Source organism: Accipiter gentilis, chromosome 2, assembly GCF_929443795.1.
Source record: "Accipiter gentilis chromosome 2, bAccGen1.1, whole genome shotgun sequence".
NCBI classification, from domain to species: domain Eukaryota; kingdom Metazoa; phylum Chordata; class Aves; order Accipitriformes; family Accipitridae; genus Astur; species Astur gentilis.
Window position 1 is genome coordinate 53,346,729 of NC_064881.1, and position 142,049 is coordinate 53,488,777.

The 142,049-nt window shown below is 49.0% G+C and overlaps 3 protein-coding genes across 6 annotated transcripts; 1 reads left to right on the plus strand and 2 right to left on the minus strand.

The window, feature by feature from the left end:
- Nucleotides 1–4,066: 4,066 nt before the first annotated feature.
- On the minus strand, nt 4,067–5,289 carry LOC126050684 (lymphocyte antigen 6E-like). Its single transcript, XM_049828882.1, has 3 exons — nt 5,238–5,289; nt 4,630–4,749; nt 4,067–4,290 (listed from the first exon to the last, which is right to left on the minus strand). The coding sequence occupies exons 1-3, from the start codon at nt 5,287–5,289 to the stop codon at nt 4,067–4,069; spliced, it is 396 nt and encodes a 131-aa protein (XP_049684839.1).
- Nucleotides 5,290–12,502: 7,213 nt separating this feature from the next.
- TOP1MT (DNA topoisomerase I mitochondrial) lies at nt 12,503–26,248 on the minus strand. The gene is made up of 14 exons (XM_049827953.1): nt 26,124–26,248; nt 25,014–25,129; nt 22,714–22,835; nt 21,807–21,929; nt 21,134–21,321; nt 20,239–20,383; nt 19,233–19,376; nt 18,578–18,763; nt 17,924–17,992; nt 16,693–16,807; nt 16,076–16,203; nt 15,198–15,292; nt 14,341–14,490; nt 12,503–13,923 (listed from the first exon to the last, which is right to left on the minus strand). Exons 3-14 carry the CDS (start codon nt 22,777–22,779, stop codon nt 13,821–13,823), a joined length of 1,512 nt encoding a protein of 503 aa, XP_049683910.1. The 5' UTR covers nt 22,780–22,835; nt 25,014–25,129; nt 26,124–26,248; the 3' UTR covers nt 12,503–13,820.
- An 11,571-nt stretch (nt 26,249–37,819) lies between these two features.
- RHPN1 (rhophilin Rho GTPase binding protein 1) lies at nt 37,820–68,750 on the plus strand. 4 transcript variants are annotated; one of them, XM_049825315.1, is made up of 15 exons: nt 37,820–37,963; nt 47,701–47,819; nt 51,775–51,903; nt 55,407–55,482; nt 55,880–55,957; nt 56,966–57,090; nt 57,398–57,564; nt 58,116–58,303; nt 58,472–58,628; nt 60,723–60,842; nt 63,117–63,311; nt 63,602–63,678; nt 64,928–65,074; nt 66,356–66,514; nt 66,671–68,750. In XM_049825315.1, the coding sequence occupies exons 1-15, from the start codon at nt 37,862–37,864 to the stop codon at nt 66,863–66,865; spliced, it is 2,034 nt and encodes a 677-aa protein (XP_049681272.1). In that variant the 5' UTR covers nt 37,820–37,861; the 3' UTR covers nt 66,866–68,750. The 4 variants fall into 4 exon arrangements, with proteins under 4 accessions (XP_049681272.1, XP_049681282.1, XP_049681299.1 ...); XM_049825325.1 differs by having other exon boundaries at nt 47,704–47,819; XM_049825342.1 differs by lacking the exon at nt 37,820–37,963 and adding an exon at nt 47,450–47,576.
- The last annotated feature ends 73,299 nt before the right edge of the window (nt 68,751–142,049 follow it).

Sequence of the window (142,049 nt, forward strand, 5' to 3'; positions counted from 1 at the left end):
TCTCCACCCTGCAAGACTCAGTCTGCAGGAAAGAGAACAGAGACCCAGCTGTAGCAACCCAGCTTGGGGTTTAGAAGATGGAGATGCAGAAGGAGAAGAGGCAGAAGCTCAGAAAATATGTGGAAGAAAGGGATTAGATGGACAAGGGGAGGGCTAAAATGATTGGGGACTGACATTAGTTTCTGGGCAGGAGATCAGTCAGATGAGCAAGCGTCCCTGAAGCAGGGGTCATACTCATCAAAGAAATTTAGAGCATCTGATGGGACTGATCATTGCTCATCACAGTGAAGGCACGGCCAGAGGAAGTTCAAAGTGACACCAAAACCCATAGCGTCTTCCTTTTCAAGAAAAAAAAAAGGAGGGGGGATTATTGGGGTGAGATTTTTTTGGTTGATTTGCAGATATTTTGGGGGTTTCTGACACAGGCGTTAAACCAGTGGGGCTGCTAATACAGCTGACATAAAGCAAGATCAACAGGATGGTGAAGTCAGCCCTGATAAACCCGCGAGCACTAACCGTTCCTCGCCAATGGACATACGCCTTCTGGGCGTGGAGAGGATAAACCACAGTGCTTGCCCAACAGATGAAGTTCTGCCAGACTCGGAGACTGCATGCCACTGTGGATGCCGGAGAAGATGTGTCAGTCCTCCCAGATGTCACGAGGCAGCAACTGAAGAGCCAGACCTATTCCAGGGAATAAGGATTGCCCAATGTGATTCACTGCATGTTGTCTTCTTGCAGGGATGACTCTTTGGGGGAGTCTGGAAATCGGCTTGGGAAGCCACAGTTCAGTGTCCTGCAGCAGCAGGAGCACCCTAGCAAAGGTCTGCACTAGTAAAACAGTTTGCTTTAAACAGATTTGACTGTTTTTTTCTGAGGAAGAAGGGGAAAATAATTGTGTTACTTTTCAGCATGATTAACAAAGTGCATTCTTGATTTATTTATTTATTTTTAAACAAAGAAATGTGACTCAGTTTATTCCCTCGCTTCCAAGGACTGATGGCATAAACATCTCTCTGACACAGAGCGAAGTCACCTGGCCCAGGGATTCAAATCTGCTCCTCACTGACAGCAGGAAGATGATCTGCAAGGCCACAGGAAGTGGTCCACCACCGGTCCGCTGGCAGGAGTGGTTTGATTGACAAGCGTGATGATGGACAAGGGTGCACAATGGGCCGCTTGGCATTTTGAGGGTTGCCAGTGGCCCATTGAGCCAGATAGTTGGGAAGCTACCATCCTGACCTCAGGGATGGCCGAGGCATATGGGTGAGGTGTGGGACTGCCATGGCTGGCATTTCCTCAGAGGCACACGGGACACTGAGGATGGTGGTGTCACCTTGGGTGGCCAACACATGGAAGCAGCATGACTGCAGCATGGAAGGCAGTGCTTGGCTGGGTCAGGGCAGAGAGTTGCAAAAAAGGTGTCCTAATATCCAGCCTCGCAGAGTAGAAATGAGGCTACAGCTGTAGCAGTAAATTAAACGTGTCCAGGACCATCTCCAGTGCCGAGGCCAAGAGGTGGACATCAACAGGGCTTCTTGTGAATAATTCTTCCCTTGCACTCTCTTCTGGTTTTTTCTAGATATTGCATGGGACTATGGTGGTTGGTCCATGTTAAAACCTTGCCAGGGAATGTACTAGCAATTAAAAGGATTAATTAAATGTTGTGGATGATGGCAGTAAAAAGCAGGGAATGCTCCCAGGAATTGTTTATTTCCCTTGCTTAGGTTCAGCCCTGGAGATCAGACCCTTGCAGGCACATGAATCACATCCTTCAAGATAAGAGCTCGGGCCCCGATTTTACTCTTGGCTGTGCCACATCACACTACACAACTGTGTTAGAGCTGGCTAGTAAACATAGCTTTAGTTGGCTGCCCTCTGCAATGGTCTGGCCTTTGAGCCTTCCTGGATGGAGAACAGAGATCAGCAGTCAATGAACAGAAGTCAGCCAGGGATCGACTCAGCTTCTGGGAGCCTCATACTGGGCTCTTCCCACAAAAGCCTTTGGGACAAGTGCCCACGTGTGGAACCACACTGACGAGGAGGGACAGGAACATCACATCTTGGTTCCATGGGATGTCTTCCTTTTATTTGCCCTGAAGTTTTTAACTATTCAGCTTCCCTGTGGTCAGGGAACAATGTCTGCCTCATCACTTCCTAGGTGGCATCTCAGAAGCTTCCCAAATATTTCCATCTATCCCAAGCTATATGTATTGCCATTTCCCACCCCGTTGCTAGTACAGCAGGGGTTCCCAGGGGCTGCAGGACCGATTTGGTTCTCAGCACCAGGTATGATTGCACCACCAGGGCTTTTCCAGGCCTAAATAAAACCCACTGAATCAATTGCAGAATCTAACCATGTCATGTTGCCCATCCTTCATTCTGGATGGGGTTGTGGGGGAGGAAGAGGCCAGGTCAACACGGTACCACTTGTTTTTGGCAGAGAAGACAACAGTTTGAAGCACACATTGCCTTAGGAGGAGAAGAGGCAGCTGTGTGTGTTGAGGATCCCCTGGGTGAGGGCAAGGTCTGGTTCTTCCCATCCTCGAGTCCAATGATAGCAGCTGAACAGCGATTTTTCCTTCTGGCTCTTTCCATCTTTTTCCTCCTTCCTGGGGATTTACTTGTGTTTCGTCCTATAAGGCTCATTCTTTGTATCCTTCCTGGCTGTGACCTCCTCAAAATCAGGACAGCAACATGGGTTGTCACGACACATCCCTCCTGTCCCCTAATCCCACCCACAGGTTTACTGCAAACTAACATGGGTTTAAACCCTTTACACACCAAATTGCTGAAGGACTCGGACCCTGTGGCTGCTTCTACCACACTTCCCATGCATTCCCCATTCCTGGGTGCTTTGAAGGCGGCCGGGTAATTCACCATGGGAGTCCCACCGTGGGGCAGAGATACTCAGGTTCAAGAACACAGCATGGGCAGCCTGGGGCCAGCTTACATCCAGGTGTCGAAATCCTTCTGGGAACCTGTCCTTTGGCTCCCTCTCTTTCAAGCAGGACAGGGAAATGTGCCCCACGGGCATGCCAAATCTCTGTTTACCAACATTACCTGATTTTATGGCATCTCTGAGACTCCTGTATTGCCCAAATCCCAGGTGGGTCTGGATTAAGTTACAAATAGGATTGTACCTGTACTTGTGGGCATTAATAAGGGTATCCAGCAGTGATGCCTAGGTGTCACAAGCTCCAGAGGAGGTCACCACCCTTCCAGCTGCCCTGGGGCAGGAACCACACTGCAGAAGAGCTGTCACAGAGACAGCTATGTCTATACCAATAATACACAGAGAGCCCAGACAGAGTTTTAAGGGCTGTCCCACAGTTGTCCACACCGTTTAATTGTTAGCATGCTCCTCAGCACGTTTTTGGCCTGACCAGCTAGGACCATCCCTGATCTACTTTCCCGTTGGTATTTTGGATTCAGCCACCTTATTTTGGAGGAAGAGAGCTCAGCTATACAGATGGTCACTAGTTGACCCCAGGGCCAGGAACTGACACAGGGTGTTTAATTTGCTAATATGCCTTCCCCATGCTGTCCCAGACCTTGTCAGGACCAGAGTGCTAGCAGCATACTAGAACAATACCATTGGAGATGCAAACTCATTATTTTCCACACCTTTTTCTATAAGCCCTCAGAAATTTCTGCCTGGCTGAAATAATAAAAGACACACTCTGATCTGGGGCTGTGCTGATGGGGATTTTATCCTCCTCCTACTCACCTCCAGTTGTTTAGCACTCTCTGTAATTGCACGAACAACCCAACCATGCTGCTTGCAAAACCCCAGCCCTGCTGTGAGTCAGCTCTCAGCAGAAATTTCCAAGACATTTATTTATTTATTTTAGTGGTGGCTGCAGAGTCCTGGTGCGTGAGAAGCTATAAAAGAATAACTGAGGGATCACTTCTCTATGAAGCTCAAGCTAGCTTCAGACTGGCCTTTCCATGCCTGAACACCAGATGTTCAGAAGATGTTCTGGGGACAGATGGGCAAACCAACTGCAGGTTCTGGGCGACCAGGATGGGTTAAGAAGCTTTCAAGTGTTATTCAATAGGGACCTCATCCCAGTCCAGTCCAGAGAAGGGGTCTGGTAACACTGACCAGAACTGCAGCTCCCAGCGCCTCTACAGGAGGTCTCATCCCAGAGATTGTGGGATAGGAAGAGAGATTGTGGGAATAACTGTTGTGATTGCAGTTGTCCTGACTGCAGCATTCGTAAAAGTCTTGAAACTTAACACAGTTTGAAACGCAGGTTTTGCTGATCAACTTCTGTTGCTGAGTGCCTGGATAAAAAGTCAAATAAAACCAATCTGTGAATCTTTCTTCCAAGGGCAAATCCTGACTTTACTGTGTAAGCAGCATGCGAAATCACCCAAGTCTATACAGGTTATGGTGTTCCTTCAACTACCCTCTGCCTCGCTATTCAAGCGAAGAAATAATTAGGCTGTAACCCAGCACTATTCAAGTTCTCCCGTGGATGGGGAATGTTTTAGACCTGAGTGCACTGGAACAGAGGGGGGAAAGGACACAGACCCACTGAGAGCAGGGCTGGGACACACAGGAACATTGGGCAGCAGGGTTGGGAGGTCACAAGCCAGGCAGTTCATGGCAGCAGGACTCACCAGCACCTATCTTCACAACTGTAGTCATGCAGGCTGTGTCATTTTTGGCACATGGGGAAGCCTTCAGGCACTCCGAGTTGCTAATCTGATTGCTACAGGTGAGGCACGTCAGCAAGTTGGCTACGGGAGGGGAACAGAAATGATTTGCATGAGATCAAAGCAAGAAACTCCTTCACAAATGGACCTCTTCCTATCCTCACGTGGGCCACAGGACATAGAATAAGACATAGAGGATTTGGCTAGGGCAGTTCCACCCCTTGTACTATCCCACACCCCAAATTGCTAAACACACTGTAGAAAAACCCTTCTACAGTTCACTGTAGAAAAAACTAATTTACTGTAGAAAAACCCTCCTTCCAGGTGAGTGGGCAGCAGAGGATTTCTGTGGATGTTGATATTCAACTACCTCATTACATATATGTTTACATATATATTTAGCAAATGGCCACAGAGCCAGAAGGATGTGAAGGTTGCACTCAGTTTTTAGCTCAAAGCTACCGACTTCTTAAAGACCACTGGACTTAGAAGTTAGAGATATGGCTTCTCCCCAGAAAATGCCACCTCTCTCCATCCCAGCCCAAGCCTTGCAGCAACCCTGAACAACTCACCAACATCCACGCAGAAGACAGTAGCCAGACATGCTATCAGAAGAGCCCTCATCTCTTCTCTTCTCTGCCTGCATGGTCTTCAGAGGAAGCAGGTCCCAACCCTCTGTGGAGTCCTAGCTGGGAAAGCAGCTGATCCAAAAGCTGACACAGGTCAACCCATGTCTTGCACCATGGGGCTGACACGTACTTGCAGAGCCTCGCAGGACCCCAGTGCTCACATCTGCTGTTTGAGTTTTGTGCGTTGCCTTTGTCCGAGAATGCTACTTAATATCTCAAAATAAGCTAAAAGGAAAGCAGCCGCTACTGATAGCGGTGGTTCCTCTTTGAAAGAAGGCAGGAGATAGAAGGTAGGTAGAAAGGGGTGATCAACCTAGGAGAAAAGAAGGCCACCTAAGAAGGGGGATGAGGATTCTTGGACTTGCATGCTCTGCATTGGTCCTAGAGAAAAGGGGATATGCGTGCTGAGGCCAGCAAGGAGGATCCACTCTTTGAGGACCAGTACCCCCATCTTTCATTGCCCAGTCAGGCCTGGAGTCTTGGGTTTAGCACTGGGAAGGCTTGTTTCCGCTGTGGCTATGCAGATTTCCTTCCAGTGACTTGGCCCAAGCGCTGATCTACCACCTCCGTTACCACAACTCGAAGCTTGGCGTGGTACCAGCAAGATCAGGGAAGCCCACAAGAACCAGAGAAAGGCCAGGAGAAAGATGCCCATAAGATGGTATTTTGAGGTTGTGGTAGGAGCATGGCAAAAAGAAAGCACACCATGTATGTGTGTGTGTATATATATATATTAGTATAACTGAAATCTTAACATTTCTCTATACTGTGTCCTTGGGTCAGAGTCATAAATACCTCATTCTACACAGAATAATGGCTTGTTACTACTACCTGTATAAACTTACAGCTGCATTATATAAAGATACACAAAAGCAAAACAAATTAGCCATAGCCACTTGGTCAATTAGAAAAATTGCTCTTACCGCTCAGCCAAGTTAAGTAAAAAAAAGCCTCAGGCAGGTCAAGACAAGCTCAGTTAAAGCAAACCTAGCAAGCCTCAATCCTGAGGTCTTGCAACCTCAGTACAAAGCTTACAGACTGTTACTAGCAATGGCCATACCAAATTAAAGTGCTTAGGGATAACAAACCATCTTGTCTTAGACTTTCAAAGGGGGAAAACTAGATTGAGTTGTTCTCTGGTTTATTTACTAAATTATATCTCCTGGTTTTGTTTTTTTTTTTTTTTTTTTGTGGTGGTGTGGTTTGGGTTTTTTCCCAGCACACAGGAAGGCACTATGAGGACAACTCAGCACAACTTCATGTAGAAGGTCTTTCAAAGGTGAAAATATAAAAAAAAGAAAAAGAAAAAGAACTTATTTGCACAGTAAGAGTCAAGGGTTGAGCAGCTACAGTCCAGGCATGTTGCTTGCTAAAGGGGCCATGCTGCAAAGCCTGCCCAGCTGGCTTTAGGGAGGTGGAACTAAACCAAACATAACTAAGAGCAACAAAGGAGGACATCACGAAAGGAGCTGTAACTGACCCACAGACTGCATGCCAAATTGCAAAGATGCTCGGCTCTTTGCCAGCATTGCCAAGACCCCATTGCAAGTGGCACACATCACTACATGAGGACAAAGCTGGGGTTGGTGACCCCCCCATGAAAGACATGGGGATGAAGCAGAAAGCTGGATGAGACGTGAGGCTGTAGTTATCCCATACAAGGTGCCAATGGAAGAGAAGCCCAATACAAAAAAAAAGTAAAATAAAATAATAGGATTATGCCACATGCCTGGGCTAGGAAGAGTGGCTAGACCTGCTGAGTCCAGTTCTTTACCTCTCCTCACTGCCTTCAAATCTCACTCCTGGGAAGGCAGCCAGCAGAATTTGCTTTTGCAGGCACTCAGAGTCATCCCATGCCTGGTTTTGTGGGGAATCCGTCTGCATGCAGAAGTGGGGACAGTGCTGGGTCCAAGGACGCACAGGAGAGGGGGTGGTGGAGATTTAACTCCTCCAGGTCTTGCCTCCAACAGAATTAGGGTTTGCAGCACCAGGAATGAACTACAGAAAGTCAGGAACTGTTCCTGCCTGGGGGACTACCAAGAAGGAAATGTAAGCCCTAATTAAAACCAGTTGCAATAATTGCCACACCATTCTCTTCCATTTTGGCAAACTAAGCCTTCAGGAGTTGAAGAGTCCAGCTATAGCTTGAGAAATAGATGGAAGAGATTACACAGAACAGCTTTAAAACAACAACCAAAGAGCTCATTTATGTATAGGTGACCTGTGGGAAGGGATTAGAGACTTCCTTGTCTGTCCCACCTTGGCAGGTAAATAATCTGCCGTGATTACAAAAGAAGGGGCAGTCTGGATGCAATCCACCAAGCTAGAAACACAGCATTTTTTCTGAAAGGCATCAGCTATCTGCTCCACCATCCCTCCAGCAATACAGGGCAACCCCAGGGCACCACTGAAAGCTACGTCAGTTTGCAGAGACCTCGCATCACGGTCTTCTCAGGCTCAAGGCAACAGAAGGAATTTATGAGCCTTCCTGCAGCCGTGAAAGCAGTTATTCAAAGACTTACTTCTGAGTCAAGCCCATCGCTTATAATTGCAGCCTAATCCAGACTTGGATTAAGAATATTAAGTAATTTATTGGAATTGCTCATGCCCCGTCTTGCAGCAGCTCAGGATTAAGGGCTGGAGCAGACATTCTCAGCGCTTGGGACAAGCTTGGCTGAGCTGAGCTCTTCCTGAGTCATCATTTTCTTTTGAATAACACATGTGCTCAGCCAGTCAAAAATATCACTACTATGGCTAAAAAGAAGCCATAGGAAGAACCAGCCTATATATCACCTACTCATTCGCTGCAGGACACCCACGATAGGCAGCCGTTCCCCTTCCACAGCTGCATGGAACAAGTGCCAGGAGTTCCCCTTCACAGGGCACAAACCTGATATCCTGGAGTTTTATCCTTGCCTTGGAAGCCCTTCCTCTGCCCCTCATTAGACCATCCTTCATTTTATCACAGGCATCCAATTTCTCATGGGTTAATCATTTGCTTTCCTTTGCAGCCACTCTCCTTGGCATCAGCAGTGCCACATTTGCAAACACGGACACAGATATCTGTCCAAATTTGAGCTTACTTTACAGCAGCCCTAACTTGGCTGACCGTTGACAGACACAGAGTACAACTGTGTAAATCCAGGAAGCTCCTTAAGCACATATTCTATTTATGCCAAACCACAGACGTGATCTTCTCTCCTGCTGAACCGCTTTGGAAAGGAAATGCCTCCATTCGTTGTGTTCAGAGGCAGAAGGTCTGAAGCACAGCAGTGATAGTCTCAACTTAAATGCTGTTTTACCCTTTTCCTCTCATTGCTTATTGACAAAAGTTTTTGTTCTATTTTTCCCAGGTTTTTTTCAGTTTTTGAAACATCATACCTCAAGGAAGAAGGCAAGGGAGGAAAAACCCTCTGGAAGCCCTTCACATTTCTCTCTCACATCCCCACAGGGGTTTCCCACCTCTCACATGTCTGCTAGACTACAGCTGCTTTGTTTTCCCCTTAATCTGAGCACTCACCAGGGAGCAGAGCATAAGCAGCAGTTCAAGAGCAAACCCTCCTTAGCCAGGAGTTTATCACACCCACTTCCCTCTCTGCACCAATTAAGATGAATCAGCCAAAAGCCCATCTCTCCCAAACCACCTACAGGTGAGCAAAGGCCCCGTCATTAAGCAGATGAAAGAGCAGCTAAGCAGCTTTGATGACTGCCCTTCCTCAGATCACCTGCCAGGACCCCTTCCTCACCCCATGGAGCCCTGATGGGCAGGGGAGCAGCACTGCCAGATCCCACCACTATAGAAAGTGCCTCTGGGAAACAGGAGGCTGATGCTTTTTTTTTTTTCTCCATCAACGAGGATCAATAATCTGTTGGCTGCGCATCAAGAGCTTGACTCATCCCCAGGAGAAAGCACAACGTGGAAAGGTTTCTGATGAGTGCAGCTCTAAGGGTTTCAGGGTCTGCAAAAGGTGCCAACATGCAGGCTTTATATTCCCATCTCTTCAGGTTGCTGGTACAGAAGCAACAAGCAGGGATGGAGCCCCACTGGAGCCTCCAGCTGCTCAAACAACTTCTTATGCAGGGAAAGGGATTGCTTGTACACCCTCAAGCTATGGCTTGAGATGGTCCTAACCTCCTTCAGCCACAAGCTCCTACCACATCCCTCTGAGGCTCAGCAGGCTGGTGTTTGGTGAAAAGTGAAGCTCATGAAGTTCAGCAAAAGTCCCAGATGCGGGGTTGAATGACCCAAGTAACAGGGCAAGCTGGAGGGGAGCAGGCTAAGGCGGGGATGGAGTTGCTACCTTCAGCTGTTTAATGGGGAAGTAGCTACAGAGAAACCAGAGCCAGACTCTCCTCACAGGTACACAAAGGACAATCAGCCAGTTACAAGATGCATAAAGGGAAATTCCAATCAGATAAGGAAAAAAAAGTTTGCCAGGTCAGTAATTAATTGCCAAAACAGGGACCCTGAGATATGGTGGAGGAATCTCCCTCCCTGGAAATACTGAAATTTGGCTGGAGAAGGCCCTGAGCAATGCAACCAAGGCTGGCCCTCCTTTGTGCAGGAGGTTGGGCTCAAGCCCTCCAGAAACCGACCCAACCTCAGCATTTCTAGGAAGAGGCCAAGGCATGGACAGCAGATGCCAAAGCAAGACGAGAGGAACTTCTCACTACCTCCTACCACCCAGAGGTTTATCTTATCAGCCCCAGTATCAGACCTGTCCTGTGCCATCACACAGTTCGGGACATCCCCATCCTGAAGGCAGGGAGACAAATTCTCCAGCCCCCAGAAGGTTTTTTTAAAAGCATCATTATGTAACTAGAGCAGCCCTGAGCCCATCCCAGTATCAGAGTGAGCAGTCAAGCTTTGTTCCTGGTAAATTTGCCTTGAGGTCTCCTCCCAGCCAATATGAACAACAGGCTTTTACAAAAAAGCACATTAGTAACCCAAGAAGTTACAGGGGAAGGTACCACTTCTGGTTTTGCCTGAAACCAGATCTTCCCTTTTTGCAACTTTTTTTTTTCCCCTTCAAAATAAAAAAAGTAATTGCAAAGGAAAAATGCTAAACCTTTGACTTTGCATTTTACTAGTCAAATACTGGCAAAAATGCTAGTATCTTGACTTTAGGCTACTACATATCTTTGGCAAAGCACAGGCTTTTCTGTGCCTACACAAAAGGCGCTTTGTTGGAGAAGCTGAGTTCAAAACACCCCTAGAAGGGCCAAGGCAGGTAGGGACACCAAGGCAGGTAGGGTTCAGCTGAGCATGCCAGTGTTGCTTGGAGTCACCAAATAACCCCAAACTTTTGGGCTGGGAGAAGGATTCTGCTCTCAGAGGTGTCTGTGATGGGGGCATGATCCTGCTCCGCAGGGTCCCAAGCAGTGGAAGATCCCCATCAGACTGGGCATTGGGCCAGACTGCTGCTTCATGCCACTGTGATATCAATTGAGTTCGAGTAGCTCAACTTCTCAAACCTGTATCTCTTGCTTACGGCCAAGAGCCAGGAGGACACCCCCCCAGACATACCAGCCTCTCTTTAAAGCTTATCTATTTCAAACACATTGTGTTACTCACCCCAGTATGGGTTATTTGATACCTGGTAAAACACGTGAACTCCCCACCTTGCTTTTCCTTCATACCTCCCATGCACTTGGGCTTCCAACCTTGATTTCACTGAGCTTTGACAGAAATGGTCAAGCCCCACAGAACTGGTTCACAGAGCGATACAATCCAGGGTAACATCCTTTAGGAAAAAAGATGCTTCATTTAAGCTCCTAAAGAATAGCCATTAATTACTGATTACCTGACACTGGCAGACCTTTGCAGCCCTGACTTCCAGAGCACCAGAGCCCATCTGCCAGCCTGGCCCCACCCTCATTTGCTGCAGCACAAGACCTTCAGTTTCGTTAGCTGAGCTCTCACTGGAGTCAAATCTCCTCCAGTTTGCTCCAAGCATGATGCTTTGATAGAGCCAGGGATGCTGTTGAGGAAAACACAGCCCTGTAAGTGTGAAATATTGCCAGCACCCAATTTGTGGATCCTCCATCACAGCAAAAACAGGGTGAGGACAGACAGGACCATGTGGGACAGCAATTACCCAGCCTTTCCACCCCATTAACCCAGCAGAGGATCACAGCACTGATGGGAACCTGCTGGAAGAGAGGCCAAGGATCAATTTACTCATTTCCCCCCCAAAGCTGCAGTAGGATTTGCTTTCTGGGGCGATTTTTCCACTGCTTCCCCCAGCAGCTGTTCAAACTGCTGCAGCTGCTCCTCCTAATGCAGCTCCTTTCTCTCACATTGTGCTTGCAAGTCTTTTTTCTCTAGGAAATACTTAAAAAGAAACCCCAAACTATTGGTTAATGAAAACACCCATAGTGCTCATCTAATTGCATCTTGCTCCCATTTTCTGCTGCTGGAATCCAGGAGCACTGTTTCACTAGGGGCTTGGCTGGAATTACTCCCTTATTTGGGATGGAACAAACTTTCCACCATAGTTAGTGGCAAATATTTGCTTTAACCTCTTTTGAAAGCCAGAAAGCATTTAGCAGGGTGAGCAGAAAAACATCTCCATCTATTGGGACCAAACTGGTTACTTCTGTTTCACAAGTAGAAATCCAACACAGAGGTCAAGGCATGCTTGGCAGCTCCTGCCCGTTGCTTGCGCAGCTGATAACTGGTCTACCTTTGCCAGAAAAATAAAACTTGCCACCATTCAGATTGATTTAGATCCCTGGTTTAGGAGTCAGTTGCATTATTAAAACCAATGAGAGCTCTTGGGGCTTGCAGAAACAGTCCAGTTAGGGCTTCACAAGCTGTGACATCTCAGCCAAGTGGTGGAGCACACCCCAGTGCAGACCTGAGATAAAACAGCATTGGCTTCACCCATGTATTTCCCCCCCTTACAATTGTCATGACTCTGCTATTATACAGCAATTCAATTTTGGTGGCTCAGTTTTGCATAAGGGCCCTTAGGGATCAAGAACAAATGGTTTTTGAGATCTACAGGCAGGCTCTTTGCTGGAAGGCAAAGGATTTTCTATCACACCTAATCCCCTGCAGACAACTGAGCATACACAGACCCCATTATAGAGCCTGAGCCCTGGCTCAGACCTCTGCACATCAGCTCACAGCAGAACCGCATCCTGGCTGAGTTGCAAAAAGCCTCCAATCACCAATACTCAGAAAAAAAAAAAAATCACTTCCAGTTTTAATGAAATGCATTTCAAGTACCTGACTTCCAACCAAAATAGCAATAAACACAAGAACAAGTGGCTGTAAATGAACACATGGGAAGCACTGAGAGCTTTGGACTACAGCGACCTGAACATCAGCCCTGAGATGCCAGAAGGCTTTGCTGCCAAAGCAACAGCTTGCTTACACCTGAGATTCACTGGTATGTAGGCTAACTGTTGCCAGGTACATGCTGATATCACTTTTTTTTCCCCTCTCTGAAAAGCAGCCAATTAGGCAGCAAGCACCAGTAGTTGATGCTATCGGTCCCTGCCTGCTCCATGCCCAGCGGGAGCAGACTGGGGAGGATGCAGCCTGATGACGAAGCTGTCATCCCACGCAGGCATTGCTCCAGCAAGATTGGGTACCACTCCTCAGCACGTTCGCATCTCACCGTAGTCTGGTCCAGCCCCACAGCCAGCATCATCCTTTCCCAGTGCTAGATCTGGGGCTGGATGGTTTAGTTTCTGCTGTGGATACAGTGAGCTGACAGAGCCAAGTGAAGCAAGTAGGGGAAAGAAAGCATGGCCTCAGATGAGATGTCCTCTCTCAGACCAAGGTTTAACCACACAGGGGTGATTAAAGTACACTTCACTCATGCCAAGATGAATTTCATCCCTCCCATGTGAAACCTGCTTTTGAATCCAGCATCTTCCCCTCCTTCCTTCTCCTGCCATGACATTCTCTCTCCCTCCCACAACATTTTTCAATTTTGATTACACGTGTGCAATTGCACCATTTTCTCCTCTCCTGAAGGTGAAAGGGCGCAAAATACCCTGCCACATAAAACCCTGAGATTTTTCACTTCCTCCCAGTGCATCCCTGATCCAAGGCCAGGTCTTAACGCTGCAGCTGCCTGTTTCAGTGCTGTCATTGCCTTGTGTTTCCCCAACAAGCCACTTCAGAGAGTCTGAAAAGGGCAGCACAGCTCCACTACATCAAGGAGATAGGATTAGATCTAATCTTGTTTATCAGCACAATTAAGGCTCTCATTCAATCTTCTTCCCAGACTCCGGAGGAGGAAAGAAAAGATCCAAAGCACTTGGCAACTTTGCAGAAGAATTAAAAGTTCACATCAAAGTCACTGCGGTCAGGATGAGTGTCACAAGTCAACAATACCTGTTTCAACTAGAAACCCTGTTTTCTTTTGTATACAGAAAAGGCAGAAAATACCCATATCAAACTTCCATTAGATAACCTCCCAGCCCTACCCCTGCCATGACTGCAGCGGCACGTAAAAAAAAGTTTCCAACAGCACCAAACGAGCACAAAGTAACATGAAAGGCACTGTCTCAGAATTCAAAGTCCTCGTCGGCCATGTCGATCGCCCAGGCAAATTTCTCCCTCTGTGTCTTGTTGTAGATCTTCTCAATGGGCACACCAAACTTCTTGCACCTGTACAGACCATAGGACAGCAGTGGGGGATGTGCTACCCATCCCACTCTGATCCCACCACAGCGGTCCTCTCCGCTTGGGATGCGGCATCCTTCACACATGCAAACTCCTTAGCCCCAAGCTCCTTAAGAAATTAACTTTCTGCCACTGCCGATAAAGACATGCAAAGCGACCCCATCTTGCCCCGAGGAAGGAATATCCTGCAAACAGTTATTTGCAGCAAGGGAAACCTTAGCGTTGGATTTTGCTGGCTTCCCCCAGCATCTCCAGGACTTGGGCAGGTTTCTCTAGGCAGAAACAAAGTTTATTCCTTTCCCCCAAAGGCTCAGGCATGTGTTTATCCCCCTCCCCAGGCAGGGCTAGGTGATCCACATGTCTCTAAAGGAACACTTGCCCCGTAGCATGCCCAAGACTTACCAAGCTATGGTAATCCTGGGGTCCAAGTAATTCAGCTTGGACGTGCCCAGAGCTATCTGCTTGTTCTCCTCCTTATCTGTGGCCTGGACGTTCAACTTGGCCAGCTGCTCTTCCAGCCGCTTCAACAGCTTCTTTTTCTTCTCCACGTTGCTGAGGCCAGAGAAAGAGCAACACAGCATGTTAAAGGGGAAAAGAAGCAGTAAGAGGTAAAATACAGAGTGGTTCTCCTGGTCTGCTGTGGCATGGGAGCCTGATGGGAAGCCAATGAGCTTCACTTCAGAGTAGTCTCTACACTCACGTCAAGTTCTATAAGGCCTGAGCCTAGAAATAGTCTAGAACAGCAGAGTCAAAGACGCCATTCAGCACTAACCTATTTCTCAAGTACTTTGACCTGATAAGACACTTTTTTATAAAGGTTGGGCAAGCACAAAAGCCAGCATCCAGCAAAGACAGTCTCCCTCAAATCCAGGCTCCAGGAGCAACGACCATCTCTGACAATCTGCTCTACAGCTCACCAACACAGGGCACGAGCAGAAAACAAGAAACCCCAGAGTAAAACATAAGAAACAAGCCTTGTTTCTCTCCTCTAGCCTCCTCCTGTCTCTGACCAGGAAATCACATTTAGGCTCTGGGAGAGAGGAGCAAATTTGGACAGCCCCCATGCAATGACTACTGCAGAGATCAGATAGGCCACAGTCCACCCTCCAAGTGCCGCACAAGAAAAAATGCATCAAGGCCAGTCTGTGTATCCCCAGCTCCAACCTCAAGCTAGACATCCTTTGCACCATGGCATTTGTAGGATCCATAGGGCACAGAGATCCCTCTGCAAAAGAAGATTGTAAGGAAGAGTCACTCACGCTTCTGCTTTGGCATCTTTTGTGTCTTCAAACGCATCTTCAGCTTTTTTCAGCTCTTGCTGGGCTTCCTCAACCTGTTGCTTCTTGGCATCGATCTGGGAAGGTAAATACAAAGTCAGCCCAATCTCCTGTCCTCCTTGGAGGTTTTGGCTGCCACCCTCTTTCCCTTTCATTTGCCACACCACTCCTCAATTTCGTACCAGCCTTACTCCAGCCCCCACACCTTGCCCCTGCAGCATCTGCTGGAGCTCAAGCATTTCTTAGCATCTTGCTGAAAATCCTCACAGCACCGATACCAGAAATACTTGCGGCTCTTATCTGTTCATCTTGCACAACTGCCTGAGACCGACTGCCTCGTGACAGTGCTGGAGCCCTTTGCAAAGTCCCAAGCTCACCAGCAGAGTGTGAACAAAAGCTGAGGACAATTAAAAGTGGTAGCTTGAGGTATTTCCATAGCAGACCTGTGAAATTTCAACTGGTCTTCCTGCAAACAGCCAGATGGGAAAAAAAAACAATTTCCCTGGTCCCAAGCCAACTGTGTTAAAGCTGTACCACCACAAAAGGCACCCAGCTTGGTTTGTAGACACCAAGTGATGAGAACAAAAAAAGACAAAAAAACCAAACCAAACTTTGCGCCATGCGTGCTTCATCCAGCATTTGAACTTACCCCATCCCCTTCTATCCCTGGGTTACTGATGTCTCTGCACTGATTAAAAAAGCCACTATTCCTGGTTCACCCCCTGCCACGCTTGATCAATGTGATCCCTTTAGGCATCAGGTTATTCACACTCCCTCTCCCTATCCTGCCACCCCCCTCCCCCAAAAAAATAATCAGAGGTGAGATCAGGTCTGGGGGCTCTCAGGTTGGTCTGTCTCACCTTGGTCTGGAGGTTTTGCATCGACTTTTCAAAGGTTTTCGGTGTAGACCTCTGATGGTTGCATAGGATGGCCACAGCTCTGTTAGCTCGGTTGTAGGAGAGGAGCTTTCCTGCAACACTGTCTTCAGCTGGAAATAAACAGAAGCATCACTATGTCTCCTTTCTGGGACTTGGGGAAGGCAGGGAACAGACCAGAACAACAAGTTGTTTGCCTTTCCCATCCTTTGTCAGGGAAGACCAATACTGGTTATGGAAATTGGTAAAAAACACTTGAGCATCACTGAAACTGATACTGTGCCTCATCACTCGCGTACCCAAGGCAGGCAAAAATAATGCAAGCAACCAGCAATGCAAGGAAGGGGGGGGGGGGGGGGAGAAACTCCCATCTCTGCTATCAATTAGTCAGACTATCGCTGAGCAGGTAACTATTTCTCACTCAGCATGATTCCCAACCTGATGCATATCCCCGTAAGTTCCATACCACCCTACAACATGGTGTATCACCTGCCGAGGAGGGGCAAGCAGTTCTAGGGACCCCAAGGCAATGGAGGGACATCGCTGAGCCCATTGGCCACATGATGCAGCTGGTGATACCACAAACGCTGTGAGTAACTCACAGTTAGTGAGCGCCTTGAGCTGCTCCTGCAGGGTGATGGAGGCATTGTAGGTCCTGAACACTTTGGCACTCAAACCATCCATCAGATTCTGGAGGTGTCTGTTCAAGATGGATGTCTGAAGGAAGGAAGACAGAAGAAAGTCAAGGAGAAAGGAAGGAAGAGAACAAGCAGAAGCCAGGACAATAAAGCACTCGCTTTTCAGACCATCTTCTACCCAAGCAACCAAATTAGGCATTAAAAAAGAAATAAATCTTGTGTAGTAATGCAGATCTACTTGTTGGGTCAGGCCCTGATCTACCAAAAACTGGCACAAATTCCACCTAAACCCACAAAGATTTTCCCTGGAAGTCAACAATTTCTGCCTGTTTACATCCAAGAGGACAAATCTCGCATCCAATATTACATCTCACCCTTATCACGTACGATATTCTCTGTTCTATGGACCACATGGGGCTGCAGTCAGACTGCAAATAGAAGATGCTAAGAAGAGACATCTGGGGTTTGGAGGAAGCCTTATTTGTACCAAGAAAGCCTATCACAGATAAATCCTATTGAATCAGAGAGGAGCAGCCTTTTCACAGGAAAGACGGGCAAGTGGCTTTGAAGGGGATGCAGGCAGAGGGGGAACATGGGGGAACAGAGGGGGAACAGCACCCCATATCCCATACTGAGGAAGAGGAGGGAGGAGGTTTGTACAGTGGATTGGCTCAGGAGGGAAGGCTGCAGCACATCTCTCCAGCACCCCTGTGCTCCGGCAGCCTCTCACACTTCTGCTGAGCTCGGCCAAGGCGTGAAAGCATCGAACAACTGAGGCTTGACACCTCCAGCAATGCCCCGAGCAACATGTGTGTGGGCAGGCTTTCCCAGGCTAAAAAAAACACCCAGGCATATGATTTAGGGGAGGGAAGAAGAAAACCATCTCCTTAGCAGGGACACAGGTTACTCGCGGGTGCAGGCAGGCAACCAAGCCCGTGTTCAAAGAAGCAGAGATGCTACCAGTTCAGAAAGAGGATAGAAAACAATTTTTTTTTTTAAAAAATCACAGCATCCCAACAGGGTGTTCAGTTACAGTGGAGTTTTTGGAGGGAAGATAGTTAAAACCAGGGTAAGGGATGACACTGATGCAGCACCACAGCCTGGGAGCCTGTAGGCTGGCCAGGGATGTTGGGGTTTGCTTCTATCCCCTCTGGGCATTCAGTGCCATTTCAAAAGCTTAGAGGTGACAACTCACATTGAGCCTGTCAAAGAGGTCATCTGCTGGGTCCTTGTTCTTCATGAACAGCTGCAGGTTCTTGAACACCTAAAGAGGAGGAGAGGATGGCCCTGGTCAGGGACAAGGAGCAAATTGCTCCCAGACATCTCCATCTGCCCCCTCATCCAGATAGACTCCATTTCAGACTTGTGTAGTACACACCCTACCACACCACCAACCTTCTCAACTTCAAGGGCTGCCACCGGGACCTCGAAACCACCGGTTCCACAGGCTGTTTTCCCCCCATCTCTGCTATCCCTGGCACTCCACCATTAAAATTGTCTATCCCATGGGCAAAGCAAAAAAAAAAAAACACCACACCATCAGTGAGGACAGTTCAAGTCCTAACGCCCACCAGTCAACTGAGGATGCTCCAGCAGGAGGCAGGACTTCTTTCTTGTGGTTCATGGGCTAGAACAACCTTGAAAGCCATACCCCAAAGTTTCTCCCCCTTCTCCAGGACAGGGTCAGGATGTGGGCATCCTCCTCACCCAGTTAAAGCACAGGAGGCATCTTTGCAACAGGTTTCAGATGCAGATTTGGGACTGATGACCACCGAGTGAACCGACCTACCCCGCTAACCCTGCACCAAATTGTCACACCAGCTCCTGCCTCCATTTCTGCCCCACTCACGGGCTTCTCCACCGACACTTTGTTGCAGTAACGGATCGAGTCTTTCCCAAGGAAGTCGAACTCCACCACGTGCTCCTGCCCATCCAGCTCGGGGTGCAGTTTGATGTGCTCCACACGCAGGGAGCAGCAACCAACCGTGTCTGCAGTCTCCCCTTCCTCCTTCTCATTGCCAGCTCGCAGGGCCAGCTGGAAGGAGATGGCAAGTCATCCATCTCAGCCCACTTCAATTCCTCTTTCCAAGGTTATTAAAGTGGATGTGGACACCCAGGGCTGGGGGGGGGGGGGGGGGGGGGAGGGGCGAAAAGAAAGTTTTTTCAGGACAGCACCTCACTGAATGGCTACTGGGACCCTGGTGGAAACCAAGCAGTGACTGCCTCCAGCAGGCGATTATTTCACTGCTTTAAGGAAACCCTAAAATATCCCCCCCCGAATAAAAATTATCCAGGTCTCCAGTGGGGCCTCTGCCATCATGCAGAGACACACACGCAGGAGTCACCATCCTTCATGATCATTGCCAGATACCTCATGAAGAGCAACACTGGCTAGTACAACCAGCAGACACCAAACTAACTACAAGGTGAGGTAGATCAAGTAAGCGAAGCCCGAACCTCAACCGGGATGGGGGACCTGGGGGCCAGGTTGAGGCTGCAGATACCTTATCGATGAAATAGAGGGCCACTGCTCTTTGCCGCTTCTTCATCTCCTTGGACTTCCAGTCAGCTCGGTACTGAGCACGGATTTTGTGGACGACATCCTTCAAGCGCCGGGCTACCTCGTATTTCTGCCAGTCCTTCTCCCCCTAGAAAGAGAGGCAGAGTTATTTTCACCAAGTGCCTCATCTTCCTTCCACCCCTACCAGTCAAACCCTGTTCTAGGAACACCTCCAGCATCTAAATAATGCTCAAACCCTCTTGTTTTCTTGAGAAAACTCTGTAAGTGGAAAAACCAGAGCAGAAACAGCTCGTCTAGGGTTTCTGTGCCCTCTACTGGCTGTGCTGGATTTGGGATCCTGGCCAAGTCTGAGCTGCTCATAGTCTGGAGATGTTTTCCACCAGCTAGCAGCCAGCACACAGCAAGCAAGGAGTAAAGTGGTCAAGCATTGCGCGGCCATGGCCACTGCTGCCTGGATACCACCAGCATGGACTAACACAATGCACTTGCTCAGTTGTGCCCAACTTGCCTGCAGTCTCCTTATTTGCTTTGAGGACTGGAAATAGCTTTAAATCACCTTTTCTTCCCCACAGGGTTCATTGCCTCCCTCCCACGTCACTACAGATGATGATCCCATCTCTCCCTACACTCTATTTACTGACATGAAGTAATTCAACCCCATAGACTCTGGTCCCTGTTGACCCTTTCAGCCCCTGCCTGGCTCTCAGCCTTCCCTGGACACACACGAGCAGCACAGCTCAGGGCTGGCTCTGCCAGTGCAATCCATCCCCTGGAACAGGCTTGATGCTTAACAATCATCTCTGTCCTTTTCCCTTCACCACCCAATGGCACACCAATTAATTTAGTTTACCCCCTTTTTTTCAGGGTGGGGGGGGAGTACATTTTTGCTGACACACCACATCTCTGCATTCCCCTGATCTTTCCACCTGGCAAAAAAGCCAGTGGCCCAAGAGGCAAAAGCTACATCTCGACAGCAGCATCACTCCAACCTTCAGCTTGGAGCTGGGGTTCAGCATGATGTACTTCAAAGTATTCTGGATGTTTTCCGTCCATGAGGCCAGCCAGGTAACGGTGTTATCGAAGCGCACCTCCTTCCACTTGTGCCCTTCTGGTGGCTCGGGGATCTTGGAGTCCCTGTGGGCAGAGCAGGGTTGCAGCCCTCAGACCATGAAGAAGAAACAGGTTGTCAGCTAAACTGCTTCTTCACAGAGAGCCAAGGATGGGCAACACATTGCAGCATTACTTACAGAAAACATACAGCCCCCCCCCAAAATCGCTCCACCACACAATCAGACCTTTATCTTTTGTATGCTGGGGACAACAGGAGAACTTGCTGGGCTGGTGGGGAGTGTTTTGAATCAAGGCCACAATGTCTTCATATGAGTGGTTTAAGACCAATCCAACTCGCATAACTTAAAGGGTAAAGGCTCTTAACGCAATCACTGCTTTTCCTCCCTCCAGTGACTATCCTGATAATTCCAGCCAGCACGAGGGACCCATAAAGTGAGAAGGAATGGCTCATTTGGAAAAGGAGCACAGGAGAATGAGTACAGAGTTTTGTCTTCTTCAAAGGGGCCAAAGGAGCACCGCGGTGTTCGCAGTTGGTGTTGGGTGAACAGCGGGAGCACCAGTGAGAGATGGCAGCTGCTAACCAGTTTTCTGGCCACCGTACATCCAGAGAAACTAAAAGTCAGACCTAACCGCAAAACAGACATCTGGAGGTGACCAGGAGGTGATAAAAGAGCTCCAGCGAGTTCAAGCCTCAGGGGGTGCAAAGCAGTGATTATAGGAGATAGCAAAACCCCACGGTAGCTCTAGAAGAGGTGTGCGGCTGCTTTTGCGACTGGGGTAAACAAAGGCTCAGCTCTTCCTGTGGCAACTCACTTGCTGCAGTTGATGATAACATCTTCTGGCATGATCCTCTTCTTCAGCATGCCCATTTTGGGGTGGTCACCACGACCACGGAAAAGCCCCGGCGGCTCAGTTTTGAAGTTCCCTATCTTCTCCCGGTGCCCATCAAGGATGCAGTACCCATACTCCTCCTGGATCTTATCCGCTTCCTCCTTCAGTTTCTGAAACGAGGACCATGCCACCATCATCCCACAGGATGACCAAAATCCCGTGGCTTATGCCTGCCTATCTGCCTGGCTTATGCCAACTTTCCCTGGAGAAAGCAAGGCTGGAAAGGCAGAGCTCAAAGGGTTGGAGGAAGAGGTGAACACGGTCCAAGTCCCCTCCCAACAAACGGCTCATCTCCACCTACTTTGCAAAACCTCACATGATACACTGGTGGAACAAGCCCGTGTGCCACCAGCCCCTTAGCAAAGTCCACCATCCTCTGGACAGGGCAGGATGCCAAACCATGGTCTGAGGATGACTGGTACCCTGCAAAGCCATGAAATGTGCAGCATCTGCCAATAAACTTAATGAAGAGGGGTGCGATGGTCATGGAGACAGAGCTGGGCCAAAGGAAAGGAGACAAGCAGGAGCCAAAATACCCCAGCCTGGTCCCAAAACACATCAGCCAGTCCCAGATGTCATAGGACACAGCTCTCACCTGCTTCTCCTCTTTGGAGAGTGCTTTCCGTGCCTCACTTTTGTCCACAAAGTACTTGTGGATCTCCCTGAAGTCACACTTGTCCAGGTCCTTGATTATCTCCTGCTCCTTTGAGGTCATCTCCTGAGCAAGGTATAAGAGGGATTAGGTAAAGCCAGGAAGCAAAAGGGACTCGACACAGAGCTGCTGCCTATGCTTCTCCTTCACAGAAAAAGAAATAAAGACCCACACTCTAGTTCTTCAGAAAAAAGTCAGAAGAAAGCACCCACCCCAGCTATCCTAGAGCCACATCCACCCGAGGGAAGACAAAGCTGCCATGGCAGGAGGCCAGGCTGCCCCTGGACACCTAAGCCTGCACCCACAGAAAACCAAAATGCAGCCAGTTCTGGGGTGGAACAACCTCTAACCTCTGCTGTGGAAAGCAGCAGTCCCCAAGCATGACTGCAAGCAGCCTGCAGGGACAGCAGAAGCAGCACCAAAGGTATTTGGGGGCACATAAACTCGCCCTAGTAGGGGTCTTGCTTTTATTTGCAGACTGAGCTGTGGTGCTGTGGGACCACGAGGTTAATCCTTCAGAGCGACATGTGCCCCAAGGCATTTGCAAAGGTGTTTGCAAGACCCAGCACCTGCTTTCTTAGGTGGCATCCCTAAAACTTGGAGAGAGCACAAGTGCCAACGTGAAGCTCTCGAGGATGTTGCAGACAGCAAGCCCCAGCCCAAACCCACAAGAGGCAAGGAAATAAATAATAAAATATAGAATCTCATAATTATATGATCATAAATAAAGAACTAAGCCACAAAAAAACTCATCCCCTCTATCCCACGCTGCAGCCTAGGCATGACAGGTTTAATGCTGAGTGTTTCATGCGGAGGACAGACAGCACGAAAGCCCTCACAGGGAAGGTACCTTCCTCCAGTCATTGAAGAAGTTGTTCTGGAAGATCTCCTTGGTCGTGTATTCATGATCAAGCATTTTGGCATAGAAGGTGGCAATTTCCTCCGCGGCCAGGCTCAGCTTCAGGGCTTTGCCTAGGGAGGGAGAGGATGTTTAGCATCAGTTATGGGGACAGCACAACCCTACAGCCCCAGGCAGTTTTTTGGCCAGTCCCCATACTCACCACAGCGCCAAAACAGGGACAAGGGGTGAGGACAGACACTGGCAAGCCTTCAGCACCTCCCTGCACCAGGCACAGCCTCGCCTGCGGATCAATACCCAGAGCACTTGGCACAGCAGGATGCTGTCACAGCCCATCTGCAATCACACGCTTCATTTTCTTTTCCAGGAGAGCGGAAATCCTGATTTATGTTAAGGTCACTGGGCCACAGGGCTTTCAGCAGCCACCATGCCATGATGAGTCCCAAACTAATGGTTCCACAGGACAACACAAAGATTTGCTTTCAGACCGTGATCACTTCCAGGACCATGCTGAATAGCCAGGATCCCACTTGGAGAAGTTTCATCTCAAATACTTTCCCACCCAGATGGAGCAATCATGGGAAGCACAAAGCTGAGATTTGTGCAACAGATAGAGACGCAAGAGCCTCTCATGGTTGTCCAGTGAATCTTGGATCATTTCTTGGAGGTGGCAAAGCCACTGTCCTCTCCTGAGCTCTTTGGCTAGAGCAGTGAAATCCCGTGAACTCAAGGAACATCTTGGCTCTTCCTAGGAAACCAATACTTTGAAATAGCTTTTCTAGGCAAGCTGCAGGAAAAGCTGCAGACCTCCAGGAGACAGTTCAATTCCACCTGCACCAGACACTCTGGTGTTTGAGGTTCCTGACCTCCACCTGAACTGCAGGGCATGGTGGGTCACAGCCTTATAGCAGCCCTACAACCACCTACACACACCACCAGCTCAGCCATGGTCCCTTCCTATTTGGGACTGCTGCCTGTCCACAAACACTTTTTTATCCAGGAACAGTGATGCCTTTTAGCAAACGAGCCAACGTCACCCAAGATCCCGGACCAAAGCCATCAGCCTAAATGCACGCAACACAGATAGGTCTCCAAAAGCTCAGAGGCCACAGGGAAGGTCCAAACCCTACGCAGGACTACATACAGGACTACATACAGCTGCCAGGGCTCCTCCTCATAGATCCAAAATAGGAAAAAAAAAGTCTGGGACAGCCCCATCGATGTCCCAGCAGTGCCCTCTGGTGACAGCCTTGCCAGACACCTCATTTCCCCAAATTGCCCATTTTTTTCCTCCCATGAGAGCCCCACAAGGAATAAGAAGCCCCAGTGAGGGGGCTGAGGAGAACTAAGACCCCATGGGACCGCAGTCCACTCCCATCTCCAGCATCCCTTGGCCAAGTCCCAAGGTCCTTCTTGCCTCCCTTCCCTTGATCTGTCAGAAAACAGTTCAAGAACGGAGCCAAGAGCAGGGAGGATAAGGCAGCCAAGCAGGCAAGGTGGGAAACCAAGGAGGATGGCAGAGACCTGGATCCATCCTGCCAATCTCTCAGCCCCTCCACTGGTGCACTGAGGTGCTGTAAGGCAATGCACAGTGGCCCTACGGACAACATCGGGAGCCGTGACCGGGAGCTCGGAGCAGCCCAGCCAAACCCTGCAATGTCTTGGAGGGCAAGTGATGTGTCAGTCACTGAGGCCATGGGACAGGCAAACTGCAGCTCTTGAAAGCAAAAATCACGTTTTGCCAGCTTGTGGGGAAACCATGCATGAGCTGACTTAAAGCTCAACCCCAAAAAGCATCTCAATGCGAAAAAATTGTTCTTTTTTTCCCTGCAGTCCATCTTCACAAGAGGTACGCAAGGACTTCAGCAAACAGCATCAAGATCCATTGCTTCCCCTCCAAAAACTTAGGGTCCAGCCCCACACCACTGCATGTCCTGCAGCCAGGAGAGGCTGTGAGCCAAGGTGCAAGTCCCAAATCCATGCTTAGTTGCATTACAGCACCCTAAAACCAGCTGCAGGCACCCTAATCCTGGAGCTCCACATGGGAAGGGATGCATGAAACACCCTGCAACCATCAGGAGCTCATTAGCTTCCCAGTCACCCCATAACTGCTACCAGGTGCAAAACCCTCCAGCTTTAACCCAGGGTTCAGGCTTTATCCAATGGGATATTTAGACCCTTTAAAAATTCATGGGTTGCAATACTTCCCCCAGCACATAAGAGAAGATGCCGGCTCTTCAGCCAGGCAGAGAACTCCACATGGTCCAAGTCCCATCGCAAGGCAGACGTACCATCGTAATAAAACTGGACATCATCAGGCAGCGGCTCGTACAGGGGGACAAAGTAGGGTCCTCGGTGCTCCAGCTGGGTCCACTTTACCCCATCTTCTTTCTTCTCCTCTTCCCACCTGGAAGAGATGCACAGGGACCCATGAGAGCATCCCAAACGTGGGGTCTGGGACCTTCTCCCCAAGGTCACTCTGGGAAGATGTTCTGTGAGCAGTGAAGGTTGCAACAAACCCCAGGTGAAATCCTGTTGTCTCTGCTACTGCCTCAGTTTCCCCATTCTTTCAAACAAGGAAGACTGCAATGCAACCTAGGGAAAGGTGTCCTGGGGAAGGGGACATGCTTGGTGCGGTGACATGGAGGGATGCAGGGGGAGAGCGAAGGGATGGATCAGTCAACACACAACATTCACACCTACTTGTACCCATGATCTTAATGCAAATAAGATTTTAATGCGCCTCTCCCCCCCCCTCCAGAGCAAACAGAATCTTAAAGTCACTGCAAGCCTTAGCTGTGAAATGAAGATTTAAAAACTTTAAAAGTTAAAAAAAAAGGTAGTCAAAACACCCACCCTGAAGATCAGGAGAACAGCATTAAAGAAATAACCCAGATCAGGGGCAAAAGGAAGAAGTCTGCTGGATGAGCGTTGCTGACAGGGCTGCATGGGACAGGCAGGGGATCTGCACCCTGCAGCTCAGCGCCAGCCTGGCTGGCACGGACCTCTTAACCCCAGCATCTCTGGAAAAAAATAAAACACCACCAAAAAACACCCCCAAAACAAGGATTGCTGGGAAAACACAGCAAGATTTCATCCCGGGGAAGAAAACCCCCAGTGTTTCTCGCTCAGCGGTGCCCCGGAAGCATTTCCGATCTTTCTCCTCCCCACGGGAAGCGTGGTGGAATAAATCAATCACATCAAAAGGTGCACTGTGCCAGGAAAACATAGGGAAAAAAGATATTAAAGAAAAAAAAAATCAACAAGCTACAGAAAACCTGGCTGAAAGCATCTCGGAGACAGGCAGCCGCAGGAGTGATTTGCAGGATGCTGCGAGGGCTTCATCTCTCCTCCCAAACCCACACGATCCCCCATCCCGGCAGAGCATCACCCGCACTCACCTACTGCAGCCCGCCCGAACCCGACTGGAGGCAAACGGGGGTGAGTCGGGGATGATGAACCCTTCAGCCAAGCGGCGAGTTGCCAAGATGCCGGTACGTGCCACCGCTCGCCCGCAGAGATAACGAGGCTGACGGATGCCCAAAGTCACCCCAAGCATCCCGCCCTGGCACCCTGCTACCCACCGGGACACTGCGATGGTGATGCCCGAGGCATCGCTGTGAGAAGCCACCACCGTGGCCAAGCGGTCCAGTCTGTGGCAGCCCCCGCGTGCCAGGGCAGCGCAGCCTTATGGGAAACGTAGTCCTGCACGTGTTTTGGGGCAAAACTACTGCAAATCGAGCTGATGCTACGTACCAGCCTCTCGCCTCCGTGCCAAGCTCCGGTCCCCCCAAACAAGGCATTACTTAGCAAAAAAAACCCAACCAAACAAAAAAAACCCCCAAAACCAAAAAAACCTACTTAGTCCCACTTTGCATGCCACCCTGAGCCTCGCAAAAGCTGTCCCAAAGATCCAAGCACCCTTGTCTGGGATAACACCCTAACAGCTCCCCACAGCTTGGGTTTGCAACAGGCTCCAAAGCATCCAGCCCCCTAAATGCTCCTTCTCTGCCCCAGATATTGGGGTGCTCTGGGAGAGAGTGACACCAAGTGGCTAAAGCCACTGCTTCCTGTCACCTCGAAAAAAGACAGCATCCATCAGCCCCACTCACACATCTTTTCCCCATGCTCTTCTGCCAAAAAGCTTGCCTGGGTTATCCAAACCCTGCTGCAAAAGGAAAAAAAATAATGCAGCCCCTTTATATCCTCTACAGCTCCCTGATATGGGTCCCGCTGTCTTGGAAGCTGTTTTATTACAGGGGATTGTACAAATCCTCTTCTTCCACCAGCCAAGAGCATCTGCCTTCCCTGGCTGGGCACCAGCAAAGCTATTTCAAAAGGAATACATATTGTAAGAACAAAAAAACCATGCTACACAAATACTATTTTGTATTCAGGACCTCCCGTTATCTCTCATCCCTTTCCTCCTGCCAAGAGTGTGAGTTCAAGGCTTTAGAAAATACAGCAGAGCAGTTAAGAATAGTAATAAAAAAAAAAGAAGAGAATTTTCACATTTTCACAGTTTCACCCTAAGAAATAAAACTAAAACCCCAATCGCATCAGCATTAGACCTGCCCACGGGCCAAAGGCATGCAGGACGCTTACCATTTCCACTTGTTTTCTGCCTCTTTCTTTTCTTCCTCTTTCTTCTCCTTTTTAGGCTTTTTGTTGTTCTTTTCTTCTCCTTCTTCCTTAGATTTCCTTTTCCGGGTTTTCCCTGGGGCGTTCTCCTCTTCATTCTTCTCTTTGCTCTTTTTCCTCTTCTTTTTCATTTCCCCTTCTGCCTTTTTCTCCTTGATTTTCTGCTTTTTCTCTTTCCCTGGCACATCTCCCATCCCTTCCTCACCCTCCTTCTCCTTCACCCCCTGCCCAATCTCTGCACTCTGTGTGTCTCCCCATCCTTCATCCCCTCTCTCATCCAACTCCTCTTCCTCCTCTTTTATTCCTTTTCCATCTTCACTTTCCTTTCCCACCCCATCTCTCTCCCCCAGTTCATCTCCCACTCCTTTCTCTCCTTCCTTCTCATCTGTCTTTTCCACCTCTTGCTCCTCTTCCAACATTTTTTCCTTCTTTATTTTCTTCTTCCCCACCCTCTCCACCCCCTCCATTTTCACCTTCTTGTGCTTCTTTGCTTTCCCCTTCTGCTTTTCCCTTCCATCATCCCGTCCCTGGGTGCTGTTGCTTCTCCCTCGCTTGGCTCTGCCCCATCCCGCTGCCAGATTCCTGCCTTCATCAGCACCCTCCTCCTCCTCGATGCCCTCCATCACATCCCCAAGGCTTTCCTCAAATTCATCTTTTTTCCTCCTTCCTTTTCTCAGCGATCCCTTTCCCTGCTGCTTCCTTTGCTCTTGCTTCTTCTCTCTTTTCCTTTTTGAGTCTTGGGCATCCCCTCGCTGCTGTGGGACAGGGGGGTCCAACTCCTTCTCCTTACCCTCCCTCATAGTGGTGACCCCCAAATCCATCTCTAAAGCCGCAGGCTCTCCGGAGAGGGATGGAGTCCCACCAGCAACACCATCGCTTGGCTTTGGGACCTGCAGGAAGCAGCCGTAAGGGAAGAAACATTGAGATTGGGAAAGAAAAGAGATTATCCCAAAGACCAAATGAATGGAGAGGTGCTCAGGGATGTGCAGGATTGGGTCTGGGGGGTGACAGATCCCTCCCCAAGGTTTCCTACCCCAACTCCAGCCTCAGTCGACGAGAGCCACCGTCCTGCTGCAGGTCCCTGGGGTTTACAGCATGACCTACAACGAAAGCACAGCCACTTCTCACCGTGTTGGTGAGCGGCAGCCTCCTCTTACACGCAAAATTAGGGGATTGCTTCCAAACAAGCCCTTGTTTCCGTTCAAGCACCCTGGGTGCTGTGGCAAACGGAGATATCCCAAAGCAGCACTGACCAGCTCCTGTAGGAATAGGATTGCCCCAGTTTGCAGCTTACGGGATGAGGAAGCTCAAATGAGCAGGACCACAAGATCTCCAGACCAAATGGGGGAAGCCCCAAGGAAATGTCCCCAGAGAAGGGGACAGGTTTGCAAGGTTTGGCAGCACCAACAGAAAGCAGGACAGAAATGGCATCAGGCTGAGCATCGGGAACGCACTGAAGGTGGAAACCTTGTGATGGGACACATCTCCTGGGACAGTGGGGAGAGGGTCCCCCACTTGCCTCCTAAGAAGGCAGCGTGAGCATTGGTACAACAGGGAAAGACACAGCCCCATCAATGCAACAAGCTACGGGACAAGGAGGGTCCAGATCCATGACCTCCACCATCAGCAATATGGGTGGGGAATGTGCTGACCAGGGAAACATTCCTACAGAGTTCAGGTGAATTTTGAGGATTTCTGTGGGACTTGGAAACATTATAAAGCAGTAACCTGGCCCTATAAAATACTTTCTCCCAAGGCTTCTCCAAGCCAGGCGAGGAGTTGGGAACCTCATCTTTGAATTGCTCATGCTCCAAAAAAGCAAAGCAAGAGATGAATGAGGGAGTAGCAAGCACAGCCTAAACCAAGCCTACATCTTGTAGGCTGAGCCTACATCTCCGCAGGGTTGAGGTGATGGGGTCCCCTTGCCCACAGGGAAATTTGGGGCTGTCCCTACTGGCTCATTGCCACCTCCCAGCCAAGCGAGATGCCTGCCAGGCTGCAGAGCATCAAATCCCCAGCTTGTGATCAGCACCACCACAAAAAAAACCAAACAACAACAAATCCAACAACTTATCCAGGCCAGCAGGTAAAAAGCAACCAGAGGACCATTCGTCCAGCTTGGAGCTGAGTTCAGACCCTTGCACCAGCCCACAGGTCAGACCCATTGCCTGCTTTTCCCCCACTCCTGGCACCCCCCAGCAGCTTGGATGCATGGCCAGCTGCCCCAGTGCCACCCAGGAAGGAGCTGGGAAGCCAGGTTTCTCCATCCAAGGAGGGTGGTGATGTCTCTCCTGCACATCTGAGCACAGAGATCAGCGCCACAATTTCTGCTTTTAGCCAAAACATCCTGCAGACATAGTTTATGCAAGGGAAAGGGGGATTTTTGGCCCATTTCTAGAAGTTTGTTTAGGCTGATGCTGTATTACCAGGCTATGGGACGTCAGAGCTATGCAGGGCTCAGGAAAGCCTTTGAGCCCGTTTGGGATGGAGACAGCAAGTTCCCAAAAACCACAGGGGCTGGATGCTTCTTCCAGGCAGCCGGAGCACACGTTACACAATCTCCACTAAACTCATTAGGGCAAAGGGCCCAGCAAAACACGCTCAGCCCCTCCAATCTCATTAGCAGCCGAGCACCAGCAGATTCATGACTCAGAAGGCAAAGTCTTGCCACCTTTTGGGATCGGCTCCTTCCCCAGAAAGTCTTATTAGAGGCCTCTCACCGGACATGAAAGCCCCTGCCTCTAAGACACAGAGAGGATTAGCCTGCTAAGGGAGCTTTATGAATTCAGCTTCCTATCTCTGCCCAGATCTAGCACGGGGCAAGAGAAAGAAACACCCTTTTCCCAGGCTTTGCGAGGCTGGTTGTCCCCACTAGCGTTTCCCCACCGCCTACTTCTGTATTTATGTAGGTATGTGCATCCGAGCGATCGCGCCCTGCTGACTCGAGCATCCCTGGGGAGGTTGGATGGGGCCAGGAGCCTCCCTCTCCACCCTCAAATCCCAGGATGGGGCCTCAAATTCCAACTTGCAATGGTTTTGGCAAGCTTTAAGGTCACTGAAAGCACCGGGATGTGCCCGAGCTGCCCATCGGCAGCAGGGCAGTCTCGGTGACACAGGAGGGAAAAACCAGGGCTGTGCAACCCCACAGCAAGAAGAGAAAGGACAAATTTCCAATTCTCTGGCCAAAAAGCATTCAGAAAGTGGCCGAACTTACCTTGAAGAGTCTTCCAGCCCCCCTGATGGCCCTTGGTGGAGGGTTGATCCGGTCTTCTCCTGAAAGATATTAACAGTGTTGATCTGGAAGACGTGGCATGGGTACCCCAACAGCAGAATCACCCCCAAGGAATCACCCAGCCCCTGCGATAGCACCCAGGCCACAGTACCCATGTCCCATTGCCATTGCTTTCCCCTTCCTCAGCCACCTTGGCTAGAAACCAGGAGCCCAAAACAGCATGCTTTTCCAACCATGAGGAGACCTTTGAGGTTTTACGGTGTTAGGAAATCCCTGTCTTACTTCCAACAATACTACAAAGTTATTTTACAGAGCAAATACATGAAAACTATCAGCCCTCCTCAACCATCACGCTCATTAGATGCATTGCTGCTATCAGGGACACCGGTCCAGAACAGCAGAAGGGATGGGAGGGCTCCAAAACAAAGCTACATCAAATGACAGCTTATGTGCATCCACGCCAGCTCGGTCCTTAGAAGATTAAATGACCCTTGTAGCAGATGGCAAGGGGGAAAGAAAGGTGGGGGCCAAAGCTACATGGTGGGAAATACAAGGGTGAACAGAGGGCAAGGAGAAAAAAAACCAAAACATAGAAGCATAGGGAAAATGGGGATAGGACCTAGAAGAAAAACTCAGAGCCCTAAGACCTGACCCATGGTGGCCACCAGAAATATTATCACACTCTTTGCGTGCTTGTTTTCAAAGCTGAAGCCAGGTTCTTCTGCTCCTGGCCGTGCAAGGCTACGTCTAACTACAGAGCACCCTGAAACCCATCCCAGCTTCACTCGATGCTTGCCAAGCATCGAGGCCCTCGTTATAAATTCTGACTTCCACAAGTTTCTCTTTCGAAGGCTTTCAAGGGAGGCCAAAACCACACAGGGATTTTTCTTGAAAGCTGCTGCTGAGAAGCTGCTGGGTTAACTCATTAAGGGGGGAAAACAACTGAGTTAATTATAGGTTGGTTATGGCAATATACACTTTCGTTCCCTGGGAATACGCCTGCTCTCATATTCACAATCCTTCAGCTACTGTCAGAAATCAGGATGGTAAATTCAAGAGCAGACAGCCACGATCTTCCAAAAAAATTCCTGCATGCAAATGCCTGGCATTTGCACCAGGAACACCGGCAACACCAGGACACCAACCACAGGCACCCCTGGGGGGTTTCAAGGCTGCAGCTTCAATTACATCCATCCAGGAGAGTTTGCTGACATTTCAGACACTTTGCAAGAGGGATGGAGACTCACCATGGGGAAGGGAAAAAGCATCTCTGCTGGTTTTACATGCCAAGAGGACAAGTGCTCTAAGTTCACGTGGGCAAATTTAGGGGGAATCAGCCAGGATCTGTGCTCTCCAGCATCAACCCAAGAACAGCAGTGAAGGCCAGATGCCTCAGAAAGGAATGCTGTCAGGATGACACCAATCCCAAACTCGTGCTTGGGAAGTGACGGAGTCACTCGTGTCCTGGTGCTCCCCATTAGTGCCAATTCATGCTCTTGGTCCAACACCAAAACGTGACTGATTCAACCCCAAAGCCATGTGCATCTGAGCTTCAGGCAATTTACTCTTTCATTTAATTCAAGATGCTCAAAGGATCCCTTTTAGGGGCTTGTACACAACCACAAGTTACAAGACACCATCCTCACAGCTCCCTTGAGAGCAAAACACACGAGTGGTCCTTAATCCTTCGGTGCAGAGACCACCACATACCGACCCAGATGCAGCTCCCTCCTCCGCTTGGATCCCATCCCGCAGGCTCAAGCCGAGACCTTTCCCTTCTGCAGCCTCTTGCTTTAGGGAGCTTCTTGCCCAAAGAGGAGACAGAGAAGGAACACAAGTTTTTCCCAATTAAAAAAACCCCAACTTTTTGATAATCAAAGCAGCCCAAGGAGAGCAGAGCTGGACACGGCATTCTCGTGCACGACTCTGGGGTGAACCCAGATAGGGAACCCCAGCATAGAGGGGTTGTGGGGGGCAAAGTCCTGCAGCTCCCTTCTCCTCCTTGGCTGCCACCATCAGTCCCCTCCATCCAACCTGCTGATGATGTTTTCCTGCAGCGGCTTCTCCTTCACCTCTGGCAATTTCTTCTTCTTCTTCCCTTTTACCACAGAGGGCTGCGCAGCAGGACAGAGCAGGGTAAGGGAGCGGGAAGTTCATGCGGTGGGTTTGATGCCCACAAAACATTCGGGATACTCGCAAGGGTCACCCCAAAGCCCAGGCATGGAGAGGACTGGCTAGTACCTGCACCATGCATGGTATTTCCTCCGGCTCCTTCTTCACAGCCTTTCTCCTGGGTGCCTTCGGCATCTCCTGCCCCTTCCCCGACTTGCTCTTTCGCTTCCTGGGGACAAAAGCAAATTCATCGCACCGAGGCCAAGCAGGCAAAGCCCGCAGCAAACCCCTTGGTGGTGGAAATAAGCCATGGTGTCATGCCACACTGCCTAACCCTTACATCCAGCAGCACCAAAAAAGCGCTCCCAAAAGGAAATTTAGGGGATTTCCCTGCTGACCATTTTAGGGCCGAACTGCCCAACAGAGCCAGCTGCAGCAAGCATGAAAACATAATGCTGGAGGTCCCCAAAAATCCCCTGCCATGCCCCATGGTACCCACCTGCTACTGCTGTTCTTTTCTCCACTGGCCCTTGAGGCTCCCATGGCTCCGTCCCCTATCAGCCTTTCGAGATGTGACACGCAGTTAAGGCAACATCCTCAAGGATGGCCACTACAACAAGACAGAGACAGCAGATAGCCAGTAGCACCCCAGTTTTGCTTTTGGGTAAACCCCAATAGATGCTCACTCCCCAGCTCAACCCTGAAGTCTGCAGATACCCACAGGGTTAAGCTCAGCTTTAACAAGGACCCAAGTAGAGCATCAAATGGAAAAGTCTTGAGCTCAGTTAAGGATGGTAAAAATAAAATTGCTGCCAAAATTAAAGGAAAGCCCCTCCAAATAGCATAGGAATTCCCAGGTCCATATAGGTGGATGGGGGTTTTGTGCTGGGTTGGATTTGCAGCCTCAGAGCAGCCCTGGGTCTACAGCACACATTATCCAGGTGCTAATTACACCCAGAAAGCCACCACAATGGAAAATAATAAAACACTGCAATAAGATAAAAGCAAAATTGAGATGTTGACTCCCTCCATCAAAGAAGGCAGGTGAGCTGCCATCACCCAGCTATCACCTCTCCTTTTCATGGCTTGAGCAGCCAGACCCCCCCCTAATCACCACTCCCCCAGAAACTCAAGGCTGCAGAAGATCCAAGAAATAAAGATCAAATCCAAACAATACCAAGGTAGTCCTCATCCATGAAGGACCTTCACCCTTGAAGGAAAAAAAAAAAAAAAAAAAAAGAGACTTTTCAAGGAGAGAAGAAAAGCTACAAAGCACCACGACACATCCTGCAAACCTTTCAATAAGTAGAAATGGCATTGAAAACCTCCATAATTTTACCAGGCTTTGTCGAGCCGTGAGCACTCGCAGCTGCTGGTAGGACCACACTTACTCAAGTGCGGGCTGACATGCTCCCTCAAAGCCACCCAAACTAGAGAAGACCTTACCCCTGACCCAGCTGCCTCCCTAAGGGCAATGCCCCCCTGCAGGCAGCTTATTTAAAGACTCCCTCAGCCCTGATTGGAGGCTCCCAGCCCAAGATGTACCCTGAGATGAAGTTTTAGCCCAAACCTCAATTTGAGGAGAACCCCTAGCCGACATCTCCTTGGCAAGAAGACCTGCTAGGGGGAAAAGGCTTTGCACGGCTCAGGTGGAGCATAGGAGACAAACACATTGCTTTAAAAACAGCATATATCCCTTCCATCAGATATCCCCCTCCTCTGCAACTAGATGCTTGAATTAGTCCCAAAATCCAGCCTTTCTCAGCTGCCTCTTACCCATTAGAGCCCCACAGTTGGATTCAAAGAGGTCTAGTTGAACCCAGGTACTGGGCGCAGAGACCAAATCCCACAGGGTGCCACGTAGCAGAGCCCATAATCCTCACCCTGAAGTACTCACCCATCCCACCCTTCTCCAGCCCTATTCATGCAGGTGAGACTATTGCTTTCACCTGCCCACGTTGCCATCAACCACCTCATCGCAGCTGAGCCTCGAAAAGGTCTCAACCATCTTCAACCTGGTGCAAGCAGCGCTACTGGGAAGGGACTGGTGCAAAGGGGCCACGGGGGGCTTTGGACAGCATGAAGGAACACGAGTTTTCCCCAAAAATGCTGGGTTTGTGGGTAAAAAAACCAGGCATTGCCCCATGCTGAGATCCTTGGCCATGGCGAGTAGCGGGGCCACGCGTTCCCCTGGGAAGATGCCGCCCGGTTCGTGGCCGGGAGCGGAAACACCCAGAGGCAGGGCTGGCTCTGGGAAAGCCTCTTTGATCCCAGTTGCGCCACCCATGGAAAAGGCATCCAAGCCACCTTTCTTGCTGGATGAGTAAAAGTCGTCAAGGGATGGGAGCCAGCCCCGGGGCAGGGAGCAGGAGAGGACGACTTCATGCCGGGGCTTGTTCGCTCTTGGCCGCCTTCTGCCAAGCCAGGGACCGGCGTATATTTGGGTTTTCTTCCATTTTTACCCTGGGTCCCATATAGATTTATTCAACCCTGATGTTTGATGAAGGTTTCTCCCAAGCTCTCCATGCCAGTTGGGATGTCCGTGATGGGAAGCGATGGGGTTTGCGGGGGTGGGGGGAGCTGGGGGAAACCTGTCCTGACCTAAACCAGCTCCAGTTTGCCTATACATCCTGCTCAAGCACAACCTGGGGTAAACCTCTTCATTATTAAGATAAGTTTTATATATTTTTATGTATATTCCCGTTGCAGACTCTCTTCACAATGAGGGAGGTGGGAGCAGGATGGCTCCAACCAGGGCTCTGCAATGGGGAAACACGGACCACAAAGGGGATCTGGCTCATCCTTGGGGAAAACCAGGCTGAAAATGGGGTTCTTGCACAGTTCAGTGACACCGCGGCGAGCTGTTGAGGGCCATATCGGTGACAATATCCTGCAAGCTGTTGATTGCAATCGGGCTGAATGCAGATCCCTCATCAGCAGAATAAATACCTCTTCCTACGCACTCCCCGGTGCGCAGACAGTTGCGGCCACACGATTAAAAGCACTTTTCTTTGCAAACCGCTGCAATATTCATCAGGAAAAGCATTGCTGCTATTCCAGTTTAAATATTAATTCCGCCTTTCTAGTCCAGTGGCTCCTTTTTGGGTTGGGAAATCCAGGAGGGAGACAAAAGTCCGTCCTACCATACTTCCCTGGGTTCATGTGCCATCCTTGAAGCTCCGACAAGGAAAAATTGGCTAGAAAAGGTGGAAATGGTTTAATATATTCAGGTAGTTATAAAATAAATTCATGTAATATAAAAGGTTTTATGTATGCCGGGCTAATTTTTTTCCCCTCGTTAAACAGCTGAATCTGCACAGGGTTCCCTGTGCCCTATTGACATAAATAGGGTTCATCACTCACAAGCGCCGTCTCATTAACTTCGTTACGGAAACGAAGCTAGGCCCCGGTAAAGACTAAGAGACCTTTTCGTGGTGACACGTGCTGGTGACAACCCAGCTCAGCATCCCCGTGCCGGGTGCTGCACACATTAGTGTCCTGTGTGCATCTTGGGAATTGGATTTTTCCAAACCCTGGACACCTTTCCATAAAATTTTGCTGGATTTAATGCTGTCGTCCAGTCAGGCTCTCGTTTTATGAACGCAATTGAGAGTAAAACCCTTCCGTGGTTCAATGATATGGCTCAGAGGGGGGAAAATGGGGTAGAATTTGCCTGTATCTGGCTGGAAAAAGTAAGAAAGTTGATTGTATTTTATTTCTTCGTTTATTTTTATATTGTATTTTGCCTTATATTGTGTTTTGTACAGTGTCTAATGGTTATAGCAGGGTGAGGGCAGAGCAGACCCAGGTGTTGCTGAATTTGCTCTGGCAGCTGTGCAAGCTGCAGCGTCACCATCCAGATGTTTGGGGTTGTTGTTTTTTATTTTTTGGGGGAGTGATGTGGCCAAGGGAGCTCCTGGGACACAGAATTGGAGCAGAAAGCAGCTGGAGCTGCCTTGGGGGGGGTATACTCGATGGGTGCTGCCTGATTGCACACCCCCCCCCCGCCACCACAGCAGCCCAGATGTTGTGCGGGGCTTGGAGGGGCTGAAACGGGTTGGGGGTGGTGCCCAGATGTGGCCGTGGAGGGGGGAGCGCCCGGATTTTGGAGGGGGGGGTGTCGTCCAGATGTGGCTGGGGGCTGAGCGGGCGCGCACCCAGCTGCCGCCGTGGGAGGGCCCTCGTCGCCCCGCCCCCTCCCCGAGGCCACGCCTCTCCCGTGACGTCGCCGGCGTTCTAATTCCCACCGTTGCCAGGGGCGACAAGCCCCCCTCCGCCCCGCCCCTCCCCTAACCTCTCCGTTCCTCCCCCTCCCTTCCCCGCCTCTCCTTCGTCCCGCGCTCCCATTGGACAGCGCCCCCGCCGATCCCCGCCGTTCCCTTCTCCCATTGGTCGAAGACGCTTTCCGTCCCGCCCCAACACCCTGCTTATGCCCAGCGTCGCGGCTCCGGACCGGCAGCGCCGGGCGGGGGCACTGAGGGGGTGAGCGGGGGTGTGTGTGGGGGGGGTCTCGGCTCTTTTAGGGGGGCCCTGGGGCTTTATTCACTTCGGTGTGAGGGGTTGGAGGGCTGTGGGGTTTACCCCCAGCTGGGGCATCTCTGTGCGGGAGGTTTTTTTTTGGGGGGGTACCCCCTGGCTGAAGCATCATTGCAAAGAGGGTCTGGGGGGTGTCCCCCCAAATCTCAGGGGGGTAGGGGAGGGTTTCACGCTTCCACCCCTCCATCTGAGGTAACTCTCACAAGTGGGGGGGGGTTGCCCCCCACCCCCTCCCCTCAATCTGGGGTATCTCTTGCAAAGGGGGGTGTTTTGGGGTTTACCTCCTCCGCCCCCCCCCCCCCCCCCCCCCCCCCGCTCCTCCCTCAACTGAGGTAACTTTGCATGAGGGGAACCAGGCTGTGGGCTTGCATCTACCTAAATTTGCAGTATAAGAGAGCAGGGGCTAACGGGGGGTTTAAGCCCCCCCACCCCCCCACACACACCCCGTGGGGGCTAGCAGCGTGTGGGGCTAGGCCAGGAGAACCAGAGAAGCCCAAGGAGAGGGTCCAGCAAGCCCCAGAGCCACCCAGTAAGGTCAGGTAGGAGCCCCCCGCTGCGGTCCCCGTCCGTCCCCGTCCCCCCCCCCCATTTCAGCCTGTGGATGCTGTGCCACTGGAGATGATGCCACCTGAAGAGAAGAGCCCGGACGGTGGCGAGGAAGTGGACAGGGCAAGTAGCCTCGTCCTCCTGCAAGCCCTGAAGAGCGGCAGCACCCGAAAGGTGAGGGCACGGCAGTGGGGGTGTCATGGGTGGGGTGTAGGGTGGCCAAGCCATCTGAGCGATGGTCCGTGGGGATGGTGGTCCCCTGTGGGTGGTGGTGGGGTTCATCCTGGCCATCAAACTATGCTGGGGGTGTCGGGGCAGGATTTGGGGGGGCTGGATGGGGAAAGGGCTTGTTGTGTGATTGAAATGGGTCCAGTAGCATCCGTAGGCAGCCCTACACAACTGTCTCATAGTTCATCTCTTAAACTCTGCTCCTCTAACCCATCTTCCTCCACTGGCTCCACCTGCAAGCTTACCAGTGACTTCTTTTAACCAAATTCTTCTCTATTTTGGCTTTTCCTCCTTCCCGCCCATAAGAAGATGGTCCAGCCAAGCACTGCCTGCTCCGTCACCATCGGAGGTACTGGGCAGGGTGTTCCTTGCTGGCACGTTTCTTCCCCCCTGGGAGCTGCCCGCAAGGAAAGTCGGTGCAACGGCAGCCTGGCTATGCATGCGAGATGGGGCCGATAGCTCTGCTGGCGTCACTCATTTAATTAGTAACAGCGGGGTGAAACCAATGGGGATTGTCCTCGGGCTGCCATCAAACCCGCTGCTCGACTTTCTCTGCCGTCCCTTGGGTGTCAATGCATGCTCCTGGGGTCGAGGAGGCTTTGAAGAACACTGCTCCTTGCAAGAAAAGATGAGTAAACATTAGTTTTTGGAGCTGTTTGAGTGTGTCTTCCGTTAGGTCTGTCCCCTGGGAGCCAGCTTTATAAACCTGCAGTGAGTTTGCCCTGTAATCTGATCTCTTCTTGCAAGTATATAATTTTCAAAACTTGTTCTTCAGCAGAGAGCGGCATTTCTGCGGCCCGTTGGCAAAAAAACCCAACACCTAAAACCCCCCCAAAACTCCCAACAACCAAAAAAGCAGAACTCAGACAGAGGTGGGTTTTTCTTCTTAAGCAAGGGTTGAGATTGCAACCTCGGCTGAACAAGGATCAATCTGATCTTGAGTCACTTGAGCCTGGCCTCTTTGACTGCAGCTAAAGAGGTTGCAACCTTAAACCAGGTTGGCGTTTACCCAGGGCCTTGTCTAAATAGCAGGTACTGCTTGTAAGGAAAGATTAGCAGAACTTTTTTTTTTCCAATTTATTCTGCGTACAGACACACCGTTTCCCTTGTATGAGCACTTGGTTTACCCTGATTGGATCTACTGGACAGTAGCACAGAGGAGAATAACATAGGAAAATATTTCAAAGCTTTGCTGGGGGGGGGGGGGGGGGGGGGGGGGGGGGGGGGGGGAACTGACAGGGGATATGCAGCATCTGTCATAACATGATTACTTTTTTAATTAAAAAAGTAATCACCTGATTAGATTTCCTACTAATGATATCAGTTGTTTATTTAGAAGAAACTACCAATATAGTCTCTTCTAGTTGTTTTTTCACCCTGAGAGCATCAGGAGCTGTGCATGCTGGCCACTGCATGTTTGCTCTCTTGCAGGGGATCCCAAATGCTGCTGTGATGGTGATTTTTGTTTTGGTTTGTTTTTTTGTTTTTGCCTGGGTTCATTTACTGGGGCAGAAGATTTAATACATCTGTTTCCTGCTGGCATCCTGCCCCACCTCTCATGATGCCCTGTGCCTCCCTCAGCTCCACAGAGCAGTTTCACTCTCCTAAAATTCAAACTCTGAATGAAGGTTTTGCTGTTTAAAAACCCAGTCCCCTGTATTTTTATTCCCCCCTCCCCTTTTATTTTTCCTTCCTCTTGCTGAGTGCATTAGCCAACATTGAGGGCACTTCGTTGGGAAATTTAAAACCTTAATCCTCCACTCATTTGTTAAAAGGCTGTGTGATGTAACCATATTCTCAATAAAAGGTTTTAGAGGTTTTAGCTGGTAATGTCTCCCACAGAAAAACAGCTTGCAGCCGAACTGCTTCATGAGATTAGTTTCATGATAGGGACTTTTATATATAAATAGATGTCCAGGGAGTAAAAACATGTGTTGTGACCTACTGGTTGTCTTGTAGTAACAGCCCATATTACTTTCTGAAATGCCCTTGGCTGGGAGGAGAAGGAAATTATCGATAATCTTTTAAAAAGGAGAATTTTAAAACCTGCTTTTGTGTGCGGAGTGGTTCTCTGGCTTTTGTTTTGCTTTCTATCCCACGGGCTAACGCGGCTAAACCAGGGTCACTTGGCCACTTGTCCTGTGCTGACCTGACTCAAACTCGTGGGTTGCAAAGAGGAATAATAATCCCAGTTGACAGCTCTGACTCTATCAAAATAGCTTTTAGACTAGTGTGGTTCTGGAAATAAAACCGGTGCTGAGAGGTTGATGCTCCAGTTAGCCTATTTCTACAGCAAGTTTTTCAGCTGCTGGATCATCTGTGCACTTGGAAACACGCCTTTTTGGGGACAAAACTCTGTGTTAGGAAATATTATTGCCCTGAGAGTGGATGAAAATAAGTACCTGCCCTTTTTTTTCTTCTTTTTTTTTCAGGTGGGAGATGTTGTAAGCATTTACTGGGTATAGACCTGTAGGTTTGCGGTTGTACATGGAGACCATGTGCTCAATGCGCAGGGCTGGGGTCATGGATCAAGGGTGCCTCTGTTAGTGACAGTGGTAGCTTGTGTGTCAATGCTTCCTAGAACTGTAGAAATTGTCATCTTTGGCTGTTCCTTGTCTCTGCACAGGTATTTTTCTCTAGCTTTTACTACAGAGCAAATGTTGATATTCTGGAGTGTGCCTTGATGCAAGCAGGGTGATTTAGTCGAGAGCAAACGGAGCTTGGACTTGACCAACTCTCATGGAATTGCCCGGCTTTGCCCGAGTTATGCTTCGTGGTTGGTGCCTGACCCTCCCAAGCACTGATCTTTGACTCTTCATTCACCATCCCTGCTCGGGTTGAAGGCTTCCTGGGCACAAGCTGTCTGGTCTCCTTGTGCTTCAGTACCTTGTGTTCCTTCACATGCTGTTTTCTTTAATTGCGTCGTAAGCACAGACTGGTAGTGCTGGAAAGGTTGGTTGGTCTCTTGCTTCGTGGTGTTAAATGCTGTGGGAGCTCACCACCCAGGATTCACTGAGCAGACAGCTCTGAAGACTGAGGACCTTTAGGGTTAGCAACAAACCCAATCTAGCACAGCTTTGGTATTGCCCATCCATTCCAGTCCTACCTAAAGGAATTGCCCCTCTGGATGAGAGGACAGTTTGCAGATGGGATGACTCATGATGTCCAAAGGTTGCTGTGGCTCTATCTGGAGCATGACTCTTGTGGCTATCAGGTGATATTTCAGGCTTGGTTTGCAGCCTTGCTTGGCTTTGCCTTTGGCCCCAAAGTTTGTTTATTTATTTTATTCTGACTGCCAGTTCTGTCTCTGTGTGTGTAGAAGGAGCACCTGGGTGGCTCTTGTGGGAGCTGCAGGGGTAGGATGAGATGAAGTGGAGGTAAGACATGGGGAGCCAGGCTCCACCAGAGTTCCTGCCGCTTTGTCTGAGGGGTGTATTTATGCCCCAAGCAACCAACCTCAGCAACTGGTTGGTGTGAGGAGGGAACGAGGGCAGCATTGGAGAGGTCAAATGAGTGAAATCCTACCAGCTTGTCCAACAGAATTGTTGAACCATGTCCTTTTCCTTCCCTGGGAAAAGGCTGAATAATAACACTTTTGATGCCTTTTTGACTCCCTTCCCTTAAAAAAAGCAATAAGCTGCCCATTCCCTGGAATGGATAACTTAAAACAAAATAATCCTTAAGGCTTTAAGGAACATATGCAGCAGTTTGGGATAATGGAAATGCTGAAGGCAGTTGAGGCTTCAGGGGATGTAGCAGATGAGCATCACCAGTACCTTTGCTAAATGCAGCTGGGCAATGCTTGACATATGCATGGTATCCACCATCTCCCCAGTTGGTCTGAGTAGTGGAAGCTGAGATGGGCCTAATCCTGCCATTAGTTCTCAGCTATGTCCCTGAGCTCTGGTTGTCCAATATCAAGCATGTCACTCTGCATTGAGACTGGGTCTGAGCCTGCGTTGTCTGACGTGGGGTACCAGGACTGCAGTGCATATGTGCTGCTGCCCACGCGCAGTGCTTGATCTTAATGACAAATCTTAGAGCAGGTAATTGATTTCCATCCAATGAGGTTATTCCCTCATTGAAAAAAAGAGAGAACTGTGGGTAAAAATGCCTGACTTCTCTGAAGCAGCAGCTTATTCCTTATATATGGCATTGCCTGGCACCAAGAGTCTCCATATGTTTGTATACCCACATGGCAGTGATACAGGACTGGCTGGTGCCCTGCTCCCCTTCCAGTTTTCTCCTTGAACTTCCCTGTCCTTGGAGATGGGAAGGTTGCCTGGCGGTGGGGCTGGCTGTAGAGCCTAGGTCAGCAGCTGATGACAACTCGTCTCACCACTGCTGTATTATGAATGTCTGCAGTCTATGTGCAAATTAAACTTCTTTCATTTCTCCTGCTATTCTGTGGGCACTCTCCAGCCACTCTAACTGGCAGAAGTCCTGGTGGTGACTGTTTTGTGGCTAAAGCTGGTCTTGGAGATGGCGTGGCTTGCTCCATGCTTCAGCAGGTGGGCTGTAGAGCGCATCTTGTGATCCAGCCAAGCTCTGCAAGTATCTAGGAGCTGTTGCTGCAATACCCATTGAGGCTATAACTTAACTCCCAGCTGCAGACCCCTTCCTCATTTCTCTGAAGAGATCCATGCCTGGCTTTTACCAGCGTGCTCCTTATCTGTGCCTGTTCCTCTGAACAGGATGAAGCAGCCCCCCAAGCAACTGTATCTGCATCTCTGTTTCTCTCTTGCTTGTCACTTCAACAGCATGTGCTAGGATTGTGTTTTCCCTTCTCACAGGTGTCACAGTAACAGCTTGCAGTTGTCCTTTGATTGCTTCATATACTCAAGTTTTGCAGTTGCTCCCAGTAACTAAGCTCCTGTTCTAGCAGAAACGAAAGAGCAGAAATTAGTCCCTTTGTGCATGCCTTTGCCCTTTGGACTTGCTGACATCCACCTCTTCCTACAGGTGATTAGGTTTGTTTGTCATTAGTACTGGGAAAGCTGGGAGGCGGTGGCTGTATTTTGGCACCAGCGTCACAAGTGAAGCTCTAGGTGTGCCTCGTCAACCTAGACATATCCAAGCTTCATCTCCTTGTGTTTACTGGAGATGTGAAGTCCAAAGTATGCTCAGTGATTATCTCTAAACAAACATTTCCTAAGGACTTGCTTATAGAAGGAAACCTAACCATGTAATTGCCCTGTTTAACACCCCAGATGGGTGTTCTTGAACTGGAAGGGGTGTTGGGGAGTTAACACCGTTACATCATTGTATATGTTCCCTGCAAAGATAGGGTTTGAATTGGCAGAAGCCTTGACATCCCTCAAAGGGGATCTGTTTCTCTTGGCCTCCTCTGGAAGGGGTCTTCTGGCCTCTTTCCTTTTTTTCCTTACATGGAGGCATTGGCTAAGCACTTTCTGCAACACTCATCTTTCCATGCCGAGTGTTGAACGCAATGTTATTTGGCAGATGTCTTCTGAGCATAAAATGGCCTTGCTACAATAATACTGGCTCTAGTCCTGCTTTGTCAGAGGCAATAAACTTCAGAGCTGGACACAACTTGTATAACTTAATGACCCACACCTTATTCATTTTCATGGCTTTCTTAACATACGCCACCCTCTGTGTGCATACAAGCTGTGCTGTTCCCTGGCTGCTACACAATTTATGGCCTCTTACTGGAAGAGTTATGTGCTTGCTTCTCTTTTACAAAAGCTTTAAACTAGAAAGGCTAAGAAGTCTCATGTTCAACCTGGCCACTTCTTAAGCACACAAATTTACCTTTCTATTGATGTCCCTAGGTGCACCCCAAAGTCCAAGAGTCTGGTTGAAATAACACATCTTTCTTCTGACCTTACAGGGTTGACCTCAAGAGCTTGTACAAAGAAGAATTAAGCAAGGAAAATCCCTTTTATAACCTAGCAGTGGGTTTTGGTGGGGTTTTTTTCCCTATGGCCTCCTTATGTAAGGCATGCTTAAATCCATCACTGCTTACTTTAGAAACCCTCTACTGTACTTTCTAGGTTTTGGTTGCAACTTGGAGAGTACGGGCACAGGCAAAGTGTTGGGTTCCTTTGAATGCAAGCTGTTGGAGGATGGGCATGCTCTCTGCTTGACTCTCTATCTCCCTTATCTACCTTTTGACTTAAATATGTCCTTTTTTGCTTGTGATGTTGTTTCCTTTCACTTGCTTAGCCCAAGTTAACTCACATCTTACTCTAGAGCTGAATTTCCTTCTTGTACCCATATTTGTGAAATAACGTTGTTTCTGCAATGCTCCAAGAGCAGCTGCAGACTAAGTTTGGTTGTTCTCCACAGCAGCCTTGGCATAATGCTTATATTGGTCCATTCCAGCCAGGGATAATGCTCTGGGACCAACAGCAGATCCTCTTGAGGCAAAATGTGTTGCAATCCCATGGGTTACTGCAGTTACCCTACTTCATAAAGGGTGAGGAGGAAAGCACGGTGTGGGGAGATCACAAAAAGTCCCTAAGGGCAGCAAGTCTTGAGATCCTGACTCGACATCCTCACAAGGCTTTGGTATTACATCAGGTGCTCCAATACCTGACTTTCCGGTACCTTTTTGCTGTTGGCTTAGGAGCCTGGATGGGAATTGATAATGATCTCATTAAATCTGATTGAGAAGACACCCAGTGTTCAGATGGGGAAGAAAAACCTCACAGCTCTACAAATGGCTTAGTCTCTCTTGGAGGGAGAAGTCTAAGCAAATCCAAATGTCATGATGTCCTGGATGTAGTTGAACCATGTTTTGTCCCCAGCTACATCAGGGCTTGCAAGTGTTCCTGGTCGTCAGCTTTTTTGTGCCCTTGTGAAAAGATGAAGTGATTAACAATTATCAGTGCTGCTCTCTTTGCGTGCTTGAGAGGGTTCTTGTTCATCAGCTTTGATACTGTGGTGACTTGAATTTTACCTCTTGGTGTTGTCTCAAGCCAGGCATGGGAGACTTGGGAGCTGCCAAGTCAACTAGTTAAACCCCTTAATTGCTTTTGCAGTGAAGAGGCTTTTATGCTGTCTTTGAATATTTCGTAGAGTCATCCTAGTGTCTTCTCATGCCACTCTGCATCTTGCTTCTTTTCTTACTTAGCTGCTTCTTGCATTGCCTCCAGACAAGGAGGCATTCATGGACCTTCTCTGTGGTTTTGGATAGTCTTTCCACTTGTGCCTCTTCCATCATCTCTCACTTGCAGTTCCTCTGGCCTCCTGCCCATGCATTCAGGTAGTTTTTGTTCTTCCCCTGAAAAAATCTTAATCCTTTGAGTGCTTTCAGGCAAACCTTTGCAAGAAGTGGAGAGGTCTCAAAGGTGAAACCTCCTGTGGAAAGAGCTGGAGGCAGAGAAGAGGTGCTTTCCACCTCCAATAGTTCCTACCAGGGCTGTTGAGTTGTGGATGGATTTTTATGGCTCTAGAGGCAGAGAGAGGGGGCCTGCATCCTGCTCACTTGCATGTATTTGGACATATTTGCATATCCATGTGGCTTGGGTGTCTCTGGAGCTGACAAGTGTGCACAGCTCTCATCTGTAAACCTGAGGGGCTGTTGAAATTTTAATAAGCACCACCTTCTCTTTATGGCTTCTTTCCCCCCCCCTTAAGCCTTAATTTCCATATATAGGTTAACATCTCACACTGTATGAAGAAACATCATTAAAGGCACAATGTTTGTAATCATCAGCCTTTAATTAATAAAAGAAATGCTTGTGCAATATCTTGGGCTGCTGCATGAGCAGCTACTTTCTGGACAAGAGTTTGGTGCTGTCTCCTTTGCTTTGAGAGCCTCTGGGTGCTCAGATTTGAGTAGTGTCTGCATGGTTGGGTTGGGTGTTGGTTTAGGTTTTGGGTTTTTTTGTTTGGTTTTTTTTTTTTTCCAAGGGCCATTTTCAGCAATGACCCAGCTCCTTCTTGCTGGAGACAACCTGGCACCGTCCCTTCTTGGGCTTCATGGTGTCGGATTCTTCATCCTTTTCCTTTTTCTTCCAATTCCTGGGTTTTTCCCTGGGGAGTGAATGGTATGTGCAAGATGAGTGAGTTCCCCAGCGCAAATCCAGAGGTAGCACTTCTGGACCAGCCATTCCTGTATTTGCTTCTGACCCAAGATTTGTGCAGCTGTTGGGCTGTTTTCCTTAACGTCCCACTTAATTGCTTTTCCAGAATAATCAGGGTCTTGTGCTTCCAGCTCGTTCCTTCAGTAATTTCAACAAATTCATGGATTACTGTAAAGCACTAAGCCTGCAGATTTATGGACCAGATGGAATGACTGTTTCCGTGGTCTCCAGTATACCAATTAGGAGCTCAAATCTTTCACTTAAATGAAAATGCCAATGTTAATCCTGGACCCTTTTCAAAGGGGGCACCACTTAGTGTACTTCAAATAGGAGAAATTAATTTTCAGAAAGCTGAAGTCCATGAAAATGCAAAATTTTCCATTCCCTACTTACTAATCAAAGCTGGTCACATAGTTTTTTGAGCAAGGATTTATTTTCTTCCTTTCCTACTTCCCCAGAAAAATCAAAGAATATATTAGAAGTAAGTTTTCCCAGAGTAACACTGGGACCTACAGTGTTTTCTGGAGAGGTAACCAAGCGTTGCCCTGGCTTGTTGGATTTGAGACTGTTGTGACCCGTCCTGGAGGATGAGGTGAGACCTGGTGAAGTCCACTGAGATCTCTACATGGAAGAAATTAGCTGAGAAGCTGAGAATTTGGACAGGACGAGAGCTGGCACTGTTGGAGCTCTGTAGAGTCTCTTGGGTGGCGAAACCCCTTCTTGATGTGGAGGCAAGGGGTCCACCAGCCTTGGTGGAGGGAAAGCAGTGGGGAGCAGGGTAAGACCGATGTGCATAGCAAACAAAGGTTTTCTAAGGGAAGCAAGAGGGGGAAATAGTGGCTTTGAGGAATTTCTTCTAGTGCTACAGTGGATCTTAATATGGTCTTGGAGGGATCTGCTCACACTTTGTCCCCTCCCAAACAGGGGGTGTTCTTTTTTCTTTTTTTTTTTTTTTTTATCCAGTGGTCTTTTAGAGGCTCATTTCATCCATCTGAACCTCTCCTCGCACAATGGAAATCATGTCTGCTCAGGCAGAGCTTTTGTGGCCCTAGATTCGGAGACCCTGCTTGTGGCAACCTCTTTGCCTGGGGCATCCCATAATACCCTCTTGCCCCCACGAGACAGGGGGATATCGCCATCTGTTATTTCCTGAAGTTGGAGATTAAATGTGTTTCCCTGTCTGCAGAAAGTCCGAGCCGAAGCCAAGGAAGGAGGCAGGGATGGAATTAATTTACTGCTTTGTGCAACTCATTTCTCCACCCCCATGAACTCTTGACTTGCTGCCTGCACTCAATCCCCTATAGCCGGCGGGCGGTGGGAGCGCTTATAGACATAGGATCACATCTGTTCCTGAGCACAAGGGTTATATTGAGCTCATCTGTAACTCCCTGGGTCTTGTCATGTGTCTGGATGGCGAGACCCTGGGAAGGAGATGCTTAGTTCCTGTATCTGTTCATGGTTGTATTTGGGAAGCCTTTTCTGAATAGCTTTGAAAATAAATTGCTGTAAGCAACAGGTAGTATTAGATAATAAAACTGTTATTTCGAGTGCAATGCCAGGCTCTGAAAATGCCCTTTTTAATCCCCAAATGGTGGGTTTTTTTGGTGAGACCCTGCTTCTCTCTTTCAGCAGGGCTGCGACCCCTTTGCCCAGACCCAGCGCAGCAAACTGCAGCATCGCCGGGCACGGATTAACCAGCAGATCAACAAGGAGATGAGGATGCGAGCGGGGGCAGAAAATCTCTTCAGGTGAGTCCTGGCCCCCAAACCATCCTTCTGGCCCAGGGATTTGACTGATGGGGAGAAATATGGTCTTGATGTCTAGCAGGCAGCTGATGCTGGCACGGCTACGGCTGGGGTTTGTTCAGTCTTCCCTTGATTTTTGCAGTATTCATCCTAGAAATGCCTGCCCTCCATTCGATGCAATGCTGATGCTGTGCAGTTTAATGAAAAATTATAGTTTTAATGTCCTGGAAGCCTGGTACAAAGCAGAGTGCGAGCAGATGGAATAATGGGAATAAATGTTTAACTGGGATTGAGCTCAGACTGCAGAGCTCCTGCTTGATAACCCCGACAAGTGGGTTAAATCCAGTTTTAGTCCCCATCCCAATGCTTCCATCAGAGCAGAATCTGAAAATTCAGGGATGTCTTTGCAGATGGGCACAGTCCGGTGGCTCTTCACCCCGTTGGAAGATGCATTTATGGGATGGTGCAAAAGCTGGCACCTTTGCATGGCTTTTGGATTGCAGCTGGTCCAGCAGAAGCGGAGCCAGTGCGTTACTGCCTTCCCCTGTAGAGCGTTCATGATGCAATTGCATGAATTTTGCAGCTATTTTATCTTTTTTTAACACAAGGATGACCTTTTTTGTAGCTTTTCTGTGTATCGTGCTCCTGTAGGATATTGGAGCACATATGCAGGGTGGGCAGGTCTGTTAATATAAGAAAATGTCATAAGGCTGCCCTAAAATAGCTTTTTTGGTGTATTTTGCCAGTTCATTGATTCTTTTTTGTTCTTCCAATAAAATAAGATTGACTTTTCACTTCTGAACTTGAATGATTTGACATCAGTGGTGTGTGCCATTTGGACCTGGAAGAAGGGAGTAATAGTTGTTCCACCGAACTATAGGAAGAAATATAGTGGTGGGGCTTCCCCAGGGGAGATGAGGCTACAGCCCCCATACCCTACTGCTTCAACCAGGCTGCCATGCCTCACGTAATTAAAAAAAGGCCATGAAATCCCAACGTGTGCTGCTCCACACGACTCCCCTTTATTATAAAAAAAACAGTGTGTGTGGAAATATGCTGTCTCAGCAGAAATGTGTCTGGCCACGGTTTTGGTGCAAACAGCGGGAATTGGAGCCGCGTGCAGGGGAGTGAACAAAAATGTGATGCAAAACACATCTTAATTACTTGGCCAGGGAAATGCACTAATGGGGCTTTTTTTTTCTTTTTTCTCTGGATCAGCATTTTGAATGTCCTTTGGTAGCAGCCACTTTTCCTCCCTCTCACAAGTCCACTTTGCAGCTGAGTAATAATGTTGGTTTCTGGGCACTACGGTGCTCAGAGCTTATGAAACATGGGAAATCTGGGGGGGTGAAAGGGGAAAAAAATAATCATGCTAGTGCCTGAAATTAAAGGCTGAAAGGGGGGTGTTATGTTGTAAGTCTAAAGGTCATTGCTTAAAAATTATAGACTTGAGACTTGGATGGAGAAACTTCCTTTGCATCTCTCTATGCCAGTGCTAAATGCAAATAGAAAAAAAGCTGTGGATTGCCCAGCCTGGAGCAGACTTTGCAGCTGAACTTGCTGGTTTCTTTGCCTCTAAAAAAAAAAAATAATAATAAAAAAAATCCCTGCAACTCTGCTTTAAAAAAATAATCTTCTGAACTGTTCTGTTCAGCATATCAGTCTCCTTTCCTGGAGAGGTTGCCATGAATGGTGTGTTGGAAAAAATGCACGTGGTGTTTGCTCAGCAGTGTTGAGAGGGTTTGTTTGCTGGATAAATAAATGGGCAGAGGCAGTGGAAACCTTTTCCTTTCTTGTTCAAATACTGAGGCTGAGGGAAGCAATCAGGAGATAAAGGTGTTGCCAATAAACCAGTTTCTTAAAAAGAAATTTAAAAAAAAATCAGAAGTCTTTTTTTTTTTGGTGTTAGCTAAGCAAACAGCTGATAACTTTACTGAGGGGGTTGATGGAGCTATGTAAGCTCTGCATGGTCACACAGAGATCAGAGCTTGCCCCAGATAGGGAACATGAAGTGCCTCGGTGCAGGTTTGCTCATGGAAATGATTGAGTGCTTCCCTAAATTACCTCTCTAAGAGGTATTGTGCTCTTAATTGTTGCATGTGGCACTTGCATAGTGAAAACTGAAGTGCCCTGAAGCAGCGTTGGGCTTCAAAACCTGAACCTGGTGACCAATCCTGGAAAAACTTGCATGTGTGTGCAAAATCCTGCAGAGCAAAATTGGGCTTTGCAGGGTGATACATCCTTTCTGTTGCAGAGCAGGGGTGAAAGCACTGATCAGAAATGTATCATGTATATGCAAATGTTACCCAGTGTCGCTGGGTTGCAAATCAGCACAAATCAGCTATTGGTAACACAAGAAATGAAAAAACCCCAGATAGTGTTGCCAGCTGGGAGCAAGAAGGGGAAACTCTCTTTAATTCATATTGGAAGAAAATTGTAGCGACAGCAGTGATGCACCTATGTCCTGGAGGTGTTGTGATGCGTGGAGGACTAAAATAGTGACTAAGTACTGGTTTATATGGAAAGAGGGTGATTACTGTGCTGATACTGCATGGGGAATTGCAGAAATTCTGAAGGATGTTTAAATGGAAGCGGCCCTGAAGACCTTTGGATCTGCTGTGGTTTTGCTTTGTTTGTTTAGAATAAAAAATGCTTTGGTCTTGGGAAATCCCAGCAAAGGGGAGTCAGGGGAGGAGACACTAAAGGATCAGCATCTTAAAAAGAAAAACAGCATAGCTCCTTCTACTGCCCTGAGCCAGGTCAGGGCAAGGTCCCTGAAGGATGCTATCCACAAAAAAAACAAGTCAAAGGCAACATGCTCTGCAAAAGGTGGGGGAAAGCAATGCCCTGGCAGAGCAGGGCCCATGCGTGTGTTGTTTTTCTTGGAGCCTGTCATGATTTAGCATGAGCAGCCAGAGCCCCTTTCAGCCGACAACTGCAGGCTGTCAGTTCTGGGTTATCTCTCCCCGCTTTCCTTCGGAGCAGATAAGAAGGTTATAATCAGCCTGGGAGTTTGTCTTGCTGGGAGCAGGCAGCTGAAATCAGTCCTTGGTGTTTATATCTCCCGACCTGCACGAGTGGGGAAGGGAGAGCAGGGTCTGGCTCTACTAATGGGTGCACAGAGCATGCCTCTTCCCTTGCAGAAGGGTTGTTTGCACTGAAAAATAAGTTTTTCCTCCTCAAACCCAACAGTAAAGCACTTTTATTTGGTGTAGGAGAGTACCTTGAGTACTCAGAGCCAAATCTGAAGCTACACTGGAGGCGGGGGCATGGATGGGCAAGGGGAACGTTGCTCTGGGGCAGAAATAGCAGGTTCATCTGAGTGCAACACTGTAATGAGTTCTGCCTGGCCTCTACCTCCAGGGCACAGTGGCCTGGATACTCTGGCTTCCCTGCTCCCAAAAGGCTGAGAGAGTTGGCATTGTTCAGCCTGGAGAATAGAAGGATCTGGGGAGACCTTATTGCAGCCTTTCAATACTTAAAGGGGGCTTATAAGAAAGACAGAGAGACTTTTTAGCAGGGCCTGTAGCAATAGGACAATGGGTAATGGTTTTAAAGTAAAAGAGGGTAGATTCAGACTAGATATAAGGAAGAAAATTTTTACACTGGGGATGGTGAAACACTGGCCCAGGTTGCCCAGAGAGGTGGTCGATGCCCCAACCCTGGAAACATTCCAGATCAGATTGGACAGGGCTCTGAGCAACCTGGTCTAGTTGAAGATGTCCCTGCTAATGGCAGGGGGGTGGACTAGATGACCTTTAAAGGTCCTTTCCAACCCAAACCATTCTGTGATCATGTGCAGAGCAAGAGTCACGGTTCTGCAGGAAGGTTTGGACAGATGCACTTGGTATTGTACCACTGGGTAACTTAATCTCGATTTATCAATGCAACTAGGTGTTGATAAATAAAGGCATTGATGAAATGGGGGAGGTTTTATCCACACAGTGTTGTCTTGCAGGGCCACCAGTAACCACAAGGTCAAAGAGACAGTCGCCCTGGAGCTGAGCTATGTGAACTCCAACCTGCAGCTGCTGAAGGAGGAGCTGGAGGAGCTGAACAGCAGCATGGATGTGTACCAGAATGACAGGTACACCGAGCAGCCAAGCCAGGCAGGCAGTTCCCCACGATGTGGGAAGAGCAGCTTGCTCACTTGGGACTTTATTTTTATTATTATTGTTTTGCTTTGCTTTTTCTGGGAGCAAGGCAGCCTCTTGCCTTGGACCTGTTGCTCTGTTTCCCTGTTCTGCACAGGATTTATTGCTCTGGCAAGGGACCACGAGGTGGTGGCTGGAGAACAGGGGAGGACACGGGCATGGGGCATATTTGCTGTGAACAGTTTTTCATCCTGGGAATGTCAGTGTTTCATTTATAGAGCTGCAAGAAGAGCAAACTCAACAGCTTATCATAGCAGATATTTAGATGTTCAGGGATGGATGGTGCATCCTCTGTTCACTGATGTCCCAAAGCAGGAGGAATAGGTCAGAAATAACCATCTTTACTTGCATCCTCCCCCTTTCCTGGGCATCCCAGCCGAGCATGAGTTTTTTCCAGTGGGTGAAATAGGGTATTTAGCAGAAGAAATTAAAAGTGTGGCTGCTCAGGAGCCCAACGTCCTGTTCTGGCTGTTCCCAGTGCAGATTACTCACTGATTTCTTTTCCCATCGAGGGTATTAGGTTATTTTTCTCTCTTTCCGATGTTAGACCTTTGTTAATTGAAACATTCTGTTGCTTTGAAATGCTTAGCCAGCCACTTCAGGCTTGACTCACCAGAGCGGTAATCCTAGCACGCTCGCCAGCAGCAAACCAACGTGCCGGGGCGGCTTGGCAGCACCATTTCACTGGGTGAGAAAAGCAGAAATCCCCGAGGCAGAACAGACCGGGGATGCTGCAGCAATGTGGGAGCCACTGCCGCTCCTTCCCTTCCTGAGATGGATGGGTGGATGGTGTTTGAAGTCACCAAGCTGAGTGGTGCGGTTGACACATCTGAGGGATGGGATGCCATCCAGAGGGACCTGGACAAGCTCGAGAAGTGGGCCTCTGTGAACTTCTTGAAGCTCAACAAGGCCATGTGCTGGGTTCTTCATCTGCATCAGGACAAGCCCTGATATCAGTACAGGCTGGAGATGTATTGGGGGATGAAGAGACTGAGAGCAGCCCTGCTGAGAAGGACTTGGGGGTACTAGTGGATGAAAAGCTGGACATGAGCCGGCAATGTGCGCTCACAGCCTAGAAAGCCAACCATATCTTGGGCTTCATCCAGAGCAACGTGGTCAGCAGGTCCAGGGAGGGGATTCTGCCCCTCTGCTCCGCTCTTGTGAGACCCCCCTGGAGCACTGCGTCCAGCTCCGGGGTCCCCAGTACAAGACAGACATGGACCTGTTGGAGCGGGTCCAGAGGAGGGACACGGGAATGGTCCAAGGGCTGGAACACCTCTGCTATGAAGAAAGGCTGAGAGAGTTGGGGTTGTTCAGCCTGAAGAATAGAAGGATCTGGGGAGACCTTACTGCAGCCTTTCAATACTTAAAGGGGGCTTATAAGAAAGACAGAGAGACTTTTTAGCAGGGCCTGTAGCAATAGGACAATGGGTAATGGTTTTAAAGTAAAAGAAGGTAGATTCAGACTAGATATAAGGAAGAAAATTTTTACACTGGGGATGGTGAAACACTGGCCCAGGTTGCCCAGAGAGGTGGTCGATGCCCCAACCCTGGAAACATTCCAGATCAGATTGGACGGGGCTCTGAGCAACCTGGTCTAGTTGAAGATGTCCCTGCTAATGGCAGGGGTTGGACTAGATGACCTTTAAAGGTCCCTTCTAACCCAAACTATTCTATGATTCCACGATTCTATGTCCCCTCATCATGCTTTTCCCGGTGCATGGTCCTCCTCAGGGGAGGATTGCTGTACTCCTGGGGACAGAGAGAGGTACAAAGGCTGGGAGAGCATCAGTGCCTCCATCCTGCAGGTGCTGCAATGATATTTAATGTAGGACCAAGACGATCAGCATGCAGGATTGTGTTACGTTTGCGGGGTCTCCTACTGGGAGAAGGCCAAGGGAGCCTGTATCTCCACCACCCTTGGGTGTTTTCTGCACTCAGAGGGTCTGTTTGCAGTCTCTAAATGTAATCCTTTCTCTTGGGCCTTCTTTTTCTGTGCTAGAAGTAGGGATGCATGCAACATCTCCTGTGTTGCATGCATCCTCCCCAAGTTCTTCCCTATCAGGGATGCTCGGCTTTTCCAACCTGCTGCTTGTTTGCCCTGGTTTAAAAAGAAAACAGCGGCAGCAGCAACCCCAAAACCCTGCCCAGGCTGAACAAAAGCCCCTTTGTTTGCTCTAGGCATTGGATTCAAGCGGAAATCTTGTTAGGGAACGAGCAATAATGGCTTTTCTGCACTAATTATAGCTCTTGAAGCTGTTTATTCAGTATGAACAGATGAAAATATGGGTGCAACCTCCCTATCCCGCTCGCCAGGTTTTTGCAACTTTCTTTGCCTCTTTTCCTCCCTGGACTAATGAGTGATGTGCTAACAAGTTATCAGTGGTTTCTGGAGGTAACGAGATGAGGCTGTTGTGCAAACCTGGGTTGGCGAGGGCTTGATCCTGCCTGACCCACCTCCCATCGTGCTCTCTGCCAAACTTTCTTGTCTCTTTAAACCAGTCCCCTGGGAGGCCAAGTATCTGAGGATGCAGTAACATGGCTCAGTGCCAGGGCTGGGGACATCCCCGAGGGATAGATGAGTATCAGGGAAGGCATTTGTGGAGCCAATATGAGCTGCAGGCACCACAGCGGGTTCCCATTCCCCATCTCCGTATACAGGAGTTGGATGACGGGTTTAGCTTTGGGAGTCTTTGCAGGGCTGTAATTTTCTGCATGCTCTAGGCTCTGCTGCTTACACAGACCATTTCTTTACTTTTTGGCAGCAGAAAATCAAAATAGGTGCTAAATGCCCCAAAAAATAGTCCTTCCTGGCTGTCACCCTGCAGCGCTTCTTCCTCGGTGCTGCACGACTGCCCTGGTTTAATACTGAAACACAAATCACTCCCCAACTGGGTGTTCCCAGCGTCGTCGTCATCTTCAGCATTTTACAATATCGAATGGGCTCTGCGATAAGAGCTATTATTAGACAGCTGCTTTAAATAGAGGTAGAAAATTTCAATATCAGGTGCAGCACTGCAGCTTGAGCAAGTCCTTATCAGCACCAAAGCCCAGATTAGCATGTAGGAGTGGGTGAATCTGTGACCTGTGCTCGTATCACGCATTGTTCCCAAGGGCTGGTAATTAAAGCAGCTTCATTACCAGAGCCTATTTTGTTGCTATTGTACTTGTTATAGACAGAAAAGCAGAAGCTGGAGGAATAAGGGTGATGGTTTCAGGTTTTTTTCTGCGCACCTCCCCTCTCGCGCTGCCGTTCCCAACATCACATTGGGAAGAGCATTCTTCTGCTGTGCAGTCGGGTCCTCTTTTAGCTTTACCCTTTAATAGGAACAGCAGAAGCTCAGGGCAAAGAGCTGCTTCATTTTAGTCCCTGACACCACAGGGTCTCTCCAAGGCTTTTAAACCAACCACCAAATAGGTTGTTGTCTTCTTCCAGTGAGTCCATCAGTGTCCCCATGATCCCTTTGGGCCTGAAGGAGACAAAGGAGCTGGATTTGCTGGTACCACTGAAGGTGAGCATTGGGGTTTTGCATGTTTGATGAGGTGCAAGATGATGGACTTGAGTGACCATGCACTTTGGGGGATGTTTCAGCACATGGGTACCGTTGGGCACTGTAAAGGAGGTGTGCTGCAGCAGCTGCAAAATATTTTCTGTTTTGGAACAGCTGCAGAAAAAAAATTATGGGGAGGAACTGGACTTAAAACATGGGACAGTGGGATATGAGGGTCTGGAGATGCTGGAGAGCAAGAGCTGGGCAGGGGAGGAGATGGTTTTCCCTGGTGTGGGTTTCCTTGTGGGGAGAGCTGGCAAGTTGCTTATACAGAATCGCCCAAAGTCACCCTTTATATCATGAAAATCTGTTTTGAAGGGTGGCTCAGGATTTTCTCTTCTCTTGTTTCCCCGTCCAGGATCTCATCAGTGAACACTATGGAGAGGAGGGCATCTTGTTTGAAAAAGAAATCAAAGAGTTCATGGAGCTCCGGCAGGTCAGTGTCCCTTGAGTTGCAAAGTGCAGAACTGCTTGTTGGAGGTGCCACATTTTGCCCTGAGGGTCCCCTCATCCTCTCTCCAAACTGCACCCTCATCCTTGTGTCTTGGGGCGTGGGATTCCCATGCTAGAGCACCTCAGCTTCGGTTCATAGGTTACAAAATATTACAGACCATTCAGTAATTGTTTTCTTTCCACGTCCTTTAATGCCCTGCTATCCTAGAACTGAACAGTAATAAAAGTTACAATGCAATCCATTACTGGTTTATGAATATTAGTTCACCTCTGGCAAGGCTAAATGACTGCTCTCTCTCCAGCTAGTGCTTGAAGAAGAGGAAATATAAAGCAAGCCAGTAAAGGTGAATTTTCTTCTGTCCTATGAAACAGATCTCATAAGTAACTTCAAGTTTTGCCTTGCTGTGAAGCTTTGATCTGGAAGAGCAGAAAGAAAGAGGCTTGCTCAAGCCCTTGTGAAGGGCCCTGATCCTGATCTTCAGGCTGTGGGAGAGGAGCTCTGCAAAGCTAGGAGCTGGGAAAAGCCCTGTGGTTAAAATTAGGCGTTAGGAGAGCTCTGACCCTCCTCCTTGTGTCAGGTCAAAAGCTCAAGGGCTTTTTTATTAAGAGCAAAAAATCCTATTTCTTCCCTAGCATTTATTTCATCAGACTTTGCATGAGTTTCTCTTAAAAAAAAGTAATAATCCCAGCTTGGTTTAGATGAACATTGCCTCCAGCACAGCTCCCAGGCTGCTGGCTCTGGATTTGGGTGCCTCAGCACTGAATTTGTGCTTCCCCCGCCTTTCCCAGAACTGAACCTCTGTTGGGGGGGCTGCCTCCTGCTGCTGCACAGCCACTTGTCCGCTCTTGATCTGATCCTATTGATCTAATAACTGAAGTGGAGTTTATCTACCACTGGGCTGGCCAGCATGTGCAGCTCCATAAATCCGACATTTCCTTCCCCTTTTCCCCCTCTTCTCTCACTCACGTGTCTCATCTCCCATCCCTGCAGGCAATGCGCACCCCGAGCCGCAACGAAGCTGGTCTCGAGCTCTTGATGGAGTATTACAACCAGCTCTACTTCCTCGACAGCCGTTTCTTCCCTCCCACCAAAAGCCTGGGTGTCTTCTTCCACTGGTTGGTGCAGCTTTCCCCATCCCACCCGGGACATTACGAGTGGGGAAGGAGCCAGGGCCAAGCCTCCACGACGGCATCGCTGCCTTGGCAGCAAAGCCAGGGCTGGCGGACACAGGGACCTGGGTTTGCTCTCGCTCTGGGTGGGTTAATTAGGGGAAGCAGGTGAAAGCACATGCCCCACAGGGATGAGCCTTGATGGGAACGATGGCTGCAAGCCCACGCAGAGCACTGAAAACCCTCCAGGCTCCTCCTGCGTCCATGGGTGAGGAGCCAGGGATGGGCAGCTGTTGACTTTTCCCTTCCCCAGGTATGACTCCCTGACAGGGGTCCCATCCCACCAGCGGGCGCTGGCGTTTGAGAAGGGCAGTGTGCTTTTCAACATCGGAGCCCTGCACACCCAGATTGGAGCGCGGCAGGACCGTGCATCCCTGCCGGGGCTCAACCAGGCCATCGATGCTTTTCAGAAGGCGGCCGGTACGTGGGTTCCCTGCTTCCCTGGTTCCCCAGGGGCGTGCAGGCAGCATTTCCCTGGGGTGGGAATAATCCACGTGAGTGCAAGAAGGGGAGGGAGCAGTCATACAAAGAGGGATGGGGACAGGGCTTCTCCAAGGGACCACGAACCAAGTGCAGGTTGGCACCACGCTGCTTCTGTGTGTGATGAAGAGGAGCTGGGATGACCCAACAGCCACCCGAAGGGCTTTCTCTTGCCGTGTGGCAGTAAGGATGTCCCAGCTGGGGAGAGGAGAGATGCTGATCTGGCTGTGAGCAGCTGGGGAAAAAAGGGACCTGGGACTGTGGTCACCCAGGGCTTTGGAGTGGAAAGCTGTGGGCACAAGGATGGTTTAGATAGCAAGGGAGGAACCCCCAACCTTTTTACCCACCGGTTATGGTGAGGTGTTTGATGTGCAAGTGGGGTTGCTGGCTCTTCTCCTCCTGTGATGCCGGTGGGGAAACCTTGGTGGTCCAATAGTCTTACTCTCCTGCTTACAAGCCCAGTGGCTATCAGGAGCTTCTCCCTCATGCAGGTGCCTTTAACTACTTGAAGGAAAACTTCTCCAACGCTCCCAGCCTGGATATGAGCGCTGCCTCCTTGAACATGCTGGTGCGGCTGATGGTCGCCCAGGTCCAGGAGTGCGTCTTTGAGAAGATGACCTTGCTGTGTGCCCAGCATGACTTCCTCACCCGGCTGCAGCTTGCCCAGGAGGCAGCAAGGGTGAGCACCTCAAGGAGGAGAGGACTTGGTGGGGCTGTCACCACTGGAGAGGCTCCTTCTGTGGCCACCAGAACCCCCCAGGAGAGGACAGCCTGCTGTCACTGTCTCCTGATGGATGTCCTATATCTCAACCCATGGCTTAGCAGCTTGTCTCTCGATGCCCCACAGGTGGAAGATGTCTACTCACTGGTACACCAGACGATGACCCAGGCCCACGTGAAGGATTACGTTCCCTTCTCTTGGACCACCATGGTCCACGTCAAGTCGGAGCATTTTAAAGCCCTCTCCCACTACTTTGCTGCCATTGCTCTCTGTGACTGCCCTGGTAAGTGTTATAGCTCAGAAGCAGCTGCCTGCTTATCCAAGTGCTGGCTCCACATGGTAGCCTGCTGTTTGGGAGAGAATGCAAAGAAAGGCGAAGGGACACATGCACAGTGCAGATGGATCCAAAACCTAAAGATTCTGGGATGCTCTGGGCTGTTGATCTTGCTTCTTGACTCAGCAATTCATGCACAGGGCAGATTTCCTCTCTATTTCTGGTTTGCAAAGTCCTTCCAAGAAGGTGAGCAAAAAGGTGCTGTAGCGATGTCGCCTGTAGTTGCCTTTGGGACTGGGTGGGTAAAGAGGGGGTCAGCTGCCTGCTGACCACACGTGTGCTGGTGTCCTCGGCTGGGCATCCTCCAGAGGCACCCAGCTCCATGTGGTGGGCCAGCTGGGGCCTTCAAAAAATAAAAATAAAACCAAAAAAACCCCAGGATATCCCTGGACAAACTGGTCTGGGCTGCTCAAATGTAATTGCCAGCCTTGCGGCCAGGCCCTGGGCATCCCAGGGTGGTGAGGTGCTGGCAGCAGGGTACTCGTGGCTGTGCCGGAGCTGGGCTTACGTGGCTCCAGGGAGCCAGCTGGAGCTCGGACGTGGGATGCAACCTATGATTTCCATCTGTGCCGTCACTGACGCTCAGGCAAGCAATTTTGGGTCAGGCAGAGGATCTGGGGGCGGGCAGACGATGCACGCTGTGACCTGTGGTGCTGACCCATCGCTTGGTGGGGTGGTTGAGGACAGGCTGGGGGATTTCTTGAGGGATGGCTGCCGAAAGCAGTGCTGTGTCGGTGACGGCTGCCAGACTGTCCCAGCATCCTCCTCCGCTCCGGAGCCTGCCCAAAATCTTGCTGCCGGGCTTGTGCTGTGTGGGCGTTGCAGAAGCAGAATTGAGCAAGGAGAGCTGCTGGGGCAAAGACGGGAGAGATTGGGGTACCGTGGGGCTGGAGCGGCTTAAAGAGAAACCGCAGAGGACAGTGATGGGGCCAGGTTTGCATGGGGTTACAAGGGACAGTGCAAACCTCTCCCCTAAAATTTTGAGGCTTTTTGCCTGGCCTAACAACCTTAGGTGCCAAGGGAAATACAAATCTGCAGGAGTTGTCTGATTTGGGTGTGTGGGAATATTTTTGCTCCATCCAGAGCATGCTGTTGAGATCTCACGTGCCTGCTTGCTGCCTCTCCCTGACCCCCTTGTTCAGAATATCAAATCTTTCGCTCCCATAACCAGCCAGCAATAACTTCTTTATGCTGCAGTTTAATCCCCCAGGGATGCTGGCCTGGAGAGGGTTAGCATGGGGAGAGCCAGCTCTGGAGCTGCTGGTTCCCAGTCTGATGGATGCCTATGCTGGCGGTGCTCACCAGGCTTTGAGATCTCCTAATATTCAGACCAACAAGCCCACAAGGTTCCCTGGAGCCCTGTGAGTTCTTTCCTATCGCACTTTGTGCCCAGTCAAGGACGCTGCTATCCAACCCTGAGTTCCCAGTGAGCCAAAGGGGATTAGGAACAGCTTTGGCTGGAAATAAGCATGTAAAAATCATGTGTGCAGAGCCCCGTGCAGTGCTTGGAGCACCTGTGCAAACTCTATCCATCTCGGTTTCTCCATCAAAGGACCCTCTTGGTTGCACTGCAAGCTCTCTGCCCGTGCAGAGGTTGGAGGAAGGAGGGCTCAGCTCCCAAATTCCACTTCAGTCTGCCCAGCTCTTGTGCTTTAGTCGTTGTCTGACTTGGCTTCATGTCACTAACCTCCAGGTGGGGAAGGCCCAGGGCTCTTTATTTCCAATCCTGCTTCCAGACCAGAGCAAAGGAGGGAAGGAGACAAAAGAACCAGATACTTGTGCTGTGCACAGGACAAATCCTGCACTTGGCTTCAAAGCCTGGTGCAGTCTTAATGTGATACCTCCTCCCTTTCCCCATCAGTGATGTCTTGGTCGTTGCAGGGTGTAGTTGGGTGGGAGAAAGCTGCTGCTGAAGTTATTGGGGCCACGTGAACATGGATGTGGCTTCCCGGTCCCCTTGTCCCCACTGCCACGGGGGTCTGGGTGGCCAGGCAGTGCCCTGACTTCCCTCTAAGCCCATCCCCATCCATTTGTTTCACATAGCGGCATCCGATGCTGAACTGCCGGAGCAGGAGAAGGCTTTTATCCAGTTCCACGTCACCATGCCAGAGGGACCGTCGCTCCGTGTCCTGCTGCAGGACCCCGAGGAGAGGAGGAAGCTGGGTAAGCACATCGGTGGGAGCAAAGCCCCCTGTTCTTGCAATGAAACCTCGATGCACAGGCAGTGAACCCCATTGTAACCCTGCCTGTGTAGGCATGGTGTCCGCAAAGGAATGTGATGAGCTGTTGGGGGATGTTTCCATGCAAAGACGCCTTTTTTTTTTTTTTTTTTTTTTTGCTTTTTTGAAAAGAGCCTTTTCTGGGAAGGCAGGAAAATGTCACAGTTCTCCTTTAGGGTGTTGAGGACCAACTCATGCTGCTTGCACCAACCTGACCAGCCAAGTTTGACAGTAAAACCTCAAACATTGAGGTGTTCGGAGCCAGGTAACATCACCCAATGCAGCATGGAAAAATCCATAGGAACACAGAGATCCTGGAAGCTCCTTGGCTTGGGCTTGCTGCTGACTTGGCTTGATAACAAGAAGACACAGCAGATGCCAGGGGGTGGCTTTTTTAGCTGCATCAAAAGGCTTGGGAGACGAGAACTTCCTCCCATGTGGATTTTCAGCTTCAGGGGAAAAACAGAGCATTGCTTATTCAGCTGAAGTCATGTTTTGGCAGCCCCTCCCCAACAAGGCTGCAACAAGACCAAGCTCAGCGCCCTGATTTTGGGGTGTTGTCTGCTGTTTGCCTCCCCCATGAGCTGCCTCCTGATGCTCTTTCCCCTCATTGCACACATGTGAAAGGAGACAGGTCCCAGTAGGAATAAGTTTGTCACGTCACCAGCCCCAGCAAGGTCCTCCTGGCTGCTCAGCTGGATTTTACTGCTGGGGATGGGAGGTGGAGGACATGCATGAGGACATTCCTTAAATGAAACCCAAAACCAGAGCGTTATGGTAACACCACCCCAACACCCTCAGCTGCTGTCATCTGGTTTCACGATTTGCATCAATGCAGCTTCCAGCTCTCCCTGCTCTTCTTGGGGGGAATGGGCTCCATTGAACATCTGCTGGTGAAAAATGAATGGGTGGATACCAGCCTCAGCTCTGGTTTTGGTTTACAGGAAGGGAAGAAGTTTGTGGCATTAAAATAATCTCCATGGAAGGATATTTTTTCCCCCTTCCCTTGTCTCCTAGTCTTATAACATTGTGTTTTATCACACATGGTATATTCCACCATCTTCAATAGAGTGGAGCCAAAAGCTTGCACAACTCCTATGCTCGACCGCTATTCCCAGTGATCTTTTGAAAATAGCAGGAGTTGATGGTATTCAATAAAACGTAGTTGCTTTCTTGCGCATGGATGAGGCTGGCTGTGGGTGCTTTGATAAAATATGGTTGATTGCACTTGATACAATTATTTTGGAGAGTCTCTTCCTCTCTGGTTTCCATTCAGCCTCGGTATACATTTCCTCGATTGCGACTTCTCGCAAGGGAAATCAGAGGTCTTCGGGCCACTGGCTGTGGTCCTTGGAAGTCTGGAGCAAACGCTGATCATCTCTCTGGGTTATGTTGCCACCGTGTGTCCTAAAACTGTAAATGCTACAGGCACACGTGTTTCTATGATACGTGTGTGTATATACGTGTGTATATATATATATAGCTTTTTTCCGTAGTTTAGCATTGGATGCTGGTATCTTGGTTGCAGTCTCTTGCAAAGGAGATGTTTGCATTGATACCCATGGGTCATCGTGATTTCATCTCTTCTGGCCATTTTTCGGCCGCTCCGTTTTCACGAGGGTGGAAACACATTGAAGGCAAGTTGAGAGGAGCAAAGCAAGTCCAGATGTCGAAAAGGATGGAAAGCAGGACCTGCAGGGCGATGAGAAGGCTTTGCTTAGCCTAGAGAAGAGGGAGATGTGTTGCATCTTCCCGAAGCTAAAAGGCTGTCACCAGGAGGACGGGGCTCAATCATCCTCCATGTCCCCCCCTCCAGGGGACACAAGGCGATGGAGAGAAGTTAATTTGCAAAGGAGATTGAGGTTAAGCGTTAGGAGGGACTTCGGGGGCGGTGCGATGTGGTGGCGGCTCCTTCGCCGGCATTTTTCGGGAACATCTGCCAGCTCTCCTGCCGGCGCCGGGGGAGTGAAGTAGGTCACCCTTCAAGGTCCCTTCCCAGCCCTACCTTGGGGGCTTGAGCTGACGGCTGGGACCTACTCCATTTAGCGCACGTTGAATGCCTGGCAGGCTGCGAACGTGACTGGGCTGTCCCTGAGTCACGTCGGGTGACACAGCCCCGAAGGCTGCTGTCATCCGTGGGCAGCCGAGCGAGCGGAGAGGGAACGGCGGCAGGGCTCCTCTGCTCCACTCGGGCTGCAATCTCTCTACTCCCTTGCAGGCAAAGCTCACCTGAAGAAAGCCATCATGAAGCACGAAGAAGCCATGAGGATTCACGGCTTGTGCAAGATCCTGCGGAAGATGGATATCCTCCAGGAGGTCCTCTCCTTTGCCCACAAACGCTCGCTGAGCAAATACTCGGAGATCGACCACGAGGAAGACTTCTTTGAAACTGGAGATGCACCGGACATTCACCGTAAGTGGATTTTTTTGGGTTCAGCTGGGGAGGGGATTTGTGGCAGATTGCATGAGGCAGGCAAACTCTGTGGTGAGTTCGCGGCATGTCGCTGTGGACCAGAGCTCCCTGCGTGGTGGTGGAGCATCACAGGTGGGAGTGGGGGCTCTGGGTTGCATGTCTGGCAGCTGCATGAGCAGGTCCTGACTCTTATGGGTCCTACAATCCCTCCTCAGGGAGCACGACATAGAGGCAGCAGCTGCTGCAACTACCTGACCCCAGTTTATGTGCTTTTCTCTCCCTACCACCAGCCAAAACTCACCAGAAACCAGAGATAAAATCCCCCAACTTCTCCCAGGTGAAGGTGACCGACCTCTTCCACAGGCTGGTACGTACAGCTACAGGGATGGAGGTTGCCCCGAGGGAGCAGACATCTCCTCCTCCTCCCTTGCATGCTCTGCTTGCCTGGTTTCCTTCCTCCCTACAGCCTCTTCTCCCTCTCCCGGTGCAGCCGCTGCGCTCGCGGGCGGCTTTCCAAAGAGGATGAGCCGCTTCCTCGCAAGCATGGACCCGTGCGGGAGGAGAGCTGGGAGGGTGCGGATCTGTCTCTGCAAGACCTAAATGGGTCGTGAAGCTCCTCTGGCACATGGTGGAGCGGACACAGGCTTTTTGGGTGGCCTTTACCCCAGAAGGACCGACAGGACCCTTTAGAGGAAGCTTTTTGGGGGCAGGCTGGTGCCAGCTGGGAGGCACCAGGAAAATCCCACTGGCCCTTTATCCCTACCCTCTTTAGGCTTTTGTAGGGTCCTGGGGAGCAGGGCTGAGCTTCAGGGCTGCTGTGGTACTCGGCTGTGCTGTCCCCATCCCCCAGGCACCCCAAGGGCTGCGTAACACCCCAGGGAAAGGTTGGGCATCTCTGCTTTTGTACAGCCCCAGGGTAGGTGTGTATATCCTGCTCCTGTGGGAATAGAAACGCAGGAAAAAGACAGGAAAATAGGAAAGGTATGGGGGGAATCTGACCCTGAGGGGGTGAACTGTCCCACCGCCTCGCACCCTGCTACTGAACCACCCCAGCTGGGCTGCATCCCCCAGAGCCAGGCAGCGGTGAAAAACTTCAACCCCCATTGTCCCTCTTTGGGTGAAGGTTTGGGTTTTTTTTCCTGAAGGGGAGAATTAAGGAGCCAGCTCTGCCCACCGGAGCTTTCTGTTTCATTTGCTCCAGGATTATAGTGTCTAAACTGATGCCAGATCACTGACTGTGTTGAGATGTCCTTCTCCTGCATTGCAGGACCGCGGGACTGCTGGGAGGATGTCCAGACCTAAGCTCTGGGCAGAGGGTTGGACCAGAGACCTCCCAAGATCCTTCCCAACCTGCATGAGACTGCACCTGCTCATAAAGCCAACATCTGACATGGCCTTTTAAGCACCTCTAGCTTTATAGTGCATAAATCTGTATTTTGGGGCATGCAGGCAGGGTAAAACACCAGGCAGGCTCAAAATCACATCCTTAAAGAAATGGAAAAACAGGCTTTCTTGCTCTGCCTCCTCCCCATCAGTGTATGTTTTGCAAGCTTGCATGTCCCCAGGGAGTTGTTCTTGCACCAAAAGGTGCTTTCCGTGTTTCTACCTTACCCCAGGGACCCCTTTCGGTTTTCTCGGCCAAAAACAAGTGGTACCCAGCGCGGAGAGTCCACCTGATGAGAGGAGAGAACGGTTTTGGGTTCACACTGCGAGGAGACTCCCCGGTCCTTATTGCTGGTGTCATCCCGGGGGGCTGCGCTGCCGTGAGTACCCCAGGCTCTTGCTGTCCCTGTGGGGATTCTGTAAATGAGGTGTCAGGGGTTGCCTTGAGGGGTACCAGGTGGTTTTAGGTCTTAACACTTAGTTGGTAACTGCATTGGTGTGCTCAGGTAGAGACTCATCCCTTGCCAGATCTCAGCCTGGGGCTTGCAGATGGGTGTCTTGAAGGAATCGAGATTTATTTTTTTTTTCAGAGACAGCTAAGGAAAAAATACGGAGGTTAGCTCAGTTTTTAACTGCTGGCAGCCTCTCTTTGGCGAGCACCCAGCTCCCTTCTCCCCCATTTTGGGATGTGACAGTGTATGGAACAAGATGGCAAGTCTGAAACGCAAGTTGTCTCAGTGAAAACTCACTGTATGGGCTTTCTGATGTATCAGGGGTAACTTTGTTTTCCAGCAGAAGCTTGCTTGGAGCATCCTGGTGGGGTGCCCGAAGGTCTTCCCCCTCCCTCAGCACTGTTCAGCATCAACCGTGCCATCCAGAGCCCAGCATCGCTGTAACAACATGCTCCTTAGCAGCAAGATCACATTCCTTTTTGGGAGACTAAGATCTTCTCAAAGACAATATATGGTCCATATCTGGACCACTGCTGTGTTCCCTGGGCTTCATTGCACTCAGCTGGCATGGGATTGGACTCCAGACAGACACCAAAATGGGGGTGTCCCTGGGTGGACAAGTTTTTCTAAACCTCCATTGCAGCTTGCCTGGCGTGTGCTGGCTGAGTTGCTCCTAGCTCTGATGCTGTCCCTCCAGCCCCGAGCTGGCACATGCTTTCCTTCAGGCATGTCAAGAGCCTTGTTGATGGATGAAGGGTGTGCAAAGAACCTTGCTGAGCCTGCTCTGTTTTCTTAAGGATCAAGGCTTGCAGGCAATATTTTTTATATTTTTATTCTGGAGACCTGCAGCAATTAACCTTTTTCGAAGAGTCAGAGCTGGATGCGCTTTTTGCAAGGCTGCAAAAAGTCACGGGGCTGGGAGTTTAGAGCGTGCTGGATGTCAAGCGTGGCCATCTCCAGCGGCTGCAAACGAGACCCTTAGTCCGTAGAGCACCCCACTTTTGCATGCACACTGCAAAGCAGATGTAAAATCTTCAGGATGATGAAGGCATTATCTGTCTTGTGCTGTAGGTGGAGGGTGGACCCCAACCCTCCCTGTGGCCCGTATCTCTGCAGAATTGGGACCTACAGAGCAGGGTGGACACCGAGCAGACCTCGTGCAGTGGCATCCATGAGCTCAAACATGTGCATCTTCTGTCTTCCCCGCAGGAAGCCGGGCTGAAGGAGGGAGACTACATCATCTCGGTGAACGGCAAGGACTGCAAGTGGTCCAAGCATGCCGAGGTGGTGCAGCTGCTGAAGAGTACTGGGGAGGAGGGAGTGGAGATCAGCGTGATAACCCTGCAGGGCTCGGAGGGACCAAAAGCCGTAAGTCACATCCCAGGCCTTCGGTGGGAAACTGCAGAAGACGTTCCCCAGTGTCTTTCTGCCAGGCTGGAGGTACGGGGCTGAAGCTGGGCATCACGTCTGCAGCCCAGGTGCCACCCTGGCTTCACACCCCTTTCTGCTCCTCTTCCCAAACAGGCGGACAAGAAGGCAGCAGCGATGTCCTCGGGCAGTGGGATGCTGAAGAGCAACAAGGAGAACAGCCGAAAGAGCCTGATGAACAGCAAGAGTGCCAGCACGCTGCTCGTCTGGAGCAAGAAGAGCAAGCGGAGCAAGAAGAGCACCTACGGCATCCCCTTCACTGCGGTGGGAGACAATGAGGCTATGTACTGAAGCAGCCACCCAGGTCTAGGCGGGCTAGGTCATGTCCCGTGAGCTCTGGGGCAGGCTGCCTGTGAACCCTTGCAAGCACCAGTGGCCTGTCTGGGCTGTACTGGTGTCAGTGCTGCAAGGAACTCCCTGCCCCGGGGACGTGCCGCTGGTCGGATCCTCTCCGAAGAGACGAGCGATGCACAGTACCGGACTCCTCCATCCCCAAACACCTACGTTAAATGATCCTTAACTAAACAATATGGGGAAACATTGATTTATTCTTAATTTTTAGATTTTTTTTTTTTTTTTTTTCTCAAGGGGTTGGGGGGAGGCTGTGCTTCGGCGTAAAGCAGGGACTGGTTTGTGTCTTCTGCTCAGTACGAGGAGCAGCCATACCAAGCCCCAGCTATTAAAGCAAAAGCTGTAACCTTCTTTAGCATCTCCTAGGCTTTCTCTGCAAGGTAGAAGATGGCACCGCTGCCGCTGCTCGCCGAGAGCTGCTGGCAGAGCCAAATTGTTTAGCAGCTCTAGCTGGAGGTCATCTTCGATTCCCCTTTTTCGGGAGAGGGGATAGCGCGGGCATTGATGACTCGTGGTGACTCTGTCATGGGGTTCAACGGAGACCTGCCCAGGCAGCACCAGGCTGTGCATTTCTGCCGCGGTACCAGTTAGGGATGTCCCAGTGAAATGAGTTGAAGTTAGGATGGGTTTGACTGGGTTTTTTTGTGTGCTTTTGGGGTTTTTTTTAATGGACACCCAGGTTGGCCCAGGAAATACAGCCCAGCTGCAGAGCCTGCTTCTTTGGAAGAAAAGGGAAAGACTTGACATGCATTTGTTGTCTCGCTTTTTTTAATCAGTAGAGGTGGATTGCCCTAAATACGTGAGTAGATTAATAGCTAAGAGCCTTGTATTTTTCTTGGTATGAGATTAAAATTCCAGGAAGATAGCTCCTCCAGATTATTAAACTACTAAATTTGTGCTAGTATTGGATCTTGCACACGTTGCTAATACCCTAACACTGTGCTGTCAGCATTCGTACCGGAGCTGGGCTGATGGATACATGCATCTTGGTAATTGTACTGGAAATGCTGGGAGACTCCGAATGCGCGCTTAGATATATTGGCAAAATTTTCTCAATCCCATTTCTGCCTTGTGCATTATTTTTCTGAAGGCTAAAGAGCTGTCTGGTCTTCAGTGCTTGGATGATCTTGGTAGGTATAAAATACCCTTCAGAGATGCAATTGTATTTTTGTACTTTTTAAGTCGTGACAAATTTGTAGCAGTAGTTTAAAGAAGTGAATGTGCACTGGCAGTGGGATATCGTCGTGAGAGCATCCCCCCAGGGTTGTACCATGGCTTCTTTCTTCTTGGTGGCTGAATGCCCACGTGCCAAGCTTTCAGCCCTGGTTTTATCTAAGGAGAACTAAAGGAGGGCTTCTAGCTCTGTGTTATTGACCAAGAGGCCTCTCCATAGACCAAGACATCATCAAACTGGATTACAGATCTGGCTGCCACCATGAGGCCATCTGGTGCAGTCAGATTTTCTACATAATCTTGCCAGCTGCTTGGCGCGGGAGTGGTAAGGAAGGGGGTAGGTTCACAGAAAAGGCCACCTTGCCGTTAAAGCATCCCGGCAGCATCTTCCCCCGATCCTAAACATGTTGCCGACACGGACATCTCTGAGCTGGAGATGTATTTATTTAGAAGAAGCGTGCACAAGCGGCAAGCCTGCGCATCGCGTTGCCACCCGCATCACCCAACTCCTCCGTTGGCATTGGCGGAGGGGTTGCGTTTTGTGAGAGTTGGATATTTTCCCTAATACCAGTGGTTTTGGTTTTGTTTGTTTTTTAATTTGTACGTGGACTCTCACCTTTCATGGATTAAAAAGCACTGATTCAGAAACACTTTGTAACGTGCATCTCTGTTGCGAATTACAGATGGACTGGGTGCACCAGCCGTGGTGGGGGTGGGGGAGGAACAAGCCCTGGTTGGGCTTCCAAATGGGTCAGTTTTGGGTCATTTTTACATAAATCTGGAGCTGTTGAGGTTGGGAGAGATTGTTTGGTTCTATTACATCCTAATCCAAGACAAACCAAACTCCTAAGTATCCAGATCGGTCCAACAGCACTTGGTGAGCCATCATCTCCATCTCCAGCATGGTGTAATGGGAGCTGGTGGCTTTATCACATAAGTTATTTCATGGAAGTAATGCAAGAGGTGGGGAGTGGGACTCAGGTTGGATCTCTTGGGGGCTTTTCTTCTGGAAAAAAAAAAGGAAAACGTTCAAGAAAGTAATTTGCTTCACACCACATGTTTTTTTTCTGCTGTTTCTGTGTTTCCAAGGGGGTTTCCCACAAAGGTTTCCAAACCCCTTGTTTTTGGAAGACCACATCAATGGGCACAAAGGCATTGCTCGTGCTGGACAATCTTATTGGTAGCTGGTAAACAGCAAAGCCTTGACATAGGAACCCCCCCGCCTCTATTTTCCCTTGGGGGCCTGTGTTTCCCTCTACCCCATCTCCCTGCCATCCTGGGAGGATGACCAAGCCCATGGCTATGGGGCTGGACCATGGGTCCTGGCAGCCAGACAAATCAGTCACTCGGGGGGGTACGCACCCCAGTGCACCTCACAGGAGGTTAAAAGGACAGAGTAACTCTTCTTCAGAGACACAGAGTTGGGATTAAACCCTCTTGGATGGGAATGAACCAGGGTCAGTGCTTTCAACATTGGGTTAATATATAAAAGCGTAGTGGGGAGTTGCTTTTTCTCCTGTCTACCAAGCCAGGGTTAAAATGGAGTCTAACTTTTTTTGACATATTTTTGTAATTTAAGGTGTTTCCCCTTTCATCAGAACTCCTGTACCCAGCACCAACCTCAGAGCCCTGCCAAGTCTTTTAAGCCACCCACACTAAGTTGTTCTGCTGCAGTAGATCCCTTCCCCACCTACGTTCAGTGGATGTGGGAAACTCGTGACTCCATAGACGGGATCGCCTCCCCCTCCGATGACATATTGTCAGATGAGATGTGTGGTCCATCAGCAAGAGTCTGGTGCTCCCTCCCTCTTTGCTGAGAGGCTATGGAGCTGGATCTCTACGTGCTTGTCTTCTCCATCTGGACCAGGAGGCGAAGGGGTCCTGCAGGATCCCGGTGGTGGTGGGCCAACGTGGGTAGAAAGCACAAAAACCATTGCAAAAATAGCTGTACAGTAACCAAGAGACTTGAAGTCTCTCCAAGCTCTGTTCCTGAAGAGAGGAGCTGCAGGTGGGCTCAGGAGCTGAGGCCAAGTGCAATGCTCCTTGGTCTGGGCACCCTGGGTTGGGACCAGTTAATGCAGCTCTTGTGGGCATCTTATGACCAGACAGGGGATGCAAAGAGGGTTTTGGGTTTTATTTTTTTATCCCTTGTTGATTTCTAGGGCCCTTGGGACAGAAAATGGTGGTGGTGCCAGAAACTCCATCAGGGAGAGCCCAGCAAACCCACAGGAGTTCAGCCATGTTTTCTGCCTTTGAGGTTGAATTTTCCTCCTCTCAGAGCTTCATGCTCAATAATAAAAATCTCCCAGCCTGTATATCAGCCCTTCCAGAATGGTGGGAAGGTGTTTTGATTTTCCCCTCCATTAAGTACACAACAGCTCTCTTAATAGAAGAGGAGAAGGTACCTACAGTGTCGGGAGCTGTGGCCATGTGCCTGCCTCCTCGCTTCACGGCTTGTTGGCATCGTAACCCATCAGGGCTTTTCTGGAGCTGTCACTGGCTACAAATGAATGTTCCTGCTTGTCCCTGGGAACAACAGAAGGAAATCAGCTACTGGGTTGATGGCCTCCAGCCCAGGCGTGGTTTGGTAGTGGGACACTGCACCCGTGCAAGGTTCTCTTGCTGCTTGCTACACTGAATTTTCAATTTGTTAGCAGGATCAGACCCTTCAGCAGCACCCGATGATGCTTTCAAACAGTCCTGGGCCAGGAGCGGATCAGCAGGTTTGGTTTGGGTGAAGGATGGGGCAGAGCAGGCATTCTCCTGCTCCCAAGAAAAAGAAGGATGCTGGTCCCTTGTCCGGTGTTCGCTCCATCCCATGGAAGGTGTCATCCTCAGCCCCACATCCCACCTTAGCCTTCCTGAGCACCCATGTGCTGGGTGCGGAGCAGGGTGCTTACAGCCACCCTCCTTTCCAGCCTGAGCCCACTGGAGGGCAGCAGCACCCTGTCCAATACACCCCTTCCTCGTAGCACTGGCACCCTAAATCTGCCCAGTGAAGCTGGCACCCTTCGACTCGTGTTGCCACCCAAGGGTGAGTTGAGGTGTCCCTGGGGTGCTTTGGAGACCAGTGCATTGCAAAGCATGGCATAAAAAGTAGTTTTAAACCAAGTACCCCGTGAAGTCCTAAGGGTGCAAGAAATAAAGCCAAGCATTGCAGTGCAGCATCCTCTGGGGTAGAGCACCCCGAGCTCATAGCAAGCTCCATCCGACCTACAAAGGAAGGGGTAAAATTTTGCTGGGAGCACTGGAAGCATCCATTCTGACTCTCAGCCCCCCCTCCCTGGGGCTGCAATGGGGGGCTTGTTTCCCTAGGCTGATCCTATAAAAAGCTTTGCCAAGGTAGTCTCTGAGGTTTGCAAGGTCCCCTCTTGGCCCTGGCTCCCCAGCAGCCTGGAGGTGCTAAAGCTTTCCTGCGTGGCAGCAAACAACACTGGGAGGCTCAGCAGACCTGAGGCCACAAGAAAGGGGCTGTGTCGGAGGGGTGTGAAGGCACCAGGGCAGCAGAACCAGGTGGGTCAAGGCTGGGCTTCAGGTCAAGGCACTGGGGGCCGCAGGGGAAAGACCAGCAGATTCAGGAGCTGGTGGAGATGCAAGCTGGCAGCGTTGCACTAGAGGGCAGAGTCGGTACGTGCTTAATCCTGCTCCCCACAGTCCAGCCAGCACAGGGTGGGATGGTGCTGGAGTCCCGAATTGTCACATACCCCCATGCATGTCGCTCCATGCACATGACTCTGTGCGAACCCATCTACGTGCTAACACCCAAGCCAGCGCTTGCTCTAGCAATTGCCTCGATGCTGCTTGACAGCAAGTCTTCTTGCGTCTTCCCAATGGTCAAAGTGCTCCTAGGAGAGGACTGAAGGCAAGCTGCCACGAGCAGGGACCTGCCAGGTCCGTTCCTCAGGGCCCATCATCCTCAGTTGCTTCCTACTAGGGACAAAAGTGGTGGCTGGTGATACTCTGTGTGGTCCCTGGGGAATGTTCAACCACCTTCCCATACACGGGAACAAGGGTCTCCTTTGTGGGAGCAGGTCAGACCTGGCCCAGGATTGACCTGGTCTGGCAGCAGAGCAGGGATGGAGAGGGGACCACCTTTGATCCCCTGTGCCCTATTTTCTGTGGGACATGAGTGTTTCTGAAGGGTCTGAGCTCTGTAGTCCAAAAAAGGATGGGGGAGGATGCTGGTCCTCTACTGGATTCATCCCTAGAACTTGTCCTGAAGCTTTATGGGTCACCCTTTCTAAGCTAGTAGCTTTCGCACAACACCCCCCCCCCCCCCCTTATTTTAATCTGCAAAATTTTTACCCTAGGCAGAGTACAAAGCTGCCCCACTTTGGGATTTGCATCCCCACATGAGCAGCTGCCTCTGCCCATCTCTGCAATAGCAGCAAGAGATGGACAAGTTTCCACCGCGGCACAAACTCCACTGGCATAGGATGCTAAGGCCAGACCAGAGACGTGGGGCTTTCACGGGCTGTGGGATGCACTGGGAGAACAGCCTGGGTCTACATCAAGCGACAAGGTCAAGAGGGCCATGCTGTGGGGCAAGGAGATCATGCTGTGATGAAGGAACGTCATGTTAAGGAGCAAGGTAGACATGCTACAGGGCAAGAGGGTCATGCTATGGGGCAATGGGGGTCATGCTGTAGGGAAAGGGGGCTTTCAGGGTCCTGGTACTCAGTAGGGATCCCTCATGGCTTGGAGCAAGCCTAGCTGATGTGACCTTGGTCTGCATGGCTGGATGCAGCAACCGGACCAGGCAGGGCTGTGCCGTTGCATTGAGCCAAGCCAGCAGCCTGCGTGACCCGCTGGGAGCTGGGGGTCCTGCTCAGTTCCTGGGGACTAGGGGCAAAGAAACCCTGCAGTATGTGGAGGGGCCCTTTGCTGCAGCACCCGGGGGCAATAAATGCAAAGCAGTGCTGTGGGGTGCATCTCCCTGCTCTGCCTCTTCCCCCTTTCTCTCCTGCCACGGAGCGACTCCTGCCATGTCCCTAGACTCTCCCGACAAAGTCATCCTATTTTTTTTTCCCATCTCGGGAGCAGTCCTCTTCTTTTTCCCTGCACTCACGAAGGGCCTCCTTTACCAGGGCCCAGTCTTTAATGGGAAGGACAGAACTGAGCCGTTCGGAAATGGCTCCTGAATCTTTAATAAAGCAAACATTGCCTGGGCCATAAACATATGATGACAGCAACAGAGGCTCTCAAGCTTATTGCCTGGCCGCTAGTTCTTTACTTAACTCTGCCATAATGGCTTTAATAGCCCGGGAGGGAGCTGAGGTGAAAGTCCTATTAAAAAATGTATTTCCGAATTTAATTGAGGCTCCATCTGTGGGGAAAGACAGAGGAGAGGTCGCTCCACAAGAGAGCTATGAAAAAAAAAAAGAGCTCTCTCCACCTCCTCCTGCTCCTGCCCTGCCTAGGTAATGCCCAGCAGCAAATCGCACCCCAGCTGGTGGCCCTGGGGACATGGGACCTTCAGAGTGTTCCCTCCCTGGGGGAGACCTGGCACTGGTCCTTACACGAAAGGAGGAACCCCCATTTGTGATGCATCTCCTCTGGCTTTGCAAGGCTGTCGCCTTTACAATCAAGCCAGGCAAAGCAGCTATGGTCCACCAAGTCCATCAGCACGTGCCATCCATACCAGGCAGCATCGTCTGCCCGCACTCTGCGGTGGCCTTGCCACAGGTATGGTCTGGATGATCGATCTCACTGTCTCCCCGCTTGTCCAACCTGCATGTGGCCCTCCGGTGACCCACCAGTCTGTCCAGCTATTCCCATAGGTTCCTAGACACCTGGTCCTATACACACTCACATCCACATCGGCATCATCAATCCATTTGCTTCAGCCCCATCGATATCCATTCATCCATCCATCCATCCGTCCCTCTATTCATTCACCTCTATCAGTCTATCCATCCACCTATTCACCGACCTTTTTATCCATCTATCTATCCTTCCATCTACCTATCCATCAGTCAGCCTATCCATCCATCTATCTCTCCATCCATCTATCTACCAGTCCATCTATCCACCTATCTACCCATCCATCTATCCATCTACCTACCTATCAGTCTATCTATCCATATATCTATCCACCTCTATCCTTCCATTGATCCATCTGTTCATCCATCTATTTCTCCATCTATCCTGTCACCCACCACTGAACTTTTCTCCATCCAGGGAAGCTTTGTACATTGAGACCTTTGCAGCCCTTTAAAGAAGGGATGAGCCCAACACTCCAGACTGGGAGAAATCCCTGCATCCTGGATCACCATTATTTGTGGCTAGACACCCCGAGTTAGGGTTATTTTTCCCCAGAAAAGTGTCTATTGGAAGGTGGATGAATAAGGGGACAAATAGACAAGAAGGTAGATGGATGGCAGATAGGAAAAGAAGGAACAAAAGAGGAAACAGTTGGGATCAGACTGGGAGACGATGCCAGCGTGAGGGCTTGCCAAAAGCCACTAATTAGTGATGAAGAAGAGGGGTTGGGAGAGGAGGAATTCATTCCTTCCTCCACCCCCTTCCTGCATCCCCTCCTGGCGAGCATCACCCTGAGTCAGCAGATCTGCCGAGGTCACGCCACTCGCTCTATTAATTGGATTAATAAAGATGTACGTCATTGAGGTAATTACCTGCTAATTGGAGATGACAAGGTTGTCAGGGTTTGTCCCTTGAAGGGACAATTTCCCGTCCCTGGCCCTCCCCTTTCCCAACACGCCCCAAGTCAATCGCATTAATTAAAAATCAGAGAGTCCGTAACCTTGCGCTGCAAATCGCTGGGGAAATTGCTACTTCCAGAGTCGTGTGGCAGGTCAGGGTGGTGGCATCTGCCACCTCCGGCCACCAGCTTAGCTGGGTAGCATGGTCCAGGCTTCCAGCAAGACCCAGGGAGCAAGCTGGCGGGGTCTCAAAGGTCCCTTCTGCCTCTCCCGCATCCCTTATTAACCCCTTGACGATGCTGCAAGGTGCCAAGAGGAGACACACAGATGCTGCAACTGAGCATCGATGTGCAGCACCTCTCGTGCCATAACATCCAAGAACATAAAGTCCTCAACTTTATTGAAAGAAAAACCAAACTGCACCATTACCCTCCATAACATGCAGGTAACTCTTTCAGGCAAGAAAACGCTCATTGGAAATATTTTGTTAAAAAAAGTTTCCCCGAGGAAAGATCTCAGCCTGATGATATCTCGGTGATGAAACATTTCCATTCTGCCAAAACTTTCCCTGCCCTTTCCCTGGAGCGAGTCCCTACTGTCAGCAGCCGGCTGTGAATCGTCTCTGCCTCTTCCTCAACTCCTGCCGTAGTGGGGATGTCCAACGTACGTCCAAGCCCGTTCCCCAGCACGGCCAGGATGCCCCAGGGCAGCCCGGTGCTGAGCCCTGCACAGCTGGATGCTGCAACCTGCAAGCTGCATGCTGTGCCCTGACGCTCTGCACAGCTGGATGCTGCACAGCTGGATGCTGAGCTGTGCTAGGCTGGGGACGTGTCCCACACAGGAATGAGGAGCCTTGCGGAGCAGGATATGACTCTGGCACAGCTGGATGCGAGCTCTGCACATCTGGATGGTGTGAGGCCTGAGTCTGAGCTGTGCATGGGCTGATGCTGCGTTCTTACACAGGCATGAGGAGGCTGGCACAGCTGGCTAGTGAATCTGGCACAGCTGGATGCTGCGCTCTGCACAGCTGGATGCTGCTTGGCCTGGTGCTGATCTTTGCGTGGGCTGGTGCTCAGTCTCACACAGGCGTGAGGAGCCTGGCACAGCTGGATAGCGAATCCAGCACATCTGGATGCTGCACTGTGCACATCTGGATGCTGCTTGGCCTGGTGCTGATCTCTGCATGGGCTGGTGCTCAGTATCACACAGGCATGAGGAGGCTGGCACAGCTGGCTAGTGAATCCGGCACAGCTGGATGCTGCACTCTGCACAGCTGGATGCTGCTTGGCCTGGTGCTGATCTTTGCGTGTGCTGGTGTTCAGTCTCACACAGGCATAAGGACGCTGGCACAGCTGGCTAGTGCATACAGCTCAAGTGGCTAGTGAAGCCTGCACATCTGGATGCTGAGCTCTGCATGGGTATCCGGAGCCTGGCACAGCTGGATGCCAAACACAGCCCAGCTGAACCCTGAGCCCTGCTCATCTGGATGCTGCACAGCCTGGGAGTCAGGTGCAACGAGTTTGCACGGTCTCAACACGGCTGCAGCCTTGAAGTGCTGAGATTTGGGGACTGAGTAACGAACCCCAGGTTAACGGTGAGGCCAGGGGGGCTGTTCCCGCAGCAGGAGCACAGCAATAAAAAAGGTCGAGGGGCTTCACGGGGAAAGAGTCCTGCCAAAACAAACACGATTGCCGCAGTTTTTGTTTTTACTGGTAACAAGGCAACAAAATTAGCACCAGAGGGAAAGTGATAGCTGCACTAAGGCTATAGTGGGGTGTGAGCAAAACCAGTGAGTCACTGCCTGGCAAAGCTCAAAAATTAATAGCAGGTGGTGGGACTGGGAGGGCTGGGGGGTTCAGTGCCTGACCCCGCAGTGGGAACAGCCAGTTGGGCTGGGAGGGTGTCTCTGAGCTCTGTCAAAAACAGGGAGGAGGGTTACGTGGCTTGCAGGGACGCAGGACTGGGGGGACTTTGCTCAGATTCAGTTCAGCCCTGCATTAAAATTTGGCTTTTCCTATGTCTAGATGTCTAGCTGGCTTGCCCCTCCAGACAGGGCCCCCAAATCTCCTGTGCTGTTGCTTCCTTGGAGCAGTCTGCTCTACAGAGAGGGGAAACTGAGGCACGTGGGGGTCAGCTGGCTGGGTGTGGTCTGCTGCTGCCCCTTATCTTCTCTAATTGCCAGGCTGAGGGGTGGGAGGTGGCCTTTCCTCAGCTGCTTATGTGATATAGCCAAATCATTTAATCCTTGCTGAGCCGAAATCAGCCTCCTTACCCAGGCCTCGTATTGTGGAGAACACAGATATATTAAAGTACATATTAAATCGCTTGAATGGCCATTAAAAATTGCCATACATGTCTAATGCTACTAAGCTAATGTTTCTACAGAGACTTGAACTTCTTAATTACCCAATTTGGGCCGTGTTTACTTTCTACTGACTTTTTTTTTTTGTCTTTTATTTAAATCAGACTGAAGCCAACATGATTATTTCTGTGATCTAAGAGAAAACTGTAGGTGGAGGTGGCATCTTCACTGTGGCCTTTTCCCTTCCATATTGACAGTGAAAGGCTGCAGGTGGTGTGCCGTGCTGATGTTATCTATCTCCACCAAAACTCAACAGAAAGGGATGGGAAAGGAGGCTGGGAAAGTAGGAAAGTCAACAAGCGGAATTTCTATCCTGCTGCCAGGACAGGTATAACAGATGGTGCATCGGAGGATTTGAAAGAAGGTTTTTTGATCCCCCCACCAAGGATCTGGCCGTTCAAAGGGGACTGGGCTTTCCTTTCCGTGTTTCCCTCTGCAGAAAGAAGGCAAACGATGAAAACATGATTAGGGCGAAGACATTAGCACAGGCTCAGGAAGCCTTCGAGCAAAGGCTCATCCCCAAAGGATGCACCAGCGTGCCCTGGCAAAAAGGCAAATAGTGAAGAACCAGCAGCGTTGATTTCCCCAAATCCCTCTGGGGACAGCTGCAGAGGATGAGGAGGCCCAAGGGATGTCACAGGGCCCGTAATGGCCCCGGTCTCTGCTTTTTAAGCCAAAAGCTGCATTTTGAGAGCTCTGGTGTAAGTAGGGCAGGAGACGCTGAGCCGAGGCCAGTGGGTGCAGAAGGAGAGTGATTACCCGAGCGATAAATCAGCAGCACAGGGCTGATGATATAATAATGGCGATATGATGTCATCTCAATCCTGCCCATTGATTTTTTTTTTCTTTCTTTCTTTCTTTTTTTTTTTCCTCTCGGTGAACTGGCTTTTCCCATCCATTACCCTGCCCAAGCCCACGCCAATGCTGCTGCTGCGGCTCACTATTGATTGAGCCCCACCACCGTGCTACGGAGGCAAAGAGCAATGCTTGAGTTCGTGCAGCACCCTGGGGGTCCCCTCACCAGGGACACTCTTGCTGGAGCACCAGGGTGCTCCTTGTGAGCCATCAGAGCAGCCCAATTGATCTCTTAAACCTCACCCGCAAGGAACAGGAGAGTCTTTGCTCGCAGCTGGGCTGGGACTTTGTGCAATTCTTGGTCCGTGAGCTGTAATCTTCCTTTTGTCCTGTCCTTGCTTTTCCTTGCCTTCTCCTGCTGCAGGTGAGAAAGAAACAGTTCCCAGCCCTGGCAGGCAGCATCTGAATGCACGTCTAGGGTGAGAGGAGATGGGAAAAGGTTTCAGCTTGGCTGAAACCAATGGAAGTGAATCAGCGCATCGCTTTGGTGGAGGCATTTATAATATCCTTAAGCCCTGGCTGGGGGTTTGGGCATCCACGATTTAGAAGGATCTGACTTATTTCATGTTTCTCCTGGCTGTGATTGCAGGTTTCAATCCTGCTGTCAAGCCTCCCCGTCACTTTGAGTGAACGGCCCCATCCAAATCCAGGACAACGTCCACACTGCACTGACATCCATAGCTGCTGCCCCATGCCCTGAGGACAACCCAAGACCAGGTTTGGCTGGAGCCCCACCACTTTCCCCATCACCTTGCAGCATCCTCCCAGGGATGTTTTGTCCCTGTCCCAGCATCCAGGCTTCAGCAGGAAAAGTACTAGGCAAGCCGATTCCTCCAGAGCAGACGGGTTTCCATCAGAAATGCAAGGACAAGCATTAATCCTCAGGCTCCACGAAGTCCGGCTCTGCCAAACACGAGCATGAGCTCAAGACAGAGAGCAGCTCCCCAGCATCATCCCCGACCCACCACCTCCCCCTGGCCCCACCGTCCCTCTCCACCACCCCACAGTCTGTCTTCCCACCCCTCTGCCAGCTTCAGGGCTGCCCCCCCCCCCCCCAACTTGGATCAGGCTCTCCAAGGAGACAAGACCCATCACACAACTGGGGTGATATCTGGTAGAGTTTCAAATTAAAAATCTGTAATTAAAAATACGGATGTGAAGATGCTTTCTGGCTGGTTTGCAAGCACTGAAACCATATGCCAAGCCCTGGGAAGCTTATGGGGTGAATGCCACCAGGATGTCCCTGCACTCCTGGACCCCAGTTCCTCCTGTCCCCATCCCCATCCCCAAGTTTTCTGAGCCTCGAGGAAAGGCTGTGGCTACCAAGCTCACCTGGGGAACTGAAAAGTGGTGAGCAAGGAGCAGCTGATGGATTGGCCGAGCTGCTGCCAGCAATTTCATGCAGGGTAAATCCATTTATCACCCCGGCATGAGGAGGGGAGCCACCGGCAGCATGAGCGGCCAGCAGATGAGCACATCTGTCACCGGCAGGCGGGGGGGAAATCCAGGGCCTCCCCTGTACTAGAAAACCCTGGGCAATATCCTCATTCCCAGGGAGAGACAACTGTTTGGGGGATGGAGCTGCAGCGAGGGCTCGTAGCTTGTGATGAGCCTTCATCCTCCTCCCTACCTCGGGACAGGACTGAGGCTGACGGTGGCGATGGAGATGGCATTTCACACGAGCCAGGATCACAGCAAGTGCAATCAAGAAAAGTGCAAATCAGCGGGCAGGGATGTCACACTGAAGGTGGGATCCACTGGTGGCTCAAGGGCTCCTGGGTTGCTCACGGGCTTCGGGGCTGGTGTACCCAAGGGAGCACCAAGGGCTGAGCAAGGTCTTCTGAGACTTGTCTCTCCCTCATGGGTCATAGGCATATTGCTGGTGGCAAGGTGCTGCACAGGACTCTCCACCCTGTAGCATCTTCTCATCCTGGCAGGGGCTTCTCAGCCCCTTTTCTCCCTGAAGCCCACCCAGACCTCGCTGAAAAAAAAATAACGGCAACACACGGCGCTCTGGGATTCATCCCCTTGTCCCTTCATATGTTGTCCTCTGCTTTTCCCTCGTTCTCCGTTGCTGCAGTGGGCTCCGATTTCCATACCTCCCTGGATAGCCTCCAAGGGACAGGTTCAGAGCCAGATGGGCACAGGACGAGCACGTTGGAACCCCCATCCAGGCGGCATCTGAGCAAATTCCCCTCCATCTCTGTGCGTGTGTGCTAAGTGCATGCTTGCGACGTGCCGTGAACGGAGCTTTCTTGCAGGTGTGCATGTGGGGCTGTCTCCGAGCGTGCAAATGCCCTTTTCTATTTGTACAATTTCTATTTGTGTGCACGTGGGAAGATGCCGCGTGTGCAAATCCATATACAGATGCTCTTGTGCAACCTGCGGGTCACTCGTGGGGTATTTTTGGGGGTGTACAGGTGCCCCACAGGCCGGTGGGGTGCAGGGTGTTACGGCACGTGCTCCTTTAAGAGGAACCTGTGTTTCGCAGAGTTAGCACTTTGTAGCGTGTAATGTTAAGGCTGCAGTGGGAATTGCTCTCTGATATTGAACAGGTAAATAAAGCACAGCTTGGAAAAAGCCTCTAGAAATGGGCTGCGTGCGAGGCAGCCTTCCCTGGGGTGTCCTTAACCCGCAGCCCTCCTCTCCACCCCAAGACCATGGTGGGGGGCTGCCAGCCCCACGGCACCCCTCAAACCTCTTAACCCTTTCCTCATCCCTCTGCATCCTGATAACATAAATTGCTCATACAAGACTCAGGCCAGAAAATGCAAGACCAGAGAGGTCCAGCTCAACAGGGTGGTGATGACCAGGAATGGCCCTAGAGACCTGGACACCCTCAAACCTCCCTGTGTGCCCCCCCCCATGGGGCTGCCTTGCTTTGGGAGCAGCTTCAGAGGGGGCAAATTCAGGATTTCAGAAACCAGAGGCGTCTGCAGAGCGCATCCAACATGTGGCGTGACCAGATTTGCACAGATTTAAGCCAGAAGAGACTGGATGATGTCCCCCAACATCACCATGCAAGTGCCACCGCTCATATTCCTGCAACCCCAAAAGCCAGAGATGTCCCAGGCACCTGCCCCAATCCTATATTTATGGAGTAGCAATGCTCTCATCCCTGTGCTCATCCCTTTCCAATTTGATCCCCCTGTTTCTCCACGATCCTACCTGGTTGTAAAATGGTTACGTCTCCGCTGAAAGGGATTCGTGGCCGATAGTATATCAGGTTTTTCACCTCCCCTCCGGGATCCATTTGTGGCATTATTGCTGCAAGGTAGATGGCTGTTACCGCACACCGGGCGGCCTTTACTTGCAGCATTTGGACAGATTAACGGTAGGTTTCCTTCAGAAATATTAAATGAAAAGGTTATTATTTTTTTTTAAGAAAAAAAGAGAGAAAGGGAAAGGGAAAAAAAGATGAAAACCCCCCAGAGCCTGCATAAACCTCCACCTGAAGGAGTTGGGAAATGGAGTTTTGTTACTTAAGAAAAATTTCCAGAAAAAGTGGTGTTTGGATGGTCTTCTTTGAAAGCCCAAATCCCACTGACCCCTTCAAGGTATTATTTAGGTGTGTTTGTTAAAAACTAACCAGCTGGTTTCCTCTGCTTGCTTTTTAAAAAGTGTTTTCATTTATCAAAAACTTGGAAGTTGAGGCTTTGCATTTTCATTTTCTCATTGAAAACATGGAGACTTTCAGGAAAAATAAGCATGAATGAGAGAAAACACCACTTGCAGTAAACCCATAGATCTTCATGCCCTTATTACTGAATTTGCAAACTACTTCACTAGTGCAAACGGGGCACAAAAAGTGGCTGATGTGATCCACTCTGGGTTTTGGTGGGGTTAAAATCAGAGGGTTTCCCCTGCTTATCATTGCACCGTGACTTTGCACGGGGAGTGGGAAACACACTGTACATGTGCACGCGTGCGTATATTCATTGCAGAGCTGAGGGCTTATACAGGTTGGTGCAGAAGCGATGGCTGCCTTGGGGCAGGGGAGTTTTGTGAATTCACTCTGGGTTTTTCCATCCTAAACCCAAGGGAAGCGATGCACCCATATGTCCAGAGGAGAGCCAGCACCTTCTGGTCATGCGAGCTTGCTATTCTCCCTGCCGATACGCAGCTGCAAGTGCAACCGGCTCAGCAGAATGAGCACAAACCCCACTGAGCTGCCAGAGGTGGAGGCACATGGGGGTAGGATGCCTCCACTTACCCCAAAAGCATGGGTTGCCCATGCCATCCCACTCACATCCACATGCGTGGGATCCCCATGTGTGTTTGCAGATGCATAGGCAGCCCTCGGAAAGGCTGCTGTTTCCCGAATCCTTGGGACCAGAGTAATAGACATCTTCTCAGATAGAAAGCCCCCATGGCCAGTGGTCCCAGCTTCTACACTTGGCACCCCCGTGCTGTTTACGAGCTGTTTTCCATCACCCCAGCTCCTGACCTTGTTCCAGCTGAGCAGCTTCACAGCAAGGCTCATCCCAGACCCTCCTGGTCCAAAGAGATGCAGGGTTAATCCATCTGGGCCCCAGGGGAGCCAAGCTGGTGATGGGAGAAAAACAACGCCACGTCCTAAAAGAGCCCTTTTTGAGCGCAAAAAGGCATTTGGTGTCGCTAGGGTGATGCACATCAAGGTGGGGTTACCGTAAGGGGCTGGAACCAAGGGGAGAGTTGGCCCTGGGCTTGGCCTCAGCAATACATTGCTTAGTGGAGTCAGATAAGGACTCCACGAGCACCAGGACTGGTCAATACGCCTCGCTGCGATCAATGGGCAAGTAGCAGTAATTACATTTCCAAGATCAAAGGGACATATAAATGTTTCATCTGGGTAAACGTGTTGTCGGGTGTGTTGGGTTTTTTTTATTATTTTTTTTTATTTGGTTCCTCCTTTCTGCACATGCTGCGGGCATCCCATCGATTCGAACCAAGCCACTTTGCGAAGGAGCGGGGAGAGCCTTGCCTTGATGCCTAGGGACCCTCACCCCAAAATCCCACTGCTCTTCACATGCTGTGGGGGCAAATAGCTGCGTGCTCTCACCCCGCCTTCCCGCAGCCCTGGCTGCAACACACAGCAGAGACGTGGGCAAATGGGCAAGCGAAGAGCATGCCTACACCAACTTATCTGTCAGGGTTGCAGCATCACTCTGGCATGCCTGGGCTGGCTCTAACCTTGCATGACTGACTGCCTTCCTACCATCTCCCAGCTTCTCTGAAGGCTCTGGTGACAGGGCTGTGTCTATTTTTGCACCGCTCCAGGGTAGCTGGACACTGCCTGCACTGATACTCTTGGCTGTGATGTGGACACATCCCAAAGGACCTGGTGTACCTCAGGCACTGACCATGACACCCACTCCTCCAGCTCCACCATGCCCCATGGGACACCCAGGGCCTCCATCCTGCCCTACAGACTCCCCTGCTGGCTACTGGATCCCCTAATTTGTAAGTCAGCAGTTCACAAGCTTTTGCATCCCCATATTGCTCAGCAGCTGGACATGTCACCCAGCAGCTCTACTGGGAAGCATCCTTCCCGGCTACGGCTTCTCCCTTCCCCTGCCATCTAATGCCAGGCTGTTTGGCACAGCAAAGCAGAAGAAACCCGAGCAGCCTCTGAGGACACAACTTAATCACCTGGATCTGTTTCACCCTGCAGATGAGCCCCCAAAACATCTCCCTTCCGGATGCTTCAACCCTTTTCTGAAACCACTGACCTCTAGGCTGTGAAGTGCCAACAGGTACAGAACCGTAGGAGAAGGAGCTAGTTTCTTTCAGCACCGAGCAAGGACCTTCACACGGCTCAGAGAATGGCTGACCCCCATCCCTGCTGCTCCCCATATCTTCCTTTTTCTTAATCCCTGGCTTCTTGTACTCGCTCGTGGGCTGCTGCAAGATGGAGGCTGCTGGGAGGCGATTCTGGTGGAGTGCAAGGAGCAAAGCCCCTCCAAACCACGAGACCTCTTTAGAGGAAGAAGGCTAGAAAGCTGCGAATATCCTTTCTGGTGTCTGTGTGATGGGGCAGTCACTGCTGTCTCATCTTTCTCCACCTTTGCAAGAGCACTGGGAGACTCTGGAGCAGAGGTTGTCCCCACGCAGGGCTGGTCCCAGAAGTCCTGCTTTAGGGACATGGTAAAGGGTGTCCTGAACCTCTCACTCCCTGACCAAGGTGGTCCTCAGCAGGACGGCAAACGATCTGATGGACAGATGGCCCTGAGACACTTGCAGAGGGGACACTCACCCAGTACCCACCTATCCCAGATTTGCTCCTATACCAGATTCAGGGATGAGTCCATCCTAAAACTCCTTGCTCTTCTTGCTTGCCCTCTTCCTTCCACTCCACCCCTGCCACACCACGCTGTGTGTGGCATCCTGGTGTCTCAGCCCCATGTGGCCTCTGCAGGAGCATCATCCTTGAAACGTCCCCCAGAAGTTGCTGAGGAGCCAGTTCCTGAGCTGCTGACTTGGTGCCTTGGCTGTGCTCACGCACGGAGGCATTTTGGGGCCAGCTTCCCCACCTGGGCCCTGGAGCTGAAATCCAACACCAAATTGACCCTTGGAAGGAGGTTGACCGTCCTGTCCCTGCCAGGGAGGAGTTTCACTGCAGAGAGCCAGGCTGCTGCTCCCAGAGCTCCTGCCTGTGGCAGGATCAGGCCAGGCTTTCAAACTTTCCCACCCAGTTTTCAGACTCGCTTGTACCAAGGAAGAGGAGAATGACCCTCATCTGCCCAAAACTCCTTGGGCCTTGATGCAGTTCAGCTAACACTGCCCTCAGGGCATCTGCCAAGAGCATATCCATCTCCTTGTCCAAGCACTGGAATGAGAAGAAAGATCCATCACATATTTTCCGCTGTTCTTTGGCCAAGGTGAGTCAACCGTTTCACACACAGGGCTGAGAACGGCCCTCTCATTGCATGTAACAGACTCCAGAACATCCTGTCTCCTTAACATCCAGAACATCCAGAACTCCTTATGGGCCTGCTGTGCGTGGAAAGAAGAGGTCCTGCCATGGCAAGTGGTATGTTTTACTCAGTGCAGAGGTCAACCAAAGCTTCCGCGTGCTCCTCCATGAGACATGTTCCTGCAGCATCTCCAGGCTCAGGAGTGGAAGGAGGAGGAGGAAGAAGGGAGGATCCTGCACCTCCTGTGCTACACCTGACCCCACAAGAGTTGAGGAACTCATGGGAAGATGCCTGCAGGGCAGATGCAGCCATGCTGCCTCTCCTGCTGTCCTCCCACAAGACAGGGCAAACCAGGCAAAGCTGAGCCGAGTGACCCGAGCAGCTCCATCCATCCCTCCCTCCATCCCTCGCTGACTTCCCGGCACACAAAACTCCCTGGTGCCCCAACCCCAAGGTGGAGACCACTGGATTGGAGTCACCCCTTGATTTTCCTCCTTCCTTCTGCTACCTACACCTGCCCTTAGCAGACAGCATGCATCCAAGGACAGAGAAGGAGTTGTTGGCCAGCGCTGTATGGACATCCTGCATTTCAGGTGCCCCAATGCACCAGGACAAGGCCCTCGCAGGGCTTCCTTCAATTTCTGTACCACCAACAGCTTTGCCCCATCAGCAAAGCTATCCCCTTCAGGCTGGTGGTGGTGGTAGATCATCAGAAACACCCTGCCCAACATAACCACTCAACTGCTGCACCCCTTCCCATGCCCAGTTCTTCTTCTCTCTGTCCTCTGGATTTTCTTAAACGCCATGAACCTGCTATTTGCATAATTCAGCCATAACTTATTGAACAAGGCTACTAATTATATTTCCTTCTCCTTTATGCAGACGTTTGCTACCTGTGCCAGTGAATTCTCCTCTCTGGGGAGGAACGATCGGAGGGGGAGACTGACCAGCTCTCATCCCCACCATCCTGCCGCACGTCAGCATGAAGATTTCTTCTTTTATAGAAAACTTTAAATGCCTTTGTCACAAAGACATGTGAACTTTTGGGTTCCTCTTGCAGGAAACGTTTCCACTGCCGGTTCTTTCTGGAGACCTGAAAAACTTCATCAAAAGCAGGTACTTGCCAAGGTAGCCTCCTTTTTTGTCAGCAAGAGGATTTGAATGACAATTTCCGAGCATCTCTGCTCGAAGGGAGCTTTGCAGCAGCATTTATTTCTCTCTTTGCTGTGTCAAGAAGCCCCCAGTGAAGTGGGATGCCAAGGAGGGATGCGGTAAGAGACAAGCTCCACCGAGCCGATAAAACAACCGACTCCGGGATTGCAGATGGTGCCGAGTCTTGGCAGCAACATCTCCCAGGTAGCTCTGAGACTGGCACACAGCAGATCCCCAGCTCCCAGGCTGATGACCTAATTGCAAGGGCCCTCTTTGCTAACGAGAGGTGGAGAATGGGAGAGAGAGGCAGGATCTTTCCCAAGGCTCCACAATCAGCATCATTATAATTCAGAGCATTGCGCCCGACTCCTCTGCTCAAAACCCAGTTGTTATCACCCCATATCCACCAAAGAGGGTGAATTGGAAGAGTTTACCAAAACCAGGACCATCACAACATCTCAGAGCCACAGGAGAGGATGCTGCTGTCCCGATCTGTCTGAAACAGAAGAAATAAATAGCCCTAACTCACAGCTGAATCGGGGCAAGCAGGGAACAACCAAGAAAGAATGAAACCCCAGCAGCTGGCTTGATAACTTCACCCCTTAAGCAGTCAGTAAAAAGGGCCCCCACCCTCCAGGCTCCTTTCCCACATTCCTGCATTGAAATAATTAGTTTTCACTTCTAAATTATTTTTTTTTTTCCGGAGCCCAGAAGAGGTCAAAGTTTAGTACCTCCAAAAATAAAAAATAAAAATAATACTAGTAAAAAAAAATCCTCTCTCTGCTTTGCTGGCAGAAAACAGCAGGGGGTGAGGGGTAAGGGAAAAAAATCAATTTGAGCTTGGGTCAGCGGTGTGTGCGAGAGAGACCTTTGGAGCAATGGAGATTAATTTAGCAGGAGAGAGAAGGCAGAGTGGAAAAGCAAGGAGGGGGGAGAGCAGAGAGCCCAGCCCCGCTCTAGGGGAGTCGAGGACAGGTTCGGGATGTGCTTGCTCTCTCTTTAGTAAGATACCAGCATGGCCTGGTGAAATTAATCACTGCTTCATTAGTACACAGATGCAAAAGTGCCAAGTCAGTTGCTGCACTAGAGGAAAAAATCCGAGGAGGTGCCGGCCTGCTGTTGCATCCCAAAGCCACTGTCCCCAGAGATGGGAGATAAGGGTGCCTAGATATGGTCCCTCTTCTTTCTCTCTGCTGGAAAACCCTCCAGTCCCACTGGAGACCCTTTCACAGATCTGATGGGGGGGGTATTATCCCCAACAGAAGGCTAGGGAGATGGTCTACCAGCAGCAAGGGTGCAGACCCTTGAGGACTTCACCAGAAGCAAGCTAAAGGGGGGGCAGAGTTGGGGTAACATCCCCAACGGATGACGGGGAGCCTGGCTGGCTACGGAGCCGCGGAAGCGCCTTAGCAACAGGAGGGATGGGCCCACTCGCTCATCTCTGCCTGTCAAAAGCATCATCCCTGGATTATGCGTTGCTATAACTGGGAGGGGATAATAAGCACCTAATCCAATGTCTGCCCAAGCCTTGGAGCATCTCAGTGGAAGATGAGCTCCTCTGAAAAATCTGTCCTGCTCACCTCTGCTATCACAGCAGTGGCTTCTGTGACGTGGGCATGTCCAGAGCTGCTTAAGAGCTTATGGAGCCCAGCTGGCTCATTAGAGGCACCTTCCAAGGATTGGGATGGGAAATATGTATGTTTGAACTGGGGGGGACTGGGGGAGACTGAGGTGGAGCAGGGAAAAGGCAAAATTAATTTATCCCACAATCTCACACCACAATGGGATGCAGAAGGCCCAACCCATGCTTCCTGGTAATGAGTCATTCATGGATTGATTGATTTGATCTGTAACAAGCACTGTAAAATATTCTGGGGTGATTTCTGACCATATTGACCCTGGCGAGCCCAGCCATCGAAGGCAGTATTGACTATGATGAGTATTGCTATGGACAGCATCCTGGACTGACTGGGATGACGGCAGTGGCGGAGGGGAAAGAGCAAGCTCTGCTTTTCCTAAAGATGCTCCAACACTGCCAGAAGTGCAAGAAATGAGCCTGAGTGGGAAATAGGATGTCATGGAGAGGAAGCAAAGGTGAACTCGGGGCATCGTCCCACCACTTGGCAGGTACTCAGAGACTGACCGATCCCAGGAGGGGGACAGAGGAGCAACCTTGCTCACCAGGGCAGATTGGCAAGGATCTAGGGAGACTTTGCCTTCCTTTCCAGCCCAGGAGATGACTGGCCAGCCAAGAACCTCTTGGCCGCTGCGAGGACCTCAGCAGCACAAGCCACCACACAGCATGTCCTGCCTTCTGCCTGCTGTAGGCATCCGCTGAGAGCTGCAGCACTTCGGGTTTTGATTTCCACGAAGCCAGAGGTTCAACACTGAGTGAAATACGTGTGATGCTCCAGATGAAATGTCCCCTGTGGATCTGACAGTCTGGAAGGAAAACTGAAGCAGTCACTTGAAAGACTCAAATTCATGGGGCCAGATAAACCAGCAACTGGAAGAGCCCTGCGCATCTTTAGGGCTCTTCAAACCACCTCTCCTCTGCCATTAACCAACGGCCAAGACTTGCCCAGACTTTTGGTTTTGTTTTACCAAACAGAGAGGGCAACAGCACTTGAAGAGAGAAGAAAATGTCCAGCAAGGAGAAACTGCTGTCACAACACCCTTGTGTCTTAGCTCTATGGTGTTTGTCACAGGGAGAGATAAAGATATGCCCGACTTGGTGTTGTGCTGATGACCTTAAGGCTTGCTGCTCCGGCTTGAGACCAAAGGTGGGTCTGACTCCACCAGGCTCTCGGTGACAGTCAAATTTCACCCAGTGGGAGAAGAAAATATTGCTAACAAAGCTTGTGTCCAGCAGGATTAATGGCTCACCAAATGACCCTAGGCTTTCAGCATCCTTGCTCTGCCAATCACACTAGTGGAAATAAATAAAGACTTTCTTACTGGTATTTAAAAGGCTTTTAGGAAAAAACAACCCAAAACCCAGCAATTCCCCCTAACCTTTTAATTGAGTCTGCAAAGTATTTAAATGCTTGACTGATCAGCAATTTCATACAAATTACTTGGGGAGCCATGGGGACCTCCCTGTGTGGGGTCAGTGTCATCGAACGGTTCTGCCTCATGACGGTCCTCAGATGCCCAGGCATGTACCTCGTCATTAGAGGATACTCATCCTGTGGAAGGTGCTTTGAGATCAGGATCCAGCCCAAAAGGCAGAGCCAAGGCTCCAGGCCCTGAGCTGAGCAAGCAGGATCTCTCATAATGTGGGCACAGTTGGTGTGCCTCAGTTTCCCCATCTCTAAAGTGGATCAAATTAATAATGAGGTGGATGGTAGAGGTGGGTCAGCTGAAGTATTAGTATTTGAAAAAAAGAAAAGCACCCTCTTAAGTATCTCTTGCTCACACACATGCACATATATATGTATGTATATGTATTTCCTTCTCATATTTGAGCACAGCATGAAAGCAGCCAAGGAGGAGCTCACTTTGCACTGAAGGACTTTGTTCATGGCTTCACTTAGTGAGAACACCAAGATGTATTAAAATCTAAAGGGGAAAATCATCTTTAAGGGGAAAAAAAAAAAGAAAGAAAGAAAGAAAAAGACCCAACTCAATTTGACTTTCATGAGACACCAGTTAAATTTTTTTAAGCTTCCACACAAAACGGCAAGCCGTCTAAAATTAGATCTAGGGAATTATTTTATCTGCATGGGGAAAAAGGCTGTTTGATACCGTGACTGTGTAATAGGGGACTTCTTGGCTTCCCAAACACGTTAGGAAGATGCTTTTGATTTTTTCCCTTTTCTAGTCCTCTTGTCTTGGCAAGCGCTCAACTTGTTATTTAAAGAAAAATTAAGAGGTGTTCTCAGGTCTGGCTAAGCCCAACGTATAGATTTTTGTTTTAAAATAAAAGGTTGGACTTGTTTTTTTGTTATGCGCTTTAACACAGCAGAGGAGCACTATAAAAGCAATCCCATCACTGATGCCATTCCCAGTGCTGATACTCCCTGTCCACCAACATTTCTAACCCACACATTGCAGCCAAGGGCAAGATGCCAGGCTCTGCCCAAAGCGTATTGCAATCAGTGAATCCTTGGGTTCACAAAGATGGGGACAGAGAAAGAAAAGACCGTAAACTAAAGAAGATCTTACATCTGTTTGAGCTGCAAAGTCCTGGGGAAAGGGAGGGAGAGATCTGCCCTGCAGATGTTGAAGCCCACGTGGGTGGTGGGACTGTGCGGCGTGTCTTTTGGGTTGCAGCACTTGTACCTCTCCAGGGTCTCCCCAGACTTGATGAAGTGGCAAAGCAGGGTGCTTGGGGTGGTGGGAATGTGTCTGCACCCATGGGTCACATCACAGTGGGGAAACTTGTTGTCGGGCTCCTGTTGGGGTTTTTCATCATTGTGCAAGTCCTGGAAAGCATCTTACATGCACGTGGGGTTGTGGAAGGGGAGAGAAGCCACCACCACACAGGGCTGCAAATGTGGGACAACCCCAGCCAGCTGGGGGACAAAGCATCACCACGGATCTACTGTAGGTAGCTCCATGTCACCGCAGATCCACTCCACATAGCTCTGCAGGAGACAAATCCCCTGCCAAGCCCCCTCAGGTCTCTGTGACCACACACAGAACGGTTTGCAAGGCCAGAACCTGGGTTTTGTGCAAAGTCAAGTACAGCTGGGCTCTGATTTTAGCAGGGGACTTGCATGAGGCAAGAAATAATGCTGACAGGGTAATAGATTTTGAGGCCAGAAAGATACATGGAAGTCTCAAGTGACCTTCTTCTGCGCAGCACCGGCTGGGCAAGGATAGCATGTAGTGACCAGAAATACATGTATAAAGATGGAGAAATACACATATAAAGATGGAGAAGACAATGGAGTGAAAAATGGCAATCTTTTCATCTTGTGTGACTAACACTGGGTGGACCAATATTATACTTTGGGGAGTCTGTTTTTTAAAGACAGTTTTTAACCCAATCTTTTAAATACAGCTCTGAGAGCAGGAGACTTAGGGAAGAAAGTGAAGGTTTCTTTTTTTTTTTTTTTTTTTTTTTGCATTTGGAACCGCTAGGGGAATTAAGATCCACAAGATATACTTGCCCATGATGCTGGATCTAAGCTCCTTACCAGTCAGCATTTCTAAATTAAAACCTGATCCACATCCACCTGTAGCTCGTGGAACTGCCCTGCAAGAGGCCACGGTTGTGTTACACGTGATGGGTCCGAGTGTGAGAACTTGGAAAAGTCCCAGCAGGGCAGGAGGAGAGAACATCTCACCCCTGCCCAGAACGAAGGTCAGATGTTCAGGCTGCAGCTGCGACTGTCTGGTTGCATCATTGTCACCTCCTGGAAAAGTCCACCTCTGCGTTCACCTTGCCAAACTCCACCACTACCATCCTGTAACACCAGCAAGAACAAACTGGTTTCATCACTGGCCTGTCTCTACGGAGCTTATTCTTGCTCACTGGCAGGGAGACACAGGGAATAGATAGAAAAACCTTGTGCAAGACCCAGGTGTGGTGTCCAAATCTCAAACATTGCTTTGCAACCTTCAGCTGGGCTTAGGGACTGGGATCAGACTGTATCACCAGTTCAGCATTTCAGCTGGCAGCTAAGGCTGTGTTACCGGGCTGGTCCCACCGACCAGCGTCCTGCGAATGGTCTGCTTAGCTCAGGCATTGCCATCAGCAATGCAGCGCCCATAGACCAAGAGCATGTAAATGATACAGCTTTTTTTTCTGTGCTTTGACAGGACACCTGGAGTCTGAACTGGAAACAAAAGCTGTTTTGTTTGGTCTCCACCTTCCTGAATGAAGACTAAGCTTCAGATCTGGTGGATGGATAAGCCACACACAGCCTCTGAGTAGATGGTTTTTCTCTTCAGGGAGTTGGAGAGTGCATTTCCTTTGGCTGCAGTGACCATGAAATGGTGAAGTTCAGGATCTTGAGGGAAGAGAACAAAGCAAAAAGCAAGATTACAGCCCTGGACATCTGGACAGAAGAGCTAGGACTCTTTGGAACAATCCCATGGGAGGACTGTTTGGAACAATCCCATGGGATACAGCCTTGGAAAGATGGGTCCATGACAGCTAGTTGCTTTACAGATATCATCTCCTCCAAGCTCAATAGCAGTCCATCCCAAAGCGCAGACAGTCAAACAAAAGTCAAGTTGGAAGTGTGGCACAGGCAGCGCAAAAAAAAAATAATATAGCCAATCCGGAGTCTACCTGTTTACTCAAAGCCATCTCCAGCAAAATCCATTCCCAACCCACCTCCCAGGGGTGGAAAGCTCTGCTTAGAAAGTTCTCCCTCCACATCTTGTTCTCCATTCTTTATCCTTATCATGCTCTGAGCCCCATCCTAGAAGTCAACACAACACAAACTCAGCACAGCCATTGAGCAACAGGCATCTGTCACCAAAATCCCCCAGAAAAATTCCCAGGCAGGGGGCTGGAATTGGGAAACCCCATGCAGAGGTACACGGCAGCAAAGGTGACCAGCTAATAGAGCTGTTTTTCTGGAGACATCTGTTAGGTATCAGTGAAGCCGTTTGCCGGCCAAGCCAAGGCAGCGTGCTCTGCAGCCTGTCGCGTCATATTAATGGGCAGGATCATTTAAGCTTGGATAAAACCCACAACTTAATTTTTTTTTCTTCTTTTTGGTGGTGGTGCTTGTCGCAGCTGCCTGTTCCAGATGATGAATGGTTCTGTTTCAGGCCGATCCGCTTGTTTGAGCACTGTGTTGGTTTCAAGACTTCATGCAAAAGAGGAGCCCTGGCCATTTTTCACTCGGAGAGATGAGCGACACAAGAATAAATTTTCCTGCTTAAAATTTGCTGGGCCCAGGGTTTCTTGGTGAGGCAGCTTTGACAGCCTGTCACTTTGCTAGATGTTTGGTGCTTCGAGTATTCTGGGTCCTTTTATTGCTTTTTAAAAGATTTAAAGGAAACAAAACCCTGGTGCATTATGACATTTAGCAGGGTTGATATGTGTATCTGACTCTATCCAGGCATCACACCAAAACATGCTGGGTCCTGATCCCACCCTTGCTCAGCCCAGCATAAATCAGGAGTGGATCAGTGGCAGGAGCAGGAATCCCAGGCATGTAAAGCAAAGGGAGGTGAGATCAGAGTAACACCAAATGCACAACTCACCTCTGGCTAGTGGACAAGCCAAGATCTAACGTTCTGCACTTTTCCGTGACAGTGGGAGGAAGAGATTTTTCCAGGCGTGGTAAAGATTAGCAACACACACGAGATACACATCCAATGCACAGAGCTGTGCTCTGATATGTCAGCACACAACTGGAGCTGGATGAATTTCATCCAGCAACCTCTGAGGATCCTCATAACATGAGCAAAAGGCAAGATATGACTGAGACCCCCTCAAGGGAAATGTTTTCCTTTTGCGGCTGTAAATTCAGAGACCCTCTTGTCTGACTTCACTTTGCCTAACACTTGCATCCTTGGCTGCACCGTGGTTCAGCTTCATGGGAAAAGCAGAATTGCCATCCCATTGCAGCCTGTGGGCAGAACATGCTGGGCAGTGGGAGAGGTTCATCCAACCCCCCTCACGCTGAGCAATGATCTTAGACAAGTTGTCTGCTTGGGAGATTAGGCACTCAGCAGGAGGAAGACATCTGCTCTTTCATCTCTGAGACTGTTCAACATTCTGAAGCTACCAAGACACACCACATTGCCATGCATTTCCCATGACCAGGGCTCTCTGTGGTGCCCTCTACAGCATGTAGAAGGCTGGACCACTCCATGGAGATTGGGTAATGGAGGAGGAATGGTATGAACTATTCTTTCAAGGTATGTACTGCTCTCTGCTAAGGTCTCTTAGACACATAGCCTCACCACTGCAGGGGGAGTTTAGGTTAGAGAGGTTTTAACGTCCTCCAGACATCTGAAATTCCTAGTTTTATTGTGGCCCTGACTTGTTGTGCATTTTGCCTCTGCTAGATTTTCCACCAGGCAGTCAGTGACAGCTGTGGACAGCAGCTGGACAAATGTGGAGAGGGTGGCTCCCATCAGAAGCCACCTGAGATCCACCTGCTGGGGTGGTCTGGGCTGCCAACTCATGGAGTGTCGGGCAGCCAGGCCCACCAGCTCCATGAGGGTTGGAACAACTGGGGTAGATAGAGATCTGAAGCATGGGGCAGAGCAGGGCAAAGAGTAGACAACAAGCCCCACATGCAGAAACAAGGGGAAAAAGGGTAGAGGATGCTCTTTAAGAGATGAGGTGGCCAATGGTGACCCTTCAAACCAGATGTCAAGTTGCTCATCTGGCTGAAAGCACATACCTCAGAGAGCTGAGAGGTGGGGGAGAGCCGGCAGCACTTCACAGGCAGGAGATAACTGCATCTCCCCAGAGCCATCGCCACTTTCCATGGCTGGATGATGCTGGGCTGGGAGGAGGGCCAGTCCCCAGGATGAGCAGTATTGCTACTGCCGGCACAGCTAGGGGAGAGATTAAGTCAAGCACTAAGCTAAGACCTGGAAAGTGGAGAGGAGACACACTAAGCTGCAGGTCAGACCTCGAGAGAGCTATTTGGGGTGAAAGCCAGGGCTTAGGAAAGGGTGAATGCCATCAGCTATAGGAACGGAGTCAGCCCAACACTGCCTCAGCAGGGATTGTCCTGGGGAGGGGGAGAAAAGGGAACTGAGGATCAATTCCTTCAGCGCGGAGGCCAGGCTGGCCCCGGAGATGGGCACTGGGGGAACGTGGCTTATAAATGCTGCATGGAGTGCTGCAAGGACAGAGATTGGTGTCACTTTAAAAAGTAAACATAGGCAGCCTAATGAATGAGTTATATCCCAGACGCTCCATTCCAGGAGAGGTATTTAACAGGCACTATTGGATTCTGTGGTATCTCTCTATCTGTAACCAGTGCATTATGACCATTAATGGATTTTTGAGGCTGGATTGATTTTTCATTAATTTGGTAAAAATCTTTTCCCTCTCCCATATAATTCTGTCTTAAAACGCTCCCCCTGACAGACCGATAAGTCACTCACCTCATAATGCAAGTCTGGCTCATAAATCTCAGTGATCTGATGAGGTGGGGTGTGGGGGAGCAGACCGGGCTGGGGGAAGGAGGGGGAAAGGGGGAACCTCCATGGGTCTAGGTGGAGCTGCCAGGCAGCTTTCATCACATGTGGAATAGGAAAGGTCCATCAGTAACGGAGTGAGGATGGAGGGTGGGGACACATGGACAGGGACATGCTGGTTTGTGGGGGTTGATGGTCATCCAAGCATGGACTCCAGAGCCCACCTTGCCTCCCCAAGCCTTGATCTTGTATGTCCATATGTAGGATAGTGCTGTGATACACTGGAACCCACTCAGGGACCCCATGTGCCTAGCTCAGCTGGTGAGTGTAATCCACGTTGTCCCAAAATGTTGCACCCAGTGGAAGGTGCTGTACGGGAATAAAACCTCATGGCACTACTTTGTGTTTAGCCTAGGGCATCCTGGTTAAAGGCTCTGCATGGCTGAGGGTCAAGGATTCATTACTTTTCTCAGGATGGTTTCAAATGCTTTGCAGAGGGGCAGCCCTCATCCAAGGTTTACTCCTTCCAAAAGTTGTATCCTACCCCCAGGAAAGTTAGCCAAGCAGACAAGAATCAGAAGACCAGGATCTGTTTCCCTGAGGGTGTCTGGGACACCCTAGGACTCTGGGAGAGCCTGGATCCAGCCTGTGACAGATTCCAGGGTGCCCCAAACTGAGGGAGAGATGGATTTGTCTCTATCCTGGTACACCCAGGAAGACCCATGGACCACTTGGCTGTTGGGTTAGCAGAGCAAAGCCTTGCAGAACAAACACCACTGAGGGATCTTCACCCAACCAAGCAAAGTTCTCCTCTCTGCACCATCAGGGAGGGAGATGGGACAGAGATTAGCCTGCTTGTGAACACTAACTAGTCATCAAGGTGTCTCTGCTTGCATGGAAACAGCCATGATGATAAGGAATAAAGAGCAAGTAAGGAGAGAGTTAGTAATCTCAGCTGTGCAGAGTGAGGGAATTTTTGCAGCTAATTTGGGGATGGGATTCCTAGCCCTGCCTCTGCTCAGGGACATCACCCGCATCAATGTCACACGGAGTCGCACGTGGACTCTCCTCCCCCAAATGCGTTTGCACGACAGCATCATCCTCTGGGCAAGGAAAGAGCCAGCACGGGAGGCCTGTGCGTGGCCACAGCGGGAAGCCACGACATCTTAGAAGGAGGCGAAGCGGCTGCTGTGCTCTTCTGAATCTGCTGCCCCTTGCACGATCCCCCACAAATTACTGTGACTGCAGGAAGGTGTGAGAGGCCCACTTTAGCTCGTGCTATTGGATTTCGCTGCAGCTCTTGCTCCCGCTACGTAACCAGTGCATTATCACCATTAATGGATTTTTGAGGCCGGATTGATTTTTCATTAATTTGGCCCAAAAAAAGGGAAATCTTTCTTTCTCTCCCACCCCTTCATAATTCTGTCTTTACATGCACCCCCGGACAGCAAGGCCAGTCAGTGCTTCCCAACGCCATTGGGAAGGAAGAGGTGGAAAACTCACATTCAGAAATCCCCCCTTGCCTCTTCCAGGTACAAAACCCTGCACCGTTCCTGCTCAGCAATGCTCTGATGGGAGGCCACAGCTCCACTTGCAGCAGAATATTGTATCCTTTCCCTACCTTGTTCACGTCTGGGTGCGTACACAGACGCGCAGACACTTCTACGCCTGCCCACATGCACCCTACCAGCCCTTACCCATGTGCATATACTCATTTCCAGTCCTGTCACCTGTTTTGCACAACCCATGCATCTCCAAAATTCTTATGCACAGATCCTGCACCCTTCATGCTTTCAAAAGCTAAGTGCACCCCAAATGCAACCTCTCTCCCAGTGAGTTGGGGTGTATTTAGAGCAGGCTGGCCTGTAGGAGAACTTCCCCCAGTCATAAGAAGGAGAGGCAATAGGAGAAGGGGTAGGAATGATGGGGCTCTTAATTGTTTATGCATTTCCATCCCCCAGTTTGACCTCTAGCTTCTGATCCTGAGACGGTCAAGAAGGTTCCCTACAGGTCCTATAAAGCATCTGCCAGCCTCAGAGCATGTCCCAGATACCTTGAGGCAACTCAGATGACACACAGTGCCCCATGTTTCTAAACCGAGCCTATAACATCAGAATCATGGGCAGAAAAGGAGAGAGAGGTGCTCTGGGAAGGAAAAGCAGAGGCAGGAGCTGAGTTCACCTCTCCCAAGTCACATCCAGCACCATCATTGTCTCTGTGTCCTGCAGACTCAGGACGTGCTAGTCCAGTCCCACCAGCTGGTGACCAGGGCAAGGGACACAAGAGGAGCTCACTTGTTCTGCCAGGGCAGAGGTTTTTCTACATCCACTATGCTTACAACAACGTCCCTGGAACAAAGGGCCTTATTAGCACCAATATTCCCTTAGTCCTGAAGCAGAGCTTATTAGAAACAGGGCGTCACTGAATTTTGGTCACATCCAACCTGTCAAGGCCAGAGATTCCACCAATAGTGAGTTGAATTTTCTAAAAGGCTGCAAACTGTGTGATTCAGGTACCATTTCTGAAGATGTATTGCTGATTGGGGGACATTGTTGGAGGACACCATAAAGCAGAAATAAGCCCAGGTCATAAAAAAAGTCAGGAAATCAAACCCAAGATTCAGTTTTTCTCCCTTGAAGAACAGCAAAAGAACATGATTGTTTATTCAGATGTCCCATCTGAAGTAGGTGTGCAACATTTCCCAAGAAAAGCTTCTGCTTGCTTCTTGATTATCTTCCAATTGTTTATTAAAAACCATACTTAATGAAGACTAACAAGCAAATAATCAATACCCACGCAGGTCACCTAGGAATAGATAAGCCTCAATAAGCCCTTGGGGATCAGTGTATTTACTAAGCAGACAATTACAAGGGTAATGACTACCCGTGCAATTTAAAATTAATAAGATGTGATTGCATCCTGAGGAAATGCAAACTGATTACCAGAATCACACGTTAAGGTGGGCAGGCATTTTGGAAACGTATTTTAACCTGGGGTAGACAGGATACCCATGAGGGCCCAGAAATCAAGAGCATCATTAATCTGACAATTAAAAGCCACCTCTGAATTTTCAGGCTTTTTTTTTTTTTTTTTTTTTTTTATCATAGAATCCAAAGACAGTGGAGGCTGGAAGGGACCTCTGGCACCCTCCTGTCCGAACCTCTGCTTAAAGCATAATAACACTGAAGGTAGATTCAATTTCATAGTTAAAGCAGGATGATCAGGGCCTACTCCAGCTGAGCTCTGGATACCTCCAAGGATGGAGATCCCACACCTCTGAGTCACTAGTCTAACATCTGATCACCCTCATGAGCAAATTTTGATCCTAGTATCAAGTTAAAATTTCCTATACTATAACATCCATCTCTTGCCTCTCTTATCACTGTGCATCTCCAAGAAGTATCTGAACCCAACTTCTCTGTAACCTCTCTGGACAGTTTATATTCATTTCTTTATGTTACTTAGTGTTCCGTTCAAACCGTTCTTTTCCCTTCCTCATGTTTATCCCCAGCACATTTCTAGAAATCAGCTGTAACTTCTCTCACATTACCCTTTGCTGACTAACCAAGCCAAAATCATCTTGCTTACTCCTTAAAGCTGTGTTGTTTGTTCCCCTAGCCCTATCTCATCCTTCTGTCCCAGTTCAATAGCAGCTCTGCCACAGTGGCCTCAAGCAAAAGCATTCTTTCTTGACCAATTCTAAGAAAAATCCCTAAGAAAATCTAAGAAAATATCCCATGGTATTTGTTACAGTTACATTCACCTTTTTTTTCATGGTTGCGTGTAGTGACATCCTGTAGCATCAAGTCAGTAAGTAACTTCAGCTTTCCCTTTTTCTTTTTTTTCCCCAGGTTATAACAGAGAATCTTGTTGTAAACCCATATATGCATCATCTTGTGCTTTACATAACTCCATTTCATCCTGTTTCTCCTTTTTCAATCTCTCAAGGTCATCCAGCACTTTCCTGGGCATGGGTTTTGCCTCCTAAACTCATATAATCAGCAGATTTCATCGGCAGACTCCTCCTCCTTGAAATGAGGTCATGCATGAAATTATAAAATAAAAGTGGTTCCAAAGGAATCTTTAAGGAACTCGACTAGTTCACTTCCCTTCAGCCTGATATTTCCTCTCTCAGCCACCATTCTCTCACTGTCTGCAAGTTTTTTACCCATGTCACAGTTCCCATGCAGATCCTGTCTTCTCCAGCTTCATTTCTAATTATCCATGAGGTGCCACATCACATGCTTTGCTAAATCCAGATAGATGAGACCTACTGCATTCTGCTTTTCCTGGAAAATCTGTTATCCAAGGAAGATCTCAAGGGAAGGACACTACCTATCTTTAAGAAATGTATTTCTTTTCATTTATCATTTGCTCCAAGTCTTCAATAAGTGGCTCCTTGCATGCCCCTGAGACTAGGCTAACAGCCTTGTAATTGCCCAATTTAGCATATTCTTAAGCCAGCAACTACATCTGCCAGTCTCCAATCAAATGGTTCCACTCAGACTCACAATCCTGCTACTCAGCTTGTGCTGTTTCCTATTTTCAGCTCTTCCAGGATTCTGGCTGGAGCATAGTCGACCCCAATATGCTTTAGGTGTAGAGGTGGAGTTTCACATGGTGCACCCTGGGTGGGTTTCTGGGTGTGGTGTCTCTCCTGGACTTAATGGAAGACATGACCTCAACTCCCAAACCTATCTCTGTCCTTCCTTAGGCTGCCTGGAACAAGGAGTCTGGGTCCTGGGCTGAAAATTACTGAAAACATTGATGGATCTGTGTACGCAGAGAAGAATATGACATCTGCACAGATCGTTGCCACATCAGAGAAGAGATCCAGACATGTTGTGGAGGAGACAGTCTTGGGACCTGGGGGGCTGCCCCATCTGGAGAAGACCAGTGTAAGTAGAGAAGCTCCTTTTTGGTAGCTCTGCTATAATTGGATGTGACGGTTGATGACACTGCCTTTGAGCATTTCTGCCTCCTCTGCCAGCCCTGGCATTGCTATTCATCTTCAGTGCCACCTGCCTGCACTGAACGGAGGTGGATGGGTTGCAGACAAGGACTTCTTGTGTGGGCTTCCCGCTGCATTTGTCCTTGCTTCTTTGCTGGTGCGGCTTTACACGATTTCTTTTTCCATAGGGTGATACTTGTTGCTGTCACATGTCAAAGGCTGATAATGATGAGGGGCAGAAAAAACAAACCCCAAACAAGCTGAGCTTCCCTGCAGCACATCCCCCAAGTAAGAGGCCATCAAAGGAGGCGTGAGTGACTTGTTTGTGTCACCTCAATATGGCGGAGCACCTTCATGTCTCCCTTTCCTCCTCACAGACAGCTCATTAAAGCTGAAAGCATTGAAGAGTGATCAGCCATGGAGTCAGTAAGCTCTCAATCAGTCCTCTGAGTCTGGCTTTGATCAGTAGAAACCAAAGGTCTGACTGTGTGAAGGCTGTTTTCTAGTTGGGTTCTGGTTACCTGGAAACATAGCCTGTAATCCCTGGAAAACAGGACTGGGATGGGCACTGTAGGGTCATGTAGTCCTTCCTTCTCCTCAGGGTAAGAGTAGCAAGACCCACGTTGCTCTTGAGAGGTGTTTCGCCTGACCTGGTCTTGAACTCTTTGAGATCCCCCTCCTCCCCAGACATTGCTTCACTCTTCCCAGCTAGGGAGCTTTGCCTAATGTCTAGCCTAAATCTTTCTTGCTGCGTCGTCTTCTAAACCTGCCCACTAGGGACACAGAGAGCAAACCATTCCCTCCCTCTTGCTGCTTTGTTTATTTGATTTGAAGGCAGTCTTTCTTCACTTAGCAAGAAACAGCCCTAATTCTTGCAGTCTTTCCCTGTAGTTCCTGCCCTGTAGCTCCCTGATCATCCTGGCTGCTTGTCTCTGAACTCACCACCTCAGCCCCAAACTGGACACTCCACAAGTATCCTCAGCAGTCGGGCATTTCCCACAGGTGTGCTCACATTGTCGGAAAGTTGTCGGTTGATACCGGAGATAGGGAGGCTAGTACTGGTGTTAGTGAGGTAAACTCTTATGTGGAAATGTTCATCTAAACATCTGTACTTTTCTTATCCCAAGCTTCAATGTGCAGTTTCAACCTCCATTCAGCAAATTTCATCTAACCGACAGCACATCCTGATCAGTGGCTTTCCTTGGCATATAACAAGGATATGTTGGGTCTTGGAGTCCTGCTGCAAGAGTGGAGTTAGATAGTTCATGTTCTTCTACCCTGCATCTGCTGTCCACAGATAGATTCGAAACCAGCTGTGTGAAAAACAGGGAAAACAAAACCCTGCTTGGAAGAGAAGGGAGGAGGTGTCTGCATCACTTGCAGACTTCCCTGCAGGCAAGTGGTCTGACAGCCAGGAAACCCACCCCATTGCTAGAAGGTGAAGTCACTGAAATACAAGCAAGAAGAGAAGGCCAAGAGCTAGTCATTTGGAAACTGCACATTTCTCGAACAAAAAACAACCCATATTTGGGAAACCAGCTGTGACCTGAGTCATCTCCTTACTCCATTTGTAGAGTAACACTAAGTAATGCAAATGCTAGTCCATAACAAATGGAAATCAATAAATATGTCAGGTCCTATCTAGCAGAGAGACGAGAGAAATGCCTTCCAAAAACACCCTGTGTCCTTCTTTACACCTGCCCACTTCAGCTAGGTTCTTGAATAAGCAGCATTAGCATTGTGAATGACAATAACTCTGCTGGATGCAAAGTCAGGAGTCATCCTGACTCCAAAACCAAATCTTTGGAGATCTACCAGATTTGCTCCCTAAGCCTCACTGGGTTGGATTTATCAGAATATGAGAACAAGGACTATGTTCAGACCACCTTTCTAGCTGCCTCAACTAGACATTTGTTGGAGAGCATACAAAGAGTTGTTAACTCTCAACAATTAACTCTCAGACCTAGTAATTCTAATTTTCTCTCCCTGCTTTTCTTAAACTCTTAGTTATTTAGCCTCAGGTGGCAGTGGAATACAGCCCTGATAGCCTGACCAGCATTGCTGTGACTTTCCAAGTCCTCTTTTCCAACTGCTTGGAGTAAAATCCCAGTAGTCAGATGGGAAATAAATATGAAGACTATCTTCATGCCAAGCTGGTATCAGCAAAACAGTTCTTATCCCTAGTTCAGTCATTAATAGTCAATTGCGGACTCTGGGGCAGAAAAAAATAATCATAAAACTAAACTGCTACCCAGTGAATATGCATTTCCTCTCTTCAGAAACGTCTGGAAGCTCTGTCTCTTTGCATCCAATTGTGGGATTATAACTCACAGCTCTCCTGGCAGCTGGTGCTGTAGCTCACCATTCATTTTATGGCTGCAAGCGTTAACATTTCTGCAGAACATCATGGTAATTTTCTGAAAAGAATGATCATTTTTTTAGTGACTCGCAACAATTAATTATCTGCCTCTTAACAATTTGCTGGGATGAATGATCACCAGGGAAAGGCCGTTGGGCGCTTAGGGAAGCTGATAGTCTAATGGCTGAAATGGCAAGAGGTGAACGAAGTATATTCTGCAGTTTTTGTGAGATGCTTCCTTGCATGACGCTGCTCTGGTAGTGACTGATTCAGGTCATTATATGCTTTGAAAACCACGCATGCCACACGTAAGTAGATGCATGGTCGGGAAATCTCTTTGTAGGTGTCAGCCAGGAACTAGTGAGATCCAAGTCCGTGCTCCCTACTAGTGGGACATCAGCTCCACATGATGACGTACAAAGTCACTGGTTTTATTTTTAATTGGTGCCAGGCACCTGGGGGCAGAGCTGGATGGATGGAGCCTTTTCCATGCACATTACCTCCTGTTTTGAACACAAGTCAATGGTGTCCTACACCATGTCTGTCTAGGAAGCAACCACCTAGCATTATTTTGAGTGCTGAAGAGATTTGCATATGTCTGACATGTGGTGGCATTGCCAGGAGTCACAGCCTAAGAACTAGTAAGAGTGGCATCCTTGCAGATGAACTCACATTAAACACCTCAGGCATCTTGTGGCATTCGGGTTATCTCATAAGAAAGGTCATAGCAGCCCAGACTAAAAGCTCATCTCCCAGCAGGACTCTTTCCCAGGAGAGAGTATAAACACAAGGTGGTCGTAATGAAAACTCCCCAGAATACCGTCCTAGCTTTCAAAAACATACAGCTTGCAACTCCTGAGCCAGAGGCAGTCTCGTATTTCAGAGCCCTTCACAGGTTTTTTTGCAGTTTTTCTTTTTTCTATTTTTTTTAACCCTTGTGAAGGTGTAGCACCAACAACATCCCATGACACAGTTTAACTGTGTGCTGTCTGAAGTAGCACCTCCACTTTTCTCTTTTGTTTCAACCCTGTCATCTCCTGATTTCTTGCCATGTCCGCAGTCTCTCCGCTGGAAAAGGCCATGGGCAGCTCTAGCCCTAGGGAAAGGTGTTAGGGTGGTTAAACTTGAGCCTCTAAGACTGGAGTCAGAACATCACTGTGAGCTCACCTTTGCCACCTCATCTTTCTCCTGGCTCGGAACAAATATCTGCATCCCATGCATGCCATGCATAAGATACATCTGCCAGCTCACTACCATGAAACCCATCGCCTCAGCTTCACCCACCAGCGAGCTACCAGAAGGCAATACCAAGAGTCCCCTCCTGCCAAGCGCTGCAGAAACACACTCTGACAAGGTCATCTCAGCTCCGAAAAGCTCTCAGTTCAAACTGCATGTGGGATTCATCTCCCCTAAGTGCCTACAAAAGGGGTATGTCCATCCATGCCAGTTATCTTTGAACCCATTATGGTTGATGGCAATCAAGTCAATGGGGCTCAGATCATCATTCATCTGAGCAGTGCAGACAACGTGCTTCAGGATGACATGATCTCCACTGAGTCGCTGCCCTTTGACTACAGAGTGGTCCCAGAGTGAGGTCAGATATCCGTGCCTCCAGTGTAGATGGCTAGAGGATGTGCATTAGCTCCATTCTCTACCCTCTAGGTGGGAATAAGTGCTCACACCCCACATGAGCTGTTCCTGCAAGGCTCAGCAGCCCTGGGAGAAGTGGTCTTACTTGATTTCAAGCATCCAGAGGGAGAGACCAGCAACCTACCTCCCTGCTGCCCGAGATGGCTGGGGGGAGCTCAGTGTGGCAGCCAGGAGCCCAGCCCTGCTTACAGACTCAATCTGCTGAAGCCAGCACGTTTCTGCAGACTAAGCAAGTTTACCAATAAAACCCTCTCATAATCTACCACTGTTGAGGGAAGAGAGAGAGAGAGAGAAAGAGAGCAACTGGGCCGCAGTGTCCGTGCGTAATAAGCACTGGAGATTTAAGTGGGAGAGAATTACCTTAAATATATATCTATATAGGGAAAGAATATATAGGTATACTTAAAAAAAAAAAAAATAAAATGCTCTGCCGAAGAGGAGTAGAACCAATTTCCCAATTTCAATCTCCGGCACGCTGGGACTCAGCTTCTCAGATGTTGCCTGCTTTGCTAAATTGGCTGGGCTGAGGGCTGCTCTGTTGCTTATTTCGACTCATTGTGGTGCATTTATGAAGGGCTGTCACACAGGTCTGACAGGGTGATGAATTGACCAGGCTCACCAGAGCTCAAGGAAGGTGGGGAGGGAGGAGGTGGGATGGGGGGGGGGGAGGGGGTTGACGAGGGCTGGAAGAGGTGATGGGAGTGAGAAGAGAGGGCATGAGATGGGGGCAGAGGGAAGGGGGAGGAAACCATCCCGGAGGGTTTCGCTCTGTAATCGATTCCACTGGCGATAAGCAGCCAAGCCCAGGGGGAGGCTCACGTATATGGGGGCTGGGGCTGGAAGAAATGAGGGGGAGAGGATGGAGTGACAACAGCAAGTTAAGCAATTTGTTGCACAGTTCCCGGGGGGCTTATTACTTGGGCTTTACAGTAACAGCAAGACTTGGTGCTGCTAGGGGTGAGAGTCCTGGGTAAAATACTGCTGCATAGGTGGATCCCATCTTCTCAAAATCAGTGTCGCAGGGTCTGGGCACCTCTCTGCCGGTGGGACTTCATGGGTGTCGACATCAGGTTGGCAGCAAAGAGTGATGGGGAGCAGAGCAAGCAGGAGGGAGGGTAAATGCATGGCTTAGGGCTCTGTAGCATCTGTCTCTTGGGTATCTGATGCTCTCACTTTCCTTTGCATGTGTGTGGATGCAGGTAAAATGTTTCTTTCAGCCTGCAAAACAGAAAAGATAAAATAAGTCAGGTAGTCACTGATAGGAAACTGATGGGTGTAAAGGAGCTATAGATATATTGATCTTTATCTGAGACAGATAGTATCCATCCAAATCTATCTCCCAAGCATATTTATCTATTCTCAAATCTCACTCCAGTCATTTGCCCATCTCCACTATAGATGTCTATCAATTTCTCTATCAAATTCGTCAGTCTCCCTCCCTTCTACCTGTCCCCAAGGCACTAATGCCAAGCAGACATACAATGGTAAGGAACAGTCCAATGCATTAGCAAATATCATATCGTAATGGCAATAAAACCTTTTTTCTGTTCCGCATGGTCTGGCACATGCTGCTTGCAAAGCCCCAGGTGGACCCCAAAGCCCAAGGCAGCGGGGCCAAGCCTGCACCGAGCAGTTGTATTGCCAACAACTGGGTGCAAAAGGGGAGGAAGAAGCAGCAGAAAGCAGCTCTCAAAGGAGCTGTCTTTTTTCAGTTGACCATGAAAGACAGCATGCTGGTAAATGTGTTCTGGCACTGTAGGCATGAATCATTTTTCATGACCAAGACCAGAAGAGAGGTTGGAGAAAGCTGGACCCTACACCTCTCATGGTGAACATCTTCTAGGCTCAGCCCCAAGCCCTGTCTCCAGCAGGAAAGACCTTTTTGGTATAAATTTACAGTTTTGCAGATGGAGAGGAAGATTTTCCTTATGTTCCTATTTTGACTGCAATACATGTAACTACTCCCTAAAGGACAGGAACAACATAGGTAGAAGTGGCTTTCTAAAATCTAATCTTAAATTGCAGCAATATTAATATTGACTATCTATTGCTATAGTACAGGAAATATATAGATAATATAGTCCCTTCTCCACAACATATATTCTAATAAATAACCATATAATCTATTAAATCTTAACTGTGCACTAATAAGCATATTTTTCCTACAGAAAAGCCAGTGCTTTCAAAGTGGCTTCATCAAATTCCCCACCTATCCCAGCAGATATATCCCTTTTTATAATTACACTTTTTGTCGATTTCAAATACAGTTAAAAATGTGCAAACCGAGTCAATTTTTACACCGTAAGTTTGTGTGATATAGGGCCCTTGTGTCTCAGATGGCCAGACCCCCCCCTCCTTGGTGCTCCTCTCCTCCCTGATCCTGACATTAAACTACTCCACTTAGACTGGGTACCTGGTGCCAGGCAGGCTGACCTCATTAAAATAGATTACTGCAGAAGTAAAATCTAAAAGGTAATAAAAATTGCCAATATTTTTTACTGGGACACACATGTATCTTCTCTTTTTTTCCCCCTCTCTATCTCAGTGGAAAAAGCTCCTCTTTAGATATCAAAATATCCTGCCTGCTGCTGAAAATCCACATTTTCAGTATTACCCTCTAGGCAAGATGTTAGTAGTGACCTGGACAAGTGAGAATGCATTTACTTTTACTTCTTTTGCAGTTCTAGCAATTTATACAGGCAATGTAGTGGTGTGACTGCACCCGAGATGAGCTAAAGCTTATAAGCAAGACTGGGTTTCTAGGGAGAGACTTCATGAACCTGAAAATGTTCTTGTATTTTCTAATCATGTCAAGTAGCCCTACAAGTAGCTATTATCTCTCCAAATACTCACCTTGATGAAAGAGATGCAAGAATTTTTAATTTTCCCCACTGTTTTTTATTTCTTTCCATGAGAAACGTGTCCTATGGTGTTACCTCCAGGGCATGCAAGGAGCATTGCTTTGTGGCTCGTAACCACAGGTGCTTGACCAGAAAAGTGACAGCACACAAAAAGCAGCACAAATGTGGTGAATTATCTTGACACGTGGTCTTCTGCCAGCCTGAAAGGGCTGCCGGTGTGCACAGCCATCACATCCAGAGACACTTGAGCCCGCAGAAGCCTGAAAACACCAGCACGCAGAGGATCCACTGCCTGGTCAATGCCATCACAAGCCCATGGAAGAGGATGAACAAGGTCTCCCTCAACTGCAGCAAGCTGATGCAGTTGGAGGCATTTTATTTATCCCACCAAACTTTTTTCCAGCAGGACCAGGTATTTCCTTGGTTGATTAGGATAAATTCTTCTTGGTGAGCTCCCAAACAACACTCACTTAAGAGGGGAGGAGGCTTAGGTGGAAATGCACCTGCAGTGTGGCTCCACCATGTCTTCTCTACCCATGCTGGGTCTCGGATGAGAGCAGCTGCCTGGAGGTAGCCTGTAGATCCATGGAGTGGAATAGCATCCCACCTTAAACCCAAGCAGGGAGGGTGAGGTGGAGGCCAGTTGTGCCTGGGGTCCTCTGGATGGGCTCAGGGCGGGTCTCCTGGACAGGAGGATTATTAGCTGCCCTTTCTTAGAAGGAGAAGGGGATTGCGAGGATGGCTCAAACCAGACATGCAGGCAGTGGTCCTGTGTCTGAGAATGGCTAAAGTGTTCTGTGCCTGGAGGAATGAAGGCCATGGTGAGATAGCATGCTTCCCGGGGCAGGTTCCTTGCAGGAGGATTTACATTCCAAAAAACCTGGAAATTGCAGCCAAAACAAAAATGCATGCAGCTAATTAAGTGTGAGCAAGAGGTTCTTCCCAATCAGCGGCCAAGGAGGGAGCACTTGATCCTCTTTTACCAGCCTTCCCCAGCCAGGGACATAATGGTCGAGCTGGGCTTTTGAAATCCCCCTAGAAAGAAGGTCTGGCATGGATGGGCTGTGGGTGACCTGGCCACCAAGCCCCTGTACCCCCAGACTCTCCCCATTTACAGCTCCTTTGAAAGGAATTCGAAATAACAACCTCTCCTGCCCCTGGAGCTCTGGGAAGCACTGGGGAGTGATTTACTCTGCGCAGGGGAAAGGAGATTTATCAGTTCTTGGAACCAGTGTTTATGAATATTCCTAAAGAGGAAAATCAATCAGTTCTATCATAACATTGCCATTTTTCTAAATGATAGAACAAGCATTTTTATACACCTCGCACTGGCTGCTTGAGAATCGATAGGAATTATGAGCTTCTCTCTGAATTTACTAATGTTCTGGCATCATCCCCTCCCATCCCTGAAGCTAAGACAGGGAGGATGCTCAGAGCCCTGGGGCTGAGGAGGCTCTGATTTGCCTCTTGCATGGCTACCCTCCTTCTTCCCTGTTTATACCTCTTCTACCTCCTGGACTTTCAAGTCACCCAGCAAGCCCAGCCTGCCTGTGTTGGGCTGGACCAGATCAAAGTGAGGAGAAAGGACCCTGCAAAGCGTCGTGAGCTTAAAACCAAGGGCTGATTTTGCGTCTCATCTGTGCCAGCTTGGGTTAGATGGCTGAAGCCAGGGCTCACCTGGGAAAAAGCTGCCTAAGAGTTTTCTCTATCATTTCTCTTACCAGTGAGTCCAATGCAAAATGAAATCCAGGGTCCCCTGGAACCAACCTAGCCCCTTAATATTTGCAAGAATAGGTCATACTTTTGGTAAACTTTCCGTATTTCATAAAATAGGTCCCTGGGGAGAGACATTGTCCATACTTCTCTGGTCAGTAAACGAAACAGTTCAGAGGCAAAAGCCATGATAGTATCTCCAACAAGACTCTCTCCCTCCACAGGGAGGAGGACGTTTTGCAATATTTAGCTGGAAGGAGACCTCAGAAGATGTTTTTCATGCTGACTTGGTTGTCTTGGTGTTAAGTGGCCACAATTCCCTTTCTTGAGCCCATCTCCAGACATGCCACTGGAAGTACAGCCCACATAAATGTGAAATAAGAGCCAAAGCCTAAAGAAATGTACCCACACATGGGGCACAAAGCATGATCAGCCTTTCAATTGCAGCCCAAAATCCACCCAGGGCTCTTTTCCATGCTGCTGAAGTCTGTACCTGGGGAGATTATTCCCCTCTCCTGTGTATGTCTCCATGTTGAGAAAGTTTTCTGCTATGTGCACCTACACCTATATATGGCACCCAGGGCCATGAATCCCCTTCTTTCTGCAATGACCCTTCCCACTCTGGTTAATTGGTTGTTTTTCTTCCCTATGGATTTATCATGTTGCGTTGTGCATCCCTTACAAATTTCACATTAGGAGACGTTTGATACAAAAGAAATTCTCTGGTGAAAGCAGGGATTAATTCAGGAAACCTATTAGGCTGGGAGAAATGCTTCTAATCATCCCACCTTAATGTTCAGTAGTTATGTCCCCATGTCTTTATTTTTATTTCCTTTGCAGCATCTTTCTGCCTATTCCTGAGTGCTGCTGGTCACCAGCTCTGGACCGGAGACCCTAGTTGAGAGATGTGCCACGTCTCCATTAGGAGGTCTGTGCTGGATCAGGCCCCACAAAGCCAGACCTACTGCCTCCACTGCTAGCCTTTGCAAACCCAGACATCCCCCTTGTACACACCCAAACACACCTCCGTGGGGAGAAGAAGAGAGGCCAGTGCCTCCAGCCTTAAGTTTAGCCACTCGGTCATTTTTTCTTCTTGGGAGACATGAATCTTTGCAATAAGGGGCAGGCAGGCTAGCGATAAATCCCACTAAAGGTAAAAGTGATTGATTTTAGAAGACACTGTTTAAGAATTTGTTTTTCTAATGGATCCTAAAGTCCTGTCATCAATTTTGCCAAGCTCAGCGGTGCCAGGAGGCTGCTGTATCCTGTCCGGAGAGGAGGAGGGAGATACGGAGAAGAAGGAGAGATGGGGTGGGTGAGTTGGGGATGGAGGGGGTGGGGTTGGAAAAAAGGAGTTCATCATATGTCCCTTCCAGATGCAGTATCCTAAAATGTGGATTATACTCGACCATAAATACTAATCCATTAGTTGCTCTTTCACACACTGCTGGCTGGAATGCTACCTCCATTTGCCTGCATGATAATCTATTTGAATATCAATGTGGCTTCATGTTAAACTGCTTCCCTTGGAGTTTTAGATGAAGGGCAGGCGTGCAGGGTCTGCGCTTTGGGGATAGGGTACCGTATCGGGGGCAGAATCGGAAGGTAATTATTGAAATCCCTCTTCGCTCCAAAAGCTTCCTCGCAGCCGACCAAAAGGCAAAAAAAAAAATTAGAAAAAAAAAAAAAAAGGAGTAAGCCAGGCAGTGTTGTCTTGCTTTTTAATGGGACATTAAAATAAAGTTCTCCTTTATTTTTAATTCCTCCAAAGGACTGCATTGATTTGCTTGGTTCCCAATGATGGGGAAAAGCAAACACAGCCAAGCTATGCATAATAGGGGTCTGCACGAAGAAAGTGCTACAATGGGGGAAGGGAATCTCTCTAAATAAATAAGAGTCCCCCACAGCTGTGGAGGAACCTGGAATTTTCACAATAAGGCTGCTACAACCCCCACCCCATCCCTTCCACTTGTCCCTTACAGGGATTAGTTTTGTTTTGTAGGTTCCAATAAAAAGCCAGAAGTGACAAAACCCCAGAACCTGAACCAAAATTGTCATTGTTTATAAAATCACAGAGACCTTGTCTGCTCAAGCCAATGCAGGGATGTGCGAGCCCCTTGGAAATTACCATAAGACTGGGATCTGTGGCCACAGTCATGGCTCATTACCTCTGTATTTAAGGGAGGTAGATCCAGCCTGGTCTACGGTGAGTGGAAAGAGGCCCCATTTGGTGTTTATCAGCTCCCTTTTCAGCAAGATACTCAGCTTGCTACACCCGTTTTGCTTTGCTTTAATGCAGATGAGGAAGCATCCCTGGCTTGTTCAAAAGGGAGCAGCATCTTTGTAGTGGCTCATGTTCCTGTTGCACACTCAGCTGGATCTTCTTGACATTGCTTTTTTTCTTGTCTTGAGAAGTCTAGATGGGACTTAGTTTGTCAGTAGAGGATGAAGCTACCCTACCTGAATTGTAAGGCCTTCTGGCAGATATTTCTCTCAAGGGAACCCCTCCAGCAGAGAACCCCAAGATCCAGAGCTCAATGGCTCAAGGAAAAGAGCTTGAACAAATTTCTCCCAGGAAGGTTTGGGCAGATGATCATAGGCACAGACAGATAAAACACAGCCTTTTCTTAATAGATAACCCAAGCATAGTTTGAGAGTCCTGAGCATCAGCTGCAACCAAGACAGGCAAGTTTTAAACATTTCACCCATGGGGACTGGAGCATGGCCAACACAGCTACATTGACTTCTTGCTTTGTTTGACACAGCAATGAGAAGCCATTAAATGCCTCCTGCTCAGGATGTTCATCCTTGACGAGGGGCTTCTGGAAGGTGGCCAGCTAAACCAGCCAGCACTCAAGCATTGAGGAGAAGGGTCAAAGGAGAAAATACAAAATGCCTGACAGAGAAGAAATCCAACATTGACCAAGTAAGAGTTGTGCTCAAGTAACGGCCACAATATTGTGGGTTTGTTATATCAGCATTAACTCCACACTCAAGGCATTAGCAGGTGATGACTGAAATCCTCATGATCTTTTGCAGACACACCTATATGCATCCCAAACCTTTCTCCTGGGCCAAACAGTTAGGTAGCCAGGACCCTTGCAGCTATAGCCATGTGCCTTTTCCTATTCCTTCTACCTTTCTTCAGCCCCTGCTCCCATGTTTGGCTTTCTGGGCAAGTGCTCCTTGCTGGAGAACAGGTCCAGTTTTAAGCCCTTCACATGAGGCCAGTGCCCCATGCCTAGACTGAGTATGTAGATTTTGGATGTCCAAGGTTTTTAGGTGAGCCAAGGCTCTAAGCAGCTCAGAAGCAAAAGAGTGTGTTGGGAGACTGGGTATTTAAGCATTTCTGGGTTTAAATAGCAGCTGAGCTTCTGCTCTAGAAAAAACTGAATCGGAGAAATACCCACACAAGGCACATGGGACTTATGGACTTTTAGGGGTCTGGGCTCTTGTGTGTTCCCTGGAGTATACAGCACTGAGAAGACTGAATACAGCACTTTTTTTTTTTTTTTCTGGGAACATCAAAAAAATATGTTAGAAAGAAAGAAATTTTAATGGCTAAAGAGTTCTAGGGTCCAGCAAAGATGTAAGTAAAGCCCAGCTCCCTGGCAGTAGGGAGTGAGGATGCTGATCCTGGCGCTGAGGACGCTTCAATCTCAGACCTGTCTCTGCAAGAGATCTCCAGAAATGACAAGTACCTGATACCTGGTCTCGGTTTGCTGCCTGCTGTACCAGCTGCTCCCTTCTCCGAGGTGGTGGTCAAGGTTGGGAAGGAGAATGGCCACCCAACGCCAAGCACAATACACTCTCTACTGCATCAGCGCAGCCCTCCCCAGGCTGCCTCCTGCCTCCCTCCTCTCCAAGGCCTGGCAGAGGCTCCTTCCCTCTCCACGCCTCATCCATCAAGCCAGATAGTGTTGCTTGCCCACCCCATCTTCCTCGGCCTGTCAGTGCCCAGAGAAAACAATGATAAATAAACTGGCACTGAAGAAACTGTCTCCTGCTGCTTGATTTATCTATTATTTGTGTTGTAATCCAAGCCCCTTCTTCTCTTCCCTTGCACCCCAATCATTAACTCTTCTTCATCTGCCTCAGGTTGTTTTCCTACCTGTAGCCCTCAGAGCCAGCACGTAGATTTTTACAGACTCTTTATCGGCTTAGGGCTGAATTAAGTTCCCGAGGATGAAGCAAATCAGATGGTACCCACGACACATGTCAGCCCTGGTGCAAGTTTAGGGAGGTGAGATTGCAGGACCTGGGACCTGTTTTATGTCCAGCCCTCAAGCCTGGCTCTGAAGTGCCTTTCCATGTACAGAGCAATCTCCAAGGAAGTTTTTGGAGGAAGTTTGGTACAAAAAGAGCAAAAGTCCATGTGCCACTACGTAAATTGCACTGTGCCAGTCAGATTCATGCCTAACTGCATGCACAATCAGGAGAGGTCTTCCCAAATTCTCGGCTGAACCAATGACTTCTGTCATCTTGAAACCACTCACCCTCGATGGTGTGAGAAGATGCAGCAGGCATTTTCTCTGCTACTCGTTTGTTGCTATCCCTGTTGACGGTACGTTTCTGTAAATAGAGAGCTGAAGTGGGACTCTTTGAGGGAGCTGCTTATGGAGATCTGCTGAGCCTGCTCAGGGGAAAAGCAGAGAGGAAGAGCCACAGCACACAGCTGGGAGCCTGCAGCTCCTGCTAGACGATGGAGAGACTGCAGGGAGCAGCAGGGAACTGCTGCCAGCCAGGCCACAGAGCCCAGAAAAATCTTCCTAGGGATTCAGAGGAGACTCTTCACAGTGTAGTGCTCACTCGCAGAGGAGGGCTAGGCACGCCACAAAGCGCTTTCCATCACAGAAAGGAAGCACAAGCCCCTACTGAACTTCCAAGCAGTAACTCCTGCTTTCCCCTAGACCTTTCTTCTTTGTACATCTGCTGAAGCACAGCACCAGGAGCCATGAATCACCCTCTGTACCTGAACAGGGCAGTTACAGGTTAAGCTCCATCTGCCCTCGGCCCTGTGCAAGCACAGTGGCATCCCCTGCCACCACACTGGGGACCAGAAACCAGCCACCCAAATCATGCTGGCAATCCAGCCACATGGCCTGTCCAAGGACCGACTGTCAACGACAGCCCACGTGATTTCCAGAAGAAAAGCTGTTGTGCTTTGCAGGCAAGGGGTTTGGGTTGAGAGCCCACTCAAGCTGGAATTGCCCAGTCCTGTGCATGGGGTTTGGCAACACTGGAAAGTGGGAGTGAAATTTTACCTTTAGGGCTCCTCGTTTCAATCATCACCAACCCAACCAAGGCTGTTCCCTTCTCTTTCCACCTGTGGTCACTGAGGAGCTGTGGTCCAAGACAGCAGTGGTAGTGGTGAGGGGCACTACTGTTGCCCAAACAACACTTTCCTATGCCTTGTGCATGTTGGGTTTAAAATATTAGAACTCATTTACATGAGCTAATAGTATATCAATGACTTATTACCAGGACTGATGTGTGGCAAGCCGTTTCATGTCAGAGCTCATAGTTGCAACCTCTGTCCCCCATTTCTAGCACTATCCTTCACCAAATAACTCTGTAATGCCTTTTTTTTTTTTTTTTTTTTTGTGGGACACCCATATATTCATGGAGACAGATTCACCTGTGACCTGTTGAAGTCAATAGGAGATTCTCCACTGCTTGAAAGGTTTGAGTTAGACCCTGGGAGAAATTACAGTTGTACTCTCCAAACCCCAGCTGTACACCTACCTGGCCTAGAAGAAAACTATTTTCTGGAGACACCATAACTTCCAGTATACTGTCCAATATTCAATACTCACTGTCCAATATTCAGGAAACCTTGGTTAGGACACTCTGCAGGGCACCTAGCTGCATAGCTCTGGACTGGGGACACCACCATTAGGAGCCAGGCATTGAAATGTTACCTGTGGTGTGACACAGCATCACGTCCTGCTGTGGGCTTCATTTTTCACAGCTTATCTGGGCTACAGAGACAGAGGGATTTAAAATAAGCCTCATAATCTCTCCTCTGATCATCTTGCCAGCCTTGCACCCTGCTCACAGAAGGGTGCATGTGGCTCCATGAACACCTGCCTTGGCTGTTATTATGATGTTTCTTCCCACATGGTAAACCAGCGAAGGCAGTTCCATAACACACAAAGCGATAAAAATATATTGAATGTTTAATCAAACATTCCCCTCCTTTATTTGCCTCTAGATTGCTAGTTATTACATCATCTAGATCCTTTCCCTTTTTTAGGTGCCATAAAATTATCTCTGGCTTTTGCAGTCTGTGAGTTTATGATTAATCAATTACTTAGAGAAGTTATCTATTAAAAATCAAAACGTGATGCTCGGTGCACTTCCAATAAAACATCATACAGCAAGAGATTACTGGTCTAATCCTTTTCTTCATCAGTTGCTTATTACCAGTAATTGTGTTAAGGGGATCACAGGAGTCATTAAGTAAACAGGGTGCATTAAAAGTGTGTGCAGCATAACAGGGAAAATTACCTAATTAATGATAGATGGTGCTGGAACAGATTAATTGAAGAGCTCTTTCCACCAACTTTACTCAGCCTGATTCATGCTTTGCCTTGAAAATGTGGCCAGTGAAATCACCGTTTGGCTTGAGTAAGGTTGCTTTCACATTACACCGCCTCTGTCTAAATGATGCAAGTGTAGCAGAGCAGTCTGGAGTTGGACCATGCTTCCACCGGCTCCCCAGGGGACCCAGGTACAGATCTTTAGCTCTGCAAAAGCGAGCTGGGCCATAAATAGCAGAGGACGGGGGTCGAACAGTGCTCTGATATCTGCAGCGGGTACAGAAGAGCTCAGATCCTTGGGACCAATATTAGGAGAGGAGCGGTTGTTTGTGGGGAACCTCTCCCTCTTCAACATAATCCTCTCCAGGAGGGGATTCAAACTGTTCCCATGGTGGCCCACCCTGCCTGCAAACACCAACCCACGGAGTCATCTCCTCCAGGGTGGCAGGGAGAGCTCCGTGATTCGAGTTTGCTGGGTATCATCACAACCCAACCCCTGGTGAACAAGCCTGTCGTCAACAGCACAGCAAGCAGCAGACAGGGGCTGGTACCTTAATTAGTAAAGACAGGACCAAATAAACAAGGGGGTTGGAGTTCCCCCCCCCCCCTGCCAGATGTTCCCCCATTTCAGGAACCTTGACAGCACAGCATGTGGGAAGGGATGGGGCTGCTCCGGGCCACCACGTACCCGCCCCATAGCTCGTGCAGCGAGCTGCCTTCCTCAGAGTTGTCAGTTTGCAGAGCTCATTTAGAGACACCAAGCAATTAACTACCCCGTCGGCTCCCCCGTCCCCCTCTGAGCCTGACATCTCAGGAGAGACAGGGACCGCAATGCAGGTCTCTCCCCAGCAGTGTGAGTGGCTCGTCTCTGTCTTGGCCCATGCAGGCAGCGCTCAGTGGGTCTCATTTGTTTGCATTTGCCTGGTGCCTTGACATGATGAAGTAAAAAGTTTTAATATTCGCCGACATGAATTTTTAATGCCTGGCTCCTGCTCTCGTGTCATTATTTGCCTGCGCTTCAGCAGTTTTGGAGTGCGTTTGTTTAGATAATGTTCCGTTAAAGGAAAAAGGGGGTGGGGGGAAGCCGGTACCTTTCTCCCCATAGTGACCATTAAATTATATACCAGTGCTAGGTTGGTGTTCGACAGGTGCTGGCGATGCAACTTCCCCTCACATGAACAGGGGCTGCAGCCACCCTGCTTGCGGCAAAATTAATGGGAGAAATCTGGTATTGAGGTCAGCAGTGTGATTCCGAAGGAGCTTTGGTGTGTGGAGAAACTGAGCATTTCTGCCTTCTCCTGCTCTTCCTCAGCATCTCTCACACTCCTCAACCTCAGCTGTCCTATGGGACAGCATGGGAAAGGGAGAGGATGAGGGTGACAGGTGGAAGAAAGGGAGGGAAAGGAGGGGTTTGGGGAACTATAAGGCTGAATTAAGATGAGGGGAAAATGGAACAACACTGGTGGAAGGTGGCACAGGCCTTATCACGGCAGCAAGGTCTCTTTCTGCAGTCCCACTGACTGAGCTTGAGGAGTGGGCAGAAATGGGTTAGAACAGGGCTGGTTAGATGGACATATGAATGGTTCTGTACTGCATCAGACAAGCAGAAGTGTGGTGGGATGGGTCCAGGAACAATCTGGCTTTTGTGTATGGTTTGTGTTATAGTAATAGACTCTACTGAAGCTGAGTCCAGAGCTGATGTGCCCTAAAACAAGCTTCTGCAAAGACAAGTTCATAAGTTAGTAAGGAATGGATAGAGAGAACATTAGGTGATCTACAGTGATGGATGGATGGATGAATGGATGGATGGATGGATGGATGGGGGCCGGGAGGATAGATAGGCAGAATCACAGTGAGGTTTAAGCATGAAGCCTCATCCTTTCTCTTAAACATATGATCTGCTCCGCGTTGAGCCTCCCAAATCAGCACCCTACCCCCAGCCTTCCCTCTTGGTGGTCACACAGTCATTCCACTCACTCCTTCAAAGTCCCAGAGGAAACTGTTGACAAGGTAGGGAGGGTGATTGCCCACCCTGGCTGGATTTCAAGGTTCAGATGCTTCTCCCCAGCACCCTTTGCAACACAAAAGAAGTTGGGGGTGTCTGCTCTCACCTCCCACCCCCAGGTTTGGCTTTGACCCCCCCCCCTGCTGGTGGATCAAAGAATTACATTGTGCACAGGTTCAGGAGAAGACATCTCAGGTCCCTCAGCTTCCAGCTGGAAGTCTCTAAGCCAAGCTGTGGTAAGAAGGAGGTCTGGGCAACACTGGAGACGGCAATGGTTTGTTGAGGGGAAGGCAGCCCCCACTTCGTCTGCTCATGTTTAATTTAGCTGTCCAACACAGTGGCTGAGAAAACAGCCACAGAGTTCAACTCTAAAGTGTCAGGCTGTAAATAGACAACCTGCTCTTCTACATGGATTTTCAGAGCCTCTCTCTGCATCCGTTGGAGTCCAGAATCTCAGGGATTCATTGTGGGAATGTACACGGAAGCAATCTCATAGCGTGCTTGTAGCAGGGAGATGGGGAGCAGAGAACTCACCAAGTAAGTGCCGTTCATCTGCTTTTCAGTTTTAGGCTTGGAGGAGGCCAAATTGCCTTTCCTGTGGCTTGATTCAAAGCCCAGTTCAGCCTCTGAGACTCTTCAATTGCTTTTAGTGAGCTTGAGACCAGCTTTTTAGTGAGTGGGGCTACAGTTTTTTCCAAAGTAAGTCACGGTTGAACAATGAACTGATCTTCACAATTCCTGTAGGAATAGGTGTAATTCAGTGTTCATGGGATAATTCCCCAAGTCACCAAAAAAATGGGGTATAGGCAAGATATATGATGTACCTGAGGACACATAACAAGTACAACAGCAGAAAACTCAAGTCTCTGGACCTCTGGTCTTGTTTCAGGACATTAGTTCCCACTGTCTCAGAACTAAGTGAATAGACTTTTGCTCCAAAGTGTGTTGACATATGGGAAGGTGGACAAGTCAAGTTATGCACCACTACACCACAATGGTGAAAACTCTCTAGACTTTCTCACAAAGCAGATCAGGATATATGAGATAGCAAGCCTACAAGTTCTCTGAGTTTTCATGCAGCTGGCCCTGCAACAGCAATGGCTTATCTCAGCAACGAACCGGGTGTCCTCTAGGAGAGCTCATGGTTGGAACATGGCTCAGGGCAGAAGTAACAGGAGCCTTCATGTCCCTGCGATACGAGCCTGAGGGAGCTGCTGTCCATTCCCAGTCCTTTAAAAGCTGGAGACAGCTCCAAATTGGGATGCCCTTGGCTCTTGTGTCTGTCAGCAGTCTCCTTCTGGCTGCCCGACACCAGCCCAGTTCCACGCAGGCACGAAGGGTCTGCCCGTCCTCGCGGCAAGCAGGGGGTTACGTTTCACACGCTCGCCTGCCTCTGTCGCGAGGAGATAAGGGCAGCACAGTCTCCATTAGGGAACATTCTTAAGTTACTTGTGTCTCGGCTCTGGCCGATATGTAATCCAGGGGAAAGCAGGTGCAAGAGAGGAGCACAGCCAGGTGGCTTCTCTTTAAAGCCCAGGGGCAAGCTAAGGATAGAGGAGGTAAAATAGAGAGATGAACTTCGCCTCCAGAGGGAATTAGCACCCTCTGCGTGCTATTAAAGGATCCAGCACAATCCATGGGCATCTCAGATGGCACAGCCCCAGCACCAACCCTTTCTCACAGCGGCCAGCATTAGCTCCCATTGCTGTTCTTACCAATTCCTCATACTACAGGGGAAGACAGTGAGGATGCACTAGAGAGAGGTTTGAATCGCAACTTTCGACAGTGAGAGCCATGTGATCCAGATAAAAGAGGGATTTCTTTTGCTGGAGAAAATCTGTTCTCCTTGTATGTGGACCAGTTGGCAAGGGTGGAGTTAGCTTTTCCCGATTTTAAGAAATATAATTGCCCACATGCAAGGTAGTTGTCTGAAGTCCCAGGATAGTCAGTGAAATACAGTCAGAGCTCCTCTGACCCAAGTAGGCATCTGCTCTAGGATGAGACAACTCTCACCCTGATGTCCACTGAAAACTCAAACCAAGGACATGTTAAGGGATTGATGAGCACCTAAAATTAGGCAAACCTAACTCCACCCTTGCGACTCCCTGCCTCTCACTGCAACTATAAGGGAAAGCAGTCTCAGCTGACACCTAGCAAGTTCCTATGGGCAAGCCCCTGCTTTATCATGAATTTGGAGTGTAAATGGTAAAATGTGGTATTTATGCATAATTAGAAGAATGAAGAACTCCACTGCGGGACATACCACATACTAGACAGCTTCTCTTCAGTTCCCTGTTAACTAACCTGCTTGCAGGCATATGACTTCATCCCAGAGCACAGATCTGGGGGGGGCGGGGGGGGGGGGGGCGGAAATGGTGCTGCAGTTTCTTTCACCTGGGAGGGACATGGCTTTGATTCCTCTGCTCTTTACCTTTGCAATTTGCACTTTATTAAAGCCGTTAGACCCTCCATAAATACACTGATAATGATCAAGTGGCACTTCTTTAATAGACAGTAAGTAGCCTGCTACATCTCAATGAAGCAGGCAGTTAAGCAGACACAAGACATTTCCCACAAAGACACTGCTTCTCGGTGTTTACGCCCTTCAGATACTTAGGGAGATGTCACATCACGTCTTGATCACTGCTGTACTGATTCAGCTCTTTTCATCTTGCCCTTGTAAATCAATCCTTCCAGCCCTCAGTCATTTGTCGGTTGTTCTTATATGAACTCCCTGCCATTTGACAATATCTGTCTGGTAAGAAGAAGCCCAGAAATGAGCACAACTTTCCATATACATTAATGTTGAAGCTCCGCCATCCCTCCGGGATTTTTGATCTTTCTGCTGTTCATTATTTCCAGAAGGCTGCGGAAGGCAGCTCTGCTCATGAAGTGGCTTCTTGACTGGGAGCTGAGATTTGCAAAAAAACAAACAGGGGCTTTGCCCAGACATTAAGACTACTCTTATACATTAAATGTGGTGGGACTGTCCTCTGCCCCTGAGGATAGCCAGCACTGAGCAACCCACAGCCATAATATTACAATCCGTTACCCTTCAAACAAGATGTTCACAACTGCGTGGTGATAATGGCTGGTGGCTGGTCATGATTCCTGATTCCTGTGAAGCATTTGAAAAAGGGCTAATTACCCTAGGTCATTAGTATGTCCAGATCTGTTCTAACAACTGACCAGTTTAACAGTTGGGTGCCAGTGCTGGAAACACTCTCAGGCACTCTTAAATTTACTGGTACCAGTGTGGTCCCAGTGACCTTGGCTCTCCTGATTTCCATGCAAAGAATAATGAGGAATTACAATCCACTCATGGAAGAAAATATCCAGTCTGGACTGTGAGACCCCAAGGAAGAGGCTGAAGGCAATAAGCAATTGAACTGTAAGCCAGAGGACCAATTTTTATATCTACAGACCCCACACAACTCCTCAACACAACTTCTTCTTCAGATTGTTTGCACCGATCCTTCTAGTATATGACCCATTTCTTTCACAAAGGAGGAACAGTCCATGAGGGTCAAGACAAGGTCTGAAGTGACGATGTTTGTACGTGGATCTCAGCTTGGTTTTACATTGACAGAGCAGAGCTGTTTGACTGGCAGAACAGACGTTCCCTGCCAGAATGAAGACCTGACCTATGAATCACAGAATCATAGAATCAGAACAGTTTGGGTTGAAAGAGACCTTTAAAGGTTATCTGGTCAAACCCCCCTGCAATGAGCAGGGACATCTTCAACTAGAACAGGTTGCTCAGAGCTCCATCCAACCTGACCTTGAATGTGTCCAGGGATGGGGCAACTATCACCAGATCTCTGGGCAACCTGGTCCAGTGTTTCACCACCCCCAGTGTAAAAAAAATTCTTCCTTATATGTAGTCTAAATCTACACTCTTTTACTTTAAAACCATCACCCCTTGTCCTCTAGCTACAGGCCCTGTTAAAAAGTTTGTGCCCATCTTTCTTATAAGCCCCCTTTAAATACTGAAAGGTTGCAATAAGGTCTCCCCAGAGCCTTCTCTTCTCCAGGCTGAACAACCCCAACTCTCTCAGCATTTCTTCACAGGAGGAGTGTTCCAGACCTCTGATCATTTTTGTGACCCTCTCTGGACCTGCTCCAACAGTCTTTCCTATACTGAGGGTTCTAGAGCTGAACACAGTACTCCAGGTGGGGTCTCAACAAGAGTGGAGTAGAGAGGGAGAATCCCCTTCCTCAACCTGCTGGCCACACTTCTTTTGATGCAGCCCAGGATACGGTTGGTTTTCTGGACTGCAAGTGCATATTGCCAGCTCATGTCCAGCTTTTCATCCACCAGTACCCCCAAGTCCTTCTTGGCAGGGCTGCCCTCAATCCCTTCTTCCCCCAGTCTGTATTGATATCGGGGGTTTCCCTGACCCAGGTGCAGAACCCAGCACTTGACCTTGTTGAGCTTCATGAGGGTCACACGGGCCCACTTCTTGATCTTGTCTGGGTCCCACTAGATGGCATCCCATCCCTCAGATGTGTCAACCGCACCACTCAGCTTGGTGTTGTCTGCAAACTTGCTGAGGGTGCACTTGATCCCACTGTCTATGTCATTGATGAAGATATTAAACAGTACTGGTCCCAGTATGGACACCGAGGGATACCACTCGTCATTGATCTCCATCCAGCCATTGAGCCATTGACCACTACTCTCTGGATGCGACCATCCAACCAATTCCTCATCCACTGAACAGTCCACCCATCAAATCCCTATCTCTCCAGTTTAGAGAGAAGGATGTTGTGGGGGACCGTGTCAAAGGCCTTACAGAAATCCAGAGAGATGACATCTGTAGCTCTTCCCTTGTCCGCTGATGTAGTCACTCCATCGTAGAAGGCCACTAGATTGGTCAGGCAGGACTTGCCTTTGGTGAAGCCATGCTGGCTGTCTCAAATCACCTCCCTGTCCTCCATGTGCCTTAGCATAGCTTCTAGGAGGATCTGTTCCGTGATCTTCCCAGGTACAGAGGTGAGGCTGACAGGCTGGTGGTTCCCAGGGTCCTCTTTTCTACTCTTTTTTAAAAATGGCTGCAATGTTTCCTTTATTCCAGTCACCAGGGACTTTACCTGACTGTCATGACTTTTCAAATATCATGGAGAGTGGCTTGGCAACTACAACAGCCAATTCCCTCAGGACTTTGGGATGCATCTCATCAGGTCCATGGTGTTATGTATGTTCAGGTTCATCAGGTGGTCACAAACCTGATCTTCTCTTAAAGTGGGAGGGACTTTGCTCCCCCAGTCCCTGTCTTGCAATCCATCCACTTGAGAGGTGTGGGAAGCAAGGCTGCCACTGAAGACTGAGGCAAAAAAAGTTATTGAGTACCTCAGCCTTCTCCTCATCCATTGTTACCAGTTTCCCAGTCTTGTTCATCGGGGCCGTAGACCTTCTTTGACCTTCCTTTTCTGGCTGACATACCTGTAGAAGCCCTTCTTATTATTCTTTGCATCCCTTGCCAAGTTCATCTCCAGCCACACCTTGGCCTTCCTGACCTGATCCCTACACAACCAGGCAGCGTCCCTACACTCTTCCCAGGATACCTGTCCCTGCTTCCACTGCCTGTGCGTTCCGTTCTTGCCCTTTAGTTTGACCAGCAGGTCTCGACTCATCCATGCCAGTCTCTTGCCTTCCCTTCCTGATTTCTTACACCTGGTGATCGAGAGCTCTTGCACTCCATGGAAAGCGTCCTTAAGGATCTGCCAGCTCTATTCCGTTCCCTTGTCTCTGAGGGCAGTTTCCCAGGTGGTCCTATTGAAGCAGAGTCCCTATCACCAGAAGATGAGCCCTACACAGGGTTAATCCTCATCATCAGCAGGTTGAGTTAGAGAGTCCATGGCTGACACAGACCCTGCTACGTTGCCTACGCATGCAGCAGAAGGGTGCTAATGACCCAAAAGGCTGAGAAGTAGAAAGCAACTTGCATCTCTGTTAGCAAAGCTAGTTTCACTGGGAACTATAGTCCTCTATCCTCCTGGAGATGTGGTAAGGGACAATGAATTCATCAATCTGTCATTTAAGATTGTTCGCTTGACAGCTCCAAAATGCATCTTAAAAAAACCCCAAACATTAAGAGCTTTAATAATTTAAGTTACTCTTAAATATGCCCTGCAATTCAAATCCTTGGAGTGGTTTAAACATTTGAAAGAAGTTCAATCTGGACAGTGATTTAAAGCCAAGATAGATGAGTTCAATTTGGCTGTGCACTGCAGACCTGGAAGGCCATGGACCTGACATCACTTTGCACTGAGAGTCTCCAGAGATGTCCATATGAAACAGTGATTAGGTGGATGGCCAATTGTGGAGTGGGATGCAGAGACATTGCCAGGACAACTCCAGACTGGGTGAAGGAGAGACGAGAAGGTGCTAGGATTACTATCGTTTCAGTTGCTGTGTGACCTAAAATCTGTCCATGGAGAGGCACCTCTGATGACAGTGAGATTTGGTACCAAACGGCAGTGTTCTCTGACTAACTCTCAGCTTTCTCTGCTGTGAAAAATGACCTTGTAGTTTCGTAAACCAGAATGGCTTTAGAGCTTCAGAAACAGGCACATCTCAGGTGTAATTTGTTTGATCATTCAAGTGAGACAAGCCACCCCATCAAAGTGCTAGTTTTCTCTCCATTAACTATAAAGAGAAATGAGTCAAATTAGTTTTGAGGGAAACACCTGAGATATCTACAGTGTAGGTATCTAGACTGGTCAGCTGAAACCCATCCTCAGTACAAGAGCAGATCAGTATCACCATTGATTTCTCTTCCACTAGTGCTAATCTTCATTGAAATTGCCCTAGATTCTGATCTCTGTTGGTTTCTACACATTACTGTTTATTCCTACTAGTCTTGGTTTTGATCTGAGACCAATACAGCCCCAGCACAATGAGATATCAAATCTGTTGTCTGTAGACAGTACCAGCCTATAAATAATGGCAATGAGGCAATCACCCTAAAGAAAGAAAAAGAAAGAAGAACACAGAAACCCTAATGTAGTCCCAATTCTCATAACTTTTTTAAACGCTCTGAAAGTTGTCCTTTGTGACCAAATCTATCTATCAACATTCAAGAACTCAAAAATGTGGTTACACAGGTAATGAGTTTCCAAAGTGAAATAGCATTTTGCTCTCTATTGCATGGGCTGAAGAACTACCAACTCACAGACAGAGGTATGAGACCATGCTATGGTGAAGTGGAAGAAGAAGATGAAGAAATAAAGTCTGTAGTTCTCCCACTACAGATGCTTCTAAACACTTCCAAAATTTACAGGTAATTTGCGAGCAACAAAAAACACTTGCAAATGCTCACATGGAAGTTCCAGCTGGAAATTGCTTAAAACGTAGTATGTATTTGTGTTTGTAGGGCAGTTGTGGTTAGAAACAAAAGAGTGTACATGAGGCCATAAAGTCCTGCAGATCCCAGCACCTCCACTCCACATACCCCAACACATCACAAATGGCATCAAGAGACGTGAAACACTTTTTTTCCGCATAGCTCACCTTGACTGTAGACTGTATAAATTGACAAACAAGAGATTGTAAATGAAGATCTCAGTCCCCATCCACTGAAAAGAGTAAAGGATCTCCCATTAGCTTTGTTGAGATCTGGGAAGAGCCCCAATGCAGGAGGACCGATGTCATGAGCTGCCACCCTCTGTAAACTTTCTCCCTGAGGCTTAAACATTATCCTGCCTAGCACATTCAAGAGTTATCTTCATAACCCCACTCTGGCTAACAAGAGGCTGCTCTGTTACTGACTGGAGATTAAATTATAATCACATCCAATTCCTTTCCCCCCACTCCCAGCCATTTCATTACTCTCCATAATCAGACACTGACTCACGTTCTTCAGACAGGGCAACCAATATTGCCTTCCATATTTCACAATAAAAATTGCATGTGAACCCATGTCACTGAGAATTAATTTTTGTAAGACAATGTTTATATTAACCATTCATTTATTGACTTCTGTTTGGTGGGTCAATTCTGAAATTTATGCTCCCCCGAGATCCACACATTGACCTCAGTTTCATCTCAGGTCAATATTCCCTTCTCAGGTCAATAAATCTTGAAACTGACCGTAGCAGAAGTCAATAGTATCTGCATATTCTTATATTGTCAGAGGCTTGGTAACATACAATTGTGTGTCTGAGAGGTGAGGAAGCACGAGAGACACCAAGAACTATTGAATGAGGTATTAAAATGGAATTCTTGCTCAATAGCTCTCCTTCCCATCCATCTATAGAGTTAGATCTGCCAGCAGGAGAGAAAATCGTTGTTTATGTTATTTATTTGTATATAAGCATGTGAGCATCCCCTCACAGAGGGACATCCATGCTGAGAACAAATAAGAAATGGAGGATTCTAGGTCCTGACCCTAAAAAGCTTCCAATGGGTATGGACAGGTGGGACAGTTCAAAGAACTGGCATAAAAGCAAAGAGTGTAGAAATCATATATCTCAAAAGTAATCAGAAGAGTCTCTAAATATCTCAACAAAGGAGAATTTTATGCTGGGACTGAAAAGAAAATGAAGAGGTCACTTTGTAGAAGTTCATGGGAGGTTTCTTCTAAGTCAGGGAAGCATCAATCTGTCTGCATGAAAATCTGCTAAGGGAGCAATACCATCTGCACTCTTGGTTTGATCGGAGACGAGAACTGGTCTTTTGGCTGTGAATGAGAGATGAGGGGCAGGATGGAGACAGACTGCTGAGAGCTCAGACAGAGAAAACAAGTAGTTGATGCACTAAATGGATCCCCAACCTGACAAAGCAGTGCTGCACACAAACTGTGCCCAGAGGCTCCAGGACCAAGCTGCCTTTGTGGAGCGAGTCACTTATCGATGGATGGTCCCACAACAGTGTGGCCAAAGTTTCCTCTGGTCTCTTGCCTCCTGCTGGGATTCTTGGGAGTCTGAAATATCCATATGCCCATGGATGTCCCTCTGCTTTCCAGCCTCCTCCTCTCCATCTCCTCTTTGTGTGGAGTCTGTGCAGCCTTCCCCTCCATGGAGGCACTGTGGACTCTTTTACCCAGCGATGTGTTTTCACAATTTTTTTTCAGGAAATGAATTATTTAACAGCCCACTTTTTCTGTCAAACCTGATGAAAGCTGGCCTGGGAATTCAGAGCTTACACGTGCTGGGGATGGCCAACAGGCAAACAAACACATGCAAACAACAGGTTCCTGTCTGCCTCTTACAAACTGGCAATGACTTCTGCTGGGACTGAAACTGCTCCCTCTTTCTGGCCATGCCATGAACCCTCAAGACTCAACACATTAAGATGGCCTTTGTCCTGAAAGCCCTGAAGCCCAGGTTTAAGTACTGTTCTGTTTCCCAATCTTTCCTTTAAATCAGGGCTCTGCCTGGAAAGGTGTGGTTGAACTGGGATTGCCCTCTGGCCTCCCGCAAGCTCTGGTGATGGTTGGACAGGCAATATTTATCTGACCTGTTATAAAGTTATCACTGCTGGGTTTTTACAGGCAATCTGTAGGAAAAAGACTCTTAACCAAGGGAATATTGACAGTACATAGATATGAATAAGAATATTTCTCATTAAAGAGAAACAGCAAAGGATTTTGAACCAGATTCCAAGTTAACCCTTCAAATTACACAGAGACCATCATGCCTAACACATGAGTCAGCTCATGCCAGCAACACACCTCACATGTTTCTCGCCTGCTGGGCTTTCTGATGAGGGAGAGCCGGGAGAGTGTAGGTCCATGTGACAGAGGGCTCAGAGGGATCTATGGAGCACGGCAGGGTCCTGCAAACCGGGGATGGGTGTGCAGACTGTGAGACACTGGGATCTCAGAGCACCCTGCAAAGCCTGGGATGAAATTTCCATCAGTGCAGGTGGCTGCACAGAGAGGTTAAACACGCACCCACAGTCCACTGAAGAGCTAGGAGCAGAACTTGGAAACCTCCTGAGCAATGTCCTTGGATAAATTCTCCATGTGCTGAAGGTGCCCACGGTACAGGAGCGCCTAGGTGTTACATCCAGACCTCACAGACCTTGAAGCAATGGACTTTCCTTGGAGCCACAGCCTTGCAGCCAGCCACGCGTGCTTTCCCCCTTCCAACCAGAAGCTCCAGGCTTTGTTTCAGAGGTGCTCTCAGGGCTGAAGTTCATTCTGCTCCACGGACCCTGGTCTCATCTCTGCCTCTCCCCCATCCCCAGTGCTGCCGAGCTTTCCTTCCGAGGGCTCCGGTGGGATGCAGCCCCCCTGGGTGGGGAAGACAAGTGGATTTCAAGCAAATGTAATTCTCCCTCCCACCTTCCCCGGCTGAGAAAGCACAGCTGTTACCTGTCGTCTTTTCCTCCACAGCTCCGACACAGGAGCCCGGATCCTGCCAGCCACTAATCTTCCCTGCCTCAGGGCTTTCCTGACAGAGCAAATGATCTGCCAGACCCAGCTTAATGGAATTGTAATTGCCAATTAAAAGCTGTCCTGTTAATTGCAACAGCTTGAAGGTTTGAGTGTGCATTCATGTGGGCGCGGGGGTGCGTGAGCCGGTGTGAGTTCCTGAAGTCTCTGCTGCTGAAATTGATGGTCTACCCTCAAGGAGGTGAACTTGGGAATAACCAGTGTCTCGGGGATTTTGTTGCTGTTGAAACACCACCCAGAATGCCCCTCTGGCCTGTTCAAAGTAATGAACAAGCTGAAAGGCGAGAGGGGAGGACGAGCAACATGAGGGGCGAGAATCTGGTGTCACTGATGGGCAAAGCAAACAGGAGGAGCCATCCGAATTACCATCAGTCCAGAGGGTGAGCTTGATGGATGCTGGGGGAAAGCTATGAGAGCGAGCTTGCAGATTTACTAATGCAGCTAATATATTAATGAACAAGGTCTGAAAATTTATCGCACCTCTGTAGCTTCCAGCACTGTTTGTCCAGACCGGACAGACTTGTACTGTCAATCCGAGGGACTTTTCAGCTTAGGTGAAAAGAAAACACCTGAACAGAGGGAAGAAAATTGATTTTTTTCTTGCAAAAGCAAGAGAGCGGAAACCATGCATTTCTTTACAGGAACAAGCTGCTTTTGAACTCTCTGCAGAATGACAGCCTGTCTCCACTCCTCCCTCGGAGTCCTGATTTCCCACTGCTATGCGTGCAACTATTTATACCTGTGCAAAGCAGGTGCTTGGCTGTCCAATTCCACAGGGCAATGCCCCTCACCCACTGTTCCCTGTGTTAACAAAAAAGATACATGGAGGCAGGACACTTTGGGTAGGAACTTGGTCTGCAAAAGACCAACATTCAAACACCTGGGTTCTTTTTCCAGCTCTGCCACAAACCCTTTCTTTGACCCTGGGCATGTTACTTAAGCTTAAGTTTGCACAGAGATTTGGGCCGAGCTTAATTAAGCTCAGGTTTTGCACACAGATTTCATGCCAGCCTAACCAGAGGGGCTAGAAGAAAAAGCAGGCAATATGTTACACAAATGGCAAGTGGCTTGCAGCATCTTCCTTGAAGCATTCCATATTTTCATCTGTACTACAGCCAAGAACATAAGGCCACCCAAGATGGAAACCCATCCCCATGATGTGCATTGTCTCTCCCTTTCACAACCAAGAGCAGAATCTCTCGCTGCTTTCCTCAGGCCAGGATCAGGCCCCTGAGCATGGAGACAGGATGGGTGGGTGTAAAGAGTTTACTAAAAAGCCATGGCTGTTTAAACCTCATTACTTATAGAGATATGGATAGCTCAGCTACACAGGTCCTTATGAAGATAGTCAGCGTTTCACCAGCCTTTGCCTTGACTTCTTTCCTACTCCTGTAGGCTCTAAGCAAGGAGGTCTTCTTGGGTGAGTGCGATTGAAGAGCACAAATCCATTCCCATGGATTCCCATCCATGGGGAAAGGCTTTTCATGTTGACCACTCGGACTCTTTGCAAATCCATTGCTGCTTTCCCACAGGGCCATCCTGAGTGCCTCCCCTCCACACTGGCCAGCTTGGGACCCTGCTGAGTCAGGGTTCACTACTGCCAGGAGCCTCCAGATCTATAGGAAGAGGAGATTAGCTCTTTGGCTGGGGTTGGGAGATATTCATCAGCCTGCACATCTCTGGTCAAGCAGAGTCTGAGGGCCCCATTTATCAGGGGAGCTGGAGAGATGTGGTGCTGTCAAGGGACAGTTCATCGTTGCGTGATGTGGCTTCTCTTGCTCTGGGGTTTGCATCTTCCCTTTCCATTTTGAACAGGGACAGTCTGTACAGCAGAGAAAGCACTGCATCTTTGCTGTGCTTGGACTGTTCTTCCAAGGAACAGACACTTCTGCACTTTCCCGTTTTGTCCTTTTTTTTTTTTTTCACTTGCACCTCGCCCCATCCCAGGAGAAGGGTCTCCATATCCACCCACTGAGGAGGACTGAAGTCCTTCCTCAAGGTAGGTGTTTTCTTTCCCTCTTAATATTCTTCTCCAACTTTTTTCTTGATGTCTCATCTTCAGACTTTGAGCTGAGCCATGAAGTAGAGTCTCAGAGCTTCTTTATGCATGATGACATCTCTGGAAGAAAATTGGAGACTTTCCTCCTGAATCTACATATTCTGGGCAAGAAGACGAAGTGCATGGGAGGCTGAAAAGAGATCCTTGAAGACCTGGTCACTTCACCAGGAATGGAGGCTCCGCCACCTCTCTGGACCCCTTTTTCTTTGCTTAACCACTCTCATGGGGCTTCAGGGTTGATTTGTTATATCTAATTGGAATATCCCTTGCTGCAACTTGTAGCCATTGAGAACGCAGATGACATTATGGCCATTCCTTGAGACCCTTTTCACTACAAAAACAGGAGAAGGGTTTTTTTACCCCTGGGATTTCTGGTATAACCTGCTTTTGCTTTGAGCGGTCTTGTCCAGTCTCTCTCCCTCCCTGGCTAGCAGGATCTGAGCCCCTGGGCCACTTCTTTGTGCTAACATCACTAGAAGCCACCAGTCAATGCAACAGTGAGCCTCTGTGTTTTGTTATGGTGACTGCTGCTCTCTAGCCAAGCAGTCACCCCATGAGCGTGGGACTCAAAAGAAGGCTGATGTATGGTTTAAATGGTACCTAGATATCAACCTAGGACATTTTGGGCAGCATCACTGTGTTTTTTTCCCCTGCTCCAAGTGTGATCGTCTAGTTCACAGAGGCTGGATCTTGTCTCCTCCTTTGCTCTATGGGATGTTCCAAGTTCAGTCTGGAGTTGCTCACGGCTTTGGCTCGTGCATTGTAACATGAAGGGAAAGACTACCACAAATCTTCAATCTTTCAGGTGAAGGATTTCGGGGTGATTACAGCCTTTAAACAGAGGAGGAAACTGGCCTGCCAGTGTGGCCTGGGACACAGGTCTATCAGGACTTAGCTCAGTGCCCCAGTGTCCCAAGCAAGCATCTCACCAGTTTCTCTTCCACCAAGTGTGTGCACCTCCTGCAGTGTGAGCTGGAAAGCTTTTAACACTAAGTCCCTGCCCCAATACCCCAGGGGTGCCTCAAGAGGCTGGAAGGACTCATCGACAATGTGGCAGGCCCTGTTCAATAATAATCTTTTCAAACCTGGAGGGCTGTTCTTTACATTGCCTTGAGATGACACTACATTGACTGACGGGTCGTTCTCACCCCGTTCACTTAAATCCTGAATCAGCATCATGTGCATTTAGCCAGTTTGATGTGTCTGTAAATGCTGGCAGTTTGGGATGAAGCTAAAGCATCACCATGCAGCCTTCTGCAGTCCTGACAACCCTACCAACAGCCCCCAAATCAGAGACTGAGTCATCCAAATCAGGAATCTACCCAAAAAACCACAGCATTTTCAAAACAGAAATCAATGTTGAGTTCTTTTTTATTTGATTACCTGTCTTTGAGTCTTTAAGATCCATATTTTAATGTGTTTGTTCACAATTAGGTCAATTAGACAATTAGGTCTAGAATGTGACCTTATAAAAGTAATAATGAAAAAAAAATTACATATAAACATGACCGAGGAGCTGGTGCTTTAACAAAAGGCAGATGCTCCTCATATATCAGACTGTAGAGCTGTGGGACTGCTTGCCAGGGGATGTTGAGGATTTGGTTAATGGTTTCAAGAGGAGGCTGCACACATTCTTGGAAAAGAGATCTACTGAATGTTATTAAATAGACAAGTGACAACAGGCTCAGGAAATCCCCTGAGCTAAGAACAGCTGGAGCCCAAGAGACTGTTAGAAGAGGTATCATATGTTTGTCCTCTCCTTAATTTTCCCACTGAAAGAACCTGCTTAGGGCCAGCACTGGGAAGAGGGCTCTGGCTAGGGTGGACCCTTTCTTCTGCTCTCATAAATCAATGACGTTGTAAGACCACGGTTAAGTCTCAAGAGTGACCATGCTGACTTTGGCCCTTTTGACAGTCATTTCATCATCAACTTGTAGAGCTATTTTTAACAAGGGTTCACAGCCCCTCAAATTCGGGTGTTGGAAATCAGACTCAGCAATGCAGAAACACACTAATCTTGTTAAAGCAATAAAGCACCAGCCCAAGGCATCAAAGGGGATTCATTTCCCTTTTGTGTAAGCTCCAGACAAGACCTCCTCTGCCTAATTCTCCTTTGCATGTAAGCTCTTTGGTGGGTGACTATATCAACGAGGCCGTAGAAAGTGTTTGTTATATGGTGGTTTCAAGAGTTTTAACAGGTCTTATCTCCCCTTCTCTGTGCACATGGACATCCTTGAGCTCAAAGAAGCCTCCACATGGAAAGCTACTGGGCTCTGGTCTCATCTGGAGTGCTCAGACACTACTTGGTGCTGGTGGCAGGCCCCAAGTTCATATCGTTCTCCTCTGCTGATAACCTACTGACACTCTGCTGATAACTCCCTGCCCACCTCAGAAATGGATCCTGGTGCTTTCCCTCTTTTCTCCCCTCCCACATCAGCATTCTGCATCCTTGCAAAACGCTGTCCCTGTTTCCTCAGTGGCACGAGAAAAGATCTCATGGGATGGTTTAAACCAGTGACAAACAAGTTGCTTCATCTTAGGGGTGCTTCGTGAGCATGGAGGAGGTAGGTGGGTGGAAAAGGATTATTACTATTGACATCCTCAGCCATTGAGTCTCTCCTGGGTGCTGGGGAAGGCAGAGGGGTGATTTAGGGTGGGAAATGTCTGTACAGCACTGAGCACTGGGGACACCTTAGTCCTGGCCAGGCTCTTCAGCTCAGTTGCAAAACAAATTAAGAAATAAGTGTAATGAGCAAGACTGCTACCTACCAGCTGTGAACGGTGTGTCCAGAGGCACAGTGACACCACACCGCTGGCATGGCTGGGATACAGCTATATGAGCCAAAATAAACCTCTTGCGGGGCTAGCTTGGCTCCAGACAGGAGACAGCGATGCACATACGGTACTGTCCCAATCTCATAAAACCTTCTGGACTGAAACAGCAGCTGCAGAGCCCTTGTGATCTCTCTAGAGCATCCCACAGGGATCATCTTAGCCTTAAAAAAAAATAAAAATCCTTCTCCCAGGCATTACATACCCCAGAATCCCAGACACATCCCTCCTGCTTGTCGGCACTTAACTGAAGTACCTGACTTCAAAGTATTTTTGCCCTCAGCTAATTCTATATCCAATGGAGAGGGTCAGGCAGAGAGCCAGCACAGCCTGCTGCTTCCCAGTTATAGGGTGTGTTCTCAGCTCCTTTGGATGGGCTGGACCGGCTGCCTGATAGTCCCTCTCCCTGCAAAAGGGTGCCCCGGGTCTTCTTCAGGTTTGTAGGAGAGGTGTCTGGAGGGCACAGGGCTTGCTAAAACAAGATACAAGCTTGGATGCAAACATCCTTGCAACCTCAGAGGAGTTGCAGCGATCCTGACCTGCTCTCTCTCACTGGCTCAGGTCTGTGTCAGCTTTTTCTTTGTTGTTCCTTTAAGCAGCTTTTCAAATTGATGCTATTGAGAAAAAAAGTCTAAAAAAACCCACAAAAAAACAACCAGAAAAGGCTTGCAAGGCATGGTGGGGACTGGCCCAAAGCAGGCTGGACTCTTTGTTGTGGTCTGTCACAGGGTCTCAGCTCAGGGATGAGGCCCCACGGCACAGAGCTTTGCACTCATGGAGAGCACCCTGTCCCATTTATCCAACCCTGCCTTGTGTCCCCAGTCCCAGCCAGTGCCTCTCCTGGGGTCCCTCCTCTCCTGGGATCCCACAGACCTGTACCACTGCACACAGACAGATTTGCAGTCCTACACATGCTGGCAGGAGCCTCCACTCACACACACAAACACGCGTGCACTGACACACGCACGCTCAAGCGGGTACACGCAAACAGAAATTGCTCCTCCAGCTTGCAGCCCCTGTGCAGACATCACGGAAGCTTGCACAGACCACGCAGACACGCATATAGACACCCCGATGCCGAATAAACTGCTTTTCCACCCTCTGCACCCACACATCCTCCAGCACCCACCCTATGCTCTGCTGATCCAGCCCCACACATGTGGGCAAACCTGCCGTGGGGGTACAGACACCCCCCCCCCCCCCGCACCTCCAGCTCTACCAATACTCCTGGTGAAGCCAACCTCATGGGAATCTTCCTCACCCTAAGACCCACTCCTAAGGGGGAACAAGAGGGTGAGGATCCCACCCCACAGCCTGCACCCAACCCTTGGTCACCCACCACCACCCCAACCTTGCAAAAAGGCTTTACCAGCCCTTCCACCCTGCACGTATGTCTTCATTTGTCCTCTTCTCCTGCAGCCACTAGACGGCAGGTCAGGCTCGCAGAAATGCTCTTTCCAACCAGGCAGTCGATGGGCTCATTTGTCCCAGCTCCCCCAAGTCGATGGGGCTGACACTCGGCAGTCAACGCTCTGATTAAGATGCCACAGTTGAGTTAAAGCGCGCATTAAGATTTGATGAGTAATTGATCAGCACATCAACAGGGACGCAGGGCTGGAGAGAGAAGGCGAGGCTGCGGACACCTGGGTAAAAGCTCCAGTTGCACGCACGGGTTCCGTCTTTAAATAAAACTTATTAGGGAGTTTGAATCTTAAAGGGATAATGTCGGGTTTATATGAGATGGGACTGCTATGGAGCCGCTGAGTGCAATAAACAGGCTTGACATAATATAAATGGTGATTTAAAATTCTGGCTCCCTCGTATCCTTCGAGGGGCACATCCAGACGGAGCAGGAGAGAGGGGGCTGGGCTCAAGCTTAGCCAGATCACCTTTATACCGATGGGAAAGTGCTGACATTGATGGATTTGTTCCTGATTTTACACCAGCATAGCTAGGTGTCTCTCACCGGACCTGGAGGTATAAATAGGCATGTGTGTGTCTGATGCAGATATTCAAGGCTCCAGCCTCTCTCTTGCCTTTTTAAATTGTGCGATATTTTGTGGCTGGGGAAAAATGAATGAGAAGTGACTGTAAAATGATACTACCTTGCTTCACAATTCGATCAAAGCCACACTTGTGCATAAGTGTTCGTAGAAACAGGGACTTCACTGCCAGCCCACCAGAAAAAGCATTTCCTTTAAACTCTTTGCTGTCATGGGAAGATAATGTAACTAGATATAATATACCTATAATAAGAATACACAATTCTTGCAGAGAAAGTCTGATTTTCTTTTTACACACCCACCCATACACTCTATAATAAACATGCACATGAAAATGTACAATAAATACTGTGCATCGTAGGTGAAGGAAAATCTGTTGTAAATCTGTGTCTCTTCCTTGTTCTTAAGGAAGGAAGATAGAAAAAGACCAGGTCCACACCCTGCAGGCATATAATAATGTTATAAGCTGCCATAAGAATAAATTCACACTTTTCCCCACCAAAAAAAGTGCAAAGTCGTTCTGTGCTCTGGCATTTGACTGCCCTTTGCAAAGGATTTTCTGTTCACTTTCTGCCAACACTCAAATAATAGCTTGGTTTGGTGTGTGGGGCTCACTTCATTGAACCCACCGAGCTCTTCTCCCACCCACAGTTGCAGGAACACTTATGTGGCCACATGAGCATCACCCTCCTGGGAAGGGCTTTGGGGTTTGTTCTGCCAAGGAGGTAAATAATTACAGTGCAAATCGATTATTGAGCATTGAGGTAGGGTCTGGCTCTTCTTTTCTATTGCCTCAGCTGTTTTGGCTTCAGAGGACTCACTCTGGCAATGCCGGGGGTGGGGGGGGGAACAGCACAGACCGAGACACAACCTGTGTCATCTCCTGGTGCTCCCCCCGCTTTAAGATCCATCTCTTCATTTAGGTGCCAGGATCCTGAGAGCAGACGTTATTTTCTTACTGAGGGTTAGCTCAGCTCTTACCAAGTGTTGGGCTGTTTTTCTGACTGTGCCTCTAATGTTCTCATTAGCACAAGCAGCGATAACCAGCACACATCTGGAAAACTCCTGGGATACAGACAGCATTAGGCAGAAAAGCACTGATGACCCTCCTGAAGAAATATTAAAGGCTTGATTTCTTTTTGCAAGGCAGAAGGACTTCAAACCAGCTGGCACGTGAAGTCCTTTTTCTTGCACCCACTGGTTTTGGTGTCTGAGAGCCGCAAGGCAGTTGTTGCAGCGTCCAACTGCACCAAGAGAGATGCCTAAGAAGCAGGGACACATTTCTACCCAATCGACCTATTCGCTGATCATTAATCACATTTGCATGTAGACTACTCTCACATCCATAAGTGCACATGTGAAAAAAAACACGATCTTAAAAAAAATATGCAGTTAAGAGAAGACTGGGGAAAACCCACACGGGAACCTGGAATTATTTTTGGAGCAGTTGTCTGAGTGTGCAGCACGTCATTTTGCTGGAAAATGACATTTTATTCTGCTTGAAAATCCTGACATCTGGAAATGGGTTTGCATTCTGAAGCCAAAAATACATATAAGAATTTGAAATTTATCCTCAGAACAAAATCAACCTGGAAATATTTTGTTCTGATGTTACACTGTTTTAGTTCAGTCAAATAAAAATGTTCCATCTCACTAGCAATGAAACATGGCAGAAATCTTAACTTTATAATCCAATATATTGTTAAATCCAAGGTTTAACTATAAACACTCGAAGAAACCAGGATGCCTCGGCAGAGCTGAAGCAGTATGTTTTCCCCTGGCATTACAAAATATTTTGTTGCTTTGAAAGCGAAGCGAGACAGTTGAAATAACTCATTTCAATATTTTTAATATAAAAAACATCGCCACAATCAGCCTGATCCCAAGACGATTTTTGACAAGAATATGTTTTCCGGTAGAAAATTCCACTATCAAAAAGTGTTGACCAGCATTTTGTGGCATTATCGCAAAGGCACAGCTTCAAATAATACTGAGATGGGTATAAGCTGCATCTCTACAGACTGCAAGATTTTCCCAGGTTTTCGCATCAGAGGGGGGGAAGGTACCTGCGACAAATTCAGGGCAGTGGAGAAATGAGAGCCGGTCAAGAGCTCGGGCTCCGGCTGAGGACTAGCAGCATCATGAAAGCATGTCCTAAAATAAAAGAAAAGCTCCCAAAGCTAAAATTGAGGAGAAAAACAACTCCACAGCAAGAAGAGGGTGAGAGACTGAGTCATGACTGCTCTCCAGGGACATGAAGGTCAAGCATGGCTAAGCCAAAACCTCGGCCAAGCCAAAACCCACCGGGCTGGAACAGACATTGAAGCTCTGGGCTAGGGCTGGCTGCAGAGATGCCCTGGATGCTCCTAAATCAGCCTCAGTTTCCCTCCTGCTCTTTAGTTTGTTGCTGCAACGTTTACTCAAGTGCAAATCCAGATTTGGAGGTGGAAAAGCAAGAGCAAGAGAGGAAACTTCAGCCCTTGTGCTGCAAAGAGGCTCTGGTGGGGCAAGGGCAGTTTTCTGCTTTCTTAAGGGAGCCCAGAAAAACAAAAACAACAACAAAAAAAAGGCAAGTGTGCATGCATCTGGCAGTTCAGTCTGCTGAGAACTGTTTCACATCTGATGAGATCACCCAATTCACCAGAAAAACAGACATTAGGTAAAAATCGCATGAAAGCACTGCAGTCCTAATATTTGCCGTCACATCTTGCAGACTGTTTTTCTGCTGGCTGTAAAGGTAGCTAGAAACAGAGGCAGGAGGTCATTAAAAAAAAAACAAAAAACAACAACAACAACAAAAAATCCCAGGATTCCAGAAGTTGGAGCTTTCTCTGGGGTTGGGGAGGGGGGGGGGAATTATAGAGGTTGATTTTATTACGGATTTTTTTGAAGCCGTCATACCTTGAGGCAGGATGGTGCGGGGGGAATCAGCAGTGCCCTGGCAGTGCTCTGCGGGGCTGCGGCAGGGAACAGGCTGGCTTATCTGCAGCCGCAATTGAAGGTGGCATTTTGAGTGTGCAATTACGCACATCCTTTCTTTTCTCATCTCCGCCAGCTCTTTCAGTCCTGCTGCTCCTGCTAGTATTTACTGCTGAGGGCGGCTGAATTCTGTACACTGCCTGCTTGGCCTGAATTTCATCACACACACACACACAGAGCATCCCACCTCCATCTGAATGCAGAGGTGGCAAAAAAAAAAAAAAAAAAAAAAAAAAAAGCAGGCTCTTTGTTTTACAGCCATCTCTGTTTATTGCACAGGGAAGGGAGGGCTGCCACGGTGGGGTGGGGGAGGAAAATTGGGTACCACAGAGGAGACATGGGGGGGAGAGAAAAGGTTGAAAACTGCCGGATTTCATGTAAATCTCCCTGCTTTTTTTTTTGCTTTTATTTTTTTTTTCCTCTCTCATACCTCCCCATTAGCTTCAACCCTGCCTGCTCCAGTGGAAATTTCTGCTAGGGAAAGGTGGGTTTTTTTCTGTTACAGCTGTGCTGGCAGCACACGGGGTTTGTGCCTGCACAGGAGCAGTTTTGGTACCCTGGAAACCACCAGACCCTCCCTGCAGCTGCGATGTCTTCAAGACCCCTGGGCCATCAGAGGTGCTTGGAGTTTACTGAGGGCTTATTCTTCTGTCCCCAGAAGCCCCTTTTTTGCAAGCCTTGCAGAAAAGCCATTCCCCTCCCTGCAACATCCATCCCTTTGGTGGATTTGATAGAAATCAAGTAATGTGTTGCAGTTATTTTAGGGTATTTAAGAGTATTGGTAAAGATGGGTTAGGGGGACAGAGCTGGCCAGGAATAAAATTCTGGCCTCTGTGGTTTCTCCTGGCTTCTTAAAGATGCTTCACCAACCTGGTTCATAACCCAGAAGGGTAAAATGACATCAGAGCCACAGCTCTGGCCTCAGCAACCACATGGATGTGGGGTCACCCCCAGGTCCCCTCACCTCTCTTGCTGCTCCCTATAGACCAGGGCTTTCCAGCCATGCCAGAGACACTTTCTGCTCAGTGGTGCTCTACCAAGGAGGGTCAGGCAGTGAGAGATCAAAAAAAATCAGCGAGAAGAGACCTCTTAAAATGCTAATAAAAAAAGCAAGCCCATTATTTGAGGAAATAATAGAAAAATCCGTGAACCCTCCATCATTTCGCAGCTCTAGCCCTGGCCAAAATGACAACAGCAGTGTCCCACCCTCCCAGGGACATCCCTCTGTGACAAGAGGGGACAAAAATATCCTGGTTTGCTCAGTGGTGGATGTTGCACCCCAAATCCAGCCAGCCCTTGGGTAAGTCCAACATGTGCCAGAACAAGGTGGCCGCGCTCACCCCTTTCCCACAGCAAACAAAGCCAAAGGACAGAGCGAGGGCTGGAGCTTTTCCCCCTGGTTTCTCCTTGCACAGCAAAATGGTGGTTCCAAATGCTGGTTCCCTTCCAGCATCCCTTGCATTTCTCCTCTGTTTTGACTTAAAATGTGACTTTGGCTTTCAAGTTTAAAAGAAGAGAAACAAGAGCTGACACTTGCGTCAATATGAAACAACAGTTTTTGCCTCATTTAGACTTAGCGCCATGAGTGTTTCTGCTTGCTGGTTTTTAAAAAGGAAACAAAACAACATTTGACACTGAGTGCTGGGTATCCCTTTCTTTCAGAAAGCTTTTCTGCAGCAAAGCTTCCTGTTCACATTCACAACAGTGATTTAGGTTGGATGGGACCTCCGGAAATCTCTGCTCCAATCCCCCCCGCTCAAGAAGGGCCAACTTAGAGCAGGTTTTTTTGTACTTCACTTTTTAAAAAAAAATGCAATTTTTGGTTCAAAAAATTATCCAGAGGATTTCAAGTTGCAACTTCTCGTGGGAAAAACTCTGCCTCTCCTGCTCTGTGTTTTTGGAAGCATCCCAACGCTCTTCAACCGTCTAGAAACTATCGAAGTGAGGACTTTCATTAGCAACCACTAGCTCCATCCTGGCTGACTTACCACTTCATGTGGTCATCTGTATCATTCCTAAATCTCACTCAGAGTTTGCTGGGGATCATTTAGCAAATGACTTCGCGTTTGCAGTCTGCTCCCCCAGTAAAATTTTCTGTGCTTCTAACCGCAAAAGGAGGCAGCGGGTGTGCATTAAGCACAGGCATGCTGTGTGTTTACAAACACATCCAAACACTGCGGACCAGCTTTATGAGCGCCGTGCACGGCAGCGGATCCAAATTGGTTTAGCTCGGTCAATGGAGTCAGAGCGTTTCGCAGTAGCCACAAGAGCTGGCCCTCTGCATATTCCTCTGCAGCGTATATTTATCTAACTAATCTTCAAGATATTAGCGATAATCTTTGCCGTTTTCCTTTAATGAATGGCTGACATGCTCGCCTGGAAGCTGTTACTGTAGAGACCACCAGAGAGAAGAAATCAGATATCCTATCTCCAATCGTTTATCACTATCAGATCAGGGACGGAGCTTTTTCCCCTGCCTCTTTCCTCAATACCTCCTGGTGTGTTCGGTTATTAACCTCACTTAGCCTCCAGCAGAGCCTGGGAGACCAAACCAAAAAGGTTCACATTTTATTCCCCAGCTGCTCCGCGCCAGAAATCTTGGGGCAGAATAAGATAAGGAGGGAGGGCAAAGCAGGACGGGGGAATCCTTAAAGATCTTGGCGGCAAAAGGGGTTTTCTTTAAACCATGTCACTCACCCAGTGACGCAACCTCTGCTGAGTCGGGAACCAAGGAATTACTCGCTTGTTATCAGCTCCCCACCAAGGGCTGTGATCTCATTAGCTCTCCTAGACTAACGCAAGAGGGATGCCAGCCAAGGATGCTGCAGGAGCAGAGGATCGTGGAGCAAGGGATGCTCATGGCCACCATGCTGCCATGAGCAAGACAGGCTTCCCAGCGAGGGGACTCTGTCTCTGAGTTAATATCCCTCCAACAGCCAGGTTTATCCCACAGCCATCCCAGTGCACAGCCAGAGGGTGTCTGCTTTCAGAGCACTTCTATCCAAGCCTGTATCCCACAGGGCTGCTAAAATCCCCGAGTTAGCAAGAGCTGGTGCCACAGGGCTGACCAAGTTCTGTGTCCATTAACCACTTAACAAAATTCTTTGTGCCCGCCTCCGCCTCCAACACATTAGAGTTAATGCTCTTCCTCATTTCCAGGCCAAAAGCCAAGGCAGATCTTTGCAGAACTGGTTTCCCTCCTATCCTTGGAGTATTTGGTTTGCAAAAGGCTGCAGAATGAGCACTGCAGTCATCTAGTTCAGTCTAAGCTTTCTTACCCCCACACCTGCATCACACTCTGGCTAGGAATGTCTGGAAATATCCACAACAGCCCTTCTTCTTAATGTTTAATGCCATGAACAAATCAGAAGGCATCAGCTCCTAAGTCCTCCATGCAGAATCTACATTCTGTGCTCAGTGGGACAGCAAATGCTTACACTTTCTTTCTTTTCACCTTCAAATGGCATCTGGGATCTTCGGTTATTTTTAATCTGCGAGACATGAGAATGCTTAAAGTTCCTAAGCCTCATCACACACCCATTGCCGTCTCCCATCTCTGTTTTAGGGTGAACCCTAGGACATGTTAGCCCACCTCTGTTCCGCACCCTGGCTTTACTCTGTTGTCTATCTGGAAACCTAGTTGCTGGAAGCCAGCATTTAAGAGCCAGAATTAAACACTCAAGCTATCCATACAAGATTCCGTTTATTTCACAAGAGAATCAAACTTATATATGTTTCAACAAAGATCTAGAAAGCACTAATGGCGTACAGCCAATACTACTAACACAGGAGCACATATCTGGCTCAGCTGGGATGTTTGCTAGTCCTCAGAACAGTTAAAGATAAAAACATTCCATACACATACTCATGACTGTCTTCAGCCACATCTTCCCAGGCATACACAAGGCCATCCTCCAACCTGACCTTGCAAAACTAGTTCTTCAAAGGCTTGGCAAACATGCAGCACAACAAATTCTAATGGTTCACTCGAAAAAAAATGCCAGGTGTTCCGAGCTGCTCCCGTGCAGCACATCCCTCAAATGGATAGCAGAAAGGCCAGGAGCCCAGGTTTAGCAAATAAACCTGGACATGACTTTTTGGGATACTTTGGATCATCTGGACACAAATGACAAACACTTCTAGATGCCCATTCATGCTGGCTGCTGGCAGCATCACCCTCCCAGGAGCCATCTCTTCATTTTCTCTCTCAAACTGGAAGTGTTACAACTTTAAACTATAATGAAAATTTCCACTAAACCCAGTTGCTCTTCACCCCACTGACCACAAACCTGCCCTCTCAGGGATTGCAACACACGTATACCATATTTTGATGGTTGCCATGAGCATCAAGGGACATTCAGTATGTGTCAGTTTGACCATTGAAGGGGGTCTTGGCTGAGTTTGGACCACCAAGCTTGGAAACTACTGAAAATCCTCTAAACAGCTGATATGACAGCAAGGAGGGTCTTCAATAGATCTTGACAGCTGTCCAATTTTTCACTTACAAGTTGTGAGTGACAAGCTCTTTACTCTTTACCCATGATTGGGTGGATATGGAGATTGAGGTCCATACACCTGAATTAAAAACCTTGGGCTAA

Coding starts and splice junctions, on each gene's coding strand:
- LOC126050684 (XM_049828882.1), bottom strand. CDS start 5,289: ATGAGGGCTCTTCTGATAGCATGTCTGGCTACTGTCTTCTGCGTGGAT. Junction 4,750..5,237: donor TGTCTTCTGCGTGGATGTTG/GTGAGTTGTTCA, acceptor CCCCTCCCGTAG/CCAACTTGCTGACGTGCCTC. Junction 4,291..4,629: donor AGTTGTGAAGATAGGTGCTG/GTGAGTCCTGCT, acceptor CTTTTTATCCAG/GCACTCAGCAACAGAAGTTG.
- RHPN1 (XM_049825315.1), top strand. CDS start 37,862: ATGATGCCACCTGAAGAGAAGAGCCCGGACGGTGGCGAGGAAGTGGAC. Junction 47,820..51,774: donor GGGGCAGAAAATCTCTTCAG/GTGAGTCCTGGC, acceptor GTTGTCTTGCAG/GGCCACCAGTAACCACAAGG. Junction 57,091..57,397: donor CTGGGTGTCTTCTTCCACTG/GTTGGTGCAGCT, acceptor TCCCTTCCCCAG/GTATGACTCCCTGACAGGGG.
- TOP1MT (XM_049827953.1), bottom strand. CDS start 22,779: ATGCTTGATCATGAATACACGACCAAGGAGATCTTCCAGAACAACTTC. Junction 20,384..21,133: donor GTTATCATCAACTGCAGCAA/GTGAGTTGCCAC, acceptor CTCTGCCCACAG/GGACTCCAAGATCCCCGAGC. Junction 16,204..16,692: donor GCTCAAGGCGCTCACTAACT/GTGAGTTACTCA, acceptor GTTTATTTCCAG/CTGAAGACAGTGTTGCAGGA.